Source organism: Eschrichtius robustus, chromosome 7 (assembly GCF_028021215.1).
Source record: "Eschrichtius robustus isolate mEscRob2 chromosome 7, mEscRob2.pri, whole genome shotgun sequence".
Lineage (NCBI taxonomy): Eukaryota > Metazoa > Chordata > Mammalia > Artiodactyla > Eschrichtiidae > Eschrichtius > Eschrichtius robustus.
The window spans coordinates 127,131,658-127,275,836 of record NC_090830.1 but is presented as its reverse complement, the minus strand read 5'-3'; the positions used below and the strand labels follow the sequence as shown (position 1 = coordinate 127,275,836).

The 144,179-nt window shown below is 42.7% G+C and overlaps 1 protein-coding gene and 1 pseudogene across 1 annotated transcript; one reads left to right on the top strand and one right to left on the bottom strand.

Moving 5' to 3' along the window:
- Positions 1 to 62,973: 62,973 nt before the first annotated feature.
- On the bottom strand, positions 62,974 to 63,480 carry LOC137767810 (N-alpha-acetyltransferase 50 pseudogene; annotated as a pseudogene).
- An 8,750-nt stretch (positions 63,481 to 72,230) lies between these two features.
- CACUL1 (CDK2 associated cullin domain 1) lies at positions 72,231 to 135,627 on the top strand. Its single transcript, XM_068548634.1, has 9 exons — positions 72,231 to 72,850; positions 93,380 to 93,506; positions 94,392 to 94,494; positions 114,984 to 115,079; positions 117,452 to 117,554; positions 119,446 to 119,535; positions 123,170 to 123,308; positions 130,684 to 130,727; positions 131,140 to 135,627. The coding sequence occupies exons 1-9, from the start codon at positions 72,484 to 72,486 to the stop codon at positions 131,178 to 131,180; spliced, it is 1,110 nt and encodes a 369-aa protein (XP_068404735.1). The 5' UTR covers positions 72,231 to 72,483; the 3' UTR covers positions 131,181 to 135,627.
- The last annotated feature ends 8,552 nt before the right edge of the window (positions 135,628 to 144,179 follow it).

The following is a 144,179-nucleotide window of genomic DNA, read 5'->3' as shown; positions in this document are numbered from 1 at the left end:
GTTCATGTATATTGTGTAGCACGAATCAGTACTATGCCTGAATAATATTTAATTTACGGATATACCATATTTTATTTTTCCATTCATCAGTTGATGGACATTTGTGTTGTTTCTGCTTTTTGGCTATTATGAATAATGCTGCTATGAATATTTGTGTACAGTTTTTAGGTGAACACATATTTTCATTTCTCTTGTGTAGATATCTAGGAGTGGAATTGCTGAGTTATATGACACTTCTTTTTTTTTTTTATAAATATAATTACCATTTTTAAAAAATATTTTTATTTATTTTATTTATTATTTTTTGGCTGTGTTGTGTCTTCGTTTCTGTGCTAGGGCTTTCTCTAGTTGCGGCGAGTGGAGGCCACTCTTCATTGCGGTGCGCAGGCCTCTCACTGTCGTGGCTTCTCTCGTTGCGGAGCACAGGCTCCAGATGCGCAGGCTCAGTAGTTGTGGCTCACGGGCCCAGTTGCTCCGCGGCATGTGGGATCTTCCCAGACCAGGGCTCGAACCCATGTACCCTGCATTGGCAGGCAGATTCCCAACCACTGCACCACCAGGGAAGCCCTGACACTTCTATATTTATCTTTTTTTTTTTTTGCCACACCACTTCCTAACCACTGGACCACCAGGGAATTCCCTATATTTATCTTTCTGAGGAACTGCCAGACTGTTTGCCAAAGTGTCTGCACCATTTTACATTCCCACCAAGAGCGTACGAGAGCTCCAACTTTTCCATATCCTCGCCAACACTAATTATCTGTCTTTCTGAGTATAGCCGTCCTGTGGGTGTGAAGTGGTATTTCACTGTGGTTTTGATTTGCATTTCCCCAGTGGCTAATGATTTGAGTATCTTTTCATGTACTTATTGGCCACTTGATACTTTCTTCGGAGAAATGTCTATCCAAATCTTTGCTCATTAAAAATTTTGACTTATCTTTCATTAATTGACTAGCTGTTTGACATTGGGCTCATTGCTCAGTCTCTCTGGGACTAAATTTTCTCACCTTAACAGTGGGGGTACCTACCTCTCAAGGTCGTTGGGGGCATTACATGAAGTCACGCATGTCAGTGCCTTCCTTACACAGTGCCTGATCGATGGAAAAAACTCAACTTATTATTAGTGCGCCACTGTGAAGACTAACTTAATTTCTCAATAGCATAATCTCTCCTCCACAAAGGAAACTGTTTTGCGGGGAGGGAGAAGGGACTTACGGAGAACAATCTGATCAGCAGCCGAGAAGCTGTGTCTGGATGGAGAGCAAGGATTCTCATCTCCACCAAGGGACAAGCGTCAGTTACAATAGATGCTTAATGCCTTTTTTGCTCAGTAGGGTTTCAGGCCAGGGCTGAGGACAATAGAAGAATTTGGGAAGTGACAAAAGGAGATAAGCTGGGGGGAACATATGCAGAGAACAGAGAATTTTTAAAGGTGGTTTTTATAGAGCTTCACCTTGTGATGTATAATATGTCTTCCTTGTCTTCCCACCAAAGTGTTAGTAAAATCTACATCTCACTAAGAATTGTAGAGTTGGATCTTTTTGAGAGAATGCTGTGAAATGCTTCTGGTTGGAGGGGGTGGGGAATGAATGGGGTCAGCCACACCTGGAGTTGCACTGTGATTAGTGGAAGATGTGAATCCAGGAAGTGCAGGGGGTCAGGTCCCTTTCCTACCTGCTCGCTGCAGCTGTGTGATGTGGGGCAGGCTGGCCCCCGTCAGCCTCCATGGTTCAGGGTGGGTATATTCAGGGCAGAGATCTCCTAGCCCTATTGGGTGTGGTGCTTCGGAGGCTGGCCCCCAACCGACTGAATGAGCATGGGGGTTTTACTTCTGCTGTGCTGGTGTCACTTCCTCTTGGCTGGTGCATAAACCCACTCCAGGCTGGGTCTGCAGCTGGTGCAGTTCCTCTGACAGTGGCTGTCCCCCGGGGCCACAGAAGGGGATTCTCAGCCTTTCCGATTTCAGTAGGGAGAACTTGTTTTGGCTGGGCACTGTCTGCAAGATTCCTGTGGGCTACAACAACTGTCTCCCATCAACGGATGCTGAAGTTAAAACTATCCCCATATCAAGAAAGTACTGCCTTGCTGGGGCATGGGCATTTCATGCCCTCAACATGGGATTCCATGTCAACGCTAGGATCATCCCTCTGGGCCTGCATGATGGCTGGCATGTGTGCAAGTGCCACCTGAAGAACTATTAGAGAACAAGCTCTCTTATAAAAACACCCAAGAGGACAATTTATTTGTCAGTCAACAAACACAGATTAAATAGCACCTGCTGTGTAATGTGCACTGAACCAGGCATTGTGGAAAAGACAGAGGTGAATGAATGAGATCTGCCATTCCATCTAGTGGGAGGGATAGAGTTAGACCAAGAGGGAAACAACATGCAGAGTTCATGATAGGATGAAATAAACGTCATTGTACAGTTCAAAGTAACCTGCTGTGGGTGGAGAGGGCACTTCACTGAACTGGAGCACGAGGGAAAATGTGGTAAAGGGTGATGGGGCCTTGGAAGGGGAGGATGCTTCCGGCTGAGGGACTGCCGGTAGCAAAGTGCCGTGGGTAGGTGGTGTGGGGTGTGAGCAGAGAAGGGTGTTTAAGTTCTTGTGGCTGGAGCACAGGAGGTGTGGACAGCTGACCGGGAGAGGAGGCTGAAGAGGTGAGCTGGGGTCAGGTGGTGGGAATCTTTGGTGTCAGGCCAAGAGGTTTAGACTTTATTCTGGAGGCAAAAAGGAGACCAAAGAGGACTTCAAACAGGGGCTGTAGCATGGTCCTGCCTCTTTTTAGGAAGAAAGTGAGACAGAAGGAAGACAGCTAGGAAAGGTGAGAGGCTCAGAAGATTAGTAAGATGAATCAATCATTGTTAATTATATTTAGGAGTGAGAATTCCATTATAGATTTTTTTTAAACAAATAAGAGTCCTCATCAGATGCATCCTTATCTCAGACCCATATTGAAATATTTACAACGACTCTGTAATTGAACCCTGAATAATGCTGGCCACTGGAAGATCTCAGGGGCTGGGCTTTAGTGGGGTGATGGTGGAGTAGGGATTATTGGGATGGTCCAAGGGAGATGGGAAGCCCTGGTCCAGGATAGGGCCAGGTGAGGATGGAGGGGAGGGTGGATGAAGGAGAGGATGTGAAGTAAAGCTGATTAGACTCTGAGTCCCTTTGGGGCAGGGGCCAGGTCTTCTGTTTCCTGCGCAAGGTCTGGGGCATAAAGAAGGGGCCTGCTCCATCCTCAGAGGTCAACCATCCCCATCCCCAAGTCATCATTCTACCAGGTGGTCCCTCCCTCTTCTTGGATCCACGGGAAGATAGAGCAGCTGGGCAGTTTGGAAATTCTGTAATCAGCTGGTCAGGACAGCGGGGAAACGTCATGACCGTCAGCTGGCCTTGGTCATGGGCCTGTAATCTGGGCCCACTCTTGAGGCTTCAGCACCTTCGAGACACAGAGCGAGCACCTGCCTTACAGGACAGAGGCACAGGGGCTTTGAATGTCCCGAGTTTGAAGAAATGGGAAGGGGAGAGGGAGGTCTGCTTTTCCTTCTTCTTCTTCTTTTGAGCCTTTCCTGGAGGTCTATGAGTTTGTTAAGGGCCCTGGTTCTCCTAGACCCACCCATAAAGGTCTGGGGTGGTGGATGACCCAGAACCTGTATTTTTAACAAGTGAGTCCGATGCCTTCCAAAGTTTGAGCACTACTGATATGGGAAAAATTTTCTAAGGAAAAGGAAGGGTCTGTGTATTTAAACCCAAATATACTAGGGTTTAAATGACCTTGAATAGAAGAAGCCATTGGATTCTCTTTTCTTGTGGGAAACTGTCAAGAAATTTGAGTATTTAGAAAAAGTCCTTCCAGGTTTGTACAAGAAACTGTCACCTTTTTGTGAATAATAAGCTGCCTGACTTTCTGTGGACCTTACCAGCCTGTGCATATGGAAGAGCCGTGTTACAAGTAATAATCCCAACAAACCTGATTCTACCCCAGCTGTACCGCACAGCGTCTCTAGCGTTTCCCATGAGGTAACTTAAACATGCTAAGGATCAAGTTCTCATCCGCCAGGTGGCGCCATGGGCTTCCCAAGGTTCCGCTAGGCATTGGCCATCTTCCACCAGGCGCCATCTCTTGGATACCCCAGAACTGGCACCATCACCCCCACTGAAGCCTAGGCTCTGAGGTTTTCCAGTAGCCAACACTATTCAGAGTTCAACTGCAGAGTCACGTAAATATTTCAGTATGTGTCTGAGATAAGGATGCATTGGCTATTTCTAAAAAGACATACCCAAATAGAATTACCACCCCTAAAAGAAATTTGTAATGATTTCTTAATATCATCCAATACCAAGTCAGTGTTCAAATTTCCAGTTGTCTCATAGATGTCAAATTTTTTAAACAGTTTGCTTATTTGAATCAGGATCCGCAAAATTTCGTACATCGTGACTGGTTCATTTGTTTCTAAATTTGTCGTTCTTTTATTCTACAGTCTCCCCCTCCATCTGTTTTTTTCCTTCTTGCAATTTAATCATACAAGAAACCAGGCTGTTTGTGGGGCTTCCCCAGTCTGGGTTTTGCTGATTGCGGCCCCTTGGTGTCCTTTAACATGCTCTTCTGCTGTATTTCCTATAAATTGGTAGTTGAATCCAGAAGCTTGATCAGATTCAAGTTCGTTTTTTTTCAGTCATTACTACTTCATAGGTGGTGCTGTGTTCTTCTATCAGAAGGCAGTTAATGTCTGATTCTCTCTCTCTGTCTCTATCTCTATCTCTGTAGCTATCTCTATCTCTCTGTGATATTAGCAGCCATTGAGGAGCAATGCTTAGGTCCATTAGTTTATTAGGGACTGCAAAATGGGACATTCTAATTCTATCATTGTTCTTTATTTATTAGCTCAGTTACTTCTATAATGAGAAATGTCCCTCTATCAACTCGCGGCTTCCTCAGTGGCACAGTCCTTTCTGGAAAGATAGGTTAAATGCTTGATTGCTTTAATTTTATCAGTTTTCAAAATAAGGAATGGGTTCTCTAGCATCCTCTAATGGTAACCAGTTAGGTTTAGCGCCATTAATGATCTCATAGATTTAAGTATGTTTGGTGTGTTTCGATCCACGGCAGTTATTACCCTTAGGGATGCTCAGATTTTCTCAACTTGAGCCAGTGGCCCTTGAGTCCTTTGTCATGACCCTTTGATGGCTTAGTCTCATCTTGTATATTTCCTGAGCCAGTCCTGGAACCAATCATTTCTCCAAGTAACCCTGGTTCCTTCCAGTAGGAAATGGTATTTTAAAAGTGCTATCTGGGTGTGAGGGATGCTTATTTCTCTTGGGTTGGTGATTGTTTCTAGGCCTTTTCAGTGAGTAAATCTCAGAACTAGTTCTTTTCTTTTGTTAAAGTTAAAATGCATCATGAATACTTACTGATACTTCCTATTCAAATTCGACTACAGGATTTTTACCCGATTTCTTCTATCTTACACATGTGTCTCCTTTCTTCCATGCCAAGGATACAAGAATGATAGAATTAGAAAATCACAAAATCACTCATTTTCTTCATCCCACATACACACAGGGAAGTCAAGTGACTTACACAGGTCACGTGGGTATTAGGAGGGGGCAGCAGGCATAGGTTCAGTCTGCCTGGCCTCAGAACCTGAGTCTTAATGAGCACACAGTAAGCTCCCTTTCTCTTACCAACTCTGCTCTGTGTAAAGTTCCGTCATGGATCCATGGGGCCGGCTGAGGGACCAACCAGTGCAAACAACAAATCCCTCACCGAAATCAGTCTCCCCTCCAACGAATCTGTTGACTGGGCCAAGAGCTTCCCCCTAGGCTCCCTTTCCCATGGAATGGGTTCTCTCAGGATGCAGCTTGACCTTGATGCCAGTAAAGCTCTCATGAACACCATGCGGGTTTCCCAGACATGGCCACGCAGTCTCTTCTCACTCAGATGAGAGTGGGTCTCCACTTGCTTTTATATGGCCCCCTCCCACTTCTTTTCCCCGTTCAAGGCCAGGTCCACTTCCCCATCCTCAGTGAGTCTCGGGCTGAGAGGTTGCTTGGGTTTGATGTGAGGGCTGAGGCATGGTGTATTGCAGGATACTGAGGGTCCTGTCTCCGTGGCATAATGAAAAGAGCTCAGGATTCAGTTTGCTGACTTGATTTCCAGCCCTCGCTCTGCCTTGATAACCTCCCTGAGCCTCAGTTTTCTCCACTGTAAGATGGGATTGTCACACGTGCAAGGTGGAGTGATGATGAAGGGTGACTGTGAGGATTAAATGGGGGCATGTGTAGGGATAGGGCCGTGACATGAATCTGTTGACTAACTGTTTTCCTAAAGGGCCTCTGTACCCTGGGGTAGAGAAGGGGTGGCTGGGGAAGGGTTTGGGTCCCAAACATCATTTGTTGCTGGTGGCAGATCAGGACCAGAGCATCTGCTGGCCGAGCTGAGAGGGAATTTATTTTGGCTCTAGCTACCTGGGCAGCCCAGCCGCCTGTGTGGTCCCCGTGCGCAGTGGGTATGCTGAGATAATAGCTCAAGTACTTTGTTAAAAGAGAAAAGCTCTCCACGTTTCCATTAACTGCCCACGTGGGGCAGTTTCAGCTCACTGCTCCAGGTTCCATTTACAGTCGAATTTCTCAGTTGTGATGGACGGAAATACCTGACTTGCTTCTGCTTCTCTCCACGAACCACACGCATCCACAAACAGCAGAGATTCATCAGCTCACTCCTCACCCGTCCTTTCTTGTTCAAGTCATTGCCTCCTCCTCATCTTTCTTCCCCTTGTCCTCTTCAAATGATAGAGCCATGAATGCATTTCACTTTGAATTTCAAATGTCCCATGAAGTGCTTTCATCCACATTGGGGACTGATGAGTTAATTTCTTAGCAAATAAGCTGAGCACCCAGGAGCTGTTATAATTCCCTACCCCCAATGCCAACATCACAAAGAATAGCACAGCAGCACATAAATCTATTACTTGCATATGTTTACTTAATCACATTGGAATTCTCTTTGAACTTGACCCCAGGGGAGAGAGATCCCAGAACTGGCTGGTAGCTAAAATAATCCACTGAAAAAAAAGTTCAGTGTCACACTAGAACTGCAGGGGCTGTTTGTGAAAAGCATGGAACCAGTGTGACTTCTGCACTGTTTGATTCTGACAACAGGCTTACCCAGGGCTGGGTATGCCTCCCCACCATAGGCTGTGGGTTGCAAACTGACTGGGAGGATATGATTTTCTTTTAAAATAAATAGGTGCCTTTACCTTGAATTTCCAAATGGTAGGCAATTAATGTGTCTGATCTCTGGAAAGCACAACGGGCAGTGGGGCCCTGGGCTAGACTTGTTAAGGCAAGATGGCAGAGTGGTTAGTACTGACTATGCTTGGGGATCCAAGGGGTGCGTGCAAATCTGGGAATCAAAGAGGTCAGGCTGGGCAGGCCCAAGGACAAGCAAAGAGGAGCACGGGGCAGGGCAAGGGGTGGGGGAGTGAAGTGATGGGTCTGAGACCAAAACTGCACACAGGGCCCAGATACCCCAGCTCATTGCTACGGAGGGTTGCTTGCCTATATGTGGATGGATTAGTGCAGGCAAAACTGCGGCCAGTGCCGAATCTGACCTGATGCCTGTTTTTGTATGGCCTGTGAGCTAAGAATGGTTTTTATGTTTTTAAATGGTTGGTATCAATGAAAAAATTAATCAGTAGTCAATCTAAGAAAGAAATGGAAAATTTTATTCAAGCCAACCTGAAGATTATAACCCGGGAGACAGCCTCTCAGAAAGCCCTGAGGACGGCTCTGCCCGGGGGAGAGGTCAAAGCACAGTTATATAATTTTTGAGACAAATGACGTATTGACAGTTTACGCAACCCAGATCCGGAGGTACAAGAAGTAGCGGGTCATTGTGACCCCTTACAAGATTAAGAAGGAGTGTTATCTCCTAAGGAGGTCTGGATAATGCAGGTGCACAGTATACACTAAAGGGCAGGGAGGAGGCCCAAATGGGCAGAGAAAAATTTTATGAGTTTTTTTTGTCTTTCCATAAAATATGAATTTTATTTCATCATTGGAAAAAAATCAAAAGGAGAAAAGTATTTTGTGATGTAAAATGTATGAAATTCAAATTTCAGTGTCTAGCAATAAAGTTTTATTAGAACACAGCTGCACTTGCTCATTTACATAATGTCTAAGGCTGCTTTTGTGCTGCTGTGGCAGGGTCAAGCTGCTGCATCAGAGGCTGTGTGGACCACAGAGCCTGAGATGTACTGTCTTGCCCTTTGCAGGAAAAGTTTGCCCACCTGTGGATTAGTTTAAGATGCACAGATGTGAAGCACAGGTTTGAGACAACTTGGGTTCTGGGTGGAATTAAGACCAAGTGAAATGAGCCATGAACTAGCTGGCCTTAGTGTGGGCCAGTTTCCTAATCTGTGAAATGGGTGTATTAACATTACCGGTCTCATAAGGTAGCTGCCCACTGAGAACCTGCTGACGGACTCCTCATGTGTATTTCAAGATATTTGCGTGGCTGGGAGGGGCCACAGAAATTGGCTGGAGATAATTTGCAGACCTGGGTCATCATCTGAACCGCTTGCTGAGCTCTAAAAACAGGGAGCCCTGGGCCACCATTCCTTGGAGAGACTGATGCAGTAGGTCTGGGGTGGGACTGAGAGGCCGTGATGTCACCAAGCTGCCCCGGGTTGGGGAAGCGATGATCTGGCTATGCACCTCGAGCCACAGGTGAAGACACAGGGGTTTGATCAATCCTTCCAGGTCCATCTTCAGTGACTCCTCTGCCTGCACCCTTTCTTCCTGAGATCTCATGGCCCCATGTTCTTCTTTTGTCCCCACACTGAGCTCAGGCTGTCCTGTGGCATCACAGTTTGTAGACGCCATTCCCTGCCCCTTTAGGCTGAGAGCTTGCTAAGGCCAGGCTCGGGGGAACACTTTTGTCTCCCCACTAAAGCCCTAGGCCAAGGCCACTCCTGGTTCCACACCCAGGGAGGAGTGGGCAGCTGTGCCACAGGTGGGAGGTGTGGCTTTGACTTCTACTTGGCTCTTCCCTAGCTGGGGGCACTCGGGCCAACCATTTAACAGTGCCTCCCTTTCCCCCCATCCAAGGCCTCAATTTCCTCATCTATGATATGTGGCTGGTCCTTCTCATGGACTGTTGTAGGGCCCAGAGAGACAATAGTCATAAGAGCACTCAGTAAAAGGAGAATACTGTGCAGGTGGAGATGCGGCTCTTAGATGCTCAGTAATTGTGTTCCCGTTTGCCCAGAACCAGGGGGATGTGCATTCAGCCCATTCTCTGGACATTGTGTCTTACACTTTCCAAACTACCTCCCAAGGCTGTTGACTTCCCCTGCCAACATGGATGTTGGGCGTAGGGTGACCAGCACTGAAAGTCCTTTGTCCGGGGAAACCCCTCAATCCTAGGCAAACTGGACGCTTGGTCACTCCGGTTGGGCCTGACCTGGGAACTGAGCTTTTACTCACTGGCACAAGGTGATCAGCTGAGTGCGAGGGAAGGTCCTGGAAGGATGGTAAATTAGGGGGTGTGGGCTTTTGGCATCCTGCCAAGGCCCCTTTCCTCCTGGCCAGGACCTCCAACCCTGCTCCTTGGACCCCTCTCCTTCTGGCCTCTGCTGAGTTGACATGGAGCCCAATCTAAGCCCATATTTAGAACTTGTCCACTTTTCTCCATCTCCAGCTCCTTCCCAAGTCTGAGCCGCCATCATTTCTCACCTGGAGGCAGCTTCTGAACTTGTCCACCTGTTTCCACTCTGACCCTCATCAAACGTACCCTCCACAGTCTACACGACCAATACACTGATTGCCTTAAAATGCCAGTATAATCATGTAGTCTATGCCTACGTTTTTTTCTTTTTTAAATTAATTAATTTATTTATTTATTTTATTTTTGGCTGTGTTGGGTCTTCGTTTCTGTGTGAGGGCTTTCTCTAGTTGCAGCAAGTGGAGTCCACTCTTCATCGCAGCGCACGGGTCTCTCACTATCGCGGCCTCTCTTGTTGCGGAGCACAGGCTCCAGACGCGCAGGCTCAGTAGTTGTGGCTCACGGGCCTAGTTGTTCCGTGGCATGTGGGATCTTCCCAGACCAGGGCTCGAACCCGTGTCCCCTGCATTGGCAGGCAGATTCTCAACCACTGCACCACCAGGGAAGCCCCTATGCCTACGTTTTTTAATCACCCTCAGTCCTCTTAGGATACAGACCGAACTCCTTACCTGACCTGCAGGGCTGGCCCCTGGTCCCTCCTCCTCTCCAGTCTTAGCTCTTGCCCCTTCCCACTGCTCACCTCCTTCCTGCTTTGGGGTCCGATTCTTGGAATGCTCTTTCTCCTGCTTAGCCTGGCCAACTCCACTCCTTTTCAGGCCCCAGCTCCAACATCATTTCCTCACGGAAACTTTCCTTAGCCTCCCTGGTTTTACCTGAACTTCTTCATAGCAGTTAACACAAATGTAATTCTGATTTGTGTGTGTGTGTGTAATTACTTGTTGTCTGTCTCCCCACAAGGCTGTAAACTTCATGAGAGTAGAAACCACATTTTCCTTGTTCCCAGCTGCATTCCCAGCAGCTGGCACAGTGCCCAGGATATAATAGCTGCTCAATAAATATTCTTGAACAAATAAATGAATGAAGGGTTGAATGGATTATCAGATGGATAGATGGATGAAGGTTGCAGGGGGTGGATGGTGGATAGATTATGATTGGATGGTGGATGGAAAGATAAGTGGAATGAATGGGTAACTGGAAGAATAAGTGGTTAGACAGTGGATGGGTGAGATGGATGGTTGGATGGATATACAGTGGACAGGGGCCCCTGAGACCCCTGTCCTTGGGTGGCTCTCTGTCTCAGCCTCATTCCATCTGTGCTCTTGTTTTGTTCTCATCAACAATAATAGCTACCAGCATTCCTGGCAAAGGGGACTTAACTTTCCCCATCTCTTTGGGAAGATGTTTGCCTTCAAGGAGGCAGCAGAGTGGTTGGCAGGCCCCAGTGAAAATGAGGTCCAATGCTGTGACATCACTTTCACCAAATCCTACTATCTGTTAGGATCACTTGGATGTCATCTGGGAATATGACCCTCAGTAGCTGCTGAGGTCCTAGGCGCTCCTCCCTGGGGATGGGCCCTCTTTGGTCAGATTCTGCAGTTGTGAGTGGCAGAAGCCAGCTGATGGTGCTGGTGCTTTGGCTCCAAACACCCTGAACCCTACTTATTCCCTAAAACACAGGTCAGCAAACCTTTTCTGTACAGGACCAAATAGTAAATATTTAGGCCTTATAGACCATACGATCTTTGTTGCAACTATTCAACTCTGCTTTGGGAGCATGAAAGTAGGCATAGAGAATATGTAAATAAATAAGCATGGCTGCATTCCAATAAAACTTTACAAAAGCAGGTAGGTTTGGCCCAGAGGATATAGTTTGCTGACTTCTGCCTTAGAGCAGTAGGTCTTAAAGTGTAGTCTTTGGCCCAAAAGCATTAGCATTACCTGGGAACGTGTTAGCAATGCAAGTTCTTGGGCCCTATTCTAGACCTACTGAATCAGAATAAATATTTTCTGTTTGCATCCCCACTTCCTTCTGGGACTCCAATTACATGTATGTTAGGTTGCTGGAAGTTGTTCCAGAGCTCACTGATACTCCTTTAATTTTTTTTAAGATCTTTTTTCTCCTCTCTGTTTCATTTTAGATAAGTTCTATTACTGTCTTCAAGTTCACTAATCTTTTCTTTCGTAATGTCTAATCTTCCACTAATCCCATCCAATATTGCTTTTTATCTGAGACACTGTAGTATTGAGATGAAGTTTGATTTTGGTCTTTTAAAAATATTCTCCATGGTTAGGGACTTCCGTGGTGGTCCAGTGGTAAAGAATCCGCCTTACAATGCAGGGGATGTGGGTTTGATCCCTGGTCAGGGAACTAAGATCCCACATGCCGCGGGGCAACTAAGCCCGCATGCCACAACTACTGAGCTTGTGAGCCTCAACTAGAGCCCGGGTGCCGCAAACTACAGAGCCCATGTGCCCTGGAGACTGCGTGCCACAGCTAGAGAAGAGAAAACCCACATGCCACAACTAGAGAGAAGCCCGCGCACAGCAAAGAAAGATCCCACATGCCTCAGCGAAGATCCTGTGTGCTGCAAATAAGACCCTACGCAGCCAAATATAAATAAAATAAATAAATAATAAATCTTAAAAAAAATAAAACTATTCTCCATGGTTTTATGTAGCTTTTCAACATATGGAATACAATTATAATAATTGTTTTCATGTCTTTGTGTGCTAACTCTGACATCTGTGTCAATTCTGGGTTGATTTCAGTTGATTGCTTTTTGTTCCTCACTATAGTCATGTTTTTCTGCTTCATTGCATGTCTAGTAATCTTTGACTGGATGTCAGATATTGTGATTTTACCTTGTTGGGTGCTGGATATTTTTAAATTCTTGAGCTTTTTTCTGGGATGCAGTTAAATCATCTTTTGACTCTCTTGAGTGTTGCTTTAAGATTGGGTAGGCAGGACCAGAGCAGTGCTGTCTGGGGTTAATTATTCTCCACTACTGAGGCAAGACCTTTCTGAATACTCAATGTCCATGTTTTCCAGTCTGGCTGGCGGGAATAGGCACTGTTCCTGGCCCTCCCTTGGGAAGGTTCTTTCCATGACAGTGGGTAGTTTCCTCACATGCATGAGCTGATCAGTCTCGGCAAATACTCAAAGGCAATCCTTTGCAGGTCTCTGGAGATCTCTCTGTACAGCTCTCTTCTCTCCAGGACTCTGTCCTTCGACCTCTAGCTGCATGGGTCTCCCCCAACTCTCAGCTCCATCTCTTCAACTCAGAGAGTCCACTGGGCTCCTCCTGGGTTTCCCTTTTCTGCACCGCCCCGGGAAAATTTCTGAAGGCAGCAAGCTGGGCGATCATAGGTCTTATCTTGTTTATTTCCTGAGTCTCAGGGTCACTGTCCCTCATTACCTGATGCCCAGTGGTATTACAAATCCTTACTCCATCTTGGTTAAATGCACTTCTGTAAGCAGATGTATTGATCTCTGATATTCTGATGGCTCAAAAACAGCAATTCAGACTTTATAAATGTCAGGACATTTGATTCCTCAGAAACTCCAGTGAAGTACTGTAGTTATTTTCATTTCGTAGCTGAGGAAACCGAGGCTCAGACAGGTGAAGTGACCATTTGCCTGACCCCCAAGCTCTCATATTTTCATTGCTTGATGTTGCTCCCCTTCCGCATCTGCCAGCCCCTGCTGGGTTATCTTCTCTTTGAACCAAAGCACACCCTGGGAGCGCGGTAGGCGGGGAGCGCGGTAGACGGGGAGCGCGGTAGACGGGGTTGTGCAGTAGACGGGGAGCGCAGTAGACGGGGTTGTGCAGTAGACGGGGAGTGCAGTAGTCGGGGTTGTGCAGTAGACGGGGAGTGCAGTAGACGGGGTGTGCAGTAGACGGGGAGTGCAGTAGACGGGGAGTGCAGTAGACGGGGTTGTGCAGTAGACGGGGTTGTGCAGTAGACGGGGTTGTGCAGTAGACGGGGTTGGATCCTCCCAATACTCAAAGTGTGGGCTGGCAGCCAGCATCATCTGCATCCCCAGGAACTTGTTAGAGAGCAGAGGCTTGGCTCCTCCCAGGCCTGCTGAATGAGAACCTGCACGTTAGCAAGATCTTAGGTGACTTTTTGCAGGCGTTACAGTTTGAGACACATTCAGTCAGAAACTATTTCCTGTTCCTTATCTCCTGAGCCCAGTGCTGGCTCCCTGGGAGCAGAGAACTGAGCTGAACTGGGAGGAGGCACAGCCAGAAGCTGGGTCTCACACCCAGGGTGAGCCTGTAGGTCCCCACCTCTCTTCCAATGGCAGTTTGTGTGCCTGGCCCAGCACATACTGGACAAGGCTGCCGGAGAAGCTGGTTGGACATGGCCTCTGCCCTCTGGGAGTTTGTCTAGAACACAGTTTTCCAGGAAGTTGTGACTCACCTGCCTTCATCCACCTGCCAGGTGCTAGCCTGGCTGGAGGCCAGTGGGCCGAGCTCTGGGAGAAGCGGCCAGGAAGGCCTCCAGGGGAGGGGAGTGGAGAGAAAGTGGATGGTGGTGGGGAGCAGCTTCTGGCTGTGGTGCCTTCCCTGCAGGCCTGGCCCGGGCTGCCTGGGGGCCACTGCGGCGTTGCCTGCCCCACTCCCTTGCCCCCCGCCTCGCCACAGCCAGAGGCGGGTCATAAAACAGCTGGACAGGTCCCTCTGCACTTACCTTCTGAGGCTTTGTCTCTGCATTTTGAGAATCTTTATGAAAATGCCTCTGGATTCCTTCTCAGGACAGGACAGAACTGATGGTTCTACTGGACCAAAACCGCCAGGGAGGAGAAGGCAGGGCTGTTAAAGGACTGTTTATTTCTTGTTTATTTCCTCTGAGACCCTTACCCCTTACCTTGCAATTCACATAAGCTGCCTCCAGGAGGAGGGTGGTACCCGAAGGTCCAAAAAGCTGGGAGAGACTTAACAGAGTTCTAGATCAGCCTACTCTTCCCAGGTAAGCATGCTTGTTCTCTAAAGAGGGGGTTCCAGGCACTGGTAGAATTTTTCTCCTAACCAGATACCCTGCAACCCCTCTCTAGGCCCCTCTTTTCTCCTAACCAGATACCCTGCAACCCCTCTCTAGGGGTTCCCAGACTTCTCTAACCAGTACCCACACCTGCACAGTATTTACGAACCATACTGCAGCCAGGTGCCAGGGAAAAATGAACCAGCACAGCTGTGAAGTCAGAGAGCCCTGGCTTTGGATCTGGCACACACTGTGACAAGCTGTGTGGCTTTTGGCAAGCTTAGAAGCTTTGAGCCTCAAATTCTTCATCTAGACCATGGAGTGACAATCAGAGCCACCTGAAAGAGTTTCAGTAAAGTGAGTTAATGTATGGACCGGGCGTGATGGTTCATTTTAGGTGTCAACTTGACTGGGTCATAGGGTGCCCAGATTGTTTGGCTAAACATTTCTGGGTGTGTCTGTGAGGGTGTTTCCAGATGAGATTAGCATTTGAATTGGTAGACTCAAATAGCTAAATAATCCAGGCTATAATAGCACCTGATTGAACTGTGAATTTATGCCTCATTTCTCTGGGGTTTTGCTCCAAATCCCTGCTTTTGTTATCCAAATGCACCTCACTGTTAAGACAGCTCTGCATCTTATGACACTAACTGAAGCCACTTAGAAATAACTCCACTGTGATACTCAGCAAATTATTTTTTATCTGATGGGTAAACTCACCTTAGTGCAGCTTTCATGTCAAAGAGAAGGGAACAGAGTGAGGGGTGTTCAGGGCGCCTGCTGGGCTCGCTTCATAAAAGGTGCCTTGTTATTTTGCATTCTGTCTCCAGTCGTGCTATTTCTGCTGGGCTAAGCTGTCACTGACGTGTCGCTGGTGGCAATAATAAAACTTGAGGAATGGGGGGAATATCCTAATTCAGCTAGAAGGCCCGGACTGAACAAGTGAGGCAGTTTTCCAGATGAAGGAAGATCCTGGCCCCAGCCTCGTTTTCCCAAGCCTCATGCTAGGCAGGCTTCCTGCCCACCCACCTCTGCATCATGTTTTCTTTTCCTTCTGCACAGCCCACTCCCAAGCAGAGAGCACCAGCTGCCTCCTTTTCTGGCCAGTTGGGTTTGCCTGCCGCTGGGGCTGAGATCTCCCAGCCGAGGTCCTGGAATCATAGCCTTCATAATTGCTGTTCCTTCAGCTGCAGACAGGCTTCCCCTGGGTATCTGCATGGCTGTCTCCTCACCATTCAGGCCTCAGCTAAAATGTCACCTCCTCAGGGAAGCCCTCCCTGACCACCTCTATAAAGCAACCCCCACTCCCACCAGCAGTCTCATCCACTGTCAGCCCTGTGAGTGAGCTGTCTTGGACACCCAGCTCAGCCAAGCTTCAGGTGGCCGCAGCTAGCCGATATCTGACTATAAGGACATGAAACACCAAGTGAGACCCGCCCAGCTGAGCCTTGTCAACTCACTGAACCGTGAGAAATGCTGTCCCCTGTTGAAAGACACTGAGTGTTAGCTAACTTCATCCTCACCACAACCCTGTGAGGAGGGACATTCTTATTCCCTTTATTTTATTTTTTTAATATCTTTATTGGAGTATAATTGCTGTACAATGTTGTGTCAGTTTCTGCTGTACAAGAAAGTGAATCAGCTATACATATACATATATCCCCATATCTCCTCCCTCTTGCGTCTCCCTCCCACCCTCCTTATCCCACCCCTCTAGGTGGTTGCAAAGCACCGAGCTGATCTCCCCGTGCGATGCAGCTGCTTCCCACTAGCTATCTGTTTTACATTTGGTAGTGTATATATGTCAGTGCTACTCTCTCACTTCGTCCCAGCTTACCCTTCCCCCTCCCCGTGTCCTCAAGTCCATTCTCTACGTCTGCATCTTTATTCCCGCCCTGCCACTAGGTTCATCAGTACCGCTTTTTTAGATTCCATACATATGCGTTAGCATACGGTATTTGTTCTTCTCTTTCTGACTTACTTCATTCTGTCTTATTCCCTTTAGAAAGAAGGAAAGGGAGCCACAGAGAGGCAGTTGAATCCCCACAACTGTGCTACGAGGCACGAAGATCCTCATTTTATAGAGGGGAACTGAGGTTCTGCAGAGTTAGGAAGTCTGCCCGGGGATCCCCACTGGGGACTGTGGGGTGGGTGAGAGGTCTGAGGGGCTCAAGGCCTGAGCCTCCACCCCCCCACCCGCTGCGGCTCTGCCCTACCTGTCCCTCAAGTGCGGCTCTTTTCCAGCCCTGCTTCTGCATTTCTCACTCAACAGGCCCTTGCCAGGGAGCTCCTCCCTCCCCAAACAAGCACCAGGGGCTGACATTTTGTAAGCTGTGCTCGGAACAGTTCTGGGTGAAAATAAATTCCATATGCAGCAATGAGCTAAACAAACAAAAAACCAGCATAGAATATTTGCAGAAAATATAGGAGAATATTTTTGTCACCCTGGGGAGTGTGAGCCGTCCTCACCGATTCACAAAACCCAGATGCTACCAAGGGAAAGACTGACATACTTGACTACAGAAAACCAAAAAGTGTTCAGATTGACGAAGGCACGATAGAGTGAAGTGCAGACCAGAGAAAACGTTTTCTTCATATCTGACAAAGAATTAATATTCAAAATATACCATGAGAAAAAGTCAAAGTGCCCAACTTAAAAAATGGGCAAAGGGGACCTCCCTGGCGGTCCAGTGGTTAGGACTCTGCTATTTCACTGCCGAGGGCCTGGGTTCCATCCCTGGTCGGGGAACTAAGATCCCACAGGCTGCACGGTGCGGCCAAAAAACAAACAAAAAAACCCAAAATGGGCAAAGGATCTGGCTAAGACAATTCACAGAAGACAACTGTGATTAGCAGTCAACCTATAAAAATGGACTTGGCCACTTCCCTCATGGTCAGGGAAGGGCAAACTAAAACAAAGACACTTCATTAAAAACAGATGGACAGAGAGAGGATTAACCAAGATGGCGGAGTAGAAGGACGTGCTCTCACTCCCTCTTGTGAGAGCACCAGAATCACAACTGGCTGCTGGACAATCATTGACAGGAAGACCCTGGACTTCACCAAGGAGGATACCCCACGTCCAAGGACAGAGGAGAAGCCACAGTGAGACGGTAGGAGGGGCGCAATCAGAGTAAAATCAAATCCCATAACTGCTGGGTGGGTGGCTCACAGACTGGCGAACACTTATACCACAGAAGTCCACCCACTGGAGTGAAGCTTCTGAGCCCCACGTCAGGCTTCCCAACCTGGGGGTCTGGCTACGGGAGGAGGAATTCCTAGAGAATCAGACTTTGAAGCCTAGTGGGAATTGATTGCAGGACTTAGACAGGACTGGGGGAAACAGAGACCCCACTCTTGGGGGGCACACACAAAGTAAAGTGTGCATCGGGACCCAGGGGAAGGAGCAGTGACCCTGGGGGAGACTGAACCAGACCTACCTGCTGGTGTTGGGGGGTCTCCTGCAGAGGCGAGTGGTGGCTCTGTTTCACCGTGGGGATAAGGACACTGGCAGCAGAGGTTCTGGGAACTTCTCCTTGGCGTGAGCCCTCCCAGAGTCTGCCATTAACCCCACCAAAGAGCACGGGTAGGATCCAGTGTTGGGTTGCCTCAGGCAAAACAACCAACAGGGAGGGAACCCAGCCCCACCCATCAACAGTCAAGTGGATTAAGGTTTTACTGAGCTCTGACCGCCACAGCAACAGTCAGCTCTACCCACCACCAGAGCCTCCCATCAAGCCTCTTAGATAGCCTCAACCACCAGAGGGCAGACAACAGAAGCAAGAAAAACTACAATCCTGCAGCCTGTGGACCAAAAACCACAGTTACAGAAAGATAGAGAAGATGAAAAGGCAGAGGGCTATGTACCAGATGAAGGAACAAGAAAAAACCCCAGAAAAACAACTAAATGAAGTGGAGATAGGCAACCTTCCAGAAAAAGAATTCAGAATAATGATAGTGAAGATGATCCAGGACCTTGGAATAAGAATGGAGGCAAAGATTGAGAAGATGCAAGAAATGATTAACAAAGGCCTAGAAGAATTAAAGAACAAACAAACAGAGATGACCAATACAATAACTGAAATGAAAACTACACTAGAAGGAATCAATAGCAGAATAACTGAGGCAGAAGAACGGATAAGTGACCTGGAAGACAGAATGGTGGAATTCACTGCTGCAGAACAGACTAAAGAAAAAAGAATGAAAAGAAATGAAGACAGCCTAAGAGACCTCTGGGACAACATTAAACGCAACAACATTCGCATTATAGGGGTCCCAGAAGGAGAAGAGAGAGAGAAAGGACCAGAGAAAATATTTGAAGAGATTATAGTCAAAAACTTCCCTAACATGGGAAAGGAAATAGCCACCCAAGTCCAGGAAGCGCAGAGAGTCCCATACAGAATAAACCCAAGGAGAAACACGCCGAGACACATAGTAATCAAAGTGGCAAAAATTAAAGACAAAGAAAAATTATTGAAAGCAGCGAGGGAAAAACGACAAATAACATACAAGGGAACTCCCATAAGGTTAACAGCTGATTTCTCAGCAGAAACTACAAGCCAGAAGGGAGTGGCATGATATACTTAAAGTGATGAAAGGGAAGAACCTACAACCAAGATTACTCTACCCGGCAAGGATCTCGTTTAGATTTGATGGAGAAATCAAAAGCTTTACAGACAAGCATAAGCTAAGAGAATTCAGCACCACCAAACCAGCTCTACAACAAATGCTAAAGGGACTTCTCTAAGTGGGAAACACAAGAGAAGAAAAGGACCTACAAAAACAAACCCAAAACAATTAAGAAAATGGTCATAGGAACATACATATCGATAATTACCTTAAACGTGAATGGATTAAATGCCCCAACCAAAAGACATAGACTGGCTGAATGGATACAAAAACAAGACCCATATATATGCTGCCTACAAGAGACCCACTTTAGACCTAGGGACACATACAGACTGAAAGTGAGGGGATGGAAAAAGATACTCCATGCAAATGGAAATCAAAAGAAAGCTGGAGTAGCTATACTCATATCAGATAAAATAGACTTTAAAATAAAGAATGTTACAAGAGACAAGGAAGGACACTACATAATGATCCAGGGATCAATCCAAGAAGAAGATATAACAATTATAAATATATATGCACCCAACATAGGAGCACCTCAATACATAAGGCAACTGCTAACAGCTATAAAAGAGGAAATCGACAGTAACACAATAATAGTGGGGGACTTTAACACTTCACTTACACCAATGGACAGATCATCCAAAATGAAAATAAATAAGGAAACAGAAGCTTCAAATGACACAATAGACCAGATAGATTTAATTGATATATATAGGACATTCCATCCAAAAACAGCAGATTACACGTTCTTCTCAAGTGCGCACGGAACATTCTCCAGGATAGATCACATCTTGGGTCACAAATCAAGCCTCAGTAAATTTAAGAAAATTGAAATCATATCAAGCATCTTTTCTGACCACAACGCTATGAGATTAGAAATGAATTACTGGGAAGAAAACGTAAAAAAGACAAACACATGGAGGCTAAACAATACGTTACTAAATAACCAAGAGATCGCTGAAGAAATCAAAGAGGAAATAAAAAAATACCTAGAGACAAATGACAATGAAAACACGACGACCCAAAACCTATGGGATGCAGCAAAAGCGGTTCTAAGAGGGAAGTTTATAGGTATACAAGCCTACCTAAAGAAACAAGAAAAATCTCAAGTAAACAATCTAACCTTACACCTAAAGAAACTAGAGAAAGAAGAACAAACAAAACCCAAAGTTAGCAGAAGGAAAGAAATCATAAAGATCAGAGCAGAAATAAATGAAATAGAAACAAAGAAAACAATAGCAAAGATCAATAAAACTAAAACTTGGTTCTTTGAGAAGATAAACAAAATTGATAAGCCATTAGCCAGACTCATCAAGAAAAAGAGGGAGAGGACTCAAATCAATAAAATCAGAAATGAAAAAGAAGTTACAACAGACACCGCAGAAATACAAAGCATCCTAAGAGAATACTACAAGCAACTTTATGCCAATAAAATGGACAACCTGGAAGAAATGGACAAATTCTTAGAAAGGTATAACCTTCCAAGACTGAATCAGGAAGAAATAGAAAATATGAACAGACCAATCACAAGTAATGAAATTGAAACTGTGATTAAAAATCTTCCAACAAACAAAAGTCCAGGACCAGATGGCTTCACAGGTGAATTCTATCAAACATTTAGAGAAGAGCTAACACCCATCCTTCTCAAACTCTTCCAAAAAATTGCAGAGGAAGGAACACTCCCAAACTCATTCTATGAGGCCACCATCACCCTGATACCAAAACCAGACAAAGACACTACAAAAAAAGAAAATTACAGACCAATATCACTGATGAATATAGATGCAAAAATCCTCAACAAAATACTAGCAAACAGAATCCAACAACACATGAAAAGGATCATACACCACGATCAAGTGGGATTTATCCCAGGGATGCAAGGATTCTTCAATATACGCAAATCAATCAATGTGATACACCATATTAACAAATTGAAGAATAAAAACCATATGATCATCTCAATAGATGCAGAAAAAGCTTTTGACAAAATTCAACACCCATTTCTGATAAAAACTCTCCAGAAAGTGGGCGTAGAGGGAACCTACCTCAACATAATAAAGGCCATATATGACAAACCCACAGCAAACATCATTCTCAATGGTGAAAACCTGAAAGCATTTCCTCTAAGATCAGGAACGAGACAAGGATGTCCACTCTCACCACTATTATTCAACATAGTTCTGGAAGTCCTAGCCACGGCAATCAGAGAAGCAAAAGAAATAAAAGGAATACAAATTGGAAAAGAAGAAGTAAAACTGTCACTGTTTGCGGATGACATGATACTATACATAGAGAATCCTAAAACTGCCACCAGAAAACTGCTAGAGCTAATTAATGAATATGGTAAAGTTGCAGGATACAAAATTAATGCACAGAAATCTCTTGCATTCCTATACACTAATGATGAAAAATCTGAAAGAGAAATTATGGAAACACTCCCATTTACCATTGCAACAAAAAGAATAAAATACTTAGGAATAAACCTACCTAGGGAGACAAAATACCTGTATGCAGAAAACTATAAGACACTGATGAAAGAAATTAAAGATGATACCAACAGATGGAGAGATATACCATGTTCTTGGATTGGAAGAATCAACATTGTGAGAATGAGTATACTACCCAAAGCAATCTACAGATTCAATGCAATCCCTATCAAATTACCAATGGCATTTTTTACGGAGCTAGAACAAATCATCTTAAAATTTGTACGGAGACACAAAAGACCCCGAATAGCCAAAGCAGTCTTGAGGCAAAAAAATGGAGCTGGAGGAATCAGACTCCCTGACTTCAGACTCTACTACAAAGCTACAGTAATCAAGACAATATGGTACTGGCACAAAAACAGAAACATAGATCAATGGAACAAGATAGAAAGCCCAGAGATTAACCCACGCACCTATGGTCAACTAATCTATGACAAAGGAGGCAAAGATATACAATGGAGAAAAGACAGTCTCTTCAATAAGTGGTGCTGGGAAAACTGGACAGCTACATGTAAAAGAATGAAATTAGAATACTCCCTAACACCATACACAAAAATAAACTCAAAATGGATTAGAGACCTAAATGTAAGACTGGACACTATAAAACTCTTAGAGGAAAACATAGGAAGAACACTCTTTGACATAAATCACAGCAAGATCTTTTTTGATCCACCTCCTAGAGTAATGGAAATAAAAACAAAAATAAACAAGTGGGACCTAATGGAACTTCAAAGCTTTTGCACAGCAAAGGAAACCATAAACAAGACGAAAAGACAACCCTCAGAATGGGAGAAAATATTTGCAAATGAATCAACGGACAAAGGATTAATCTCCAAAATATATAAACAGCTCATTCAGCTCAATATCAAAGAAACAAACACCCCAATCCAAAAATGGGCAGAAGACCTAAATAGACATTTCTCCAAAGAAGACATACAGACGGCCACGAAGCACATGAAAAGATGCTCAACATCACTAATTATTAGAGAAATGCAAATCAAAACTACAATGAGGTATCACCTCACTCCTGTTAGAATGGGCATCATCAGAAAATCTACAAACAACAAATGCTGGAGAGGGTGTGGAGAAAAGGGAACCCTCTTGCACTGTTGGTGGGAATGTAAATTGATACAGCCACTATGGAGAACAATATGGAGGTTCCTTAAAAAACTAAAAATAGAATTACCATATGACCCAGCAATCCCACTACTGGGCATATACCCAGAGAAAACCGTAATTCAAAAAGACACATGCGCCCGAATGTTCATTGCAGCACTATTTACAATAGCCAGGTCATGGAAGCAACCTAAATGCCCATCAGCAGACGAATGGATAAAGAAGTTGTGGTACATATATACAATGGAATATTACTCAGCCATAAAAAGGAACGAAATTGAGTCATTTGTTGAGACGTGGATGGATCTAGAGACTGTCATACAGAGTGAAGTAAGTCAGAAAGAGAAAAACAAATATCGTATATTAATGCATGTATGTGGAACCTAGAAAAATGGTACAGATGAGCCGGTTTGCAGGGCAGAAGTTGAGACACAGATGTAGAGAATGGACATGTGGACACCAAGGGGGGAAAACTGCGGTGAGGTGGGGATGGTGGTGTGCTGAATTGGGCGATTGGGATTGACATGTATACACTGATGTGTATAAAATTGATGCCTAATAAGAACCTGCAGTATAAAAAAACAAACAAAACAACTAATACTAAACTTTCATTGGGTTATTTGTATGGAAATATGTTAATATAAATGTTTCAGACATTACATGAAATTTCTAAAAGTCTTATATTTGTATTTGTATGGAAATATGTATGGAAATATGTTAATATAAATGTTTTAGACATTACATGAAATTTCTAAAAATCTTATATTTGTATTTGTATGGAAATATGTTAATATAAATGTTTCAGACATTACATGAAATTTCTAAAAAAAAAAAACAAAAAAAAACAGATGGACAATTTTTTTTAAATTGCTGCTATCAAGTGGTGTTGAGGATTAGGAGAAAAGGCATTTTCAGCCCAGGCTGGTCTTCGTCATTGCATGTGTGTATTCACAAAGCGCTTTGTATTTTTGAGGACTTGAAGCTTTCCCACCAACCGTCAGGCAGGACCCCTGCTGTTCCATACGGGAGCCACTCACCACCTGTGGCTATTGAGCCCTTGAAGTGTGGCTAGTCTCAACCGAAGCGTGCTGTAAGCGCAAAACACATACCGATATTAACGCCCTAGTACGAAAAAGATAATGTAAAACAGCTCATTAGACATAGGGCGCTCCTGACAGCAGCCCTCCTGGCCTGACTCGACGAGTCAGATGGACAGACTTCTGGGACTTGGAAGGAGGCCACCTCACTGGTCAGCGGCCTCAGAGGGAGGGCTGCCAAGCAGAGCTGGATGAGGGTGAGGTCCAGGAAGCGAGGGCCCTGGCAGCCCAACTCCCACCCAAACCCCAAGGCCATGTGGGTCCCATTTACCTGAGCACATAGGGACAATGGGGCTTGAACCTCAGGAGAGCTAGAATGTTCTGAGCCAGTGAGAGGAGGGAGAGCAGGGCCAGTGGGCCTAGAACGTGTTGTGGTGCGGAGTCACCATGGCCAGATTCCTGCTCCCCCCTTTCACGTGGCTGCCCCCTCATAAATAGGTGCTTCTCCTTCCAGCCTGACAAACTTTGAGTGAATCAAACCTTTGGGGCTACCCACTGCCAGTGCTGAGATGGCCATATTCCTCATTTCATGACTTAGAAATAGTACTCAACTCTGAGCAGAGACAAGCCTCCCCACACCCCACCCCTCCCGCCCTGCAATAAAAACCGCAGCTCAGAAACATCACCTCAGGTGTTTTGTTTTCCTTCTCACATACAAGTCCAGAGGATGGTGTTTCAGGGCTGACGCGGGTCTCCACAGTGATCAGAGACCGGGGCTTCTTCTGTCTTTCTGCTCCACCCTTGTTAGGAGCAGGGATGAAAGCCTTGTTTGGCTTTCATCCTCAAGTTTGCTTCTGCTCCAAAATGATTGTTGGAGCACCAGCCATCATGTCTATATTCCAGGCAGGGAGAAGAAGGAGAGGGAAGAGCAAAAATGTGCATCCCAGCCTTCTGTTCTCCTCAGCTGTCATACCCAGTAATCTCTGCTTATATTTTGTTGACCAGAATTTAGTCACTCAGGTGCAGGTGAGGCTGGGAAATGTAGTTTTCTAGCTGGACACATTGCCACTTTGAATTAAACAAGAGTTCTGTTTCTAAGGAAGAATAGGAGAATGAATACTGGTAGACAACTAGAAATTTCTGCCTCACTTAGCATGGCAGTCAAGGCCTTGAATGAACTTTCAGAACCAGTGAGCTCATTCTGTTTTTCTCCTGCACTGCAGGCCTGGCTCACGGTTGGGAGGACACGGAAAGTCGGTCATTCAGTTCTGTTAGGCTCGTCCGCCTGACTTGGATAATCAACACTTGACGAAGACCGAACATTCTGCCTTCCCGCTCAGCTTTTCTGCCGCTTCCAAGGTAGCATCTGGAACCCCACGTGAAGGGCAGAGCTGCTAAGGGCTCCTATCCTGTTCCCCAGCGAGTAGGGCAGTTTCCGTTCAGCTAGCCTGGAGTCGCCCGCTGAGAAGACACTGCTGCTGTAGGGCCATGGGCTGGAGCCTACTGCGTGTTTGCACGCGTGCACACCCCACGCACACATTCCCCCAACTCTCTGTCTTCACAATCACTTACATTTCTCCTAGCTTTCTCTCTCTTGCTTCTACACGTACACCCCAAGGAAAGAAACCTCTTCTAGTGTTAGTATCTTTCCACCTGGAGCAGGTTACAGGGCTCCCACATGTGAGCAGATCTTTGAAAGACTTGAGTGCAGTGGAGGGGTGATGGTGACGGCAGCCTGTGGTCCAGAGTCCCTCAGGTCCCCCGTGGCAGGCTGCGGGTGCCTTTGTGATTCATCCTTTCAGCTGGGCAACCTCACAAATCAAATATCGGGTCTAATTGTTAAAGCTGTTTTCATGACAGTGGTTTTCCATTCAATCCCCCAGAGCTAACAATATGTAATCAGTTTTCCTTAACAAATGACCTCCTTTAACTTCATTAGTTCATAATTAATTTGCTAGCATGTAGCAAGATAATTAACACTCCTGATTAGAGACAGGCAAAAGAAGGAACCTCTTTTTTTCATGGCCAAGGCAAATATTGATTAAAATCCGAGCTGTTTTCTAATTTTCCTTCCAATTTAATTCATTGAAGGTGGTGGTTGGTGATTCGTGGGTTTTGTTTAAAAAAGTAAAATGGAGGTGAGATGAATGAGTCTTGCTACAGAGCACTTTATTACCAACTCATGTTTTGGATACTTTTGCTGTCTTTCCCTCGGATATAAAGACGTGAAACCAGAGAATCAAGGGGCAATTGAATGTGTTTAATAGAGGCTTTAAATAACTGGAGAGACTTTCAGCTCATTAGGAGGGGAACTGAGGGGTGGGCTGGGGTGAGGAGAATGGAGAAATCCTCCCAGAACGTAATACTAACCATCCTGACGGTGAGCATCGTCTTTTGAGTGGTCTGGTCCATCTAGTTTACAAAGCCCTTTCACTCCCTTATCTCACTTGGTCCCCACACAGTTCTGAGTTGGGGATGGTGGGGAGGGACCCACCGTGGGAGCCTAAGCGTCTCTGATGTGTAAACAGGCCCAGAGACGTGAGGAGAGTAGAGGAAGCGGAGCCAAACTAGGAACTGCGCCCTCTGCAGGCTGGACCCTGCGTCTTCCTACCCTTGGTGAAGACAGATGCAAATGGCTGATTCCGGCTTTTTGCGTCTCTCAGCTTCACCTGTGCATTATCAGTGAGGTAAGCCAGGTGCCAGGCCACGAGATTTAAGGTGCCCTCACTCTCGGGCCCCTGCACTCTGTGCCCTCGCTATCTCGCTTGTTCCACTCCAGCCCGGGCCCTGCATCCAGGCCCTGTGCTACTTCTTCATGTTTCATGCACTATTTAATCCTCACGACCTGGTGAAATGGGTGTTTTGGGTATCTCCATTTTTACTGACGAGGATAATGGGGCTTAGAGAGGGAGTAACTTGTCCAAAGTCACGAGGCTGGAAAGGCGGAACTTGTTTGGAGTCCTGGCTGGCTGGCTCCAGGGCCTTTGCTCTTGAGGCAGAATCCCAGATTTCCCAGGAGGAGAAATGCTTGGACCTGGGCATCATCTACCCACAGGCTGCTTGCTTGGCCTGCCCTGGCTGGGGGTTCCTCGGAGAGGGGCTGGGAAAGGGAGAGAAAGCCCAGTGCAGGTGGGTCTTGGGAACGTGGCTGGGATGTGTGTGTGTGGAGTGGGGAAGGCGAGTGGCCACAGGCAGGAAGTGAGGAATCTTGCTCAGTCCCCTCAGGTGGGCAGACCCTGCTGATGAAAACAGGGCTACTCTCACTTGGGCCTCTTGCAGCCTCCCAATCTTAAACACAAAATTCCCTCAGGGTATTGGGCTCCTCTTCCAGGTCTCTGGAGATGGAGCTTTTCCTGGGGGATGGAGGATGGAGTGGGCATGCTCACAGGGGATGGGGTTTGGGGCTCAGGCTGTGGCCCTCCAATGGGTGGGCAGCTTTCTGGGAGTCCTTCCAGGGCATCCCCTCACCCCCAGCCCAAGGAGCATAGCAAATGCTTGTGGGAAGGAAAGCTAGGGGCAGGAGGTAGGCAGTGCAGGGGTAACAAGACCCCCCCCCCCAGGGCCATGAACAGCACTCTGAGGGGACCCCCCCCAGACCTCTGTCCACAAGGGGGTGAGAACCAGAACAGTGGCTGATCCAAAAGACTGTGATCTATAATTTATCCCCAACTCCTTCCAGAAAAGACTGGCGGCTGCCTGCCAGGGGATTTGTAACGGAGGATTTTGCTTTGATGAAGCTAAGGGGATTTCAGGTGGTCCCTCGGGTTAGGTGCTACTGAATTAAGACCATCTGTGAAGCGGATTCCTATGTATTGACTTCTCTGTGCTCACGGCACTGCTCCAGTCAGGATGATTATCTCTGTGTGACAGATGGGGAAACTGAGGCTCAGGGGGTGAAGTAACTTGCCCAAGGGAATCCTACCTAGGGAAGGCAGGATTACAATTCAGGTCCATTTAACTTGGGCAGCATCGAGGACTCTTCCCTGGAAGCAGATGGTGATACCATTTAAAATCTGACTGAAATCTCTTTGGTGCCTACAGCCATTTGAGGCACGACCCAGGTTACCCAGATGGTTCTAGCCACCCACTGAGCACTGGCTTGTATTTACCTGGGACCATTTCCACCCAAAACATGGGTGTTGGCTAGTCCTGAATGGACTGTCTTTTGTTATGCAGAATAGGAGGGAAGGGGGTGAGATTTGGCAATCTGTATACTTTGTACACACAGGCCCAGTCATAAGGAGATCCACTACCCACCTCTCCAATCAGAGTCAACTTGTAGATGGCGAGGTTCTTATGGACATGGCCCTGAAGTCAGATTGACTGGCTCCAGTGATGGCTCTGCCATCGGGAGATGTGTCAGCTTGGGCTGCCATTACAAAATACCACAGTCTCAGTGGCTTAAACAACAGAAATTTATTCTCTCATGATTCTGGAGGCTGGATGTCCAAGATCAAGCGTTAGCAGGATTGGTTTCTTCTGAGGCCCCTCTACCTGGCTTGCAGATGGCCGCCTTCTCCGTGTCCTCACGTGGTCTTTTCTGTGTGTGAATCCCTCCTGTCCCTTCCTCTTCTTATAAGGAAACCTATCCTATTGGATTAGGGCTCCACCCATATGACCTCATGTAACCTTGTTTACTCCTATAAAGGTCCTATCTCCAAATACAGTCACATTGGGGGTAGGGCTTCAACATATGAATTTTGGAGGGATACAATTCCGTCCGTAATAGGTGAACATAGGCGTGTGCCTCCCTAAGCCTCAGTTTCCTCGTCTGTTACATGAGGTTAATAAAAGTAACTATTCCATAGAGTTTTTGAGGGAATTCAATGAGGTACTACATGAGGACAGTGATGGCATGCGACAAGTGCTCAGTGTGCTAGGTACCATCACCATCACTTTTATCATCCCCATCACCACTGCATCATCTCCATCAGTCTAGAGATCTGCTGGTTTCAGACCTCTGGGTCCTGCTTGTCATTTGTGGTTCAAGGTTGCAGTTAGTGAGGATCAGAGCTGCAAGGATCTGGACCTTTAACACCAAAGGCTGATTTTACAAATGAGGAAACTGAGGCCGAGCTAGTGGTCATCTGGAATCAGAATGCTGGTAACCTGTCCCCTGGCCTGGTGATCTTGAACCATTTCAGTGTCTAGGAGGGGCCAGGAGAAGGCTCCTTTCCCTGTTGGGACCACCCATGGAGTATTTGGACAATTCAATTAGTTTTATCCCCTTAGTATTTTATGGACTGTTTCCCTCATGTCTTAATAGAGTGCCTGTCACATAGTGAATGAATAAAAGCCATTCATTACCAAATCCCTACACATGGGTCCTCAGCCCAGCCCCTCTCCATAAACCCAGAGTCCCAGCTCCTGGTGTGATGACATCAAACCCTTCCAAGGGCAGCCTAACATTTCCTTGCTTCATCCCATCCAGACATATGTGTCTCCCTGGGAATTTGGATGGCAGTATTAATAAGCCATCAGGCTTCAGTCAGAAGGGCATGGTGACTCACTTGTTTTGACAGTATAATATCTCTAGTTAAAAATAACGCAGAAGCTGAAAAACAAAAATCCCAACAAGCCCTGGCAGTTCGGTTGGTTTCCAACCGAATGTCCACTCCCACCATCTTCCTTCCAACAGAATCCCAGCTGTGCTCAGGATGGGGTGCAGTGTACTCAATGGGGGTCAGCCTGGAGCCCGGCTCGCGCCTGTTCGCCAGCGATTGCTTTGGGACTGGACATGTGACCCAGTTCTGGCCAATGGGACTTAAGGGAAATCTCCTGAGGACTTGATTTGGTTGAGAAGCCCCTGCCCCCCAACTTCGGGTCTTGGGACGCAGTTGTTTGGGGAAGTGACGCCTGCAGCAGCTGCCTTGCAACCAGGCAGGCGAGGCCGACAACACGGACTCTCAGAGGATGTGACCTGGAGCCCAGACCTTATAGAGCTGTGAACCTACCCTGGAACCTCCCACACCTCCAGGTTTCTCATTACATACTGTTTAGGCCTGGCTCACTCAGGTGCTACTTGCAGCCAAAGCCAGGCCAGCTGAAGCTGGGCTGGTGGTGACGCCCTTGGCCAGGCGCAGGTGAGGGAAAGCGTGTGTTCCCACTCAGGGATGGAGGTGGCTGTGAGGACACTGGATGCAGCTCTCAGTCTTGATACCTTACCTGGTGACTGTGGTCAGGTGATCCTCCCACTTCCTGCCTCCCCGCCCCCCTCCCCCACCTTTGTGCGCTGCACCACCAGGCACCGCCCTGAGGAATGAAGTGGGGTCGTTCTGAGCTCAGCCTTGCTTGTGCTCCCTCCTCATCGGCCTCAGGTCCGCTGCACTCTGCCTTCCCACGGTTGTTTCTGCACCAGCATCTCCATAGCTCATCCTATTTCTGGACCTCAATTTTATATGCAGATCCAATAAGCAGCTGCTGAAGACTACACATGTTCCAGGTCATAGATGCCTTATGCTGGGCCCCTCCTCCTCCAGTGAGTGTCTGATTTATGGGCACCTGAGCTGGGCACGGCGATCACTGCATTTCACAGATGGGGAGCTGTGGCTGAGCGGCTGGCTCCCAGGTCCTGCGGCCAGGGCTCTGACCCAGGCTGTCCGGTGCCACCCCCAGGCCTCCTTCTGCTAGTTTTTCCCTGTAAGATGGGGTGGAGTGGGCAATATAATCTAGGAGGCCAGGGTCCCAGCATGAGGCTAAGTAGATTCAGATGCAGCTGGGGCTTGGGCACTGGAGCTACCAGAAGTGTGTTTGTCTGATGGACTAAGGAGTTTGCTGGGAGAGAAGTCACCTAAGGGAGAGGGAATCAGGAAGACAGTCTTAGCCTGGCACCGAACGTGGCACAGGGGAGGCGGGGCATCGCGACCACAGCAGCCTGGCCACAGCTGGGGGCCTCGGCAGTCCCTGAGGTAGGGCAGCGTCGCCAGTAAGGACCGGGAGGTGTCGGGATGGTCACGTTGCAGCTCGGGGGCCCTGTGGGACTAAGTGGGGCCCTGGGTGGGGAGAGAGGCCACAGCATGGCACAGGTGGCAGGCCAGGGTTGGCGAGGGAAGAGACCGACACACACACAGTCTGTCCCCAGCTAAGGTAGCCATGCACGGGGGCTGTGGAGCTTGGCTAGCCCCAGACCTTCATGGCTCTGCCTTGAAGGAAAGCTGTAGGTGGCCTCTCGTGCTGGATCCCTTGCCCAGGATCCCTCGTCCAGAGGTTGGCAAGTCTGGCCCACGGCCTGGTTTTGTATGGCTTGTGAACTAAGAATCTTTTTTATATTTTTAAGTGGTTACATTTTAAATATTTATGCAAGTACCTACACAGTATACTCAAATTTTGCCTCTTGGGTCGTAAAGCCTGAACTATTTACTACCTAGGCCTTTACAAAGTCTGTTGGCCCCTGGGGTGGTCGGTTTTTAGAGTCCAACCTTGGGGGCCACAGGTTGCTGGTGGAGACACCTGGCCTTGCCTGCGTCTTGGCCCTGGGGGTGCGGGATGCCGGACCTCCTTGGCCTCAGGCCCAGTGTACGCACATGCCCTCCACGTTTTCTTAAGCCCCCCCCACCAAGCACAGAGGGGTAGGTCTGGGAGAGGGTACCAAGCCCCAAGAGCAAGCCCATGGCTCCAGCCTTCCCACCAAAGTCTTCCCAGAGCCATCCGTGCTTCTGGAGGCTGCCCTTGCTGGGGGCAGGTGTGTTCCCGCCAACGGAGAAGCATCTTGCTGATAAAACCTGATGAGCTGCAGTTAACAACACGGCCCTGCCGTGTGGCTTCCTCCCAGGGCTGCCCATCTGTTGGCCCTGGGGGACCACTCTCGGTGTAGCTGAATCCCACCCCACCCCACCCCACCCCGCATCACCATCGAATCAGGAGAGAGCCCAGGTCCCCGGGGCCAGGCCCAGCACACAGGCCAGCAAATCTCTGTGCTTAGCCTGTGCCAGCTCCTGGCCACCCTCCAGGCTCTCAGTGACACCTCCAGATGGTGGCTAACGGAGGGTGAAAAGCTCCTGGGAAGGTCTGGGCACGGACCAGTAGAGGGAGGCCAGCCAAAGGCACCCTGACCATGGCCGTGGGGAGGGCTCCAGGTGTGGCCTGCCTTTGCTCGGGCCAACCTGCTTTTATTCCTGACCCTTGCCAGCTGTCCTTCTTCTCCTCTCCTTGTCACTAAACCCAGGGACCTGCCAGCTGGGCACTTATCCCCTGCAAAGGACAAGCAAAGGCAAGGTGTGGGTAGATGTGTGCAGTCCCCAGGCCCGGGCCAGGGTATTCCGGGAGGGAACTGCTCAGTGGCCTCGTACCTGCAGGTGTCCTAGCAGCCCAGCCTTCCTTTTTTCCAGGAGTGAAGGAGTGGGGCCGTCACACATCCGGGAACTCTGCAGCTCATCCTGAGCCACAGACTGGGCTGTTCAGGTGAAATGGTTTGACCTAACCCGTCAGGGCTGTGATTGACGTTCTCTTCATCCTCTGATGGCGTCAAGCATCGTGCTAGACAGGCCAGTTCACAAACACATCCAGTGCCCCCTGGGCCAGGGTCTTCTTCCTCCAGACCCACCCCCAGTCCCTTTGGGCTGGAGGACCAGATAGGTCAGGCCAGATGAGAGAACAGGGCTGGATGAGGGCAGATCCAGCTCCACAGGATGGAAAAAATATCATCATAAAAAAAATCCAAGCCAACGCTAGGATGCCTGTCTTCCTAGGGGGAGCGAGGGGCATCCTTCCCAGTTGCTTGAGGAAGCGGATGTGCATCTGTGTCACGTGGGACGGGAGAAAGGCAGAGGCCGCCTGGACGGTGTACTGTTCCGAGGACATGCTGTGGTGGACACACAAAGGGTTTCTGGGGCTGTTTGGAGCTGGAGAAAGCTGGGCTCCTCTGCACTATAAAGTGGGGGGGGGGGGTGGGTTTGCAGTTGCAGGGGAGCCAGCCATGAGAGGAGCCTGAGCAGCCTGGAAGGTGCTGGCACCCAGGCTGGTGAAATTGCTAGGGTCTATTTGAGAGCAAGCACATCCAAGATTTAATTTTAAACCTGTTTTGTGGATCCATCTGCCTTTCATGTTTCCAAATCACCAGTGTGGACTGCTGCCCTCTCACGGCCTGGTGGGTCTGGGCCCTGTGGCTGGGGGGCCACACGGGCACAGAAACCTGTAGGAGGATGGGGGCGGGGGGCAGGAAGCAGGATGGGCCAAGCAGTGATGCGGGCTCACGAGAAACCTCAGCTGATCTGCGGGGAGTTCTGAGTTGGGATGAGGCTTGAGAGCTGTTCCAGTCTGAGGCCAGAGGGCCAGGCCTTTGTGCCCCACGCCCATCGGTCACTGGGCGTGAACTGTGTGGGGCAGGAGGTGTCACCTTGGCTGAGGCGCTTGCTTCGGCTGAACATCCTGGAGGGCGCTGCCAGCTGAGGGCTGTCCTTTGTTCTGACTGCGTTTTTTAATTCTCAAGACGAGCATCAAAACCTCTCCCACTGGGGGTTGGGGACGTTCTCTGGGAGAAGGTGCTTTTTGAGGACAGATGACAAGAAGGGCAGCAGGACTGGAGCGGTGTGGAGGAGGGGCCGGTGGTGGCAGAGGTTTAAGTGGTAGCAGTGAGCAGATCACACAGAGCCTTGAATCCATGGATGTGGCTTTTTCCCCCAAGTGAGAGGGGAAGCCCTTGGTGAGTTTTGAGCAGAGGAGGGCACAATTTGACTTCAGATCAAGGGCTGGCCCTCACTGCCTCGTGGAGAACAGGCAGTGAGTGAGGGGCAAACAGGGAGACCGGCCAAGAGGCTACGGTTGCAATAGGGAGGGTAGGATGGGTTGGGCTGAGGTGTGAGAGAGAGAGAGAGAGGTCTGGAACCAAGATTTGGCCTGACTCACTGGAAGAATGGACTTGGCCATTATGAGATGGGGGGAACCATAGAGAAGGGATCCTGGGGTGGGGGCCCCTTACCTTCTCAGGACTCCATCCCTCCCTGTGGGCACTCTTTGGGGCCGTACTCAGCTGAACTCCCACCGCTGAGGCTCTGGAAGCCTCCCTGGAGCTCTGCAAGCTCCTGGAAGGTAGGGCTGTGTCTATGTTTATCTTTGGAGTAACTGCTCGTGGAATGGATGCACGGATGAAGGGATTCAGGAAAGTCCCATCATTCAGGTAGAAGTGATGCTTGGCTCAGCTAAGGATGAGGTGATAGCATTTTCTGGGCTTCCTGACTTCTGCTGGTGGGAGTGGGATGTGGAAAGTGAATTCTCAGAGGGGCTGGTCTGACCAGATTCTATGCTGCCTTTTCTTTTCTCTTCACTCTATCATCACTTGATCCAAATCTCCTGGAGAAAGAAAACAGGGAGATATGGGCTGCCACTGCTAAGGGGAAAGGGGGAGCTCTGGGCTTCTCCCCAGCCCCTGGGTTCACTCTGTGAGCAGCCTGCCCCACACAATGAGGAGAAAGAGGTCTGAGTCATCCCTGGAGAGCAGATTCCCATCTGATCAGGCTCAGAGTCTCCACGGTGCCCGTTGCCATGGCAAACAGCCATTTACTGAGAGTCAAGCAGATCATTCCAGAACCCGTGCCCCACTGGTTACCCTGTGACCGAGCACAGTGAATAGGCTACGCTTTGAAGATGCCAAGTCCCTAACCCGCCTCTGAGCTCAGTGTGCGACCTCCCCTTTGATAGGCACTGCTCACGCTTCTGCTTTGTACCTGGAAAAAGCTTTCTCTTCACCTGCTGTTCTGGGGGAAGGAGGTGTGATGTTCAGATGCTCACAGCCCCTCGGCCTTAGAAAAGAGCATTACTCTCTGTGCTGATAAGGCTGTATCCCCGGATCTGAGCTGTCACTGAAGGCCAATCCTGAGCTAGTTTTCCTTCTGGGCCTTGCATGTCCCCACATCAAACACTCAAAGGCAACTCACTGGTCCATGACTAAAGTTGGATTATTGTTTTGTTGGGTCAACCAGAATGTCTCCCTTTTTTGGGCTCCTTGGTGGATAGAATGGGGTATATTATACCAAGGGTTCAGCACAGGGCCCCGCCCCAGGGAGGGGCAAAATGCATGCTTGTCCCTGTTTATTATCCTTATTCCCTTCCTCGCCTCCCCCTCCATCCCCTGCACTCTCGTCTGCACTTTCTTTCCCCCCAAAGTACTCCAGAAACTTGAAAGAGAGCCTAGAGGGTTTCCTGGAGGTGGTGTTCCTATAACCAAAGCTGGTTGTATGTATTTTCCAATAAAATAATGGCCCCTATTTCTAGAGTGTCTACTGTACGCCATGCATGGGCTATATGCTTCTCACTGGATTCTGTTTTTTTGTTGTTTTTTTTTTTTTAATTTATTTTTGGCTGTGTTGGGTCTTCGTTTCTGTGCGAGGGCTTTCTCCAGTTGCGGCAAGCAGGGGCCACTCTTCATCGCGGTGCGCGGGCCTCTCACTATCGCAGTCTCTCTTGTTGCGGAGCCCAGGCTCCAGACGCGCAGGCTCAGTAGTTGTGGCTCACGGGCTTAGTTGCTCCGCGGCATGTGGGATCTTCCCAGACCAGGGCTCGAACCTGTGTCCCCTGCATTGGCAGCCGGATTCTTAACCACTGCGCCACCAGGGAAGCCCTCACTGGATTCTTATTGCAACCCTTTAAGGTTTTATTATCCTTATTTTTCAGATGAGGAAATTCAGATGAGACTCAGAGAAATTAAGTAACTTACCCAAGATCACGTAGGTTATTTGGACCTGGGAAGTCTTATTCCAGAGCTTGGGCATTTACCCCACATGCAGTCCTTTTTTGTTGTCATATTTGTGCTGGTATTTGCTTTGGGCCTCTTCCCAGCTCCCCTTCACACCCCTCTTCCTGGTTCCCCTGAGTAGCAATGCCTGCCTTCCTCAGGGACTCGGGGCACTTCACGCCTCTGCTCCCTTTTGGCTCCTCTCTGCCCTCAGTAAGGCAGTGGCCACTTGACCAGACACTGGACCACACCTTACAGTCAACTGAATGAATATGGAAAGAGAAGGGAAAGAAAGGAAACAAGCCCAAGTGTGAGACCGACTGGGGCCACAGCCATGTGGTCGACAGGCTCACGAGAAGGGAGAAGGCCCCAGGAGCAAGGGGAATGGGGCAGGTGTGGTCCTGGCAAGGCCAGCTGTCTGGGGTCCAATGGCAAGCCCTGGGCAGTCTGGGAAGCAAGCTCCAGCCTCTAGGGAAGGGCTGGAAAAACTCAAGCAGAGTGTTAGGTCCCCACCTCAGCAGACGAAGGGGAATTCGAGCTGGGCTTGAGGTCTGTAGGGCAATAGAGTGCTGGGTAGGGAAATTGAGTTAGGAATCTTGTCCTCCATGCTGGGTCAACTCATGGGTCCCCATGCAGGCTTCTGACTCCCAGGATGACCTGGCTATACAAGCCTTAGGCCCATGGGCAATAGAATTTTACCCCAGCCCCAGGGGCTGGCATTACTCAGGCTGCCAAGACACTTGCTGCCCGTCAGAATGGTCTCAGACCTGGGTAGTGCTGAGTCTGCATGGGCATTTCAGCTTGGGGAGCAGGGAGGAAAAATTGGGTGAGAAGAGATGAAGATGGCACCTCTCAGCACCCTATCTCTCCCACCACAGGATCCTGGCTACACAGAGCTCCCCCTCCCCAACATATTATCCAGAGCTCCCAGGCCCCCAAAACCTACTATTTAAGAACACGTAGGGATGGTGTCACCTAGGGCTTTGGAAGGAAGAACCTGATAACTTGATTGTGGGACTTCATACTAAAGTGTCAAGGACTACTTGTTTTTTTAAAAAAGGGTCTAAGAACCTCAAAGAAGCCCCTCCTTGCTGTGATGTGGGGCTGGGGGTGTTGATGAAGCTGGGGGATGCTATACACACCCTGATCACTTCATGGGCGCTTGTCCCGTAGTTCTGGCCTATTATGAATTCACACGTTGTGACGTGGCTCTCCCAGACTGAGAGGCCGGCTACAGAAAAAGCCGCAGGGAGAGACGAGGGAGGCCACGCCTCAGGGGCTTTTTGCTGTCTGGCTCCCGTGGGTGATGTTCATTATCCCTAAACCCACAGCGCTGGAAGTCAGCCACGCCGGCCTCTGCCTGCAGCCGTGGACGCCTGTCTCTGCTCCACCAGCTTCCTTCCACCTGATGACCGCTGCCACCCGCACAGGAAGATGGATGGCTGCTGCAATCCAGGCAGGTGTGTGATGCAGAGGCACAGACCGGGGGTGACAAGGGGCAAAGGTGGCCAATGCAGACAGGCTGGAGCTGGTATGGGGCTCTTGGGAGGACGGATGCCCCAGCCCAGCCCAGCCCTCTCCTGGAATGCAGTTGCCACTCTGACCTCCTTGCCTTTTCCTCTTCACCTCGTTTCTGGAAGCCTCTCCCCTTGGGACCAGCAGGCTGGTGGTACATGGGCACCATGGGCTGTCCTGCAGCTCCCCTGCTCCCCCACTCCCTGCCCCCCGTGGGTGGCTCCACTGTCTCTGGTGACCCGTGTGCTGGCTCTGCCTGCTGTCTTTAGCCTGATGCTATCATTATGATTTCCACCCTCGTTGTTTCTGGGGAGAAAGAGGAGGAGAAGGAAGTGCAGGACGAGCAGAAGGGGGGCGGGGGGGAGGAGGAGAAGGAAGTGCAGGACGAGCAGAAGGGGGGCGGGGGGGAGGAGGAGAAGGAGGGGGAGGAGGAGAAGGGGGGGGGGTCATTGACTCCCAGGGGACACTCCCTCCCACTGAGCTGTGCAACTAGTGACCAACCACTTCAATTTGCCTGGGACCAAGGAGGTTCCCAGGAAGTGGGGCTTTGAGTTTTAAAACTGAGAAAGTCCCTGGCAAGCTGGGACGAGTTGGTCACCCTGTGTGGAAAGCCGGGGTTGGGTGGGGCTGGAAGCAGCGCCTTGCTGCTCTGGAAGAACACAGCCTGTCTCTCCTGCTCCCCTGCGCCTCTCCAGGAATGCAGCTTTGTGGTCACCTGGCCGTGTGAATCTGGCTGTGGCTCCTGGGGGATGAAGTCTTCATTTGCCTCTGCACTCAGAGTCCCTCTGGTGAAGGTCCCAAGAACTGGTGTGCTTGGAACCTTGGCAATGCCCTGAGAACGAGATGGCCCCATGTCACCGGCACCATCCCATCCCCTGGATGGGGGACCGGAGCCTGTCCCTGAGAGCTTAAGGTCCAAACCAGAGAAGCAGAGGCATTGTCAAGTCCAAGGGTGGGGTAGGAAGTGAAGAGGTCAAGGGCTTCTAAGAGCCTGAGACAAAGCCAGGTCAGGAGTTGAGAAGATCCAGAGGAAGACTGCTGAGTTGACCATGTGGACCATGAGAGAGAGGGTGGGCTTTGTTATGAGACAAGAATGGCCAGGCAGACAGCCCTGACCAGTCATCACAAGTCACCCCTTCACCTGGTGGGACTTACGGAAGGCACACAGTCTAACAGACAATGGAGAATGTCAACTATTTGCCAGCCCTGTGCTTGACAATGCGTGGCATGCAGAAGTGAATTTCACAAATGCAAGCTTCATGAAGCAGAGACTCTGCTCATCTTTTACGTTCCTAACTTTCCGAGCACCAAATAATATTAGCTAACACTTATTTAGTACTTAATATGTGTTAGGCATTGTTCTAAGACATTTTAAAAACAGCTTTAGTGAGATATAATTCACCAATTTAAAGTAAACAATTCAGTGGCTTTTAGTATAGTCACAGAGTTGTGCAACCATTACCACAATCAGTTTTAGAACATTTTCATCACCCCAAAAGGAAACCCTGCACCCACGAGCAGTCACTCCTCATTCTCCCCTCCCCCTGCCCAGGCAACTACTAATCTACTTTCTGTCTCTCTAGATTTCCCTGTTCTGGACCTTTCATACAAATGGAATCATATAATACATGATCCTTCGTGACTGGCTTCTTTCACTTAGCATAATGTTCTCAAGGCTTATCCTTATTGTATTTGTCTGTACTTCATTCCTTTTTATTTCAGGATAATCTTCTATTGTATAGATGTACCACATTTTATTTACCCATTCTTCAGACGGACATTTGGGTTGTTTCTACTTTTTGGCTGTTACGAACATCTGTGTACGAGTTTTGTGTGGATATATGTTCTCATTCCTTGTTCTCAGAAACTTATATATATACCATATGATCCTTAAAACCCTATGAGGTAGGTAATATTACTATCCCTAAGGCTCAGAGAAGTTAATTAACTTGCCCAAGGTCACGCAGCTTGTAGGTGATGGAGCTGAGACAGGAATCAGGCAGTCTGGCCCCAGAGTCTGTGCCCAGAACCACTCTGCTCTATTACCTGGAAGAATGCCTGGCACATCCAATAAGTATTTATGGAACGAGTGGCTGAATTAGACAGGGGCCCTGCTCTCCAGAGACTCATAATGTAGTTGCCTTCTTGCAGACAGCTTCTCTCTAATTAATCTCTGCAATACTCTCGGGGTTAGAAACAGGAAGAGGAGGTGGTTGGCTGGAATCAGCTGTTAAAAAGCTGAATGTAGTTGACGCCGATTGCATAAAGGGACCCTTTCAGCCGCGCTGAGGCTGCAGGTTCCTAAGGGAGAGAAGAGCCGGCATAAGGGCTGAAATTTTTGAGAAGTTACAGAAGACTTCTGCTTCAGAGTGGCAAACAGGAAATGTGCTTTTTTGGTTGTTTTTTCAAGTGAGTGATGTTGAAGTTCATTTGTGTGCCTGGTAACATCTCTGCCTGAGGTCCTGGACTGCCTGTTCCATGTTACCTGTCACCGGATGACCAGGAGAGCTGATTCTGGGGTGGGCGGCTGAGCCGAATATTCTAGAGAAGCAACTGGTAGGGAAGTGCAGAGGTTCAAAGCCAGAGAGGCGGAAATCCTCATCCCAGCTCCAGGTGAGCAGGGAGACAAAGACCCCAGCAGAGCATGTTCCCCAGAGCCCAGTCCTGCTGCCCTGCTGCGTCCTCCGCAAAGCCAGCGCTCCCTCTGTACCAGCACCCACTCCACAGCCACTCCGATGTTTCTGGGAGGTGACATGACTTTTACGAATCAGGCAGTCATCAACATGAATCTTAAAAAAATTTTTTCGCTCATTGAAGTACAGTTGATTTACAATGTTGTGTTAGTTTCAGGGGTACAGCAAAGTGACTGAGTTTTATATATATATATATATACACACACATACATATATATATATAAAATATTTATTCTCTTTCAGATTATTTTCCATTACAGTTTATTACAAGGCATTGAATATAGTTTCCTGTGCTATACAGTAGGTCCTTGTTGGTTATCTATTTTATATAGAGTAGTGTGTATCTGTTAATCCCAAACTCCTGATTTATCCTCCACCCCCCCCCCCACCCACCTGCCACTTTCCCCTTTGGTAACCATAAGTTTGTTTTCTATGACTGTGAGTCTATTTCTGTTTCGTAAATAAGTTCATTTATCAACGTGAGTCTTAAACACAGCTCTGACCCTTTTACCCTGGACTCAAAAACCTTCACTGTCCAGAGGATTAAGTACAAATCTCTACGCCTCACCCTCAGCACTCTCAGGGCCAGCCCCCGTCTCCACTGTCAGCTCTGACCTCTTGGCTCTCCTGCCCACCTCTCCCTCCACCCACCCCCTCCACCGTAGCATTCTGGGTCCCAGCCTCTCCTCTCTCCCTGCACAAGCCCACTTTTCTTTTGCTTCCCAATCTTTGCTCAAGTTGTTTGTCTTGTCTGGAATGGCCCCTCTGGACTGTTCAATTCCCCAGATCAATTCCCACCTCCTCCAGGAAGCGTTCCCAGTCCCTCTGGCCATAGAGAATCTCTCCCTTCCTCGGGGACCATGTTACTCCCACCTCTTTTCTTTTAAAAAATAAATAAATTTATTTATTTATTTATTTTTGGCTGCGTTGAGTCTTCGTTGCTGCGCACAGACTTTCTCTAGTTGCAGTGAGTGGGGCTACTCTTCGTTGTGGTGCGTGGGCTTCTCATTGCGGTGGCTTCTCTTATTGCGGAGCCCGGGCTCTAGGCACGTGAGTTTCAGTAGTTGTGGCACGCAGGCTCAGTAGTTGTGGTGCACAGGCTTAGTGGCTCTGCGGCATGTGGGATCTTCCCAGACCAGGTCTCGAACCCGTGTCCCCTGTATTAGCGGTGGATTCTTAACCACTGCGCCTCTAGGGAAGCCTACTCCTACCTCTTTTAGCACTTCCCCCTGGTCTACAGTTGTGAGAATTATTTATGTTTATCTTGTTCCTGGGGAGAAGAGACAAAATTGCACGTTGTGTCTGCTCTTTCTCCAGGCCTGGCATAGTGTCAGCACACAGTAGGTGTTCAGTTTCTGGACTGAGCTGGCAGCCTCTAGTGAAGAGTTTGTCTTCATGTGGCCTGAGTCCACAGGCAACCAGGTGTCCTAATGCCCTTTGTGTCTCATTCTGGCACAAGAACATATGCCCCCATGGGGAATGTGGTTTACTATAGACTCAATGGTAAAGGAAAAGAACATCATGAATGAAAATGCTACAAATATTTGATTGGAATTTTAAAATATTTTTTAACCTCTCAGAATCAGGGCCACTTCTAGCCAACATGGTGTCTTGTGCAAATCAGAAAAAAGGACTCCTTTTTTTCCTGGATAAATACAACCCTGCACCAGGGCACATAGCTGGATTTCAGTCCTCACTTACCCCCTTGGCCAGGTGCCCTTGCACAGTGCACAACCTACCCAACCTTACAGTGCCATTTGGGATGAAACAACTACTTATAATGTGTAAGTCTTTTGCTCCACTTCTATACAGTTACTTTCATACATATTTTTATATTTATGAAAGCAGAGGACTGCCTATATACAGTATTTCCTGTTCATTTACTCTTTAAATTAGACAAGTTGTCCCATATTCAAGACATCCCTAGGAAAGTTGAGAAAGCTGGGCCATGAAACTATGAAAATTGCCTGAAGGGTGGTGGTCTACTTCTAAGACCAGAGTTCGTGTTCCCTTCCTTCAGCAATTCTCCTGCCCCTTTAGCGCAGGAGCCACCCTTCATCTTGTTTCCTAGTTATCTGTATCATTTCTTCTTCCTTCTACTAGATTGCCAACTCTCCGAAGATAAGCACCAGCAAACAGCACAGAGACCTGAGGGAGTTTGCTGGCTGTGCTTTGATAGAAAATGAGAAGAATTGATATATTTTCTTCAGGTACTTACATCTCTGGACTCTCGTAGCCTTTTGGGCATAAGCAACCCTTGGCATACCGACTTGCTTCCATTTCTTCTTCCTCCCAGCAGCTGATGGGAAAACCTTTGCTGACACCAACAGGGCTTGTGGATGATGGAAGATTGGTAACTGTCGGATCTTCCTTAGGATTGTCATGCCTTCCCAAAAGGATTCCATTCAGGGACTGGTAGATTCCAGCACTTTCTGTGAACAGGGGCTCTGTATGTTTTCTGTAGTTCGTTCCTTCCCAGTTGTGTGGAGGAGCCTGGGCTGAGCCAAAGGAGAGAAAAGTTCAGGTGTGGGAAAAAAGAAGTGGAACCCACCATGCCAGGCAGCCTTCTAGATCTCGCTGGGCTAGGAACATCCCCTCTCAGGCCTCATCTTCCTCTTCTCTGAAGCAAGCAGGAACTCAAGGTCATGTACAGCCATGCTCATCAAAGTGTGGTTCTGGGACCAGCAGCATCTGCAATGCTTGTAAGAAATGCACACAAATCTCAGGCACCGCCCCAGAACTGCTGCATCAGAGCCTGTGTTTTGACAGGATCCCCAGGTGATTCACTGGACATCAAAGGTTGAGAAGAGCTATTCTGAAGCCCCTTCTGGCTATAAAGCTTTACGATTCTGTAGGAAGGTATCCAGTAACAACAGCCAAAACATATTGAGCCTTTACTCTGTGCCAGGGCCTCTCCCATGAGCTCTGCTCATTCCCGGCACAAGCCAGAGGCAGGGGCAATCAGGATACGTATTTTACAAGGAGAGGAAGCTAAGACGTGGCTCAGAAAAGCTGGGCTCCTTGGCTGAGGTCACCTAGCTAATTGGGGGCAGAAGTGAATCCAAAATCAGCTGGGCCTGACTTCACGCCTTGTGCAGCATTGTCTCAAGGGTCCAGGCAAAGCTTCAGAGAGGAATTGATGTCTGAATTTTGCATTGCCAGATGCTGAGGAGTTTGCCAGGCAGTGAGTGGGAGAGAGGTATTCCAGGGGAGAATGGACCAGGGGAGTGGCCCCAGGGCAGGAGGAAGTATGGCAAGTCCAGAGAGTGGCCTGAAGTTTTGTTCTAATAAAATGAATGATAATTTGGCATGAGCTGGTTTCTGCTGAGCACAGCATGGGAAGAGGGGGAGATGATCAAGTTACCCAAATTATCAGCAAGTTTAAATAAAATCTAATGACATTTTAATGTGTTTTCTGAAGGTGCCGTCTACTGCAGTGAGATGTACCATACTGAGCAGATGTATCACGTGCTCGTTGTGCTAGAGAAAGAGCATGCTTGTGGATTGAATTTGCTTTTTATAATTTAGCTACCGCTACTTTAAAAGGGTCAATTTCACCCCTGGGAGTCTCTCTTTGGAAGGAGGAACCATCACCAAAGAACCTTATGCTTGTTGAAATTCTTCCTGCACTTACCTGTCAGCCCAAGCTTCTGAAGTTGTCCTCAGGGGGTCCTCACATCAGTGGGCAAAGCAGCACAGACTCATGTGGTGAGGTCAGAAGTCCTTTTATAACATACTGTAGCCATGGTGACACCCCTTAAAGTCAAATTTCGGAGGCATCTATTGGAGCAAACATTTTGTAAGCTCATCTTTAAAGATTTTGTGAGAGGCCTTGCCCCAGTGATGAATCACTTGATAAAAAGATACGAAAGAAAAGAAAATCAACACATCGCTCTCTTTAACTTGGATTTTCCTTTTCTGAGGAAGCACCTGAATAAGGAAGGTTGGAGTTGTAAGGGACAGAAACTGTAAGGAAACGAGGCGTAAATAACAAGTAGCCCAGAGTTGGGGCAGTGCCAAAGACACTATGGGATGGCTACTCAGTAACATCTGGGACACAGCCTTTTCCCAATCTGTCCTCTTCAAAATGTTGGTTTGTCCTGCTGTCAGCTCCCCTCATGGTCCCAAGATGGCGGCAGCAGTTCTAAGAGTCTAGTGGCATAAAAAAAGGAGGCATTATCTCATGAGTTCCTCATAAAGAGGAGAGAAGCCGTTTCAGAAAGCCCCTAGCAGCCTCTTCACATTTCACTGGCCATAACCGTGTTATATGCTCTCTCCTAAACCAATCGCCAGCAAACTACAATTGGCTTAGATGAATGGAGATTTGCCCCTTGAGGTTGAAGAGGATACCTTCTCTGAGCACTTGTCTGGGCTGGGCATAGGGTGAACTCCTGAAAATAAAATCAAGGCTCTACCAGTGGGAAAGAATGGCAGGGGACATGGATTTGGGTAGACAACCATTAGAATTTGCCATTAATAATCATATAGGGCTTCCCTGGTGGTGCAGTGGTTAAGAATCCGCCTGTCAATGCAGGGGACACGGGTTCGAGCCCTGGTCTGGGAAGATCCCACATGCCGCGGAGCAACTGGGCCCGTGCGCCACAACTACTGAGCCTGCGCGTCTGGAGCCTGTGCTCCGCAACAAGAGAGGCCGCGATAGTGAGAGGCTCGCGCACCGCGCTGAAGAGGGGCCCCCGCTCGCCGCAACTAGAGAAAGCCCTCGCACAGAAACGAAGACACAACACAGCCATAAATAAACAAATAAATAAATTTAAAAATAATCATATATTCATGGTAATGAAAAATATCTTGAAATTCTGAAATCAAAGGGTGGGACAGTCAACTGTTGGTACAAAAGTGCTGCATAACAAACAATCACAAAATTTCAGACGAGCTGAAAAATAATTAACTCATTGGTCTGTGGGTCAGCTGGTGGTTGTCTAATCTAGACTGTTTGGCTGGGGCGGCTCAGCTCCACCTGACTCTCATCCTCTTCCTGTGACCAGCATGTTCTTCTTATGGAGGTGGCAGAGGGGCAGGGGCCCAAGCCCCAAAGACCAAGCCTGTTTCAAACCTCTGCTTGCATGGTATCTGCTAATATCCCATTGGTCAAAGCAGGTCACATGACCAAATTCAACATCACGAGGCTCCACCCATTTAGTGGGAGGTGCTGCAGAGTCAAAGGGCTGAGGGCCTGGATGCAGGGAAGGGTGACAAATTGATGCAGTCTACCACAAGGGGAAACAAAATTTTGTCAAAAAGAAAATTAAGGGCAACTTTAATAATACTCTTGTTTTTAAACTGCACTTTAAAGATACAAAGCCTTTCTTTAGAATATAAAAGAACTTGGGGATGTTCAGGTGAATATAAACATTAAAAATATGTGTGTGTGTGTATAGGTTGCAAAGGGTCTCAAAAAGCAGATTTTTCTAGCTCTGAATAACCCACTATGTGTGGTTATATTAACACCACATATCAGGGTATCAGTTTCCGCAGAGCTAACTGTACGCATTGCCCCCTCTCCCTCTTCTACAAAGCAATACCTGTGGTCTGTACTGTGGAGATAAATGAAGACACCACTTAAATGAAAATAAACAAGCTGTTTATTTAGAGCAGAAACTCAAAGGCAAGTCGGGGAGAGGAAAGCTTTTCAAAGGCTGCAGGTTTGCCCTGATTGGAGGTTGTCCTGAGGAAGCTGGAAGCAGGTAACTAGAAATAGGGCATTTTATGTGATTGGTCCTGAATTGGAAGCAGGGACAAAAAATTGGGAAGCTGGGAGGCATTGACCGAGTCCTGACCTTTCTGGCCAGATTGCTGCAGAGGCTGTGATTTGTATTTCCCCGCAGGTTGCTGCAGAGGTTGTGGTCTGAGTTCTAGGTCACCTATGATCTGAACTTTGTCCATTCGTGTGTTCGGTCTCTCAGGACCCATCTGAGAAAGCCCCAACTCCTCAGCATGGGGTAAAGACCCCTTCACTCTCCAAACAACACTTCTGGCCCCCACTCCTGACATCAGTGGTGCCAACAATCTGCCCACCCGTTTCTCTCCCAGACACACACAGCTCCCACCTCAGCAACCCGGCCTCAGCGGGACCTCCGCTGCACGCTCCCAGAGCCTGACATGTCCTCTCAGGTCATGCCTTCCATTGCTTTACACCTGTCCATGGAGTCAGCTCAAGAGCCCCGCCCCTGTGCCTTCTCTTGAGCTTTTCTTCCACCTCAACTGGCTCTTCCCCATACAGAATTGCTGCTGCTTCTGTGTCCCCCAAATCATTTGCATAAATATTTATTAGGACAGGGATGGATCTCATTGTGCAGAAGGCACCTGTTACTGCTTGTCTCCTCCCCTAGGCTGTGAATACCTTGAAGGCAAGCATTATGCTTTATTTTTGCCTACTATAGGAGAGAAGGCTTTTTGCAAGGAAGGAAGGGAGGAAAGAAGGGAGGGAGGGAAGGGAGAGAGGGAAGGTCATAGGTAGGGTTGACAGATAAAATGCAGGATACTCAGTTGAATTTAAATTTCAGATAAACAATTTTTTAAAACATAAGTATGTTCCAAATATTGCATATTAAGTAGATTTTTAAATAAGCATGAGAAACAAGTATACTAAAAATACTAAAAAACTACTCGTTGTCTATCCAAAATACAAATTCAGCTGGGTATCTTGCATTCTTATTTGCTAAATACAGCAACCTTGATCATAGGGCAAACACCTAGTTGAACTTGAAAGCGGTTAGACTCTGAGGCCAAGACGCAATGTCCCCAGTCCACTCTTCCCTTCCCTGTTGGCCAGAGCTCTGCCCTGGGGCTGGCCAGGCTTTGTTGCTGTTATGTCCAATAAAACCCCAATGATAAAACCCCAATAGCTGTCTCCTTCCTTGGAAATCAGAAACCAGGCTGGTAGTTTCCGAGAGAATGCTTTGAAGAGTCCTAGAGGAGAAGAAATGCATGGAAATGGTAGTGGAAAGACAGGAGGAAGGAGGAAGGAGCCTTAATGGCCCTTAAAGGGCAAGAAATTGCATTTCTAAGCCTCAGGCATTTCCTTCACTTGGGAAGACATGAGTTAATTATGAACGACAACCAGGAAGGGCTTCTTTGCCAGGGGAAGCGTTCTGTAGAGAAGCACTGTGTTCAGAGAAGCTCTGCAGGTCAATGAGGGAGGGAGAGACAGAAGCTGGTCCACACTGTGTCCCGACTCCCCTTCTGGGCCCCACTGCATCCATTAAAATTGTGGGAAGGATGTGTGCATTGGGTTGAATGGTGACCCTCAAAACCTGCAAATGGGACCTTATTTGGAAATGGGGGCTTTGCAGATGTAATTAAGGGTTCTGAGATGAGGAGATCATCCTGAATTATCTGGGTAGGCCATATATCCAATGATGAATGTCCTGGTAAAGGGCACACAGAGGGGAAGACAAACACACGGGGGAAATGTCAATGTGAAGACATTGCAGGGTGATGCAAGCCAAGGAATGCTGACAACACTGGAAGCTAGAGTCTAGGAAGGATTCTCCCTGGAGCCACCAGAGGGAGCAGGGCCCTGCCCACTCCTTGGTTTCAGATCCCCAGCCTCCAGAATCGTGAGAGAATAAATTTCTGTTCTTTTAAGCCACCAAGTTTGGGCATAAGGCATCATTTTAAATCTTAGTATCGGACTTCCCTGGTGGCGCAGTGGTTAAGAATCTGCCTGCCAATGCAGGGGACACGGGTTCGAGCCCTGGTCCGGGAAGATCCCGCATGCCGCGGAGCAACTAAACCCATGCGCCTCAACTACTGACCCTATGCTCTAGAGCCCGTGCTCCGCAACAAGAGAAGCCACCGCAATGGGAAGCCCGTGCACCATAACAAAGAGTAACCGCTGCTCATCGCAATTAGAGAAAGCCCGCGCGCAGCAATGAAGACCCAATGCAGCCAAAAATAAATAAATAAATTTAAATCTTAGTATCATGTGTGAAACCTCATATTCGTCTTTACAAAACAAATCATTGGTCTCCAAGTGGGGTGATCCACACAATCGGGTTGTGGGGAAAAAGTGAAACTTTGGGGCAAAAAAAAAAAAATAACGCGATTATACTTTCCTAATCTTTTGAAGTTCAGATCAGCACTAGTAGCTTCCTTCAGTGGGAATGTCAAAGGGTCCGATGTCACCCATGGCACAGGTAGGCCTTTCAAGGGCTCCACAATGAGGGGCTGATGGAAGTAACCTCACATATGCATTACCTCCCAGGGGAATTTGAGGTATTGTGCTTGACATGTGCTTGGGTAAGTGGATTTACAAATTATGCAATCTAGCTTTAGCTAAACTAATCCCTCTAAAATGGAAAAATAGTTTTAATAGATTATTGTAGAGAGACAAGATTGAAGACAATACTAATAGTACGAGACCTGGTAAAACCCAAAAACATTAGCTGATGTGGTAATATGAACTCTGTATTAGCACATCACGAGGTAAAAATGCGATCAGACAAGAAGTCAGTCCCCTTGCCCCCCAATTCAAAATTATCAAGGTTACTTGGAAGATGGATTTACATGCAGTGTCGTTAATGATGAAACTCACCCTTAGTGTATATTGTGCCTTAGATTATTAGTAATTAATAGTATAGAGTCATCAAAATTAACACTTAAAATATTACTTTTTACCTTTAACTCATCTGCTTAGATTTTCTATTTAATAGAGTGTGTATATAGTATACATAAATATGCATATATTAGAGATGCAAAATTTTTAAAAATTAGGGACTGCTATGGACAGAATTGTCCTAATTCCCATCATGACTGGATTTGGAATTAGGGCTTTTAGAAGGTAATCAAGGTCAAATGAGGTCATGAGGATGGAGTCCTAATCTAATAGATTGGTGGCCTTATAGGAAGAGGAGGAGAGAGCTCTCTCTCTCTCCATGCACACACACACAGAGGAAAGGCCATGTGAGCTCACATCGAGCAGGTGGTCATCTGCAAGCCAGGACGAGAGATCTCAGCAGAACCCAATCGTGATGGCACCCTGATCTCAGACTTCCAGTCTCCAGAAGTGTGAGAAGAAAATTTGTCTTCTTTAACCCCTCATCCCACCCCCAAGTCTGTGGTATTCTGTCATGGCAGCTGGAGCTGACTAATACAGGGATAAGTGATCATAAGCATTTGGGGATCACTGCAGTACATAATACGTGGTTGCCATGTATTCCTTCTCTGATTCTTTATCATCAAATTCTTTTTCCTCTGGAAAGTGGAAATGGCTCAGAGTAGTTGACTGTAGCAGTGACCGCCCCCATTTGTTTGTGCTTCCCTCATTCCATGCCCTTGGGCGGTCCCCTCCCATACAGGCCCTGGCCTTGGCCTTGTGACTTGCTTTGGCCAATGGAACAATAGCTAATGTGTCACAGGCAGAGGCTGGGAAAGTGCTGGTGAGTTGGAGCTTGCCTCCTCTCTTACTGTGGGGCCTTCTGGCATCTAGTGAACGAGCCCGCCAATAGCCTCCTGGAGGCTCTGAGACCACAGGGAGAGCAGCTGCACACGTCCCAGCTGAGGCCCAGGACCTGTGCGTGGAGCCGACTTGGCCCACCCAGCTCTGGCCAGACTGGCCCAGACCAGAAGAACTGCCTAGGTATCCCACAGAGTCATGAGAAAGTAGAAACGTTTATTGCTGGAAGTCACCGAGTTTTGGAACGGTTTGTTACCCGGCGTAAGCTAAGTGATAACGAGTGGGGTAGGTAAATCATAGGGCCTTTCGCCCAGTTTAGATGCATTGCAGTCTAAAAACGGTTGGTCACCAGATGAGATGACTTTCAACAGTCCTTCCAGCTTTGCTATTTGTCTTTGCATTTCCCGAGTCTAGAACAGAGCCTCACACATACGAGATGCTCAGAAACATTTGTGGAGTGAAGAAGATGGGTCAAAGAAAACACACATTTCCTAAAAGTGAATTATTTTACTTACTCCTCCCCCCCCCCCCCCCCACCCAATTTGGGGTAGGTATTGTGATTACCATGCTCATTTTAAGATGGGGCAACCAAGGCTTAGGAAGGTTAAGTACGTTGCCCAAGACCAGGCACCTGGAAACAGCTGAGGCAGAGTCCCACAGGTCTGCTTTCATAGTACCCGCTTAGGTTCTATGCAGTCCCTCCAATTCTGGACTGCCTGTCTTTCTGTACTGCCTGAAATTCTAAGGGAGGAAAGCCAGAAAGGGAATTTTCAGAGTCCCTCTGTTGCTTCAGTTGTCCACAGCGCACACACCCAGCGCCTCCAGGCACATAGTGGTGGATGGGGTCTGATCGCTTAGCTCTGAGAACCAGGTTTCTTATGATAATGACAGCTGTGGGCCTGGTGGGTCCTTCCTGATGGAGAAGAGGTCACCAACGGAGGCTGTTAGGAGTAAACGACACACAGCCCAGGAGCTGGCGGTTCCCGATGCCACTAACCGGGAGGGGATCCCGGGTGCTGCTCCAGCTTGGGCTCAGTGAGAACTAATTGATGCCAGTTGCCGTCCCTGGGACCCAGGTGGTGCCCATTAGGCACAGGGACAAAGCCAGCTTGGTGGCGGGTCTGTGCCACGTAGGGTCTGCAGCCAATAGCTTTCCCTGCTGGCAGTCTGTGTGAGCCCTCTGCCCAGCCTCCGTCTCTCCATCCTCAGATGGACAGAAAAAGCACAGATTGGATTACCCTGGTAGGAGCTGTGCACAAGCTACATGGGGTATGGGGCTGGCCTTTGGCTTTGTTAATTCTCCCCCTGAGGGGAGCAGGTGTGGAAGATTCCAGGTAAGGGCTATAATAGTAACTAGTGCGTGTGCTCAGAGCTTTACCGGAGGTTTATCTTTTAGCCCCCAGAGGGGAGGATTTCCCAGTTCCCAGGGCTCCACACTCGGTTATTCTCCGTTATGGTAAACTGGTTACTGTGATTATTTTGTTTGCTTATTTATTTGCTTCCTTTATCATCTCTCCCTCACTGGACTTCAAGCCCCTTGTTTTTTCCTCCATGGTATCTCCAGCTTAATGTCATGCAGAAAGTGGATGTTCAATAAAAATTTGTTAGGTGAACTCTTCAAGACAGACTTTATTATTCTTATTGAATAGAACAGGGAACTAAAGTTCAGAAATGTTGGGTAACCTGCTCAAGGTTACACAGCTGGGGAAATCTTAGAAACCAAATTCTAACCTGGGTTTGGCTGACTTTGGAATCTGTGAGGTTATTCTAAAGCATGAGGCAGGTACCACCCATGGCAGGAGAGAGAACACTAAGTAGCACACAAACATGTTTAAAGAATATCAAATCATAATGCAAAAGTCATTTCCTTTGCATTTATCTTTTAATCCTGGTTATCTCAAGAAAATAATTTTTCCAATAAAGAGAGACTTCAAGCTTAGAGCCAAGACTATCTGCATGAGTTTTGGCTGTAAGAGAAAGAAAATTTGAAAAGATTGGTTGAATATAATAAGGTATATTTCTCTCTTATGTAAGTAGACCCAAATAGCCCAGGGTTGGAAAGGCAGTTCCATGATTGTCAAGAAGCCATACTCCTTCTACTCTGTAGCTCTGGCATCTTTATCATGTAGAGTCTACTTTGTAGCCCAATATAGTTGCTGTAGCTCCAGCCATCATGTCCATCAGGTCCACCTTCTAGCCATTAGGAAGTAGGGACGATCCTGCTCCTTTCTTTAAGGGTCACTTCTTAAAAGTCAGTTTATATTCCTTCAGCCCCTGGAGAAGTGAAGAAAGACAGAGGGGAGGTAGGAACCAATAACTTTATTCCTATGGCTCTGTTAGGAGCCTGGCTTTTACAAGGTTCATGAACTCATTGCACTTGGCAGGGCCTCCAAACCTGGAAGCTTTGATCAGAAGATCAAGAAGTGCTTGGTTGTTGGACAGCCTGTAAATTGGGACTTGTCCTGTGGCTCTGGGCCCAAGACTGATGAGGACACAGAGTCACCATATTGGGCTGTGTGAGGGAGGGTCACAAGGGGCAGCTTCCTTTCCTCCCCAAGGTGTGGTGGGGGGAGGGCGGTTGCTCCTTTGTGTTTCTACCCTCATTGCGCAATCAAGGGTTGCAGAAGAATCCCTTATGGGGACTGGGGGGGCCACTCCATCCCGATCAGATAGTGCTCAGTCCCTGGATGTGCCGATCTCCAGATAAGCCCCACTGAGCAGGGGAGAAGAGGGCTGGAGAGAAATGGCAGGGCTAGGGCAGGTGCCTGTCTACCCATGTGTGCCCGGAACACCCACGTGTGTGAGTTTCTCAGGCATCCAGGGGACACAGTGGGAGGTGGCTGCTTCCAGACAAAAGGACCCCAGTAGCAAGAGGCTGTGAGTATAACTGCCAGTGGGGCCAGCTTAGGTGTGGTGGAGTAGAACTGGATTGCTCACTCGGGAACATCCAGGGGAACCCATGCCTGCAGCAACCCAAGGCACTGGCATCTAGAAGCTGCTCCCAGCGAGGGTCAGCCAGACCAGCGACACCTGCTAACCCAGAGAGGACTGCAAAGCACCAGCTACACTAGGAGATGTGCCCCCCACCCCTTTCCCTTGATCGCTGACTCCCAGCCCCCAACCCCTGACAACCTGAGGGAGGGGAGGGTTATCTCCAAGTCACACCAGGCTCTCCTTCACTCTCAGGTGTCGGGGGTGGGGGGAGGAGGTGTAAAGCAGACTGCCTGTCCCCTTTCAAGTCCCCAGAGCCCCAAGTCCAATCATGATGGGGAAGGGGTGGCCTTGGAATCAGATAAGAGATTAGAGCTCTAAACCAGACTGGGCTGGGTTTTAATAAGGAAAGGGACCTGAAAGCTCTGAGATCTGCCCCACACCTTGTTAAGGGATGGGAACGGGAGATTCAATAGAGGCTGGTTCATTCTCTTCTTCACCATATGTGCTAGTCACCGCCACATGCCTCAAGGGGTCGGGGAGACAGATGATGAACAATAAACACACACTCCAGGTCGGGTAGTGAAAAGTGCTACGAAGGACAAGGAAGGGGATGGAGGGAGACAGCTACCCCTCCAAGGAAGGGATCTTGAGCAAGGGCTTGAATGAGGGAGGAGGAAGTCTTACGGCTGCAGGGGGATGACGACGTTAGGCCGAGATTGGCCTTTTCTCCCTACTTCCTCGCCAGCCCGGTGGGGTCTCCCCTAGGGTGCCGAACCTGGCTGATTATTAGAATCTTAGATTCCTAAGCCCAACCCTGGGATTCTGATCCAGGTGCATGGGGGAGAGGGCAGGAACCTTTCCCAAAGCTCCTCATCTGATTCTGCTCATCTGAAAGTCTGAGGACCAGACTGATTCAATGATCACATCTGTTACTACCCAAGCACTGCAAGGCTGAGGAGGGAGATGGAACCGTAGAAACTGAGACCTCTCACTGTGTATCAGGAACACTACTAAGCACTTTACCTGCATTACCTTTTAAAATATGTATATATATATATATATATATATATATATATATATAATATTTGCAAGAACTCTGAGGTAGGTACAATTATTCTACCCATTTCGTAGATGAAAAAATTGAGGCCCTGAAATACTATATAATTTGCCTGCGATCACAAAATAACATGTGGGGGTGCCAGGTTCTGACCCAGGCATGAAACTCTGGCACCATATTCTCCCTGCAGAGATGAGATAAACACTCACTAGAAAGGGAACCAGCCACACAAGGCGATAATTCTAGGTGACAGATGGAGTGGGCCCTGTGGCACTTAAGATTTCAGAGGCAACGAAGAAGCCAGTGAGGTCTGGATATTCAGGAATTAGTTAAGATAATGCCAGCTGCTGGGACAGGTAAACCTAGAAACCTTAGTGGTTTAACACAATAGATGTTTATTTCTTGTTTACACCATGGTGTGTGGGTGTTCCTGGTCAGGCAGCCTTCATCGAGGGACCCAGATTCCTCCATCTTATGGTTCCTCCCTCCTGTACAACTTTGGAGTCCACTGAGTAGGCTGAGACTGGGGGGAAGTACTCCTGCCCAGATGTGACGAAGATCCTTCCGCCCACTTGCCATTGTAGAGACTAAGTTGTCAGTCACACAATCCCACCAAAATGCAAGAGGGCTGACGCTGTGGAAAACAATATGGGGGTTCCTCAAAAAGTAACAGAGTTACCACCTGACCCAGCAATTTCACTCCAAGGTGTATACCCAAAAGAATTGACAGTAGATGTTCAAACAAATTCTTGTACACAAATGTTCATTGCAGCATTATTCACAATAGCCAAAAGGTGGAAACAGCCCAAATGCCCATCAGCCGATGAATGGATAAACAACTTGTGGTAGAAATAGTCACAGATGTAGAAAGCAAACTTATGGTTACCAGGGGATAAGTTGGGGAGGGATAAATTGGGAGACTGGGACTGACATATACACACTACTATATGTAAAATAGATAACTAATAAGAACCTGCTGTATAGCACAGGGAACTCTACTCAATATTCTGTAATGGCCTATATGTGAAAAGAATCTAAAAAAAAAAAAAGAGTGGATATATGTACATATGTAACTGATTCACTTTGATGTACACCTGAAACTAACACAACACTGTTAAATCAACTACACTTCAATAAAAATTAAAAACAGAACAAAAACAACAACAACAACAAAAAGCAACTTGTGGTAAATCCATACAATAGAATACTATTCAGTCATAAAAAGGAATGAAGTACTGACAGCCTACAACACAGATGAACACGGAAAACATTATGCAAAGTGAAAGAAGCCAAACACAAAAGGCCACATATTGAATGATTCCTCTTATAAGAAATATCCAGAATAGGTAAATCCACAGAGACAGAAAGCAGATTGGTGGTTGCCAGGAGCTGGAAAGACGAAGGAATGGGGTGTAATTGTTTAATAGGTACAGAGTTTTCTTTGGGGATGATGAAAATATTTTGGAACTTGATATAGAGCGTGGCTGCACAACATTGTGAATGGACTAAATGCCATTGAATGGTACATTTTAAAACAGTTAATTGTATGTTATGTGAATTTCGTGTCAATTAAACAAAAAGTGCAAGGGGCTGGGAAACGTCATCAGGGCAGCTGCTGCTCCCCAGTGACAACTCCACAGTCCGGGGGGGGGTCACGTGTCACTGGTGACCAGCTAACATCTGTGCGCACTTTTCTTCCTCCTTCCCCCAGAGCACACTCGTCTCCTCCCCAAAGGAGATAATCCAAAGACCTCTCAGGTCACTGCACCCAGCTCAGAGCTGAGGATGTGCGGTCCTCCCTTGAGTTTGGATGTGGCTTCTCTTGCTTTAGTGACATATAAACTAAAAGGGCAAGTTATCTGAATCCCCCCACCTCCATACCCAATACACAGAGGTAGAGCAGAAACAGCATGACTGCAGTACCAACTTGTATTCAGAAAGGGGAAGGCTGGCTTACGGAGCAGCTCCTGGCCCCTGGCAATTATGAGCTCCTGCCGGGCAGGCACTGAGAAGGTGGGCCCATGGGTGGAGAAGTTCCTTCGTTACGCCCTATTCTGATTTCTGGGAGGAGCTCCCTGGTCCATTGTTCTTTATGGCTGACTCCACCCTCTGGGAGATTTCTCCTTGATTATTATCTCCTGGGCCACATCTAAAGTGAATGTTGGGCCTCCCTGGTGGCGCAGTGGTTAAGAATCTGCCTGCCAATGCAGGGGGCACGGGTTCGAGCCCTGGTCCAGGAAGATCCCACATGCCGCGGAGCAACTAAGCCCATGCGCCACAACTACTGAGCCTGCGCTCTAGAGCCCGCGAGCCACAAGCCCACGCGCCACAACTACTGAAGCCCACACGCCTAGAGCCCGTGCTCCACAACAAGAGAAGCCACCGCAATGAGCAGCCTGCACATCGCAACGAAGAGTAGCCCCTACTCGCCGCAACCAGAGAAAGCCTGCGGGCAGCAACAAAGACCCAATGCAGCCAAAAATAAATAAATTAAATAAATAAATTTTAAAAAAAAATAAAGTGAATGTTGGGGGAGTTTGCCCTACTTAGAGGCTGTACAGCTTGCACAAGCCAACTTCCTGTCTGTGCAATCTCGGGGGCCTGAGGGTGGTTTAATGCTTGAACAGTCAAAATCTTTGCTAGTTTGGGCTCGTCATTTCTTCGGCAATAAAATACCCTAAAAAATTGTAGTAGGTTTCAAACTAGACACACAAAAAAGTGCATCGCCTCTGATCTCAGTTACATGATGCTCAAGAACAGGTAAAATGAATCACTGACGACCCTTTGTGTTTGATTGGAATCCTACAAACAAGAAGACGCAGAGGGGCTAAGGGGCTCACCTAAAGTCACACAGCCAGTTGGAGCAGAGGCAGGATTAGAACCCAGGTTTCCAAATTTACAGCTCAGGGAGCTTCCTTTCACACTTGGTCCTCATAGGGAATGAAGAGACACAGCAGTTTCCAAACGGAGCTTTTTCTTTTGGTGCTTTTAATCAGCAAATATGAAATACACTGCCAATCTAATTTAATTATAATTAGTTAACCAGAAGGCTGATTATGTTGTAAATTTAGATTAAAGAGCTGCTGTTTTCAATTAGATTTGATTGTAAAGTGCTTTGACACTTTTCCCGGCCTCAAGGAAAGTTCATTATATAATTTCCCACTTGTTCACTTGCATTTTACCCACAGGTCTAGGGTGGTGGTAATGGGACTAAATTCCCAGGGCACCCCCAGCCTGGTGCAGATTTGGACGTGGTACCCCATCGATGACAAGGGCCACCAGATGTTACTGAGCTGTTGTAGCAGGGTGATTTCAGCTGCATGTAATAGAGGATCCAACCAAAAAAGGCTCAAACCTCAAGGGGACTTAAAGTCTCACGTGATAAGAAGTATGGAGGTAAGGCAGTTCCAGGGTTAGTTAATTTACTTTCGAAACACCCAGGCTCATTCCATCTTCCTGCTCTGCTAACTTCAGCATGTTGGCTTCTAACCTCAAGTTTGTGGTTGTGTGACCGTTGCTGCATCTCCAAGCTTTCCCATGTCCCTAGAAGAGGACATGCCTTCCTTACATCCCTTGAGTCTCCAGTAGATTAATCATGACTCCTTGGCAGGACTGCCACCCAGGCCCATTCCTAAGTTAACCACTGTTCCTAAGGAATCACCATGATTGGCTTGGGCAAGTCAAGACCCATTTTGTAGAGCCCATGGTTGCCTGATACCTGCCAGCCACTTAGTAGACCTGTGGGGAGAGGGAGTAGCTGTCGGTTAGGCTACCAACTGTCCTTGCCTGGAGCCAGTGTGCCCACGGAAGATCTGGCTGGACCCAGCCTGGGTCTGCAATATTGTGATCAAGGGAATCCAGCTGCAAATCATTGCTTCTTGACTTTCCATCCATTGTCTGCTATCTCTCTATTCCTCAGGGCTAAGCTTTAGTTTTGCTTGTAGGTGGTGTTGGCAATATAAGGCACAGCAAGGCAGGGAAAAAGGATGGAAAAGAGCGGTTAAAGAGGGACTTCCCTGGTGGCACAGTGGTTAAGAATCTGCCTGCCAATGCAGGGGACATGGGTTCGAGCCCTGGTCTGGGAAGATCCCACATGCCGCGGAGCAACTAAGCCCGTGCGCCACAACTACTGAGCCTGCGCTCTAGAACCCTCGGGCCGCAACTACTGAGCCCACGTGCTGCAACTACTGAAGCCCATGCGCCTAGAGCCCGTGCTCCGCAACAAGAGAAGCCACTGCAGTGAGAAGCCCGCACACAGGGACAAAGAGCAGCCCCCGCTTGATGCAACTAGAGAAAGCCCGCGTGTACCAACGAAGACCCAACGCAGCCAAAAATAAACTTTAAAAAAAAGAGTGGTTAAAGAGAGGACTGTTTAGAAGATGACGGAGGAGGCAAGCTGACTGGAGGATGAGAGACGTGTGTATGGCTCTGAGGGTGGCCAAGCTGACCCCGTTGCCTCTGGGGAATATCGAGAGCTCTGCCTTGGGAAGAGGGTATCAGAGAGAATGGGACTGGCCCTCAGCACCTCAGGAAATGCTCCCTCTAAGGTGGTATTATCTTTCTGACCCAAACTCTGCTGTTCTGCCATACCAGGCTGCCTGTCTCTCCTGTCAAGCCTCCAGAATGATGCTTAAGCGATCACCTTGGAGACACTGGGCTCCAGGAGAGAGGTTTCCATTTTGAATCTCTGCTGACAGCCCAGGCAGCCTCCGCTTCCCTACAAAACATGTTCTTCAAGATGCTGGGACAACTGTATGCATGAAGTTGAACATTGGACCCACAAAGTTATAAAAGGCTGTTCCATTCTCAGAAAGCTAAAAATACCATAAAATCCTCAATCACGATTGTCCTTTTTAACACTCCTTGATGATATTCTGTTGCCTTTTGAATTTCATTTTGTTCTTTTATCTTGCAATTAAACACGTGAGTAACTGGCTGAAGTCCAGTGACTGACCAGTAGAGATTAGACTTCCTGCGGCACTCCTAATCGTTTCCATCTGTGTCTAAACGGGATTAACTTTACAGCTTTCTAAAAATCACTAGTATCTGTTCATCCAGTTTTCCATTTTCCACTCATTTTTACAGAACAATACGGCAAAAACATGCAATTCTCATAAACATATACTGTTGACCAGATAATGAAAGGGAGCTGCCCAAACTGACCAGTTGGCTGACAGGAGGCACAACTGTGCCAAACCTGGAAATGTTTGGGTTTAGAATATGAAAGGCAATTTGGGGTATAATGTATGAAAGTGCCAATTGTGTGCAAAACAGATGGAGTTGAGGCCCATTTATGTCTGTCCCTTCTTAAACATGACAAGATGGATGTCAGCTGCTACCAGATGATGAGTGTGGCCTATAAAAGGCTCTGGACCCTGCCCAGGGCTGATCCATTGAGTATTGGCCCCAAGATCATGATGCATCTTGGTCCAACCACGTGGAATGCTGATGAGAATTGCTTGGATTGATTAGCCATGAAGAACCAGGTGTCTTGTGCTCACCGCTGCCAACCATGTTTATGTCATGGCACCTGCTGGTGCTGGCTGATGGCGGAGGGCCAGTCCTGAATTTCAATCCCAGGAAGGCCCTTACTTCCAGGCCACAGCTGAACTATGTTAGGACCAGATGTTCCCTTCTCCTAAGACTCCATCGGGCTTGGATGCACTGGAACTTTCAATGCCATTTTATCACCCTAGGTGCAAGCGATAACTTTGAATAAACTTCTAATTCTCATCTCCAAACTTCTCTGTAATCTTCTCCCCCGACACAATCCTTCACCCCTTTCCTCCTTCATAATCCCTTTCACTGTGCCTTCTAGAATACTTGTTCCATGATCAGCACATTCTTTCATGTATTTTTCCTTCAAATATTCCCTCCACGTCATTGCCCTAACCCAGACTTAGCTCTCCCCTGAGCTCAGCTTCCCTGTGACCTCCCAAAGGGACACATTTCTTGTTGCCTGTGTTCCTCCGACGGGGAGGTGGCCTTGGTGTCCTCCTTGTTCCATTCCATTCCTTCCCGTGCCCCTCGTGAGCTCCACTGAGGCTCACACCATTGAAGTTTTCTACCCCACCTCCTCATAGTGACCACCTCCTGGTCATTAGCACTCCCATCACTTCCGTTTCCAGATTCCCGTTATCTCCACGTCAGCCCCTGCCGTCATTCCCATGAGGGAAACACCAGCTTCTGTGCAAACGGCCCTTCCAGCCCTCTAGCTTTGTATGTCGCTGGCCTCCTCACCAGGCCCATTTCTAATATTCGCTGCAAGAGTACAGATGAAGACTCATCTCTGTGTCCAAATATTGACATGTTCTCCATCCAGCTAACAGAATATTAAATAACACATATACTATCCCCTTTTCTTGACAAATATACCTTTATATGATGACAAGATTAAAAAATGTATAAAGTGATGGTAAAATTTCAAAGATGACCGAATTTAACTATTTTTTGTGTATGGCTGGGTGTTCTTTCCATGAGCCTATTATTATTTGGATAAGTAATAAAATGAACTCATACAAAATTCATAAATTATATTTACTCCATGAAAGTTAATCTTCTTCCCTTCATTTAAGTAACTTATTAATAATGCTGTTATGATCAAGACTTTCACATAATTTGTGTTCTATTGACAGTAATGATGACTTAGACAAACTTCTGGGGACGTTGTGGTTCTTAGGGTGTTTTTCATTAATTTCAAAATGAAGAAACTATGTTTGGCTGAGGTTGGAACAACTGGAATTGTCAATTAAATTCTTAAAGCAATACTTAGATTGGAAATGAACTGTGAGTCTAACATATGTTCATATGATCATGATTTATCATGAGTTTAATACATCATGTTTAATATATAACATTTTGATGGGGTTAGGTTGTATATGATTAATTATTGTTACAGAAAATAGCACAAAATATTTTAATTTCATTATGAAAGTTTCTTTCACCAATATCATGAGTTTCACTCTCTCTTAAAAGCAAGATCGAGATTCATACATTATCTTTTTTTTTTTTTACCAGAACATCATGTAAGTTTATTTCAGATATAACAGCCATGTTAAAATCAACAAGTTTAAATCTTAACTGCACCAAGTAAACTCAGCTATTTAAGTATTTTTAAAGTTATTCCCTCCAAAAAACTGAGGGAGCTTTTCTTTTCCACCCCATATGTCATGGTTTCCCAATAGTTCTTTTTTTGGAGGACTTTCAGTTGATGAGTAAACTACTTTGGGGATATTTCAGAATTCTTTCTGCAAATGAAAACTAACCTGGACAAATTATATATTGCATAGATTTCTCTGCAGATTCTTTTCTTTAGAACCTAAATGCAATTACCATACAATATCATTTTTACCTATTTGCCCCACAGAAAAAACTATCTGCCCTGAAAAATATGGTGGATATATCCTGTGATCTTCCAGTTAATAGAATTGTTTTACCTCAATGATAATTTTTATCATATTTCAAAATAACCGACTCAACATGGGACATTATTTCAATCTTTACTGACTCACAGGCACATGAACTAGCGCCCAGCTTGTACGTCTTCTATATCCTCCTCCTCCGTAAGTGGATGGAATTATTTCATGTAAGTTTGATATAGGACAATTCACCCTTTACAAACACTTACACGTTAGGTTAAAGTCAGTGACTAATGTGGAAAAAGAAACACTAAAATGACAGGGAGCCTACACACTCAATTCAAAATTTGATATTTTTTCCTCCATAAATAATATGTACTTAATTGTCTTGAGGCAGCTATTCGGTTTTCATTAACCACATTTAGGGATATATTCATAGGACTGATTAGATAGTCCAGGTGAAATGGTTATAGAAATAGAGGCAATGTCATCTCACAAAAGTCATTTATATATCAAAATCTATTTTGATATGTGAAGTTTACAAAAAGGCTGAATTTTCAAACTAATTTTGCCTTCTGTAACTCAAGCACTCTTCTCTTGGCAAAAGCAAGCTGAAGCTTATGCATGAAGGTAAAGGTGCTTAATGCTAACCTTTTCTTCTAAGCTTAGATTTGGACTGCTTAAGAAACTGATACCCAAGAAACCAGCATGGTCTTTCTACATTTTTACTATTTTAAGATTATAACCCTATAAACTCATTTATCAGCTATCTTCCTTTTCTATATTATTCTTGGCACTCAACTAAGACTGTTGAAGTCTATTGTACCTTGTATTTTTACATTCTCAAATAAGAACTTAAGATTATAAAATGTGCATAAACATTGTGTAAAATAATTTTGCCATTCCACATATTTGAAGAGATGAAACTTTTATGCCAGAATTTACATAAGAGGATAAATATTATGAAGCAACCTTCCTTTTAAAGTCAAATGACAGAAAATTCAAGCCCTGTGCATTGTTTTAAAGTCTAATGAAAACATTTCTTGGTCCACCAGTGTTGGCAACGTAGAAAAGTTTAAATATTGGAGATGGGATTATGGAGGAAAATATGAAAATTTCAGATGTCTTACAAAAAGATATTGACCCATCAAAGCCACTCCCTACGTGCCAGAAAACAATCTGGCATAAACCAGTCCTGTCACTAGAGGAGGTCACAGTGACATTTGTGTTATTAACACTTCTAGACTTCTACTTTTCCCAAGAATAGAAGAAATATGTTTAATAATTCCCCCACCCCCAAATCCTTAAACTCAATATCACAAGCACAGAGTGTAACCAAATCTAGGATGTTCTTCAACAGATAAGCAATAGCACAGCTATGTTATTCTCAAAAATACTGTCTAGATATTCTTTCCTCTAAAATCAAATGCTCAGTGGCCACACTTCTAACAGTCTGCATTAGCTGACATTAAATGCATTTGTTGTGCCACAAGTCCATCTAAGCTTCCTTTTAGGTATTTTTTAATATGTCCAAGAGACAGCACCTGCTTCAGGTTTATTTAGGGGCATTGACCTATAAGGACATCATCTCCATTTTTAAGGTTTGACTAACTATTGTGGGTTTACTGAAGAAAAAGAACAGGAGAGAAAATAGCAAATCACAGCAAACCTCTTTAGGTCAGTTAAAGGCCATATCTCTAGCTAGGATATTAAAAAAAATTAATCTCACCAGCCCACACTCTAAAAGTTAATGCCACTTCTAACAATCAACAGCAGGAAAAATAAACCTGCTAACAACTAGACCACTCATTAGCAAAAAGCAGGTCAACTCAAATGCTGAGACCAAAGTATAATACTACCTACTCAGACTGTCCCACCTACCCTCAGCCACCAGCGAGGAAGGAAGAAATAACTGCTTAACAGAACAAAATAAGCTTAGGATTTCTTACAAGGATAACAATGGTCCAACTCCTGAGCCAATAACTCAGAAGGACAAAAGGTGGAGTGAAGGCAATGTATAGGGATTAGTATCCCACAAAATCTTGAAAAACCCAAAGTACCACAAACACACTAAACTTGTCTATGAGTTAGAGAACAGGATATTGCTGCTGCTGCTTCTTGGCCTTTGAAATATACAATATTTTGTAGGCTCTGCCCTTCAATGTGAAAGCAGGACATTAAAAAAAAAAATTGAAATTGACGCTCAAGTTTTGGGGACCATATATCTTAACTGTGAAACTAAACAGATCTATACCTTCTCCTTCCTACAATCAAACCACCTCAAAAAATAAGAAAACTAAAACAATCCAAACACGATTAATAAGTCCTTAAAAGTTTAAAACTTTTAGAGGAAAGGGAAGGAAGTTTTGAAAGGAAGAAACACAAGAACAAGGAAGAGGGAAAGCTTTAAAAGAAAAAAAGGGAGGGGAGGGGGAATCAGTGGGCCTCTCTTTTATTTGGTGACCAGCAAGTGCAAGAAAGTTCATCTGTAATTTGTTCAGTTGTCTGTCTTTTGCACATCTGCATTCTGGCCAGAAGGGACTTGGAGGTTTTTCTGCAGCACATGAGCTTCAGCGGGCTCTATCCTCTTATAGTAGTTCTTCTTTGTCTCAATAATCTCCAAGCCAAGCTTTCTGTAGAAGTCAACTGCAGACTCACTGCTGATCTGGACATGCAGATAGTTGTTGTCAAAAGTGCCATCTTTTTCACAGATGTTTAAGACATGATTTAACATTTTAGTTCCTACTCCTAGCCTTCCGTATGGTGCCAGACATCCTAGTGTCATGATGTAAAGTCTCTTCTGATTCTGTGAATGATCCACCCTACAGCATACTGCACCTACTGCAACATCATTGAAATAGGCAAGTTTTGCTAGCTCGCCAACCTCCAGCGCATCCTTATAGAACTTGTCATTGTAGCTGACTGGAAAGATGACCTGGTTTAATCTCTTCAGCCGATTAATATGGTGTGGTGTCACATCTCCCAGCTCGATCCGGCCTTTCATCTTCCCCGCCTGCTGAGGACGTTGTTACCTCCGATATCAACGCCCGTTGTCGTCGCCGCCCTGAGCTCTCCGCGCCCTCAGCTCGGGCCACTCAACCCGGCAAGCCGGCCTCCTCGCCTAGGGCAGGGAGGGAGCTGAGCCGGGTGACCGAGGCCGCGAGAGTGGAGCGCGGCCCTGCGTCTCCGGAGGGGGCGGGGGTACCTCCCGCCGCCGCGCTGGTGCAGCCTCTTCTCCACAAGTGCGCACGGGACACTCGCCTCCCGCCGGCCACGCCGCCGCGCTGTCCATACATTATCTTAAAGTATCTTCCTTTCGAATTCCCCAGTGCTGAGATAGAATAAGAAAATTGACGATGGCAGCGTGTTATTCAATTTGTTAAAATCTTTCTTCAGATTGCATTTTGATCTATAATAGCCAAAAATAGTCTCCAAAAAACTAGTTTGGGGAAATTTCATCCAAGGCTTTCTGCAGTCGTGCAAACATTTCTGTTTCCCTTAAATTCTTCTTTAAAAATAAAAATATTAATGCTTTAAAAAGTGAAATACGCAAACAACTGTGTATGGTTTTCTTTCGTAAGCAGCAGTTCACACCAAACACCTGCAGACGGTGCAAATACAAATACACAAAAAAGTAATTTTATTTTCCACTAAAAACTACAGTTCACTCATACTTGAGGATCTTCTATTGTTTCACTTAACTTTTCAAGTGTATCTCATCTATCTTGTCTCAACTAAATCAAATGGCTTTAACATAGGGAGTAGCTCCAAGACTATGAATTAGAACACGAAAATGGACACTTGTCACAACTGGGAGATGATACTTTGTTATGCAAGAATCCATCACGTTAATGCCAAGCGGAAAGGATTTCAGGAGTTATAACTTGTCTTCTCTTTCAGTTAAGCACTTCTGTTGCTCAGATCCTCCTTGCACTCTAATATGTCACTGTCTTGTGTGTAGGTGGTAGACCCCACCCAGAAACCTTCATGGCATCCGGAAGCTGTTGCTTGTTGTTTTGAGGATGTGGGGTGGGGAGAAGCAATACTGACTTGCTAATTCAAACATTCTACCCTTCGGTTATCATCTATCCTGCTGGTTTCTTAAGGACAGACATCCTTGCAGTAGCTCTTCAACATCATGGAGACCTCTCATCATAAACAACTCTCCCTCCTCTCTAGCCATCTGCCCCATCTGTCTTTATTTTCTTATCCAGCTTGAAGTCCATGGCTGATTCATCTTTTTCATAATTAATCCAACTCCCCTTCCATTGCACGCCTCTGACAAAACCCCAGCTTTAGAGAAACATGATCATCTATATCAGAGCAGCTGCGTCATCCTTGAAACCTTTCTTTCCCTCACCTTCAAACTTTAACCCATCAAGTCCTGTCCATTCAAATGCCAAAAGAGGGACTTCCCTGGTGGTCCAGTGGTTAAGAATCTGCCTTCCAATGCAGGGGACATGGGTTTGATCCCTTATTGGGGAACTAAGAGCCCACATCCCACATGCCACGGGGCAGGTAAGCCCGCTCACCACAGCAAAAGAGAAGCCTGCGCGCCGCAACGAAAGGTCCCGCCGCAACGAAAGGTCCCACATGCCTCAACTAAGACCCGACGCAGCCAAAAACAAATAAATAAATATTTTTTTAAAATGCCCAAAGAAACCTGCAGTCTACCACATCTTTCTATGACCATTACCGTCCCCATAGTCCAAGCCACCATCATCTCTTTCCTGAAGTATTGCTTTAACCCCCTAATTGGTCTCTCTTTCCACTCTTTCCTTCCCTATAGGCCACTCCCCTCAGGGCAGTGAGATGCTCCTATAAAATGTAAGTTACATCTTACAGCACTTCCTTACCTCTTTTCCATTCAAACAGAAACACAGAATCCTCAACAGGACTTACAAGAGTACCCATAACGTGGCTATTTCCTACCTTTCCTCCATATGCCAGATCCCCTTCTCTCTCCTTCACGCCACTAGAGTCTCATTACCTTTCTTTCAGTTCCTAGATGATGTCAAACGCTTTCTGCCTGGAAAGTTCTCTCCCTAACTTGTTGACTAACTTCTACCCATCCTTTTATCTTGGCAGAAATACACTTTTTTCAGGACGATTCTCCTTGATCACCCAAAGTAAAATAACTTTCTCTGTTATGCCCTCTCATAGCACCTGGTATCAATATTTTACTTTACTGTGCTTGTCAGGCTTTGGTTCCTGTGGTTAATTGTTAAATCTGGACACTTCAAAGGACTGGAAACTCCATGAGGGGCAGAAACCCTTTTTGTCTGTTTACTCTTGTAGCCCCAGCACAGTGCCTGAACACAGAAATATTTGTGAATGACTGAATGAAAGGAATAGGCCAGCAACAGGGTGCTGGTACGGAAAGCTTTTATCCTACAGCCTCCTTCAGCCTGACATCCTTTCCTTCAGCTCCTAGATTCATCAGGTTTACAGAAAGAATCTGCATCATTATCTTTGTTCCCCTGCTAGGATGGAATTTGGATTCAGATGCTAAGATATAAAAGGAAGGAACAAAATCCAACATGGAAAGAAATATCGAATAGAGAATACTCCCCCGAGTGGCTACACATCCTCACTGTAAGCAGTAATCTCAGTGTGCAGCTACTGAGGCTTCCTTGAGTTATTTACGTATCTCTAATCCTCTTACCTTCTAACTGAGATCATTCCAATAGCTTTGCCTTTAGGCTTCCAATTGCCTTATGCATTCACAAGTCATTTCTTTGTCAAATGCTGTATTGTAATCTCCTAGGGAGATTATAAAAAAAGTATTCATTCTTCTTTATCCTAATATAGTTTATCTATCTCCATCGAAGTTGTGTTTTAAATTTTTCTGTGCTAATGCCTTCATGAAATTAATAGTAAATTTAAAATGAAATAGAAATTAAAATAATTAAAATTAAAACATCATCTATAGGTATGTTGTCTACCACAGCTTGTCTGATTCAATGAGTTCAGACTTGACTACTTAGAAGAAGCATGTATGGTCTGTGGATTTTTTCATATAATTTTTCATCTCTTCTTTCCTCTTCCTGCTCACCTCTGAGCAATTTCATTTCTTTCTAACAATGCAAGAATTAGGATGAAAAGATGTAAAAATGGCAATAATAGGTTTGCTTTCTCTTAGGAAAAATGTATCTCTCATCATACAGATGATGTTTTAAGAGTTGACTAAAGAAAAAAGGACTATTGATATAAAATAAGATTTCAAGTAGATTTAAGGTTGTCATGCATTTATTCATTCAAAAATGTTGAACAACTGTAATGACATATTCTGTGGGAAAGGCGACATAAAGGTATTTAAAGCCATAATAAACAAAGACTAATTCTTAGTGACAAAATCTCTGTGCCACGACCTCCACCCCCATTTTAACTATTTTAGATAATTAGCTACATATTTATTTTGTAATTGTCTTTCTTGATTCTAATCAGAACATACACAATTTTGCATACATATATTTATTAGGGAGATATTTGTGAGGGGGAGGGAGTCGAGTGGTTGGGATGAGGTAATGTAATGGATAGGCTTTGGGGCTTAGGTACTTGGGCCTATAATGGGCATTGCACCCATTTCAACCTCCCTACTTGACCCCAGATTTTATTCTTGCGTCCCACTCTGAGTACCAGGAGTGGGCCTCATTTTCCAGGAATAAATCCATACCCTTTCCAGTAAATGGCTTTGGAATTCAGGCGTAAATGCCATGTAGATTGGTTCAGGAGTGAGTCAATGAGACATTGGAAAAGAAGTATGCTGAGGACTTCTGTGAAAGAACTTGCTTGCTCACAATAGATGTCTACCAGAAGTCACGGGTCCTCTTCTTCTGGACATTGTTGTCCAAATATATGAGGTCTGGGGCTGTGGCAGCCATTTTGTTGGCAGCCTAAGGATGAAGCTTGCAAAAGAGGAGATCAGGTCAAATAACAAGGCAGAGAACAGAGCTGGAGACCTGACTGAACCACGCCTCACCTTTGCCCTTCCTAGACCCTGTCAGTATGTTAGCCAATGAATAGCCTTGACTTTTAAGCAATATTTTAGTTGAGATTTCTGTTTCTGGAAGCCAAAATAAATATTTTAATGTACAGAAACCCAATTTATAAATTCTTTTTATTTATTTATTTATTTATTTATGGCTGTGTTGTGTCTTCGTTTCTGTGCGAGGGCTTTCTCTAGTTGTGGCAAGCGGGGACCACTGTTCATCGCGGTGCGCTGGCCTCTCACTATCGCGGCCTCTCTTGTTGCGGAGCACAGGCTCCAGACGCGCAAGCTCAGTAATTGTGGCTCACGGGCCCAGCTGCTCCGCGGGATGTGGGATCTTCCCAGACCAGGGCTCGAACCCGTGTCCCCTGCATTGGCAGGCAGATTCTCAACCACTGCGCCACCAGGGAAGCCCAATTTATACATTCTTAATATTGTTTTTATTTTTTAAACTTTAAGGTTAAGAATGTTTTTCTGATTATAAAAATAATATGTGCTCACTGTAGAGAATATAGAAAAGATCGAAAGATACGAAGAGGATACAAACCATCTATAAGCCTATTAGCCCTAGATAATTGCTATTGATGCTTTGAATTAGTCTTCTCTTTACATAAACAAACTTACATATATATGTATTCTGCTAAATATAGATTTTTTTATAATGGTGTGTTTAACCAATTACAGTTTAAATAAATGTCTTATATAGATTATTTTGGCAGTATACATGTAAAGGGTTCAGTGTTCACCAGTATGCTGGGTAAAACCCCCTGGAGTAGGGCCTTACTAGATGGAAGTTATATTGCTGTGATAGTACCAATCCCTTCAGTTCTAAATGTCTTCTAGTTTCCATCATGATTTTCTGACCCAGATGTTGACTGGACGACTAGAAATACTAGCTGTCTGTTGGTTATTGATTTCTAACTTAACTACACAGTGGGCAGAGAATGTGGTTGCTATGATACCAGTCCTTAGACATGTTGAGAAACTTGCTTTATGACCCAGTATGTTCAATTTTTGTAATGTTTCACATATTCTTGAAAGGAAAGTATATTTTGCAGTTGTTGAGTACTCATTAAATCAAGCTTGGTAATTGTGTTGTTCAAATCCTCTAGTCCCGTAAAGATTTTCTGGTCCCTTTGATCTGTGTGTTAGTTTCCTGTGGCTGCTGTTAACAAATTAGCACAAATGGGTGGGTTTAAACAACAGAAAGGTATTCTCTCCCAGTTCCAGAAGCTAGAAGTCTGAAATCAAGGCCCTGGCAGGGCTGCCTTCCCTCTGAAGGCTCTAGGGGAGAATTCATTCTTTGCCTCCTCTGGCTTTGGGTGGCTGTAGGCATGTGGTGTGAGTGTAGCTGCATCACTCCAACCTCTGCCTCTGTGGTCACACTGCCTTCTTCTCTTCTGTTTCTGTCTCAGATCTCCTCCTCCTTTCTCTAAAGAGGACACTTGTCATTGGTTTTATGTTCCGCCTGGATAATCCAGGAAGCTATCCTCATCGCAAGATCTTTAATTACATCTACAAAGACCTTATTTTCAAATAAAGTAACACATAGGTTCCAGGGATTAAGACACTGGAGATATCTTTTTTGGGAGCTACTATTCAACCCACTGCAATCTGATACAGAGATATGTAAAAATCACCTACTCTGATGATAGATTTCTCTTTCTTCTTCTACTTCCGTCAACTTTTGCTTCATATATTTTGTGACCATATTATTAGAGACACATTTATGACTCTCATATCTTGTGTATTGAGTTATCTAGTCACACCCACCCACCCACCTCAGAAGTCTATTGATGACAAACTGTCAGCAGTTGTTTGTCTGAAAAAGACTATAATTTGTCTTTCCTCTTACATTCTTTACTTGCAGGGCATAGACTTCTAAGGTTACCTTTTTTTCCTCCTCAGCATTTCAGTCAGGTGTCTTTTACTTGAAAAAAATTTATTTACGTATTCCTAAAATGTCCCAGGGCCAGAAAATTAGTACGGTTCCAGGCCCAGAGAATCAAAACCGTGTGCTGATTCAAAAAATATATGCCATTAATTAATATGAGGGAGCGTTGTCTGAAATTAAATCATTCTAAGTGATTCGTCAAAACATTTCATTTAGTGCAGAATATATTGGGAAAAAATGTGTAGAGAAGATGAAACAAATGTGGACACTGAAGTATATCAGAGACAATTTCTCAGTGACTGAAGTGATTCTTCACTTCACACTAATTGCATATCTGTGGAAATAAAGATTCATTATTCTCATATAATATACGGCTATTGCAGAGGAATCAAATAAATTATAATAGAGTTACATAATCTTTCTTCCTTGCCCCTCAAGACTCTCATACATAATCTCAAATTTGTAGTTAGATTTGTGAAACAGCATACGGAGACAGGCATTTTTTTTTTTTTTAAACATCTTTATCGGAGTATAGTTGCTTTACAATGGTGTGTTAGTTTCTGCTTTATAACAAAGTGAATCAGTTATACATATACATATGTTCCCATATCTCTTCCCTCTTGCATCTCCCTCCCTCCCACCCTCCCTATCCCACCCCTCTAGGTGGTCACAAAGCACCGAGCTGATCTCCCCGTGCTATGCGGCTGCTTCCCACTAGCTATCTATTTTACATTTGGTAGTGTATATATGTCCATAACACTCTCTCACCCTGTCACATCTCACCCCTCCCCCTCCCCATATCCTCAAGTCCATTCTCAAGTAGGTCTGTGTCTTTGTTCCCATCTTGCCACTAGGTTCTTCATGACCTTTTTTTTTTTCCCTTAGATTCCATATATATGTTAGCATACTGTATTTGTTTTTCTCTTTCTGACTTACTTCACTCTGTATGACAGACTCTAACTCCATCCACCTCATTACAAATACCTCCATTTCATTTCTTTTTATGGCTGAGTAATATTCCATTGTATATATGTGCCACATCTTCTTTATCCATTCATCCGATGATGGACACTTAGGTTGCTTCCATGTCCTGGCTATTGTAAATAGAGCTGCAATGAACATTTTGGTACACGACTCTTTTTGAATTATGGTTTTCTCAGGGTATATGCCCAGTAGTGGGATTGCTGGGTCATATGGTAGTTCTATTTTTAGTTTTTTAAGGAACCTCCATACTGTTCTCCATAGTGGCTGTATCAATTTACGTTTCCACCAACAGTGCAAGAGTGTTCCCTTTTCTCCACACCCTCTCCAGCATTTATTGTTTCTAGATTTTTTGATGATGGCCATTCTGACCGGTGTGAGATGATACCTCAATGTAGTTTTTTTTTTTGTTTTTTTTTTTTATTTTTGGCTGTGTTGGGTCTTCGTTTCTGTGCGAGGGCTTTCTCCAGTTGCGGCAAGCGGGGGCCACTCTTCATCACGGTGCGCGGGCCTCTCACTATCGCGGCCTCTCTTGTTGCAGAGCACATGCTCCAGACGCGCAGGCTCAGTAGTTGTGGCTCATGGGCCTAGTTGCTCCGCGGCATGTGGGATCTTCCCAGACCAGGGCTCAAACCCGTGTCCCCTGCATTGGCAGGCAGATTCTTAACCACTGCACCACCAGGGAAGCCCCTCAATGTAGTTTTGATTTGCATTTCTCTAATGATTAATGATGTTGAGCATTCTTTCATGTGTCTGTTGGCCATCTGTGTATCTTCTTTGGAGAAATGTCTATTTAGGTCTTCTGCCCATTTTTGGATTGGGTTGTTCGTTTTTTTGTTATTGAGCTGCATGAGCTGCTTGTAAATCTTGGAGATTAATCCTTTGTCAGTTGCTTCATTTGCAAATATTTTCTCCCATTCTGAGGATTGTCTTTTGGTCTTGTTTATGGTTTCCTTTGCTGTGCAAAAGCTTTTAAGTTTCATTAGGTCCCATTTGTTTGTGTTTTTATTTCCATTTATCTAGGGGCTGGGTCAAAAAGGATCTTGCTGTGATTTATGTCATAGACTGTTCTGCCTATGTTTTCCTCTAAGAGTTTGATAGTGTCTGGCCTTACACTTAGGTCTTTAATCCATTTTGAGTTTATTTTTGTGTATGGTGTCAGGGAGTGTTCTAATTTCATACTTTTACATGTAGCAGACAGGCATTTTTAAGTTTAAAATTTCTGGCCTCAGTGTACGGAGGAGTTAAGGAACTTTTAAAAAGTTCTTGAATAGCTCAAACACATTTATTTTTTAAGCCACTCTGCTGTCTCGGTTGTTTTCCTCGATTTTGAGGGTTTGGGTCGTGTGGGCTGAAGCTCAAGAGCAATCCTGCCAAGGGCCGCCCTGGGCAGTCCCACCCGTTTATAATGTGCGACGCGGAGCTTCTACTGGCCCCCTAGCTCCGTGGTCAAGCAAAAGCTGGGGCTGCAAGGCCCTCTGCAGTGCGAAACCCTGTAAATCGGGCGAGCGGAAGAAAAACACCGCCGAGACGGGGAGCCTGGAGCACACCGACCGAGGGCCAGGCTTTGAGCGCATCTTCATTCCCCGGCTCATCTCCCCGTAGTCCTGGTAACCAAACTCTGAATGCGCGTGCGCAGCCAAACTCCCTTATCACGTGAGGCCGGGCCGGGGGCGGGGCCGACGAATGCTCCTCAGGACTAGTTGCCCAGTTCCTCTCTGCATGGGACCAGCCGAGGCGGGGCGAACCTCCACTGTACTGCGTTGGGATGGCTCACAGCTCCCGCCCCTTTTCGCTTAGCTTTCTCGCGGCTGGTTCCTCGCACCACGTGCCCTCCTGGCCGCTCCCCCAGCTGCCCTTTCCAACTGCCTGTTGGAAGCTGCTGTAAAATGTCGTGAGGGGCGCTGCTGCTTTACGGCTGCCTCTCCCAGACTGGAGCCCGGGAGCGCCCACCGCCGTCAGCCCTGTCTCTACAAGTCGGCCCGGCGGAGACTGAGAGACCGGGCGCGCCGCTGCCCTCTCCGCCGCGCCTGTTCCGGCCCTCGGCGATGTGAGCACGAGGAGGCTGCGGTGCCCCCCGGCCCGGGGTTGAGACGGGCGGCAGGTGTCTGTGAGGCGGGCGGGTGCTGGGGGCCTGCAGGATGGAGGAAAGCATGGAAGAGGAGGAGGGGAGCAGCTACGAGGCGATGATGGACGACCAGAACCACAACAACTGGGAGGCCGCCGTGGACGGCTTCCGGCAGCCACCCCCACCCCCTCCGCCCCCCTCTTCGATCCCAGCCCCTGCCCGAGAGCCTCCGGGGGGTCAGCTGCTGTCGATGCCTGCGGTCTCCGTGGACAGGAAAGGCCCCAAGGAGGGGCTCCCGATGGGGCCGCCGCCACCGCCGGAGCCGAATGGGGTGATCATGATGTTGAAGAGCTGCGACGCGGCTGCCGCCGTGGCCAAGGCGGCTCCCGCCGCCACCCCCACCTCCAGCATCAACATCAACACCTCCACCTCCAAGTTCTGTGAGTGCAGCCTTTCGTCAGAAGCCTTGGCTTTTCTCCTCCCCACCCGGACGCCGAATCCTTCCCTCTCGGCCATCCCGCTTCCTTTGTTTCACCCTGGGTCTCTCCTCCCCTCCCCGCCTCCCTCCCCCCCGCGTTCGGTGTCCGCGGCTGGCGCCGGAGCGGCCCTGGCTTCTTGTATTACCTGGCCTGAAAGAGCAGCCTGGTTACGCACACAGCCCCAAGTTCTCCTACAAACGCGATTCGTATCACGACTGGCTATCTCTCAGCATCAGGAAGCTCTTTTCTTCTCTGTTCCCCCTTACGTTTCACCCTCAAACGTGAAGGGAAAGGCTGTCCGAGTTTCGTTAGGGAGAGGCCTTCAGTGTTTTTTTTTTGCAACCAGGGGAAAAAGAAATCTGGCCACTTGTGTTTCTGTGCTTTTAGCCAGTCTGCGTTAAACAAGTCAGGAATTAGAAAGTTGACCTATATCTACACTTCGTTCTTTCCCTTCTCCAGTGCACGCCTTCTGCATCCCGATAGGGAAATGTATGAGTTGCTTCTTGAGTAACAGCAGCGCAGTGGGAGCTGCGACATCCGTTTTGAAGCTAATAATGTATAAAATTACTTTTTCAAAGCCTACACTCATAAGAATAAGCCATTCGGTATGTGTCCAATTCTAAGCTTCTGTTCAATGTTGAACTTTTATGTTAGTGATCTGCCTTAACGCTCAACTGCAGGCAGAAAGATTTAAGGCCAAAATCTGTTTTGTAACCGAAACTATATCCAACCAAGGATGTATGCTTCCACAGCTAGGAAGAAAAGTGCGTTTGCTTTAAGTGGTGTTTTTGGGGGCTGGTGATGGTGGAAATTGACCGTCACAGCCAGAGTTTTCTCTCCTATTAATAACTGCAAGTTTTGAATGGCATCTGGTAAAGCAACTGGAGATTTCATTTCTAGTTGCTAATTTTATCAAGCTGTACCAGTAATTGTGCAATTAGCTGTGCAGAGAAAATATCTGCCTTGGTTCAGATTTATAGTCATAGCTTTACACTTTTTTTTTTTTTTGGAACAAGCACATATTTGCCTTCAAGATACTGCTTTAGTCAGAGACGTTCATATGTAGGTATGGTTGGTAAGATTTGTCTCCGATTTTTTCCGTATTATGTGTGAAAATAATGTTTATATTGTATAGTTTGTGTGTTGAAGTCTATGTAGTGAAACCAGACCTGGGACACAGTGGCAGGGTGACTTATCTAAATGCTGAAGGAAGCTTGCTTTAGTGTTTCAACCAAGTTCATTTTAAGAGTTCAAAAAACAGCATACAGCTAAGAGCAAAAATTAGTGAAATTAGGAACAAAAGAAAGATTTGCCAAACCAAAAGATTGTTTTTTGAAATTAATAAGCTAAACGGACCTCCGATTTTTTAAATGCAAATACAATAAGTGATAAATGGGAAAAAGGTACAAACATGAGGTGTTTAAAAGAAGAGTTTTATGAATTGCTATGGGTTTATAAATTTGAAAGCCTAGAGGAAATGTGTAAATTCTTAGAAAACTACAAACTATGAAAGTTGGTAACAGAAGAAGTAGATAGCTTGAGCTGACTAATAAATATTTTTTTAATTTATTTTTATTTTTGGCTGCGTTGGGTCTTTGTTGCTGCGTGTGGGCTTTTCTCTATTTGCGGCGAGCGGGGGCTACTCTTCGATGCGGTGCGTGGGCTTCTCATTGCGGTGGATTCTCTTGTTGCGGAGCTCAGGCTCTAGGCGTGCGGGCTTCAGTACTTGTGGCACACGGGCTCAGTAGTTGTGCCTCGCGGGCTCTAGAGCTCAGGCTCAGTTGTTGTGGCGCATGGGCTTAGTTGCTCCACGGCATGTGGGATCTTCCCGGACAAGGGTTCGAACCTGTGTCCCCTGCATTGGCAGGCGGATTCTTAGCCAATGCCACCACCAGGGAAGCCCAAGCTGACTAATAAATATTTAAAAACTGAAATAGTAAAACGTCCCCTTTCAAAAACTCTGGATGAAGATAATCTTATAATTGAGGTGCAGTGAGCTTTTAAATAACAATTCCTTTTTGAAAGTTGTTCTGGGAAATAGGAAAAAGAGAGAGAGAGAGATGCCAAGCTCATTTTATGAAGTTAGTGAAATCTTGATTCCAAAACTAGGTAAAGTTAATATGAGAAAGTTATACATCTGTTTTCAGTTATTAGCATAAATGTAAAAATCCTACACAAAATACTAGCTCTTCAAACCCAACAATGTGTTAAAAGAATCTTGATCCGTAGAGTTTGTTTTAGGAATATAAGTGTGGTTCAACATTTATTTATCTGTTAATGTAATTTATCTTATTAATAGACTAAAGGAGAGTATGTGGGTTCATCATTCTCTCTACTTTTGTATATGTACTTGAAAATTCCCATATTAAAAAGTAGACTTAAGGAGAGAAGTCATCATTATTTCGATACCATAAAATTATTTGATAAGATCCCGCACCCATATATGATAAAAACTCTTGGCAAGCTTGGAGCGCAGGATAACTAAATGATGGTCATTACCAAAAACCTACAGCAAATAATAATACCTAACAGAGAAATTTTAGATACATTTACTTTAAGATCAGTAACAAGGGACTTCCCTGGTGGTCCAGTGGTTAAGACTCAGCGCTTCCACTGCAGTGGGCACGGGTTCAAACCCTGGTTGGGGAACTAATCCTGCATGTGGCACAGCCAAAAAAAAAAGTAAAAAGATCAGTAACAAGATAAGGATGCCCTCTGTCATTGTTACTGTTTAACATGGTAAGAAAGGTCCTGACGAACACTACAGGGGGAAAAATTAAAAGGATAAGGATAAGAAGGGAAGCAATAAAACTCATTATTTGCAGATAATATCACTTATCTAGAAGAACCATTAGATCAAGAGAAGCTATTAGAACTAGTAAGAGTTTAGCAGGGTTACTGGACTTAAGATCACCCTACAAAAGTTAGCAGCATTTACTACACTAGCAATAACCAATTAGTAAAGGTAATCAAAAGTAAATATTGTAGGGCTTCCCTGGTGGCACAGTGGTTAAGAATCTGCCTGCCAATGCAGGGGACACGGGTTCGAGCCCTGGTCTGGGGAGATCCCACATGCTGTGGAGCAACTAAGCCCATGCACCACAACTACTGAGCCTGCGCTCTAGAGCCCGTGAGCCACAACTACTGAGCCCACGCGCTGCAACTACTGAAGCCTGCACGCCTAGAGCCTGTGCTCCACAACAAGAGAAGCCACCGCAATGAGAAGCCCACGCACCGCAAGGAAGAGTAGCCCCCGCTCGTTGCAACTAGAGAAAGCCTGCGCGCTGCAACAAAGACCCAACACAACCAAAAATAAATAAATAAAATAAATAAATTTTTTTTTAAAAAGTAAATATTGTATACAATAATAGCAAGAAAACTATAGTCTCTAGGAATTACCCTAAGTACATAAGATCTTTAAGGAGAGAACTTTAATAAGGAGCTAGAAGAGGACCTAAATAAATGGGAAAACTTTCCATGCTCTTGGGATTAGATTACTTATTGTTGTAAGGAAGTCAGTTTTCTCCATTTTAATCTATAAATTTGATTAAACTGCCATCAAAATTCCAGTTGGTTTGTCTGACAAACTCAATAACCTGATCTAAAATTTATATGGCAGGTGGGATAAAGTCTGTGAATAGCTAAATCAGTCTTAAAGATTTGCTTTCGTGGGGGCTTGCCTTACCAGAGGTTAAGATACTGTTTCAAAACTATAGTAATAAAAACTAGTATAAGTGCAAGAACATAAAAAATACACTGGGGGAACAAATTGGAGAGCAGAGACTTACCTATATGTTCAGGAACTTAAGATAAAGGTAGTATCATAAATCATCAGAGAAAGGAGTCATGTTGCTAGAAGAGTGGCTCACTTTATGGAGAAAAACCTAACACCACAGATGGGATGAACTATGGATAATTAAAGATCTAAATGTGAAAGGAAAAGTTATAAAATTAATAGAAGACAATGTTGAAGAAGCTCTTTCCCTAGGGAAAGCTTTATCTCCTAAAACTTATAAAGGTGAAAAAGTAATGACTTTGATTATATAAAAATTAAAGGTTTTCATTCAGTGACAGACAGATGATAGAATTAGGGAAGATATTTGCAGTGCCCACAATTGCCAAGGGATTTAGCCTTGAATTTATTCAGCTTTTGTTTGTCCCCAAAAGCATTTTACCTTCATTTTCTAAGGATATTTTTGCTGGATATAGAATTCTAGATTGATAATCTTGTTTTGTTTTTGTTTTTCCTTTCAATACTTTAAAGATGTCTTTCCGTTGTCTTCTGGCCTGCATTATTTCTTTTAATAAATGTCTGAATATTCTTATCTTTGTTCCTCTCTAGTAATGTGTCCTTTTTTTCTGGCTGCTTTTAAGATTTTCACTTTATCTTTCACTAAATCAAATTTAATTTGATTGTGATATTCCTTGTGGTAGAGTTTTCTTTAGGTTTATTCTTGTTAGTGTTCTTTGAGCTTCTTGGATTTGTGGGGTTCTAGAATTTGTCAAATCTGGAACATTATCATTCATTTTTTATTTTTTCAGAATTACTGCCCCATGCCCCTCAGTTGCATATATGTTATGCCATTTGTTATTGTACACTAAATCACTGAGGCTCTGTTCATTATCTTTTTCAGCTTTTTCACCCCCCTCTGCTTCAGTTCAGATAGTTTCTATTGCTGTGTTGTCTCTGGTGTCTAATCTGTTGTTAATTCACTCTTAATCAGCAAGAGTTCCAACTGTTTTTAACATAGACTGTCATTGAGTCCGGGTTTCAGTCAGTTAACTGAGCAAATTGTTATAACCATATCTAGTTTCTTGAGATACTGCAGTGAATAAAGAATCTTCAGTAAGTGTATTCCTTTTGATAACTTAAGTCTTACCTAAAGTTATGTTTCAGTCTTTAGAATTCTTAAAGTCTTCCGAAAGTCCACAGTGGTGTACCTCAGAGATATTATGGGTTCTGTTCTAGACCACCACAGTAGAGTGAATATCACAATGAAGTGAATCACACAAATTTTTTCATTTCCCAGTGCGTATAAAAGTTATGTTTACAGTATAGTGTAGTCTGTTAAGTGTGCAATAGCATTATGCCTAAAAAAAAAATTGAACATATCTTAATTGAAAAATACTTTATTGCTAAAAAATGCTAAATATCATCTGAGCCTTTAGCAAATCATTATCTTTTCGCTGGTAGAGGGTTTGAAATATTGCAAGAATTACCAAAATGTGACAGAGATGCAAAGTGAGCAAATGCTGTTGGAAAAATGGCACCGATAGACTTGCTAGACTCAGAGTTGCCACAAAACTTCAATTTGTAAAAAGCGCAGTATCTGCAAAGTACAATAAAACGAGGTATGCCTGTAGTTCTTTTGGAATGAAGGCTGGCTCCTGTTTGTTTAGATTTGGTGCTTCTTCTCCTGGGAAATTTGATTTATAATAGTTGGAGGTTTAGAGGCGGTGAGAGCTGCTTGGAGGTAAGGCATGAGGAGAATCTGCATTCCCTTGCAAGGCTGCAGGTAATATTACAGCAGGGGAGCAGGGGCTTCAGTCAAGGAAAGATTAGCCTCATTTTGGGTGGGAGGGGTGCTTCTCAGGTAGGGAAGGCTCAGTGAGTTTTGTGAGGTCAGGGCTCTCAGATTGATCAAACTCCACCAAACTGACCCCATTTCAGGCCTCAGGGTCTTATTTCACAATCAGTGCCCTAACTTTTACTTAAGAGATCTGTCTAGGCTTTGAATTACTTTTATATGGTAATTCTGTAACTTGCAGAATCACTCTGTTTGATTTTTGGCTATATCAACCCTGTGCCTGTAAGAATTAAGAGGTTCTTTTATGCACTCATGGATGCTCTTTGGTCCTCTGTTATTGAGTTAATCATTTTCTTAAAGCTTTCACCTGTCCTCAGAATCAGCCCACTCCACAGTCCTTGTCTTTCTTGTTTCCATCATAATGCACTTAGCAGTCTGCCATGCTGTTTTCTTCGAGAAGAACTTTATTCCAGGTATCTACAGGTGATAAGTAATTCTTTGCTGCTACACGCCATGTACTATTAGTATTATGTTATCTAATGGTGGCCATGTCATCATTGCCTTTAAAATCCAACTAGATTGGAAAACCAAAGCCAGGTTCCTAGCTTTCAAGAGTCTGTGTCCTGTAACTACTCTGGTACCAAATACTTTATCAGTCACAGTTCAGCGCAAGAAAACACTCTAGGTATCTAAAGCAACAGGAGATTTAATAGCAGAAATTGGGTCCATTGTAAATTGTTGTAAAGGTCAGAGGTATGAAGTCAGTGAGGCTGCTCGACTAAAGCTGCATTCCAGAGGGCAGGCTGCTGCTGCCACTACCGCCGTTCTTACATCGTCACACTTGCCTCCCTCATCCTTGAAGTTGGTGACCAGACACTGGAACTTGGAGTTCGGCTGCCACGAATTCTGACGTCTCTAACCTTACTTGCCAGAACCACCAGCATGAAGAATCTGTCCTTTGCCTCCCTTTGGCCTTCCAAATCTCAGTCAAATGTATCTCATTGATGGAATGTAATTTGGGAAGTGTAATTATTTAGTTTAGTTTTTCATTGCACATTAGTCAGCTTGATAATTACCCCCAAATTTCAGGAGCTTATGGACCAACAAAGGCTTATTTCTTGCTCATGTTATGTTAGTGGCTGACAGTTGGTTGTGGCTTTTCACATGTCATCTCATTCTGAAGCGCAGCTCTTTTCTGGGTCCTGTCACTCTTGGCAGAGACAAAGAGAAGAGAGTGGACAGCAACATACAATGGCTTTTAAAGCCTCTGCTCAGATGTAGCATATGTCACATCTGTTTACATTCCAGATATATTAAACAAGCTAGAATGGTTCCCTGTCTGAATGTGTTGGGGCAGGTGGGACTGGAGCGTGAGGATAAAAGGCACTGAATGGCTGGATGGAAGGAGGGAGGGGGGTGGGTGGGATGTTGCCTTGACTGATGGTACTGTGCCATGATCTCAGGATAATTATGAATCCAGTGCACCAAAAGCTTCTCCAGATGAATAAAAGCTTCACAGTATTTTTTAATTGAACTCAATGAAATTATTCTTTTTTTTAAATTAATGACTCAGAAGTATGTTAAAATTGACTTTTGAATTTAGTGAAAGTGTTAACTGATTTTAGTAAATCCTAAATAAAGTTGCTCTACTTGACCAGGTCCTATCTGCCAGTTTCCAGATTGGTTGATTCTTTTACAAGTGGATCAGTTAATGTATTCAGGCCTTAAAATATGCACTGTTCACAGCATCCGCGGTGGTTATTTGGTATCTTGCCTTCCAGCTTAGTGGGGTTGTGCTGCAGCAAGCATCACTATGGTATCGATCGATTGTCCAAATTTCAGGATCTCATTGGGGATCTTGTCTTGCTGTTTTTTGACAGGAATTGCACAAAGTGACGGTGATGAAACTGTAAGAGAAAGCCATTGTAATGTTTATGTAAGGCCCAGTCCCAAATCCCTAAAGAAAATGAATGCTGTTTACTTTCTCTTTAAACTGTAACTCTGTAAGCCGCAGACCATATATAATCACGTTGTGAACTGTTAAATGCTATATAAAAAATGATTGTGGATATTCTTTTATAATATGCCTTGGCAGAGCAAACTGGCCTTCCATTTTTCTTCCTACTTTTGTAGTTGTTTGGCTATTAACCTCTGTAGTTAAGAGTATAGATAAGTAATTTGTAGTTGCAGGTGTGCTGACTAGAATGGCATTTTATCCAAACAGATACTTATGTATCGTCTTCTGTATGCCGAGGTAATATTTTAGCCTCTGGTGATGAATGAGACAGAGTTTAGTGTGGTGGTTGATGGACAGATGATTGTGATACATTATAATTAAATGCTGTGGTAAAGTTATGTATGTACATGGTAGCATAGAGGGAAAAAGAATCTTTGAAAATGAATAAAAGTTTGTTAGGAGGACTGAGGTGGCAGGGTTGGACTTGAAGAGACTTCCTTTGCAGAGGGAGAAGCCTGTGTGGAAGACCCAGAGTTGAAATTATTGTAGGAACATAGGGTGTGAGGAGGGAGTGGCACAAATTAAACCTAGATCGATAGAAAGGTCTAGATGCGAGGGGCATGCCAGGTTAGAGGTGGGATTTTCTTCTGCAGGAATAGGGGCCACTGAAGTAAATTAAGGGAGTCAACTTGGTAAAATTTGTCTTAGCATGTTAATATAGATTAGAAAGGAGAGAGAATGGAGGCATAGAGACTGGTTAGGGGGTTTAATTATTGTAGTCTAGGCAGGAGATGACAGCCTGAACAAATAAAGCATTGGAAGAGAGGTGGTTTCCGACTTTGGAAACATTTGGGGACTACAGTCTGTAAAATTTGGGTGGGAAGAAGGGAGGATGAGGATTTGGTAGGCGTATAGGTAGGGGTGTGTGTGTGTCTTTTTAAAGTTATCTGTGGAACATTTGGGTGGAGAGGTCCAGTAGGCAGTGGGTAAACTGGGCTTTCTCATTTCATGTGCCTTAGAATATTGGAAGTACTGAAACAAAAATCTAGTTTCACCAGATTTGTTTTTCCTTTTCTGAGGATTTGAGTTTCACCAAACTCTTTGGCCTTAGAACAAAACAACACAGAACTTTGCTTTTATATAGGCTTATACTTTAAAAACTTAAACTGTATGAAAAGATATATAATGAAAATCAGTGATTCCTTCCCTTGTTCCTTCCCATTCCTGGACCTGTGAGCCAGAGTCAATTATTTTTAATTCATTTAGTTGTCTCTTCTGGTATTTATCCACACATATCAATGTGTTAATGTTGTTATTGATTAATTAGTTAGTTTTATATTACCTGTTGACCTGTTATTTCCACGACGTTTTAGTTCTCTTACACCTCTACACACCTTACCTCATTAATTCTTTAAATACCACAATTTTTGGTTCAAAATAAACCATATTTACATTACAACTAAATAGTCGCTGAAGGGCCAGGAGTGTACTCAGATTACATTTTCTTTCACATAGAACTCTGCTATTAAGTTGCCTTGTTTATACTTGCATAGTTTTTGAAAAACTGATTCTTAAAGTTTTTCAGCAGCTTTATCACATCCACCATATACCTGTCACTTTGAAATGCTCAGTTAATCAGTATTTTCTTTTTGTCTGCTTGTGGGAGCTGTTAATCTTCTTGTTCCTGTTTATTTCTTAGGGCCCACAGTTGCCACTCATGGACTCCCCAACAGGTGGAATGATTGTTACTTGATGCCTTCCTTTTTATTTATTTATTTATTAAAAGTTTTTTTAAAAGTTGAAATATAGTTGATGTACAATATTATGTTAGCTTCAGGTGTACTGCATAGTGATTTGACGTTTGCATACATCATGAAATGTTCACCACAATAAATCTAGTAACCGTCTCTCCCCATACAAAGTTATTACAATATTATTGACCACGTATCTTAAGCTGTATATATGGTACAACATATATACATATGTGATTGTTTTCAGTTGATGATCTCTTAAGTTTGAATGCCTTCTAACAACGATACATTTTTATTCCCCCCATCATGTTGAATGTTTTTGATGTATTTTCCATCTTTTTGTTTTGTATATCCCTGAACTATTTATTGTGGTTTTAGATGATTTTACTACTTTTGTCTTTTAACCTTCCTACTAACTTTATAAGTGGCTGATCTACTACCTTTACTATATGTTCGTCTTTACTAGTGAAATTTTTCCTTTCACAGTTTTCATATTTTGAGTTGTGGCCTTTTCTGCTTAGAGAAGCCCTTTATCATTTCTTGTAAAGCTGGTTTAGTGGCGCTGAACTCTTAGCTTTTGCTTGTCTGTAAAACTCTTTATCTCGCCTTCAAATCTGAATGATACCCTTGTCAGGTAGAGTATTTTTGGTTGTAAGTTTTTTCTTTCATCACTTTGCAAATATCATGCCATTCGCTTCTGGCCTGCAAAGTTTCTGCTGAGAAGTCAGCTGTGAGTCTTTATGGGAGTTCCCTTGTATGTAACTAGTTGCTTTTCTCTTCTGCTTTTAAGATTCTCTCTTTATCTTTAATTTTGCATTTTTAATTATTATGTGTCTTAACGTGGACTTCTTTGAGTTCAACTTGTTTGGGAGTCTCTGTGCTTCTTGGAATTGGATGTCTGTTTCCTTCCCCAGGATAGGGAAGTTTTTAGCTATTATTTCTTCAAATAAGTTCTTTTCCCCTTTCTGCTCCTTCTGAGACCCCTTTAAAGTTAATATGCTTGATGTTGTACCAGAGGTCTCTTAAATTATCCGCATTTTTAAAAATTATTTTTTCTCTTTTTCTGTTCAACTTGGGTGATTTCTACTACTGTCTTCCAGATCACAGTCTGTTACTCTGTGTCATCTAATCTACTGTTGATTCCTTCTAGTGTAATTTTAATTTTAGTTAATTGCATTCTTCAGCTCTGTTTGGTTCTCAGTATTTTCCAACTATTTGTTGAAATTCTCACCATGTTCATCCATTCTTCTGAGCTAGGGAGCATCTTTATGATCATTACCTTGAACTCTTTGTTGAGTAGATTGCCTGTCTCCACTTGATTTAGTTCTTTTTCTGAGGTGTTGTCTTGTTTCTTTGTTTGGGGCATGTTCCTCTGTCTGCTCATTTTGCCCAGTTTTCTGTGTTAGGTTGGTTACATTTCCCAGTTTTAGAGAAGTGGCCTCATGTAGGAGACATCCAGTGGGTCCCAGTAGCACACTCCCTTCTGGTCACCAGAGCTATATGCTCAAGGGGTGCCCCCTTAGGGCTGCCTGTGCCCTTCTTTTGTGGCAGGGCTGCTATGGTGGGTGTGCTGGTAGGCGGGGCTGGCCCCCAGCCTGGCTATGAGGCCCTGCCTCATGCAGTGGCTGCAGGGCTGCTGGAGGGCGGGGTAGGCTTCCCAGCTGTCTGCCTGGCCCTGGGGCTGGGGCTGGCCTGCTGGTGGGCGGGTAAGCCCCCAGTGCTAATAATCTAGGGGGAGGATTCCAAAATGTCACTTGCCAGTGCTGTGTTATCTTGGTAGAAGGAGCTCCCCAAAATGGCTACTGCCAGGATCTCCATCCCCAGGGGGAGTTCCAGTTGCCTCCTGCCTCCCCAGGAGGCTATCCAAGATCAGCAAATGGGTCTCACCCAGGCTCCTTTCAATTTACTGCCTCTGTGCTGAGATTTGAAGTGTGTGAGATTTAATGTATGCCCTTTAAGAGCAGAGTCTGTTTCCTACAGCTCTCTGGCTCTCCTGGACATAAGCCCTGCTGGTTTTCAAAGTCAGATGTTCTGGGGGCTCATCTTTCTGATGCAGGAACCCTGGGCAGGGGAGCCTGATGTGGGGCTCAGAAAGAATCCTCACTCCTTGGGGAGAACCTCTTTGATTGTGATATTCCTCCCATTTGTGGATCACTGACCTGGAGTTGTGAGTCCTGACAATACCGTGTCTCAACCCCTCTTACTCAGCTCGTTGTGGTTCCTTGTTTAGGTATGCAGTTGTGGAATATCTTTTCTGCTAGTTTTTAGGCCGTTGTCGTAGATAGTTGCTCTGTAAGTAGCTGTAATTTTGGTGTATCCATGGGAGGAGGAGTGAGTTCAGGGTTTTCCTACTCTGCCATCTTGGCCACTTCACTTCATGTCTTTCTTTTTACTGGTGTGTTCCCATGTATGTGTGTGTATGTACAGAACATATCTGCTGGCAGTCTGTTGGGAAAATGTGTATGGATATCAGGTCTTGACTATATAAAAATGCTCACTTGATTGTTTGGGTATAGAATTCTTACCTAAGTAAATTTTTTTTAAATTTTATTTATTTTTGGCTGCGTTGGGTCTTCGTTGCTGCGCGTTGCAGCGAGTGGGGACCACTCTTCACTGCGGTGCGCGGGCCTCTCACTGCGTTGGCTTCTCTTGTTGTGGAGCACTGGCTCTAGGCACGCAGGCTTCAGTAGTTGTGGGACATGGACTCAGTAGTTGTGGCTCGCGGGCTCCAGAGCGCAGGCTCACTAGTTGCAGTGCATGGGCTTAGTTGCTCTGCAGCATGTGGAATCCTCCTGGACCAGGGCTTGAACCCGTGTCCCCTGTATTGGCAGGAGGATTCTCAATTGCTGCGCCACCAGGGAAGCCCCCTAAATAATTTTCAAAGTGTTGCTTCATTGACTTTAAGCTTGCAGTGTTACAGTGGAGAATTCAGGTGCCATTTTTATTCTTGTTATTTTGCATGTGATCTTTTTTTCCCTTTGGAAAATTATTGGGATGTTTTCTTAGGTTAATGAGTCAGTGTTTTTCTCCCTTTACATTTTCTCTCTTCTCCCTTTTCTCTGGAATTATTGGTAGTCAAATGTTGAATTTCCTGTTTTGATCTTCTAAGTCTGTTAACTATTTTTTAGTATATTCTATTTCTCTTAATGTTCTGGGAGAGTTTCTAGATGTTTACTTTTTTCTTTTGCATTTTTTTTTATGATAAAGACATTTATGATGAGATACATGCTTTTATTTATTTATTCATTCATTTATTTATTTATTTATGGCTGTGTTGGGTCTTCGTCGCTGCATGCGGGCTTTCTCTAGTTGCAGCAAGCAGGGGCTACTCTTCGTTATGGTGCGCAGGCTTCTCATTGCGCTGGCTTCTCCCGCTTCAGAGCACGGGCTCTAGGATGCGCGGACTTCAGTAGTTGTAGCGCATGGGTTTAGCTGCTCTGTGGCATGTGGGATCTTCCTGGACCAGGGCTCGAACCCGTGTCTCCTGCATTGGCAGGCAGATTCCCGACCACTGCGCCACCAGGGAAGCCCTTCTTTTGGATTTTTAACAATGGCCATATTTTTAATTTGAAGAGCATTTGGAATTCTCCTTTTTCATTACTGTTACTAAGTTTTATCTTCTCAGCATAGTAATTATTGGGGTTTTTTTAAAGTTTTCTTTTGTTCTTTTAGTTATCTTTGCTTTTATCTTTGCAATTTTTGTTTGTTTTGATCTCTGATGTCTGAGACTTTGCAAATTTTGGTGATCCTTAGCTGTCTATTTGTATTTAAAAGTGAAAAAGGCTAATTGGTAGTTCTGTGTTTACAAGGGACCTTGCCAAGTTTAAGTGTTGGGTTTCATTTGGGGTTAATTGGATGCAAAGCTTCTATTTCTTGGGGAACTGCCAAATAGTATGTGAATGTCTTTTCTTTGGGACTGTTCTGTTTCTCTAGGGAAGGATCTTCTTCCTTTCTGGGAGAATGGTAGGGTTGGGTAGGTGGGGCAGGAAGTAAAGACACTTCTCCTGGCCGATGGCATTCTAGAATTAAAGAAAAGGAGCAGGGTTAGATGTTTGAACGTTTCTTATTTTGACTTTTGACTTTACTTCAATCTGCCAGCCCTGTGCTTTCCACACACCCACCCACCCACCCACCATGTATCTGTCCTGGAGTCCCAAGCTTTTACCTTTCAGTTTCTGTGCAGAATAACTCTTTTCTTTTTTACTGTTTAGTCTACAGACTTGCAACCAATCTTCACCCTTCCCACTCCAGCCACCAACTCTCTGCCTCTAAACCTCGCTCATTGTATGCTGTCCTTAGGTCCTGAACTTCTCAGGGTCCTGCAGGGCAAGATTAGCTCACCTATTGGTGTTTCCACCTCGGCACACACTGCCTTATGCTACTACTTCAGTTACTTTCCTGGTCTTAATGCCATGGAGAGTTTGACTTGTTTAAATCTTGCAGGAAAAACAGAATTTTAAAACTATGGCAGATGTGCAGTTAGCATGGTTTGCACATATGTAATCACAATTGAGCAGATACTTTCTATTTGAATATTACGAGATTTTGGATTAGTTGGAGTTGGAGCCATAATGGATGTTTTGATAGCACTTGACCTTTTCATATATGTACTTTCATAACATGTTCATAGTGAGAACTGTGTCACGGGCTCAAGTGTGATTTGTAATTGTAGAATAATGTTGTGCAGTAACTATTCTAAAGTAATGTATTGATTTCAATCTTGCTGGTAGGCCACTGCAGCTACTTTCTGTTTTTAAGATAGTAGTGATGAAGGAAGTTTCTGCTGTTCTGTTTTTTCCTCAATTTGAGAAATATGTCTATTTCTAAGCAGTAAAACAACAATGGAGTGTGTTTTCTATACAAGTTTTTCAGTGTTTGGGGGAAAGAAACATGTCATTTGAAACAAGGCAAAGCAGGATATATGGTTTCATATAGTTAGTATGTTATAAGCCTTATCTGGACCAAAATGTTATCTAGTTATTTGTTTATATAAATGTAACCCTAAACCCCAAACCCTATAACTTAGAAACTTCCCAAACACATGCAATTTAGAGCTTAAAACTTAGAAACTCCCCATAGAGCATATAACTTTTAAAAGTTTTTAGCTTACTTCAGAAACAATTGCTTCATTAGGACTTAACATTAGCTATCATCTTTTACTGGCGAATCAAAATATACCCGAGTAGCTGGCACAGCTTTTGTTTTTTTCCTCCTGATATGGAAAAGGATCTTTAAAGGATTTGGTCACTTCTGTTACTTTTTTTTTTCCCAACTTGGCAGTTCTCTTAGGAGCAGCTAAGTATTACTCTTTCCTTTGCCAGGATCAAATTATTTTCCTTTTGAGAGAAATAAGTAACTGGGGTTTTGTTTTTTTTTAATAAAGAGTAAAACTCCATTTATTAGACTACACAGCCTTGTTCTGATTCTGATTCTCTTCCACTCTGACTGATCTTTTTCTTTATTCCCAAAGGCTTCTCCCCATTCTGCAGGCTTTGTTCTTGGCCTTCAGCTTCTCTCTGTCCATTACTTGAAAGATTTCAGACATCCCCTTGTGCTGGAGGGAGAATAATATTCTACCAGGTGGTAATGTTTTGGACCACACAGATTTACCAGATTGTTATTGATAGATGGGCTTGCTGTGACAACAAGAAGTTGTAATTTTTTTCTTAGATCACATACCCTAGCCAGAGTTAAAAGGAAAGCCCAGAGCTTTTTTCTCTTAGTCCATTTGTCAGATTATCTAATTGTAATTAGTTACAATTAATCTAAGAGGTCACTATGTTTGAGACACAATTTAGCCTGTTTAATTTGGCTTAATCATTTATTCATAATTGCCAACACTGTATTCTTCTTAAGGAGCCAATTCTTAATGAAAGTGGCCTTTTTGGTGGGGAGAAGGGACATGGAAGAGTAGAACTTTAATGCTTTTTTGACATAAAACAGTTCCTAGCTGCCCTTTAAATTTTTTTCTGTGCTACATTTACACCTTTATTTGACTCTCCAGTTCGAGTTGTTCGGAACCAACAACCACGTGCTAGCAGTTGAGAACAGAGGAGCACTGTGACCCTTGGCTGTCCTGAGCTTGAATAGGAGCATTAAGCAGTGGTTCTCAAAGTAGCAGGCATAAGAGTCACCTGGAGGGCTCAAATGGATTTCTGTATCATGTGTTACACGCTCCCCACTTTTCTGACTCCGTGAGTCTGGGTTGGGGCCTGGCAGGTTGCATTTACATTGTTAACAAGTTTCCAGGTGACGCTGTTGCTGCTCTGGGATCAGATTTTGAGAGCCACCGATAGAAGGTAGTGGCCAGTCTTCGCAGTAGACCAAGGATGAATTAACAATACCTGCTGTAGTTGCTGAGTATATCCTCCCCTTACAAACAAGTAACAAGAAAGAAACTCAAAAGGAATATCTGGTAGGGCTTACCTGGTTTGCTTTAGCCCGTGTGAAACCAAATGCACTTCAATTTTTAATTCCAGAGCTACTAATAAGTAGTATGCCTTGGACTGTTCTTATATTAAACATTTATTTTGACTTCCATTAAATTAATTTACTTCACATACATTATTGAATACCTAATCATATGATAGTTTGGAGTTGGGGCTCTAGCACTGAATTCCTTCTCCAAGGGGCTTATGTCTAGTTTGAGGAGGATTGATAATAAACACATAATATGTCAAGTGTTGATAAGTTACTTGGATAACAAAGTATGAGAGTTGAACATATTTATTCCTGCCTGGTATGAATTACATATCCCTAATAGTTTCTCATTTATTAGCAACCTGATAGTATTTCCTGAACCTTAGATTCCAGCTATTCCTTGTGTTTTAGATTTTATTTCACTTTATTTTAGTAAAGGTCAGTTGTAGTACTTTCTCAATAGAGCTGAGGCTATGTGAGCTTGTTATTTTATGAGTTTCAAGGTTTAAGCCTTGTGGCGTGATGTTTTGAGGGCAACCTGAGGGTTTTTACATTTTGTGAACTTGAATGTCTCTAGAGGGCATATGCATTCTCCAGCTCATTGAAATGTTCACTGCTCTTTTTTATTCTTATACCAGGCCTGTTTTACTCATTTATGTTAATGGCCTGGGCCTTGTAGGCATTTGAGTTTAGAATACCTTCTTTAAACAGTTTAAAAAATAGTGCATTTTTTTCAAGCTGGAAAATCTAACCTAGATAAAATTTAGTTATTTAATGGTAATTTCATTTTTGTTTAGGTTCCATGTTTCATATTTTTTTTGGTTAGTCTGAACGTTTTTGTGGGCAAAGTTGAAAGCGCTTGATTACATTTCTCTAGCTAGAGGATCTAGTTTTAGAATTCAGGACTGCACGCACGCACGCACACACACATACACACACACTTTGAGGCTGTGCGTGTCAAATGTTAGATAAACCAAACAGCTAATATATTTTGTTTGTTTTAAGTCAGAGATTGGGTTGAGATTAGCAAGGAATTCAATATCTTAAAATTTTCTGGATTGTCATTTTAAGTGTTGACCACAGATTGGTATGAAAAACCTTCCTAATCTTTGGCTAAGTGTATGAATACCAACTAGTGCTCATTCTTCAAACTCCCTGTAGCTCTGCAGATGCTTCTCTGTATTCTGCTTTCCTTTGCTACTATGGTGAAGATTGGGTGGCTCCTGAGAAGAAAGTCATGTTAGCCAGTGTCTTAGTCTGTTCATGCTGCTGTACCAGACTGTCATAGACTGGGTGGCTTATTTATCTCTCACACTTTTGGAGGATGAGAAGTCTAAGATCAAGACGCTGGCAGATTCAGAGTCTGGTGAGAGAGCCTGCTTCCTGGTTCATAGAAGGCCATCTTCTCACTGGGTCCTCACATGGCAGAAGGGTGAGGGAGTTCTCTAGAGACTCTAAATCCATTTATGTGAGGGCTCCACCCCCATGACCTAAACACCTCCCAAAGGCTCCACCTCCTAATGCCATCACATTGGGGGTTAGGATTTCAACACAGGAGTCTTGGGGGGACACAAACATTCACTCCGTAATAGCATGTAAGCAAATTGGTTTTCTGTTGTTTTTCAAGCAAAATATATGTGGAAATAGATATAGCTTCTTTTTAGATGTGGAAATAGGATTTAAGATTTTCTACTGTGACTTGTGCCTTTTTCGTTTTGGTTTGAAAGTCTGTTTTCAAAGATATTTAAAACCAGAGTAGTTTTTGGGTTTTTTTTGTTTTTTTTAATGCCACATGAAAGACACCTGAGAGGCATCAGAAATCATTGCTTCTGTGGAACTTCATTCTGTCCTTACAACTGCGGGACTTCACACCTTAGGTTCTTTTTCCTCTGTCATATCTTTGACTTGGAGATTTGCCGAAGTGTGAAACGTGTGCTTGGAAAGGTGTCTCCCCACCTTCAGCGCAGGGTGGAGTTAATTGAACCGAACGGTCCAGGAACCCATGGGGTTGGTGTGTTCATTCTTGGCTTTCAGTACTTGAAGTTTTCTTTCTGAGCTTGTCACTTACATTCCTTAATTCCCAGCGTTTGGTGTAGAGCAGGTGTATGATGTGGTTTAGGTGATAAACACTTGATAGGAGGTTCAATAACCTAGAATCACATAGTGAGAAAGTTCTTTGTTTTTCAGTTATTTTAAAAAAAATTTTATTTTTTTTTTAAATCCTTCTGAAAGCAGAAAGGTGGTATTTTGGAGCTAGTGTGTAACACTTCTCAGCATCTGCCGATCTCCTTTATTCACAGGGAAAGCAAGCTTCACTCAGAACCTTTAAAGGCAGTAGGACCTAGCTAGAATTTAATAACACTGTGTTTATTTCTGTATTGCAAATGACACTACTTTTCTGTTTTTGATCAATTCTTATTTTAAGTGCGAGTAGTTTTTATGCACAAGGGGGTGATTCTAGGAAGCACCTGCAGGAGTGTGGAGACAGAGACAGGGATGGTAAGGACGCCGTAAAGAAGGTAGCACTGCGGCGACTGGAGTGGAATCCCAGTGGGGACTTGGGAGTCAGTGCATACTCACCCAGAGTAAAGGGAGATGCTGGGTATTTACACTGAGTTCTCATTAGTCATTACTTGATGGTGGCTCCTGGGGGTGTTAATTCTCTAGAACTTCCAACCTACCTCTCCTTCAGGCAGAGCAACCCCAGCAGCCAGAGAGAACACTGGCAAATAATGGTAGGTGTTGACAGTGGCCTTTGTGGATCACTGTAAATGGGTGGGGTACCAACAGTTTCAGCTTCACTCCCAGACGTGCTAAGCTTCTCCTACATCCTCCTCATCTTAGTCAACGGCAACCCCATCCTTCGGTGCTGAAGGCTAAAAACTTCAGAGTCATCCTTGACCCTTCTCTCACATCTCACATCCAAACCATCAGCAAATCTTGTTGGCTCTACCTTAAAATATATTCAAAATCTGACCTCTCCTCTTGCCCTCACTGCTACCACCTGCTCCAATCCCCCATCATCTCACAGCCTTCTAACTTAGTTTATTGCTAGTACAGAAGCTGGAATGATCCATAGAAAATCAAAGTCAGATTACATCACTGTCTGCTCAAAACCTTCCACATGTCCTCATCTTAGAGTGAAAGGCGAAGTCTTTGCATTGCCCATAAGGCCCTCCAGCATCTGGCCTCCTTCTACCTTTTGTGTATGTGCCTGTGTGTGCACATGCATGTACAGTTCTTTTTGTTTTTAGCCTTATATGTAGTCAGAACATTCCTTTCTTCTCCATTTTCTTCCCTACTTTTTTTTTTTTTTTTTTTTAGTGTGGGTTATGTGATTCATTTGTAAATTAGATTCATTTGCCACAGTTTGCCATTCCATCTTTACCACTACATCCTGGGTGAAAAAAAATTTTTTTTTTCATACAGTGAATGTACTTTTTATAGTGTATAGTTCTGTTGGTTTTGACAAATGCATGGAGTGGTGTATCCGCTACCGCGGTTCCATACAAAAGAGTCCATTGTCTTAAAAATTCCTTCCTGCTTCGCCTTTGCAGACAGTCCTTCTTTCCACCTTCCAGTCCCTGGCAACCACTGATGTGTTTTCCTCCCTATAGTTATGCCTTTATAAATAAGTGAGAGTCTTACCATATGTAGCCTTTTTTGGTCTGATTCTTTGATTTAGCAGAATACATTTAAGATTATTCTGTGTTGTGTAAATCAATAGTTCACTCCTCAAGTGTCCTTTAAGTATATTTAAGCAAAAAAAAAAAAAAACAAGTGAACTGATTTAAAGAAAATATTGAACAAACATGATATAGGTGGCACATAGATATGAGAAACGTCTTGAACCTGAATGACTAAAATTTGGAAATGAGTAATGTGATAGAAAGATGTGAGGTCAAGGCTCTGCTTTGCCTGGTGCCTCTGCCAGTGATTAGCTGTGTGCTCTCGGGGAAGCCAACCTTCTGCTCTTGAGTTTCTGATAAAAATAAACAGTAAAATGGCTGATCTAGTAGTTGTTAGCTCCTACCATGGTTCATAAGACACAGGGTATCTTAGGTGCTTTGGGTAGCTCTTCTTAACATTAGCATTTCATTGTTGTGAAGCACCCATCACCCCTGGATTTCACAGTTGTTAGGACAACCTGTTACAAATGCTTTATTAAACCTATCATGGAGGAATAAGAGCCAGCCATTAGGAATGAGGTACGCTTTTCAATGTAAGGCTCCAGTTCATCCACGTTTTTTTTCTGTTGGGCTTATCTAAAGGGTAGGCTAGGGAGAGCCTGAGTCAAGAGCTGTAGTCATGTCCAGGAGGTACTGGTGGTGCCATAAAATCTCTGTGAGTTTTTAGCACCGTAGCATTTGGAATTTAATTTCCATAGTCCTTTCCCTAGGTTGATTCCCCAGAGCTGTCTGTAAAGATTGATTGGAGGTCATAGTTTCCCAGCACTTTATCGTGGTTCATGAGTAGGCCGTCTTGTCACATCATTGGCAATGTGTATTTGAGGGTCAGTGTGTGTTAAGAACTCTCCACTGATAATGGAAACCGGGAAAGGGAACCAGAGATAATTGCTTGTTTTGTTTTTATTTTTAAAGATGAACAGATTCATAATAATTCTTTTTTAAATCATAATTAATGGCTGCTTAAAATCCCTTGCCAGGTTGGGTTTTTTGAAATTGGAAATGGGATAATAATTGAGTTGTATTTAGGTGACAGAGTGTCAATGTAAAATCAGAGAGTAAGTGAGAGGAATTTGAGAATGCAAAATTGATTTGTGTTTATTTTACATGTGGCACATAGTAATATTAATTTTACTTTTTACTTTTAGTAATGAATGTTATAACTATTGAAGATTATAAGAGCACATACTGGCCAAAATTGGATGGTGCCATAGATCAGCTTTTAACTCAGAGTCCTGGTGACTATATCCCCATATCCTATGAACAGATATACAGGTAAGTCAAGATTTAATTTGCTTGGGTTTTAGAGGGTATATTGAAGTTCACGGCAACTTGAATTATGACAGTATGTATGCATATAATATATGATACCTACATTAAGGCTCTGTAAATTATTTATATGTTCCATACTTGTGGATTGGGGGTTTGATTTATACTTTTTGCTTCAGAATTGGTTTTCAAATGAAGATAGTGTTAATCCTACCTCAGCCTGCCACACCTGCCATACCTAATGCAGAAATTATAGAGGTCAGTGAAAAAGGCAAAAAATATGTAGTTTTAGTATCACAGGGAGATGTTAGCTTAATCTGCTGATGTTTGTGGCACACAAGTTTAACTATCTTTGGTTATTTTGTTTCCCAGCTCCTGGTAAATGGAAGTAGCAAATTAGTGAGGACTGGGGTGGGTTGTGAGATCAGCCCAGTCACACGAGGAGGAAGTGACAACTGTGCTGTTCTACACAAGTGATGCACAAAGAGGTTACACGGCAAACGTTTTTGTTAGAAACCTTCTGCTGATTGTCACTCTCTCTTCCTTATTTTGACATTCATTAAAACGAGAGAGAAACTGGCTTATAAGTAGTTATCATAGTCAGACTCTCAGATTATCACCCAATATTAGATTATCTAATACTGATAAAAAATTTAATAGAATACTCAAAAAGATTATTTGTAGCTGGTGATAATGTCTCTGCCATATGAACACTGATTGGGGCAGGATAAATTTTTGTTTTAAGAGTTGCAGTTGGTCACTTTTTGAGGCCTGAATTAATTGTTTGACCAGTGGTTACATTTTGAGGGTATGCCTTAACCTTAGGTTGAATTAAGTGCTTCAACCTTAAAATCATTAACTTGGTTTTTCTGTCTCCCCTCCTCCCCACAGTTGTGTGTATAAATGTGTATGCCAGCAGCACTCGGAACAGATGTATAGTGATCTGATTAAAAAGATAACTAATCACTTAGAAAGAGTCTCAAAGGAGCTGCAGGTAAAGAACTTATGGTATTGATTTTAGCTTCTTTGGGATTTTCTGACTGGTTAGAATTAGCTTGTATAGTATACCTTTGGAGGCTTGTTCATTTGATTATGATATAAATTTATAAATATTTTATAGATAAATGTTGATCAAATTGTCTTATCTTTGGAATAGATTAATTTGAAAATTTGACATAAACTGTGGACATTTTTGGATTAAATGTATTTCCGATTTTAATTCTGTTTATTACCATGCAATATTTCTTTTATGTAAAACCTTATTTGTTCTGTTAACTTCAGTATTTGGTGACTTTTATATTATAAACATGTATATTTTAATTTTTTTCTGGAACTTTTTAAAAAATTATTATCTTTAAAGTGTTATTTGCCTACCAGTTTCTAATATTTGCTAATATAAACAACTGAAGTCAGCATTTTGTTGATAAACCCTCTACAGATGAACATCATCCCAGCTGTAAAATCTGGGGCAAGTTGCAGGAAATATTTTATTTAAGGAAGCACTTGGCTTCTTGATCCTACTCTGCCCCTCCCTGCCTCAGTAAAGTTTCCAGTGCTTGAAGGTCAGGTACTATCTTTATTCCAGGACCAGATCACATTTTAGTTGTGGTGTAGAAGTTACAAGATGTGCAGAAAAGTCACTCAGCAGTAGATCACCAGGGTCCACACCACAGTTAGGAAGTGCTCCAGCAATTCTAAAATATCCAGTTTCTAGCAAGTGTTGGGTTGCTATTTTGGAGAATATTTGGATATTCTCCTCACTTACCTTGTGTTGTTTTTTTTTTTTTTTTTAAGTATAGCCAGAGCTGTGTTTATCATAGCCAAATATATCTTTTTCCTGTTGTTAGTGTAAATTGTTTTCTTCATCTTTTTGCCATTAAATACAAAATCTTTATTCATTTAACAAATATATTTAGTGCTAGGCATTGTATGTAAACCATAGATGAAACCTAAGATCTGTGCATTGTAGCTTTGAATGATTTGCTTACTAATTCTTGACTCTGCCCTCTCTCTGAATCCCCACGTTTGATTTACTGCTGAATCCTATTTATGTTCTGTTTCTCTCTTGGCTCCTGTCCACTTGGCCACCACCCAGCCCAGGCCACATCATCTCAAGTGTTTTACTAAAATGCTCATCTTAGTTGGTGCTCTGCCTCTAGTCTTAACACGTCTAACTAGAATCTTGCGTTTCAGTCAGGGTGACTGTTTCTAAAGTACAGCTCTGATTATCATATTCCTATTAGAATAAAGTCTAAATTTCTTAATATGATTTAGGAAGCCTTTCACTTTCTGACTCCTGCTTATTTCTGCGCCTGATGTCTTACCTTTCTGCTCCTGCATACTGAACTTATCTCAGTTCCTTGAACATTTTAGGTACTATCTCACATCTTGGCTTTTGCCATGTTAACTTTACTGCCTGAAACATTCTTCCTTTTCCTCTGCCCTCTTATTTTTTCAGTCAGTGTGAACTTACCATTTAGGCTGCCGCTTAGACATCATTTGTTTTGGGAAACATTCTCTGATACCTTGTTCCCCAAGTCAGGTTTGGGAGCCCCTCATCTGTGCTTCTGTAACCCCCAGTACATCATGGTAGTTCATTGTGTAATTTCTGGTTTAGCTGTTCCCCTTCCCCACATTCCCCACCCCAGTATTGTGTCCTGAGAGGGCAGAGGAGCATGTCTGTTTTCATTATTGTGCTGTTAGTACCTTGCCCAGTATCTCATACATACTAAGCATCACTTGCTGAATGAAATGTATAGCAAATGAATGTTTATAAATATTTACTCTCTGTTGGATAGTGAAAGCTTTTCTAGTAGAAATCCGAGCTTGATCTCGTTTTTTAACCTGAAGTCTAGGTGGTCTTTGGGGTGCAGAGTGTACCAGAGATTTCATTAGATCAACAAAGAACTCATCTCAAAAAGGATTGTTTTATGAATACTGTTTTGCTATTATTGAAATAATATTAAATATTCTAAAACAGAAAGGGAACTATTTCAATTCAAATTATAAGGATAAAATAATTACCTGTCCTGCTTATAAAAGTTATCTATGAAATGTGAATTGGAAATTTTATAATATGTTTTACACGTATGCTTTGCCATCACACATGAGTCATTAATTTGACTGATAGAATTGTGATTTGCTAGTTATTTGTCATATTGCAGTTTCTGCTTGAGTAGAATTTTTTCTTGTACTTAATTTTGTAAGCACTATACGACTATATTTCATTCTTACAATTAGAATATTACATTACTGTAAGATATTTTTTAAAGTTAGAGGGCACTATAGTACTGTGTTATGAAGCTCAATCTAATTGACAGTTTTGGAAGGCCACTTGGCTACATTCTCTGGCATAAATTTGCTTGATCAATTGTCAGTAATACAAAGGTAACCTGTTACTTGCCCAGGATGGGCTGCATAGGGTACTAATACTTGAGAGTCACTGAGGTTCAGAGAGTAAGTTTCTGAGGTTTTGGAGAGTGATCCCTGTCAGCGTGTGCAGAGCTCCTTTATTCTTTATCAGGAATGCATAATAGTTCATTGTACCTTGCTTTATTGATGTACCTCAATTTATTTAACCACTTTTTTTTTTTTTAATTTATTTTTATTTATTTATTTATTTATTTATGGCTGTGTTGGGTCTTCGTTTCTGTGCGAGGGCTTTCTCTAACTGCGGCAAGCGGGGGCCACTCTTCATCGCGGTGCGCGGGCCTCTCACTATCGCGGCCTCTCTTGTTGCGGAGCACAGGCTCCAGACGCGCAGGCTCAGTAGTTGTGGCTCACAGGTCTAGTTGCTCCGCGGCATGTGGGATCTTCCCAGACCAGGGCTCGAACCCGTGTTCCCTGCATTAGCAGGCAGATTCTCAACCACTGCACCACCAGGGAAGCCCTAACCACTTTTTAATCAATGAATATTTAGGTTGCTTCCAGTCTTTTGCTGTTACTAACAGTGCTACAGTGAATAATCAATCTTGTAACTTTTACTGTGCTTCGCTTTATTGTACTTCACAGATATTGCATTTTTTACAAATTGAAGGTTTGAGGCAACCATGTGCTGAGCAAGTCTTTCGGCATCATTTTTCCAATGGCATTTGCTTGCTTCTTGTCTCTGTGTCACACTTTGGTAATACTCGCAATATTTCAAATTTTTTCATTATTTCTGTATTTGTTATTGTGATTTGTGATCAGTGATCTTTGATATTACTGCTGTGACTTGCTGAAGGTTCAGATGACGGTTAGCATTTTTTAGCAATAAAGTATTTTAAAATTAAGGTATGTACATTGTTTTTTTTAGACATAATGCTATTGCACACTTAATAGACTATAGTATAGTGTAAATATAACGTCTGTATGCACTGGGAAACAAAAAATTCATGTGACTCGATTTATTGATACTTGCTTTATTGCAGTGGTCTGCAGTTGAACCTGCAGTATCTCCGAGGTCTGCCTGTTATGTCATTTACTATGTCCATATTTTGTGGTTCACAAAAGTTGTACCAAGTTATATGCTCCCACTGGTTCTGTATGTTTCAGAGTGCCTGTTTTCTCTACCATTACTAATACAGCATATTAGGTAACCAAAGAATTTTTGCTTTATACTAATAAAAGGAATAATTTTTATAAAAATAACATAGACAAGGGTGATAGCTCTTTTGATGCTAGTATTTAAAAAACCATATTGATAAATGTGAAGGTAATATACGATGTAAAACCAGGGAATTTAGCTTGTTTTTAGACTCAATAGATGTCCTACTTTGAGTTCAGCAATATGGGACTATAAAAAAATCTTACTTTGAAATGATCTTTTTTGTGAAAGAGTGTAAACTCGAACCATTATTAAATAGCAGGGTAAAGTGGATAAAAACATGGGGACCTGGGCTCTGGTCTCAACTCTGCCACTCAGCAACTGTGTGCCTCTTGATTAAACATGCTAATATCATCTTGTGAATTTTCTCAACGTTGAAGTGAAGTGGCTTTACTGAAACATCTGGTTGCTTTAAGCTCAGTTCTAAGATATTTTTTCTTTGCTTCCTGCTTGGCAAATGCTTCTTCATTCTTTTCTCAGGCTTAAACTCATTTGTGTCCACCTGTGTAAAATCTTCCTAGAACCCTCGCACTCCCCTCAAACAAACAAACAAAAAGGCCATTGGAACTTCTTGTGTGCGTTCGTAGCGTCTTGGCAGTAACAACGCTGTATTGTTTTTGCGTCCACGTGTGGCCACCTCACAGCCCTGTCCTCCTTTGAGGGCTTGTTTGTGTTTTTATCCTTAGTGCCTGGCACAGTTACAGCTCAGCAGAAGTTGAGTGAATGCTCAGCATCAAATTTGACCAGTGGGCAGAGTAGCATAATTAGCCTCGTATGACCACTAATCTTTGTGTCTCTAGATGCTTAGGCAATGAATTTATTCATTGTTCAGTTAATCCAGTACATTAATTTATTCAGTGTTGAAAGTATGTGGCATAATCTTGGTGTAATCTCTACCTTACAGAGACCTTAAGGGCAGTTTTCACTGGGGACAGAACAAGAGTGTATGCCAGGCCCCATGAGCCAGAAAAGTTTTATTTGGGTGGAGTGTTTTGTTTGCAGTTGCAGCTCTGATTTTAGTAATGAAATATTGTTATTATGAGCTAAAACAGGAGTGTGGGATGAGTTGAATTTGGCAGATAATCAGAAATTTAGTGTTGAGGTTGATAAAATCAATGAGCTGAACCTTTAGGGCATCAGCCTCTTATCTCTCAAGGGCATCTTAAAATAGCTACTGCTGTGTGTATAGTATAGTTTACATGGCCCAGAGTGACTTACTTATCTCTATCAAAAGCCATATCAGTGTTGGAGGGACTGAAGAGTGTATGAAATAATGTTTCCTATTCCCCAGTTATTGATTTAAAAGCTAGAGAATACTGGTTTTTAGAGATTGTAAAAGATTATTTTAATTTGTTGAACCTAAATGCTTTAATATAACAACATAATCTAACTTGCTTCCTGTTTTAAAAAAAATAAATATTGTTTTCATTTTGGAAACAATGACTTTTCGACCACTTCGGTAACTTAAAAAATTTTTTTGTTAAACTACTTATATAGCTAAACCTACTTAGTATTCTGCTTACTCTTGTATTTTATTACGTGTATATCTATACTTTTTACTTACTAACTAGATTGTTTGAACTGTGACATATGTTTTGCCTTAGTTTTTTTTTTAAACCGTTCTCTCCGCTTGTGCTTCACTCCTCTGTTCTTTAAATGTGGTAATGAACATCTCTATTTTATTTTCCTTTTTCCATGTCTCCAAAGCCTCAAAATGTGAATTTCCAGTTCTGATTTTTTGATATACCAAAATTGGTTTATTAGTTCAGTGAACAATATGCTGGTTAGTTTTGGCAAATTCTGTTGAAACTTTTAGCAATCACTATACTTTTGGTGAGGGCTCAAACCAGCTTTTCCAAATGCCTATTGGACATTTCAACTTGGATTTCTTCTTACAGATACTTCATATTCATGTCTGAATCTAAATTCCTCTTCTCTCAAATCAGTTTTACTCTCAGACTTGAGATTTTATATTCACCTTTGACTCCTTTTTTCTCCCTTACCTGTTATTTCCAGGTGATAGTCAAGGTTGATAGAATACGGTAACTTCATTTGCTTCTGTCCCCTTTCATTCCCATTGCTGTCACCTTTTTCCTTATTATTGGCTCATGCCTGCACTTACTTAGAGCAGTACTCTCCTTACTGGTCTGCCTTTCTGCAGTCTGTTCTTTTGACTGACTAATCCTCTAAAAATGCTAATTTTTGATGGGCATACTTTCTTGCTCCAAAACCTTAAAGACTCCCTGTTGCTTTTCTCAATCACATTTGATTTCTTGGACAGTATAAAAACAACTGAGCTGGTTGATTGTTTACAGGGCTTCCTAGGGGGGAACCTAATATAGCTAGCTCTTTCCTATATAACTATGCAAGGTACTCTGTTAGGTACAGCCGTAGACATATGATTGATAAAGCTAGATAATTTTAGACCAACCCTCCTGCTGAGAACAATTTTTTAAATGGTCCAGGGAGCTAATAAAAAAATGAAGAATTGTAGGACCAAGACCTGGGAAAAGGAGGAAATCCAGAGACGGGAGACTAGCACTTGACCCATTTCTCTACTAGAGGCACCTATTTATTCTGGAAGAAGAGGCTAATAGGCTGAGAAATTTAATAGAGCTTTGATGGGTTTATGGGGATAGGGTAATAAAAATTGGAGTTCGGGTCCCACCAAACCTAAAGGATCACATCCCAGGTGTAGTAAGAATAATAAGTTACAGACTAGCTTGTTGTAGCTGGCACTTGATTCCTGATTGGATTAAGATGGTCTGGATTTGCTAGCTCCTCTAGTTGCTTGCCAGAAGCGAAAGTAAATTCTTCCTGGAGAAAGAACATTATCCTAGACATCAAATTGTTTCCATAATTTTTCATAAACCGTGTCTGACGTTCAGTCAGAAATATGTAGTTATATTAGGAGGTGAGGTGATCATAAAACCAAGAGAAATGGAGAAATACATTTTTTAGACAAGAATTGGGAGAATTCATCACCAGTAGTCTCTAACTTTAAAGAAATACTGGAATGTTCTTCAGATAGAAAGAATATGTCCCTAGATGAAAATTTGGAGAATCAGTAGGAATGAAGGAAAACAAAGATAAATATGCAAGTGTAGAATAATAATAGTGATAATGTCTTTTAGGGTATAATATAAATAACCCAAACACATGACAGTTGCATGGAAGATGGAAGAAGGTAAAAGGATTTAAAATGTTCTAAGGCCCTTGCATTGTTGAGGAAGAGGTAAAAGTACTCATTTATTTCAGACTATGGTAAGACAAGGATGCAGTCTATAACCTTAGGGTAATCACTAAAAAAAAATAGTAAAATGTGTAATTAACAAGATAATAGAGAAAATGGAATAATTTGAAAATAAAGGAGTCAAGAAAGGATAGAGAAAGGTACAGAGAACAGATGGGACAAATAGAAAAATAGTAAGATAATAAACTGACACATGATTTATAATAAACACATTATTTTATTTTATTATTTTATTTTATTATTTTATTTTATTATTTTATTTATTTTATTATTTTATTATAAACTGACACATTATTTATAATAAACTGACACTAATTATTTATTATAAACTGACACAAATAACACATTATTTATTTTTGGCTGCGTTGGGTCTTTGTTGCTGTGCACGGGCTTTCTCTAGTTGCGGTGAGCGGGGGCTACTCATCGTTGCGGTGCGCGGGTCTCACTGCAGTGGCTTCTCTTGCTGCGGAGCAGGGGCTCTAGGCACGCGGGCTTCAGTAATTGTAGCACACAGGCTCGGTAGTTGTGGCTCACGGGCTCTAGAGCGCAGGCTCAGTAGTTGTGGCGCACGGGCTTAGTTGCTCTGCGGCATGTGAGATCTTCCCGGACCAGGGCTCGAACCCGTGTCCCCTGCATTGGCAGGCAGATTCTTAACCACTGCCCCACCAGGGAAGCCCATGGGAGCTTCTTAAGGGCATGAATCCTGACTTACTTGTTTCTCTTGGCCTGTGTGGTATTGAACTAAGTGCTCGTTAGGTAAATATGCTGGTCTTAATGCTATTAACCAAATGTTTCCAGTCAGGAGTGTACTTCTCTATCCCATTGAAGTTAGACTTGGTCAAGTGCTTTGGCCTGTGAATTTTAAGAGAAAGTGAAGTGTGTTTGGTGAGGTATATACCCAAAGATCTGAAGCCTTTAAGATCGGCAGTGCAATTTTCCATGTTTCCCTTTCTCTGCCAAGTGTTCTAGGTGGTAGAGGCTCCCTTAACCTGCGTCCCTGAGTGCTTATAACATGAAGCAGACCCTCAAGATGGGCATGTAACATGGGAGAAAGAAAACTTTGCTATATTTTTTTTTCTTTTTAAACACATTAAAAAATTTTGTTATTTTTTTATTGCGATACAATTCACATACCCTAACATTCACCTTTTTAAAGTGTACAACTCAGTGGTTTTTAGTATAGTCATGAAGTTGTGCAGCCATCATCACTAATTTCAGAACATTTCAGTCACCCCAGAAAGAAGCCAGCGCTTATTAGCAGCCACTCACTAATCTCCCCTCCTCTCAGCCACTGGCAGTAACGAATCTACTTTGTGGATTTGCCTATTCTGGACACTTCATAGAAATGGAATTAGTCAATATATGACCTTTTGTATCTGGCTTAATTAACTTATTAGCATGTTTTCAAGGTTCATTCATGTTTATAGTATGATACTTTATTCTTCTTTTTGGCTGAAAAACATTCCATTGTTTGGTTATACCACATTTTGTTTATCTAAGCTCTGTTTTGTTAAGTCACTGAGATTTTGGGGGGACGTTGACTGTTAAAATCAGTATTTGAATTGATAATACTTAGAAGATTCTGTTTTATCCCACTACCATTTGGATAATTGAACTTCATGGATATAACATCCTTTACTGTTAAAACTGTTTTAAATGACACTTAGACAATTTGGTTATTTTTGTGTACATCTGAATCTGGAATCCACTAGAGCAGTTGGGAGGCATTTTCTCCCCACGTAATGTTGATACATTTATTGTATATGTTAATATACTTTATTAAATTGAGAGTATATTTTCACTTTGGCCAAATAAAAATATTCTGATATTTTGATCTAGTAGCTTTATAGTCGGGAACCCACTAGCAAGTGTGTTTCTTCCAACAGTTTCTTTGTCAGTGGTTTGGAACTTACACTGTACATTACCACCAAGAAACAGTGTTTAAACAGAGATTTTGGCTCCCAGGCCAGGACAATAACATTGAAATGTTATTCGGAACAGCACTGATAATACTAACCTGAGTGCAGGGTCCTAAGGAGGAGAGACCACAAAGACAGAAGCAGAAAAGGAAAAGGGTGCGATTTTTCTTCTCAAATAAGGCAGAATTTAGAATAGTTTAAATGAGTATTTGTCAACTATTTTAAAGGAAGTTAACTAATTGCATTTAAACCATTCATTTAAATGAATTTAGAGTAATTTTAATGTCTTTTAAGCTAACTATATCTTGGTTGAGTTAAATATAATTTGACTTTCAAACCAATTAATAATGGAAATTAATAGAAACTAAATCATAATCAGTCAACATGACTTAATTTTGATTCAGTCTTCGTAGACCCCAGATTACCTGTAAAAGCTTTATTGCCAAACTGCCAACAAATGAAACCAGGTTATCTTCGTGTTTAAAATGAGCCATGGATTGCTTTGCTATTTGTGTTTTGTCCAATGGGTGGCAGCATAATTCAACTAGTTGTATGCAGTCATTTGAAAGCTTGTATATTTTTTAAAGGCTACAATTTCTATATCTGTTGAGCTACAAAGTGTGTTTAAAAAATCTTTCATTCTCCCAAAATAATGCTGTTTACTCCGTGCTATAGTGAGGAAGATTTTTAGATAGTGAGAAGATTGTCTGTTATCCTTTTTACATAGATTTCAAGTAAGGTAAATATCATTGCCAACTGGTAACTATCTCTTCACAGAAAGTCTTTCTTTTTTTTTTTTTAATAAATTTATTTTTTTATTTACTTATTTTTGGCTGCGTTGGATCTTTGTTGCTGCGTGCGGTCTTTCTCTAGTTGCGGCGAGCAGGGGCTACTCTTTGTTGCAGTGCGTGGGCTTGTCACTGCGGTGGCTTCTCTTGTTGCGGAGCACGGGCTCTAGGTGCGCGGGCTTCAGTAGTTGTGTGTCACGCGGGCTCAGTAGTTGTGGCTCGCGGGCTCTAGAGCGCAGGCTCAGTAGTTGGGGTGCATGGGCTTAGTCGCTCCGCGGCATGTGGGATCTTCCTGGACCAGGGCTCCAACCCGTGTCCCCTGCGTTGGCAGGCGGGTTCTTAACCACTGTGCCACCAGGGGAGTCCCCAGAAAGTCCTTCTGAATAAGTTATTTGGAGATCTATTTTTAAGTCCAAACTAGAACTTAAAGTAGTTGTTATAGCAGAGTTGTTCTTAGAGAATTTGCCAGTGAGACGCCTTAACCCTCTATCAGTCTATAGGCTTCCATTCAGACCATAATTCTAATAAGTTTACTACCATCCTTTGAAGGCAGGGTCTGTGTTTTCTTTTCATGTGTCCTTATAGAACTTAACATAGTGCCAGGCCCCAAAGAGATCCAGTAAAAAGTACTTACTAGTTGACAAAAATAAAAACCATATGCTTGCCTTACAGCTGAGATTATTAGAACCATCTACTTATTCCAGTTAAAACAGCATCCTTAACTCAGGAAATGGAATTTATGATGAGCAGGAGAGTCAAATCACTCAAATAATGAATAATTATTTGCAGTTGTTTATTAATCAGAGTGTAAAGAGTACATTTAGGAGTTGTATTCTTTTTAAAATAAACTTTTTATTTTGAGACAGAGTTATGTACTTAAATTGGAAGTTTTGCTCAGTGGTAAAAGAGATGAGGCGTATAGGAAATTGAGAAGTCATCCTAGTTCATCTGACTTTGGATATTTTCTCTTATGAAGTAATCTTGAACCTTCTGTAACTGTTCTTTGTTACCTAGCTTGTCTGTTAAAAAGCTGAGATTAGAACCTAGGTTTATCTCATTGTTATGTGGATAAGCTAAAGGAATCCAGGATCACAGAGGCTTGGCTTTAATGTTTAGTGTTCAAGTCCAAATAGTATTTGGAAAAGGAGGCAAGTCTTATCTTAGAAATAAGCGTAACAGTAATGATAGTAGCAGTTAACTTTGAAAGTTAAGAGACCTAAGAGAGAAATGTCTTCTGCTGTCTTTTAGACTCACTTTGACTTTTTTATTGTTGCTTTTAATTGGAAAATCATCCTTACAACTTATATTAGGAGCATCTAATGTGTACATTATAGTTCTTAGCAGCTCCTGAGATTCATTTACCTTCTACGTAACTTACGTTTTTTGGATACTTTACTGTGGAAACAATATCTGCACAGCAGGAATGGGAATGGATAAGAATATAATGCCAGATGGATGTATTTGTCTATTTGGAAAGAAATTCCAGTTTTATGTAGCATCTCCGTCAGCCTGAGGTGTAATTAGTATTGCTTCTGGAGCCTTGATAAATCTGTCTGTTGGCAGAGTGGTATTGCTCTGGAAAGTCATGGAATAAGTTGGTTAGACTAAAAGTATATTACACGCTATTCATTTTTGCTAAAGTTAGTCATGTAGAGGCAAATTTTTTTAAAAAAGTAATTTCCAGTTCGATATAGAAAATAATATTAAGAGAGCATTCAGGTCCATTTGTATCGTATCCAAAATGCGGAAGTCATACTTGGTAATATAGGAATAAATGTTAAAATGTTAAAAGATTATGAAGGAACTATTTGAAAACTTTTAGCATTTCCGTTTGACTTTAAAAAAAACCTTTTCATTTGTCTGCTGTAATTCCCCATCTTTTTATGCATGTTGCCCACCTCTTCTACTGGGTCATAACATACATTAGTCATAGTTATTTTAAAGTCTCTGTATGATAGTTCCAGCTTGTGGGCATCTCTGTGTCTGGGCCTGTTGACTGTTTAACTCTTGACAGTGGGTGTGTTTTCTTACTTTTTGGCGTTTTTAATCGAATGCTGGACATTGTATAAAAACATCAGTAGAGACTGACGTAAATAATATTTATGCTTAGTAATGGGCCTGCCCCTCTTCTGTCGGGCTGTTGGTGTGAGGAGTTGAGTCAGTCGTATTAGCGGTTGACGTGGGTTTGCGTTTTATCGTTTCAGTAAACAGTAAGGCCTAGATTCTCTAGCAGTGGACGGTGACTGCTCTGTTCTTAGTGTGAATCAGGAGGGTTTTTTCCAGTGCTCCTGCTGTAGCCTCAGCCCTTAGCAGGCCCTCCTTTGTGGCGGGGGCCTTTCTTTGCACTATGGCCCTCTCCCAGCAGTGAGTGGATGGCCGTTGCCTGTTACTTGGTGCAGGGCTTCGGGGTGGGGAGCAGGATTTTGCGTTTGGGTTTTTTTCCCTGGTTCTCTTGCTCCTGCCTCAGTCATAGGTAGTCCCCGTGCACCTGAACCCTCGGAAGTGGGGCTTTCTCAGTGTTCTCGTCTCCCTCTTCCTCACCCCATTTGCAGATAGCCTTGTCCTTCTCAGTTCAAGGTCTGGAACTGGGGTTGGTAAACTTTTGCTGCCAAGGGCCAGGTAGTAGTTACCCTCACGGGCCTTGTGGTCTCTATTGCAGCATCTTTAACTCTGCTGTTGCAGCATGGAAGCAGCTGTGGACAATCCATACATGAATGGACATGACTGTGTTCCGGTCAGACTTTATTTATAAAAACAGGTGGTGGGCCGGATTTGGCCTGCAGGCTCTGGTTTGCTGACCCCTGGTCTAGAGCTCCGGAGGGCTTCTTGCTTTCTCCCTACCCCTGCACCTCTTGTCCCCCACACCCTGTGGCAGCCAAATTTCGCCTTGCATCCGTGGGGGGCTTTGGGAATGAGCAGGTTTCCTGCACTTCCCTCAGCAGCAGGATGCTTCTGTTTTGTAGTAGTGCAGAAACCTGGGCGTGAATGGATTTTCTGCCCCCTCCCCGGTGATTGCTGACTTTTGCCTGTGACAGGAGGGCTAGAGGATTCCCTGTCCATCCCCCCATAGTAGACAGTTTTTGCCTCAGGTAAAAGAAGGGTCACCAGGGTGCAGGTGGATCTCTTACCCCTTCCCTTCAACAAATGGCTTTTGCTTTGTAGGCGAGTAGGGTCCAGCGCACAGGCAGTTTTCATTCATGTCTTCCATTGGTAGCTAATCAGCAGCTGTTTACTCTTGACGGCCGGCAGTGTGCATGGGTTTCCTTAGGGACTCCTGCCCCACCCTCAAACCTTGACAGGCCTAGCACATCTGTGCCATAGAAGGTGGCTTTCTGATCTCTTTCACTGCCCTCAATTATTCGTCTCAAAGGCCCAGTGGAAACCCATGGAAAAGAGCTGGGGAGTAGGTGTGGACTGCCCTTGTGTCGAGGCTCCCAGGGATTCTATACTGCTAGTTCACACTGGGCCTTTAATGGTTTATTTCAGCTTCTGTTGTTCTTGTACCAGCTTTTATGGCTGCCGTCACCAGAGAGAAACAGTTTACGTGTCCTTTCTTTCCTTAGAAGAGCTTGTCACTCTTTGGAATTCAGTTCACTTGGTTGGACATGGCAGTTGTAAAATGTAGTGACCTCAGATCTCTGATGAGCTCAGAAAATTGATTATGTAGGTTAACTAGCTTTTTCATACCATCAGGGCAGGACTGATGTTCTCTGGTGGCTTTCTGCATTCTAAATGGAGTTAGAACTTCACCGTTGCACTTTAATAACTTCATAATCACTGAAGTTGATAATAATCAAGAAGCTGTTAAATTAAAAAGAACAATTCACCTATAGTCTTAACACTAATATTAAAATGTTAGTGTATCATATTTTTATTGATTTCAGTATAGTTTGCAGCTGCAGTGTCACTATTGTCATGCAATAAATGCCTTGTGTAGGGTGGGTAATTACTGCTCTGCCCTCTCTTGGATCCTCTAGACTTCCTTCCCATAGAGCACCTCTCTTTCCTTTGAAGTGGTCTAAGGTACAGGCTTCTAAATGCTTAACAGCTGCTGGGCCAGCTGTTTAAAGAATCTCCTGAAGTTCTCTTTAAAAATATACACTTCTGGAAAGTTTCTGAGTCTGGACTTTGTGGCAAAGGAATCTGCATCATTAACAAGCCCTTCAGGTGACTTGGAGAGCAGCATTCTTTGAAATTCACTGGCCTAGGCAAACGTACCATAGTTCCCGGACCTGGTCTCTCTCAAGCAACGAGTGGTGTCATTTTTTGTTTAAACATAAGATTGTATTGTTGCTGAAGACACGCAACACATTTGCATCACTGAAGTGCTAATCTGGAGTAGAAGTACCACGCAAACCTGGATAATGCAGACAGCAGAGCTTGGTTTTAAGTATCTAATGAAGAGGGACTGATGAAGTAGACAGTGGTGGGGCCCGACAGTCATTATAATCACGTTGTTGAAATACATTTGGTCTGTGAGGTGTCGATGATATATATAGCTGAGTGATAATAGCAGATTACAAAATAATTCCATATTTGTTATAAAACATACACACAAAAGAACAGAAGAAAATGTTGATGGTAGTTATCTACCATTCTTGGTAGTGGTTGTTTTCCTATAATTGCATTGTTAATTTTAAAAATTTCAGTGAACATGTATTACTTCCACAAAGATATATGTTAGTGGCCTTGTTATGTTTATTAGATCCTTCCTTCCCGTCTTTTCTTCCTCCCTATTTCATTATAACATATGAAAGTCATCTCTTTATTTAAAGACAACCACAACGTTTTTGTGAACATAAAAGCATATATTCTTAAATTTTTTTCATGTTTCATTTTGGTGGGATGGGGATAGGGCGTAGATAGAAGAGGAGGGATATAATTATGAAATTGTGGAACTTACTTGTATTTTACATCTGCCGTGTCCAGTTTGGTTACCACTAGCCACATGTGACTTTAAAATTAAAATGACATAAAAATTCACTTTCTTAGTTTATTAGATACATTTCAAGTGCTCAGTAGTCACACATGATTAGCGGCTGCCATATCGGACAGTGCAGATATAGGACATTTCCATCATCACAGGAAGTTCTGTTGGGCAGTACTGACCTAGACCATAGTATATTTGTCTGTTGGCTAGTAAAATTACTTAAACAAGTCATGCTGTTCTAAAAATTAATATATGTCTAATTAGAGTAACTGACCAAGCTTCCTTATCTAGCTTTCAAAATTAGAGATAATTAAGGAATATACTTAGTAAGCAAATATATATATATGTTTATATGTATATATATTTTTAAGGGATATTTAGCAGGTTGGTTCTATAAAACTCTTAAATACCAAAATTATTTTGTTTTTATATGATGATACATGATTATCATCTAATTCTACTTTTTTTAAACTTAATTTTTCTTTAAAATTACTCTCTACAAAATAGCATCTGTATGAAGTAATCCATTGCAACATCTTGTGGTAATAAAAGATTAGCAACAAGCTATCAAATGGGGGACTGGTTAAATAAATAGTACATTCAAACATTGTACTTAAAAGAATAGATTTCTTTAAAAAGTGGTTTGAGGACCTCTAAGGGTCCCTGAAATCTTTTCAGGGGGTCTGTAAAATCAAAACTGTTTTTCTAATACTACTAAGATCTTATTTTCCCTTTCCACTATGTGGATATTTGGTCTGATGGTGCAAAAGCAATGGTGGGTAAAACTGTTTGGTGCCTTAGCATGAATCTTCACTTCTACAAACTCAGAGCAGAAAACAAAAGCATTGCACTTAAGAATGTCCTAGATGGGGCTTCCCTGGTGGCGCAGTGGTTGAGAATCTGCCTGCCAATGCAGGGGACACGGGTTCGAGCCCTGGTTTGGGAAGATCCCACATGCCGCGGAGCAACTAGGCCCGTGAGCCACAATTACTGAGCCTGCGCGTCTGGAGCCTGTGCTCCGCAACAAGAGAGGCCGCGATAGTGAGAGGCCTGCGCGCCGCGATGAAGAGTGGCCCCCACTTGCCGCAACTAGAGAAAGCCCTCGCACAGAAATGAAGACCCAACACAGACATAAATAAATAAATAAATTAAAAAAAAAAAAAAAGAACGTCCTAGATGAAGCAGTGAAAAATATTAATTTTATTGAATTGTGACTTTGCGTATACTTAGAAAAATATTCTTTGTGAAGAAATGGGAAGCTGTATGCTAAAGTAACAATGATTGTTTTGAGAAATAGCACTTCTGTGGTTATATGAGTTTTGAGCTAAACTAGCTATTAAGCTAGTGTTTCCCCCTATAAAACACTCCTTTTATTTGAAAGAATGACTGACAAACTATGGTTATTTAGACTGGTGTTTAATAGACATTTTCTGAAAAATGAAAGAAGTGTGTCACTTCAAGGAAAACAACTGACGGTATTTGTTGCCAATGATAAAATTTGAGCTTTGAAGTGAAAATTAGAATTTTGGAAAACCTGTATCTACAACGATGATCTTGATAACATCCCAATACTTAAAAAGACTTTTCTGATGAGATGGATGGTGATAATTTTTTTTTGATGTTGTGTAGTGAAATGTGTCATCATTTAGATCTACATAACTCAGTGAGTCAGTATTTTTCAAATGACCGGTTTGTAATGCTATAACATGTATCTGTAAAAGACCCATTCAAAGTAGAAGATAGAACAATGGGTTTTAATGTAATAGAGTATCAAGAATTCATTGATAGTTTCAGATTTCATATCCCAACTAACCTTTAAGGAACTACCACTTGTCAAGTTTCAGAGAAGAATATCTACAATTATTTGAAAAGGCTATTAAAATATGCCTTCCTTTTCTGACTACATATCTGTGTGAAGGTGGATTTTCTTCATTTACTTTAACCAAAACATCACATCACAACTGATTCATTACAGAAGCAGATATTAGAATCCAGCTGTCTTCTATTAAGCCACTCTCAAGAGACTTACAAAACTGTAAAAACAATACCACTCTTCTTACTAATTTTTTGGGGGGAAAATATAGTTATTTACATATAACTTAGTTTATAATATAAAATATTTAACTGTATTTTAACATTAAAATTGTTAAAATGTGATGAGCTTATTATTGTCATTTTAGAATACATTAATACATAGTTTTAAAACCCAGTTTTAGTTTCTAATATGGTAAATATTAATAGATACAACCTACATTATAAATAAAAGCTTTTTGGAATTTCCAATTATTTTTAAGAGTATAAAGGGTTGCTGATATCAAAACGTTTGAGAAACACTAGAATAAAACAGTCTCCAAGATACATTGTTAGGAAAAGTGCAGATTAGTATGATTGTAAGTTAGCATTTGTGTGAAAAAGGATATAAATGGGATTCTTATTTTTTTGTATACATGTAAAATTCTTCTGGAAGGTTATTAAAGGAATTAAGTGTTGGTTTGTTCAGTGCGGAAGGAATGAAAGGTAAATTCTTTACTCTAAACCCTTTTGAACTAATTTGAATTTTAAACCAGATGAATGAATTACTGATTTAAAAAAGAAGAAGAAGAAGAAATTAAAACATTCCTACCAGCTATATTACAAATTTCAGGGAATCTAAGTCTGTTATGAGAAGTTGGAGCATGTTTGGAGTAATGGTTATTTTTCTGGCCAATTGCTTTTTCTTACTTTATTTGAGAAGAAAATGAAGCTTATTTTAGGGGTAAAAAATTTCATTTAATGTCCAATCCAAATACATTCATGGTGAAATTATGTAAATCAAATAGGTAGCAATTTCCCCAATGGGACCCAAAGTATACTGAACTTAAGTTTTAAGGAGGAACAATTCGATTAGTTTTTTTTACTAACAGGTATTTCTAGGTTTCTACTAACGAGAATGGATTTATTTTAGAAGACTATTATAATTTGTAGTCTGTCATTTAAGAGGTTTTGAATAAGTGCTACATGTAATGTGGAAGTAAAAAAGCTAAGTAAATGTTCTGACATTTGATTCAGTACAAAAAGTACTTTTTAATACTCATAACCTTTGCGGCTTTGGGAAGTCTTGAAAAGAATAACTAAGGAATTCAATTTTATTTATTCTGTCTGCTATTAAATGTGGCTTTTGATCAATGTTCATACTTTTAACTTTTGGATAGGTACAGTATCCTTTTATGAAAAAGGAAAATTATTTTAATGCAAAAACTCTTCAGATTTTCTTTTTTCATATCATACTTCTAAAATTTATTTCTTTGAATACTGAAATATCATTTCCAGAGTTCTTCGAAGCAGTTTAGAGAAAGATATTACATATGATTCTGTTCATTAGTTATAGTGAAAAGTTTGCCCATAATGTGGAACTATTTTCCCCAATTTTTTTAGTTAACAAAGAATGCCTTTAATAATGTTAATAGGTTTTTCTGAAGTATTAAACAAATAGGTAGTTAATTCATAAAGGAGTTTACTCTTGCTACTTGCATGTGCATGTGTAATAGTTGACATTTTTCTAAGCACACATTATTTTCTTTGATTCTCAGCACATCTTGGAAATAGCACAATTAGTGTTTTTCTTATTTTTTGTATGTATGGAAATTGAAATTCAGAGGGCTAAATGAATTGTCGTATAGCCTTGTTAAATGATCAAATAGCAATTTAGATTTAAGCAAGGCTAGATTAGATTTAGATTTAAACAAGTTTAGATTTAAGCAAGACTGTCCTAAGTGCAAAAAAAAAAAAAAAAAGCATTTATCTATACCTACTATGTTCGGGTTCTGTGGTCTGCACTAGAGATATAAAGATAAGACACAGATCTTGCCCTCTAGGGGCTGAAAGTTTAGTGACAGAGACTACCCAGTGGAGAAGTGAATAAGTGTGGTGGTGCCCTGTTGAAGGGCCATATATCTCAGTTTCGAGGAAGTGACACAGATCTTGAAGGATGAGTAGGAGAAGTTAGCCAGGGTGAGTCTGGTTGGGGGTGGTGATAAAAGGCATCAGGTAGAAGATACAGTCAAGGAGGCCTAAGCAGCACACGGACATTGTTTGGGAACTGTTAGTAGTTCCATGTGATGACTGTGCTGGGCTACATGGGAGAAGGAGCAGGATGTGAAAGCAGAGAGGTAGATAGTGGCCTAAATTGGAAGTCTGAACTTTTTTCTGAAAGTTTCAGGGTGCTAAAAATTGATTATAAATAGTTGGAAGGACTGAGTTTGAACAAGGTTAGAATCTTAATTCTTGGGCTTATTAGCTGTAGGACTGTAATCAGTTGACTAAATATTTCTGAGCCCCAGTTGCCTCAGATGTTAAATGGAAATAACATTCAATTTATTGCAGTAGGAGGACTAAGAAAAATAAATGTTAAAAAAAAAAAGCACCAAATGTGCACCAAACCTGTATGTAAGAACTCAGTAATGAAAGATGAATTAGAAGTAAGGACAGCTTGCTGCACATATCTAAGCTTCTAAGTAGAACTGAAAAAAATGAATTAAATTTTATTTTAAAATATTATTGGACTATTTGGACATTTCTAAAACAGCTTAGCTGAAATGGTTTTATAATTTCAGTGTTTAAATTTAATATTTAGGAGTCTTTCAACGTGGTGTTTCTTTGTATACTTGTTTGAAAGCTGGACTTTGTGTATATGATGTGGTTGTCAGATGAGGAGACTGTCATGCGTTAGCCCTTGTGTGGAATCAGTTTTGTTTGTGTGATGTTTTGTGCCATGCCCATTCCCCCAACTCCCTGGCCCAGGAATGAGTTCATAGCTGGAAGACCTGGATCTGTCATTCTAATTTTAGGCAAATCCTTGCCCATTTGTGTGTTTCTTCAACATTAAAATGGTACTTAATTTAGCTTTAGAGAATAAAATGTAATGGTACATGGATACGTTTTTGTAAACCACAGTGTCTTAGTCTGCTTGGGCTGCCATAACAAAATACTACAGACTGAGTGGTTTAAACAACGGAAATTTATTTCTCACCATTCTGGAGGCTGGGAAGTCCAAGATTAAGGTGCCAGCTGATTTGGTTCCTGATGAGAGCTCTCTTCCTGGCTTGTCGACAGCCATCCTCTTGCAGTGTGCTCACATGGCCTTTCCTCTGAGTGTGCTTTGGGGGAGGGGAGGGAGAGGAAGGGGAAAAGAATGAGCCCCTTGGTGTCTTTTCTCATAAGGACACTAATCCTGTAGGATAAGGGCTCTACTCCTATGACCTCATTTAGCCTTAATTACTTCCTTACTCTAAATAGAGCTGCACTGGTTAGGGTTTTAACATATGGATTTGTGTGTGGGGATACATACATTCACATTCATTCCACGATGTGCAGTTAAATTGGAAGTGTTCTCTTTTGATGGCTTTATGACATGGTATTTGGTAACAATGAGTTAAATGCCAGTCATGTATTGTATTTATTTTAACTGCTCTCCAGAGCTGCAGATGTATATGGACCATTTGAGTCCTGCCTTCTAGCCAATAGGTTTATAATTGGTTAGCTACAGGAGTGGTACAACCAAGTTAGTATCAACTTAGAATATTACTGTACCTAAGGTAATTCTAACATATCAACAGACATTCTCATAGTATATTAAGCCTATATCACTTCCTTGAATTTCCCCCCCTATTGCAAGCCCAAATATAGTTTGATTCCCATAGTAAATGTCTGTAGTTTAGTGGTGATTTAAAAAATCATATCATTTATCTTAAGTGTAAATTTACCTTTTTACTTGTTAACAGAGCAAGCCTTTTAACTGACATGGTAAGGTTACACACATTTTAAAGGCAGCTAAATCAAACCTCAGTTTTGCATAGCAGATATTGGAATAGAGCTAGAAATCTTAACTAAACTTCAGGATATAAGCCTCCTCTTTTTCTTTATTGTGAATTTCAGTGTGAACTTTGATTGAGTTCTAAGTCTGCATTTTAGATTGTGCTGGAAGATCTTCTGGTTTCCTGGAATGATCACATTTATGTTCTTTTTCACAGGCCAGCCCTCCAGATCTCTATATTGAAAGATTTAATATAGCTCTTGGACAGTATATGGGAGCATTGCAGAGCATTGTGCCTCTTTTCATATATATGGTAAGTTAGAGCTGTTTCCCCTTTCCAAATACCTCGGTTTATTGGTCTAAGTGCAGATAGATGCAGAAAGTTAAGCATATTCTATTTTTCTTTTACTATGTTTTATGTTAGAAATGGAAATTAATCTATTTCAGCAACGTTGATAGTGTTGGCATAGAAGACTTATTTAGTCTTTCACTGTTTTAAAATTTCATAAATACCATTGCTGAAACAGACAATTAGGCATTAATAATCAGCAGTCACCCAATTAACATTTATTTTGTTTCTGCCATATGGAAGGTGCTGTGCTTGGAAAATAAAGATATATCAGAAAGATTTCTTACCTTCAGAAAGTAGAGAGTTAAGACATGTATCTAAAAACATGATGTATAATAAATGCCAAGGAAGTAACTCCATAAAAAGTAGAACAGTAAAGTTTGCTTTCATTGTGATAATCTTTTTCACTTGGAGAATTATGCCATGAGTACATCTTGTAGTCTGTTGACTTTGTTGAGGTGTCCCCGCCCTGTCCCCCACCCCCGCCTTTTAAATATAGAAAGCTATAGGATCTTAATGTTAGTGTTCCTATTGAACAGAAGAGCCCTTAGAAACCATTGTCCCACTTTCTCTTTGTTGATTAGATTAGGGAATGGGTTGTTTAGGTTGATCCTACATTCTGTAGCCTAGAGATAAGCTATGTGTATAATACCAATCTTCAAAATGATTTATTCTCCATAAGATATGCTTTACTGAAAAAAACAGAACATTGGGAGGAATCTGTGTTATCAGTGGGAGACTACTATTTAAATAATTTATGGAGGATATTTACAGTAGAAAAATACACAGTTAAAAATAATGACATGTCTGTATGTTATTTTGGAGAGAATCTTTTCAACATACAATGTTAGGTGAAAAAGCAAGATGTAAAGCGGTGTGTGTTATATTTCTTCATTAGCAAGTGTTTTCTTCTTCATTTTAGAGGGAAAAAAAGCATATCCAAAAAAATGTAAGAACATTTTAGAAAGAGTATACAAAAGTTTTTGCAGTGTAGAATGGGACCTTTGGGAATGGGACAGAAAGTCTTCTGTGGGAGACTCCTTTTTATTGCATACCCTTTTGCATGGTTTTATTTTGTAATTATGTGCATGTTAGTTTTATAATTTTTTTTTTTTTTTGGCTGCATTGGGTCTTCATTGCTGCGCGTGGGCTTTCTCTAGTTGCGGCGAGAGGGGGCTACTCTTCATTGTGGTGCGCGGGCTTCTCATTGCAGTGGCTTCTCTTGTTGTGGAGCATGGGCTCTAGGCGCGCGGGCTTCAGTATTTGCAGCACGTGAGCTCAGTAGTTGTGGTTCACGGGCTTAGTTGCTCTACGGCATGTGGGATCTTCGCAGACCAGGAAATGAACCTGTGTCCCCTGCATTGGCAGGCGGATTCTTTACCACTGCACCACCAGGGAAGTCCCTTATGATTTTTTTTAGAGAGAAAAAAACATGTTAAGAATTGAGAGAATCAGTGAGCAACTTATTGACATTCATTCCTCTTTGTATTTTCCACTCCTGTACATTGAGTTAACATTTAAACATGAACAAATTCAATCTTTTTGATTTGCCAGTCATTCTAATTAGGATGCTTTTGGCTGCAAGAAACAGAAAACCTGATTCAAAGTGATTTGTAAATGAGAAAGGTATTATCTCTTGTAGTAAAACTCCAGAAATACGGCAGTTTCCGGGTTGGTTGAATCCGTGGTTCAACAATGTTACCAAAGTCTCAGGTTTTTTTTGTCTCTTTGCTTTATACATCTGTTTCATCTTGTTCTCCTCATGGTTGTGAGATGATTTTTACTCAAGCCTAGGTTTCCCTTAGTCTGATTGGGTTCCCTTGGATCACTTGTCTACCTTTGAACCAAAGACCATCCATCCCTAAGGAATGCCATAAGCTGAATGACTTAGACTAATCATTAAAGTGAAATGTAGGGGAGTCAACCAGTGCATGCCCACTGCATGCTTTCAGCCTAGATCATTGATAAATAGGGTACCTTTCACTAGTGTTTCCTGGTGTTGCCTTTAGATGATGATGTAGTCATTTAAAAGGGCATATTAAGTGCCTGTCATACAATATGGTCCATTGCATCCCTGTCTAGTTAATGTTGAGTATCTTCCCATGTTCTTTTGTATGATTTATAGCATTTTATCTTGATGTGCTTTTAACCCCATGCTAGGAAGACTATAACTAATAGTGGCAGGGCTTTTGTTTTCTGATGTTGGGATTTTATGTTTTAATTGATGCCTTTATGAATTGTTTCCTAAAATAATTTATTTTTTAGTGCTTCAGTTCATTAGACTAATCATTTCTCTCTAATTGATGCACTGAAAAATAACTTATTTTCTTTTTCAGAATAAGTTTTACATCGAAACCAAGCTTAACAGAGACTTAAAAGATGACCTTATTAAGCTGTTTACGGAACATGTTGCAGAAAAGCACATTTACAGCCTAATGCGTAAGTAATTAAACTTACAGGGATGGCATAACACTAGCAGTGTTTTGGGTTTTTTTTTTTTTGAATCAAAGAGCATTGGCATCTAAACCCCAATGTTGATGTCTTCTGAATCTTACAGCGATCATAAAGCCCAATTCTATAGAGAGAGACACTGAGGAATTGAAAATGTGACTTGAAGATCACCCAGTGAGCTGGGAGCAGCCAGGTCATTGGACAGTGCCTTCATATCTGGCATGATACTTGCTGCCTTTTTTTTTTTCTCTGACATTGGGGGAAATATTAAGAAGTTCACCCATAACTTAGTTACTGGTAATTCTAGGAGTGTAATGTTAATATCTTTGAAATGGTAGCACGGTATCCTCTCAGTTTCCTTATTTGTACTAAAAAAAGATAGATGACAATTAAGCTTGTGAGAAAGTAAATCCTAAATTAAATAAAGCATATGAGAATTAAACATATGTAAAGTACCTAGCACCTGTAGGAAAGACTTTTCCTACAACGAATTTTAAGTGGAGAGGATTTTAGTGAAATGTTATACCTTCTTAACCTTACCTTTTGTTGCTGAATGTGATTATTTTTCAGTTAATTCATCCCAAATTAATTTATATACATTTTATGTATAACTTAACCTGTGAATTTATCATTTCCTTATAGCTATCAAATTTGACATAGGTGGTTATACTTATGTAGAAGTTGTTTGCAAATGTATATATTTGACCACATAATGAATGTGTGATTGAACATCAAGAGTTGGTGGAAACAACACTTACTGAAAACCAAACGATCGGTCAAAAAGTAGGAGGAAGATGGATTAATAGAGATAGACCCTGGGTTTGGGGTACATGTTGAAATTAGAGAGAACCTTGAGTAGAAGAGCCTCTAAGAACCTAAAATTTAGAATTTCAATTTTTAAACATGACATTTAAAATTTTTCTGCAATGCCTAGCATTGCAAATGTAACTCACATTGCATGTTTGAAAGTACAGAAATCATTGTTGGCCAAGTGAGATGGTGTTTCCATTTTTAAAAAGGTGGGGATAGAAGAAAACAACTTATATAATTTTACAAACTGGCTTAGATGAAAATTATGCCAAGTTTCATGGGTATTTGGTTAGTAAATTACAGGTCTGTGAGAGATGAATTAAAAATGAGCCGTTTTGAGTCAGTAGTATCTGTCCTATTCATTAAATGATGGAGTTCGTTTGTATATGTTTTGTCTAGAGGAAGTATTTGTATCCATTTAACACATTTTAATAAGATTTTTTGTGTGACCATAGATAACCTAAAAGAAAACTGACTCTGTTGTCATGTTTAGTCAGGGTCACATGGTTAGACAGTGTGATGTCTTGCCTTTACCTTTAGTAAGGAAAAGTACCTGCAGTTGTAGCATTTGGGAAAGTGAGTTTCTGACTCTGATCTCAGTTACTAGAATTACTAATAACATGTCTTTCAGAAAAATTCCAAGAGCCTCATATATGGGTGATTTGGGGGAAAGGGAAATGATGGAGGGAGTTAGAGAATGTTTCATTCCCCAAATGTAAATCTTTTGAATCGTGAACTTAATGGGAAGTATTTATAGCTCACTCACTAAGTACCATGAATACTGTTGCTTTTAGAAAGCTTTACTTATTTTCAGAACCTCCATCAATTGAATCATTTCCGTTAGTGTTTCAACAGATACGCACATATCTACTTGTTAGATTGAGCTCTACTGCACTGGATTAAAAAAAAAAATCTTTACTGTACAAATACTTGGTTTGCCCTCTTGGGTTGTTCTTTTCTTGCCCTTGTTTACCCTTCAGTCTTTGGGAGAAATAGTGATAGAAAGTGAAACCTTGACAATCAATAAAGTGTTGTATCATTTTTATAACCCATTTTCTCTCTATTTCAGCTTTACTTTTAGAAGCCCAGTCAACACCATTTCAGGTCACACCTTCAACTATGGCAAATATTGTGAAAGGCCTGTACACTCTCAGACCAGGTAAACATTCATCATTTCTTTAGGGGTTGGACTTGTTTGTTTGTTTATGGCACTTCCAGCCCTATCTGCGAGAGGATAGTGTTTCTTTGTGTTTTCTGAGGCCTAATGGTATTTGGATTTGTTATAGCAAAAAAATTGAGTAGATACTCATCATTGTGAAATGTAAACTCAGGACCTCACTTGGAAATCTTTCTATGCTAGTGAAAACCAACTAGTTTGGGGAATACAAGAAATAGTTTGTAGGAGACACTTTAGATAAAGTAGAATCTTATGTCTGGCTTTAACCTCTTTTTTTGTTGTGAGGTTCTTCTTCACTTTTACCCCATATTGCAAATATGCACGGGCATACACATTCACAACTCCATCTTGTTAGGCCTATTATATAACTTACAAGGAATCTAGAAGTGTTGGTAAAGTTACAGTCATTTCATAATGATAGTTTGAGGAGAAAGATAGTCAGAATAGCAGAACCAAAAATCAAAGATCACTGTGTTCAAAGGCATGGTTTGTAAATTATCTTAATGTATCTGTCTTATAATAAAAACATTGTGGGACTTCCCTGGTGACGCAATGGTTGGGAATCCGCCTGCCAACGCAGGGGACACGGGTTCAAGCCCTGGTCCGGGCAGATTCCACATGCTGCAGAGCAACTGGGCCCTTGTGCCACAACTACTGAGCCTGTGTTCTAGAGCCCGCAAGCCACAACTACTGAGCCCTCATGCCACAACTACTGAAGCCCACGCGCCTAGAGCCTGTGCTCCGCAACAAGAGAGGCCACCGCAATGAGAAGCCCGCACACAGCAGTGAAGACCCAACACAACCAAAAATAAATAAATAAATAAATTTTTAAAAAACATTGTGAATTTAAAGGACTCTCAAGATGCTTTTGTATGTTTCTTTCTGTTTTTAACCCAGACCCTCAAACTTATCATACAGTTGTCTAGCCAATTAAAAAATGTCCATAGGAGAGAGATTGCAGAAGTTCAGGGTAGAAAATCGTTTTTCAATGTAGAAACTTAAGGTTTGCTTTTTTGACAGCAATTATCTTTTTATGAAATTCTTTTGTCATTTGGGGATTGAATGAAATAAAACGTGATCTAAAGAGCTTAACATAGTACCTGATAATGTAATGAGCATGCTAATATTAACTGTTGTTACTGCTATTCATTTGGGTCCAGTGGTTATTTTATTTTAATTAATTGATGTCTGGATAGTTTACTTACTTAATTTAAAAGATATATCAGAATTTAGCTTGCTAAAATGGAAACCAATTAAAAACTGATACTAGGGGTAGTCTGTGATGCCCAGAAGTACCATCTTTCTCAGGCTACTTTCAGCAGTTAGTGACTTCTAGAGGAGTCAAATGTAATGTTGCTTAAATTTGGATCAGTTCTTGCTCTATTCTTCATAATTTTTAGACAAATTATTCCTATAAAGTAATTATATAAAGTAGCAAAAATATTGCATGTGTCCAATAAACTGATATATTTCTTTTTCCAGTTTCTTAGAATTTTGAATTTCATTTTACTAAATGTGATGAAAATAGCTCATGAGTTTTTCTTTTAGTGCTGGGTTATGAATGATTTTTTTCTTTTTCTTTTGGAAGACATCCAAATACAATATGACAGATTTCTAAATTCTCCCTCCCAAGTGGGCAGCTCTGGCTTTTATCATAAGTAACAAAATTGCAGAATAAAACCAGTCACTAAGGGTAGAAAAACTTGTAGGTACTTCTTTATCTAAATGCTATTTTTATCCAGGTTTGAGCTCTTGTAATAGGTTTCATACTACTTGTGAGGAGAAATCTGTATTTGAGAACTGTCCTTTTGAAAAGGTGAATTTTATCACAGACTAACCTTTTGCTGTCCTAGCTATTTTCTGAGATACTATTAAACATATTTTGACGTTTACTTGCCTTGCCCGTACCCATTGTGTTCCTAGTTTGTTAAAGCAGATTTATTCACCTGACAGATTAAGGTTAAAATATTTTAAAAGTTGAATTTTAAATGTAAAAGTTTCTTTCATTGCAGTAGTTCTTAAGTGCTGATTTTTATATAATGAATGCATCTGAATCACCCAAAAAAGTTTGTTAAACTGTAGATTCCTGGGCCCTAATCCTTGGAGATTCTGATAACATCTCTTATTTAGATGTGTTTCTACCTAGTCTTTAGAAGCTCAGTCTAGGAATAGTTCCCATCATCCCATCCTGCATTTCTTCATTTAATACACACACTTTTCATTGTTTCTTTATCTTTATTTTAATGATTGCCTGGAGTTCCACAAAATGTCAGACTGGTTTGACTCCTTGCCAACTCTGACTGATGGGTTAGTGGTTCCCCAGGGCACTGAATTGAGACTCTTTCTAAAGCCATATTTGAACTGAGCTTGAAGGAGGGACACTATTGAGAACATTTTGACATGAGTTTGTACAGAGGGTGAGTGGATTGGCCTTGGTGGTGTTTGTGGTATTGGGGTTTTTTTTGTTTTTTTCTTTCCCCATCTTTAATTTAGCTATTCTTTTGGGCATTTTTTTTTTTTTTAACTTGCCAGTGACCCAGCATTGCATAGCATTAAATGTGTTTTTTTCAGATTTAGAATTATTTACTTAGATTACAGTTTTTAAAATGAGCATGCTGGATTACATAGAGCATTGACATTTTATGGGTTTTGAGATACACACACACACACACACACACACACACACACACGCGATGTACATAGAGCATTGACATTTTATGGGTTTTGAGACACACACACACACACACACACACACGCACGCACGCGCGCGCGCGATGTTTTCCAAAAGGGAAAACTTGAAAGGGCTCGATTAAAAGAATCCAGAGGGCATAGAGATGGGCAGTATTTATATTTAGTGTTCACTGACTAGGGCAAGAGTATCTGATCTGTTAAAACGCTTTATAATAAAGATACTAATTTATCTTTGTCATGTCTGATGCAGATATTTTCCTTAGACTTCTCTTTGTCTTTTTATTTTGATGAATGAATGTTTATTTTTCTGTAGATTATTCTGTTGATTTTTATCTTTTCCTTAATAATTTGATAACCATTTAATTCTGTTTTCTTTCACTGTTATATATGTTTAATTTGCTATAATTTAATATGAGTCAAAGTAGGTTTATATTTTAAAAGTACTTACCAGTTATCTCTCCCATCTCCCTCCGCATTTTTGTGGTACTTTTTTTATATGTCTGCTTACTACCACATGTACTATTCTATTCTTAGGCTAGTGTATTGTTTTAATTAATGCTTTATAGGGCTAAGTATTTCCACCAAATCCCTTCCCTCCAAGCCCCCTCCTGCTCAGAATTCTTTGGTTATTTCATTCATGTTTTCTTCCATATTTAGAATTTTTGATAAGGTTCCTTCAAAAATTCTCTAGGGATTTTTGTTAATGTTGTTAAATCATAAAAAATATAAAAATATCCACTTTCTGTAAATTCTATTTAGAAAGGAAACTTAACCTCTTTATCAGAAGGGGTTGCACTAGTTTTTATCCCCATTTTAAGTTTGGTTTAATACATAATCTTGTTCTTCGGGAAGAAAACTTTCCCTTTCCTATTTAATTTAATTTGTCTATACGGTCTCCTTAATGAATCTTTTCCTTCCCTCACAGAGTGGGTTCAGATGGCTCCGACTCTATTTTCTAAATTTATTCCAAACATTCTCCCTCGTGCGGTGGAGTCTGAACTTTCTGAATATGCTGCTCAAGATCAGAAACTTCAAAGAGAACTTATACAGAATGGTTTTGCAAGGCAAGTTTTCTTTTCCTTTTGTGACAAAATATGTCCATTTCCTTTGACTTGGCAGGGGAGGGATGCCAGCATTCTTAGAATGGGAGACAGCTGTGTGAGAGTCAAGGTGGTGTTGCTGGGAGAGGTGGTGAGCTCCCTTCTGTGGAAGTGCTGAAGCTGGGTTTTGACTTTATGGGAGCTGCTCTTCACTTAAGTGGAGTTTGAAGAAGGGATTTCTCATTGGGTGGGCAGTTAGGCTGGGCAGCCTCCAAAGAGCTCTTCCAACTTTGATCCGCTTATACTAGTTTTGAATATTTGGAAAAACCTTGTAGAAATTTTATGATTGGTTATGATGTACATTTATGACTAAACTAGCAAATGATTTTTGACTAAACTAACAAATGATATTGTAACTAAACTGGTAAAGAGCCTTCAGATTCTGTTTTTCATATTTCCATTTTTCCCCTAAATTCTAGCTGTTTCTTCTTAAAAAGTAGGTTATCACTTACATGTGTCCACAGAATTTGCCTCCCTTGATTTTTTTTTTTTTTTTTTTTTTCTCCTGTTCATTTTTTATTTTTGGCTGCGTTGGGTCTTCGTTGCTGCGTGCGGGCTTTCTCTAGTTTTAGCAAGCGGGGACTACTCTTTGTTGCAGAGTGCAGGCTTCTCATTGCAGTGGCTTCTCTTGTTGTGGAGCACGGGCTCTAGGCGCGCAGGCTTCAGTAGTTGCAGCACGTGCGCTCAGTAGTTGTGGCGCACGGACTTAGTTGCTCCGCGGCATGTGGGATCTTCCCGGACCAGGGATCGAACCCATGTCCCCTGCATTGGCAGGCGGATTCTTAACCACTGTGCCACCAGGGAAGCCCACCCTCCCTTGATTTTGATATAAACGCTTCGCTAATTTTTCTAAAATTTGCAATTCAGTATCATGGCTTTATCCCAGAAAATCTTTCAAAGTGCATATTTTCAACCAAAATTATGTAAAAATTTTGTGATTCCCTATGGGAAAGCACCCTGTTCTGTCACCAAATCATTAAAGGGTACAGTAGTACTTTTTTTGTTTGTTTTTGTTTTTTTGTTTTTTTAATATCTTTATTGGAATAAGTAGTACTTTATATTTTCATAATCCTGGCCCTCTACTTAGCACTTTTACTTATCTTCTCTTATTTGAATCCCTCGCATTAAAGGAAGAAAGTTGTGGAAAGGAAGACACCTGGGTTCCTCACTGAGGCATAGTTGTGACCACAAGGAGTGGGTTGGGTATTGATTCACTTATCTGGCTGGGGCAGAGGATGGACACTGTCTTTCATAGACTCTGAGGCCATGCTCAGTCTCAGAATACCAGCCTTGATCAAGATCACTGTTCTAAGTTTCTAATTTCAGCACAGGTTAGGAAAGAAAGCAGATAATTTGTTCTCTGTTGGCCCATGGATTGGCATTTATTCCCTTTTTGTCCTGGTGGCATCTTTATTCATGTGGTAGAGGGGGCACTGAGTAATCCATGGGTCATTACCCTCCTCACTGGCAGCTCACACTGGAAAGGCTCAGTCAGCCATCACAGGGAAGCTGTGTAGACAGGCCTGCCAACCGTGCCTTTCCTATGGCAAGGAAAGGCCAGTGGGAGATTCTGCATGTAAACAGCTGACTTCTCTCCCCGATGTCCGGTGGTCAGGGGTCTCCTGACATCAATTGTAGTATTTCTAACAATTATTTTCATACACCGAATGAGGCCATTTAATGTTATAGTAATTTTACTCATTCATTTTTGAAGAGCTGATATATTTATTTATAGGGTTTTTTTTAAAAAGGTATAAGAAGTACATACTGAGAAGTTTTATTCCCACCTGTCTCCTTGTCTGCTCCCAGCTTTTAGGCAACTGTTTTAATTAGTGTCTTATGATTCCCTCCAGTGCTTATTTTATATACAGATATAAGCGAACGCAGTATATATTCTTATTTTTATTCCTTTCTTACACATTCCATTGTGTAGATGTACTATAACTTATTTAACCCGTCCCCCGTAGACGGCAACCTGAATTATTTCCAGTCTTCTGCTGTTACAGAGAGCGCTGCATGCGTAACTTTGTACCTGTTGTCAGTATGTTTGGAGAGTAACTCCCTTAAGTTAGATTGCTGGGTCAAGAGTAAATGCAGCGGTAATTTTGATTAAATTGCCAAATTGCCCTCCATAGGGGATTGTGCCATTTTGCATATCCACTAGCAAAGTTTAAAAGTGCCTGTTCTTCATGGCCTTGCCTATGGAGTATGTTGTTACACTTTGAATTTTTGCCAATCTGGCAGGTGAAAAATAATTAGTCAGAGTTGGTTTCATTTGCATTTCTCTTATTATATGAGTGAGGGTGAGCATATTTTCATATGTTTGTATTTCTTTTCCTGTAAACTGTTCTGGTTTTCTCATTTTTCTATTTGATTGTTAGTCTTCTTTTCTTGGTTTCTAGGAGCTGTTTCTATAGTGAGGAGATTGATTGTTTGCCCAAGATAAGAGTTATTTTTCTCAGTTTCTTTTGACTTCACTTATGGTGGTTTTTTGTTTTATTTGAAATCATGCAGAAGTTTTTTACTTTATGTAGCTAACTTTATCAGGTTTTTTTCTGTATGGCTTATGTATTTTGAATTATAGTTAAAAGTTTTTCCTTAAATGTTTTTAAATAAATGCAGAATAGACTGAGTATACCTCTTATGTTTTTGCCTAGGCTCACCATAATTTTGAAGTCTTTTATGCTTTTTTTCATGTTTTATTTGAATGTTTGCTTTTAATTTTAGAGATGAGCTTACTGATGCCTTTAACAAATAAACAGCCTTCTGAAAACTTTTATTTCTGTGAAGCAGTGTAGGAAGATAGCTCTTGTAGATTTCTCTGAACACCTTGAATTCACCTTCCAGAAGAGTGTGTGGAACTATTTAAACATATCCAGAGATATTTTTGTAATCCTGATTTTGGAACTGGAATAAGAGAACAGGGTGCAGGACTGTTTGGTGTGTAGTTGCTTGGGATGACTGACTCCATAAATAGTCTCATTTAACATTGCCTTTGAAGGACTAGCCTAGCACTGTTCTGACAAGGCCAAGTTGGTCATATTCAGGGAAATGCCTTGGATTTTTGGTGTAAATGTGAATTTTTGTTTCTCTTAGTGGAATTCTTTCATATGAAATTTAAATGCTAGTATTCCAGAACTTGGTAAAATTAAAATGTTTTATTTTACAAACTGAATTGAACCATTTCTAGAATTAAGCTAACAAATTATTATACATTTACTGTGAGGATTAAAGGCTGCCTCATGACTTATTCTGATGGGTGCTTTGCACAGAGTAGGCCCCGCTTTACCTGACATTCTGGACTCATGCTGGACTAGCTCAGACGGGTCAGAAAGGGTGTGCCCGCACCATATACTTAGCAGCTGAAGACATTTTGCCTGTGCTTCCAGCACTTGTGTATGGACCTTCCATATTCTGCCCTGCCAGACTTGATGCTGCCTTTGATCATTATTTGGCTAGGATTGTTTTGGAAGAAATGATGTCCACTGATGCAAAAATATAGTCTAAGCTATCTAACAAAAATTCTGTTACTGGCTGTCCTGATATGAGCAGTCATTTTATGGTTTGTGTCTAGCCTATCACATGATTCCTGTTCAGCTTTGCGAACCATTTTTTTATTTAAGGCTGTGTTCCATTTATGTGATGTAGGGAGTAGGCAGCACACAGCTTTAATGTGGATGGCACAGAGAAAGTCTTTGTAATGTTTTGAAAACATATGTGAATATTGTCAAATATATCCTCTTTTGCAGTTAATGGACAGATTCTTGTTTGGGCTGGAGTTTATGTGAAACATCTTTAGGTTCATGGAAATATAGTGTGGAGTTATTTCAAAGCTAAAAGCAACATACAAGCTAAGAGCACTATTTTCTTTTTATGTGTTACCTGCATAATTGAATTGCTTATCGGGGGAAGGGCAGGTTGGTGTTTGTTGTCAGAGGTTACATTATGGAAGATGAGCTCATTTGGGAACTTCTAGCTGCAGGCCCTCAGGTGGAACATCCTCATTCAAACCAGCCTGTGGGCCTCTTCAGAGGATATGCCAAATAGCTTTGAAAGGCAAGTAAGGGCTTCCCTGGTGGCGCAGTGGTTAGGAATCTGCCTGCTAGTGCAGGGGACACGGGTTCGAGCCCTGGTCTGGGAAGATCCCACATGCCACGGAGCAACTGGGCCCGTGAGCCACAGCTACTGAGCCTGCGCGTCTGGAGCCTGTGCCCTGCAACGGGAGGGGCCGCGATAGTGAGAGGCCCGCGCACCGCGATGAAGAGCGGTCCCCGCACCGCGATGAAGAGTGGCCCCCGCTTGCCGCAACTAGAGAAAGCCCTCGCACGAACCGAAGACCCAACACAGCCAAAAATAAAAATAATAAATAAATAAATAAAGTAGCTATAAAGGCAAGTAAAATGTTCTTGCTGAGTGATTGTTGCCTGGATTTCTGGAACAAAATAGAACGTTGTTAGGAGTATTATTGGTCTTCTAGCTGAGAGGGGCACTCCAGGATTGGGGCTTTTTCATTTAGTAGCAGGGGTCTGGTTTTGAGGGCAGCTTATAGCCTTCTAGACTTGTGGCATTATTAGGTAATACCTCTGGCAGCCTCTCGCATGCATACACCACATTTACATTCTTTGTGCCTCCTGTTGTTTTCACATCTGCAGTTTTCTCCTGTTAATTTTGCATGTTCCATTTTAAAAAAATTTTGGGGGGGTGGGAATGAAGACTGTCTGTAGAAGTTGAGGTTCCAGATACAAGATCCATCCTGTATCTTCCTTTTCTGCTCAGCATTAACTTACTTGTTTCCGGATATTTGGTGAATGCTCCTGTGATGATACTAGTGTAAGACTCTCAGCGGGCTTTGGCCAGATACTGTGTTAACAATAGAGGTGTTTAAAAGCGGTATTAAGGTGGATCTGTTTAGGGCTCTTTAGGCTGTCTAAAGCTAGTTTGTGCTAAGTTTTTCTCTAAATGCTCAGCCTAGAGAAAAACCCTGCAGAGACCCTTTGGTGTGTTCTCTTCCTGCTGGTCCTTAAGGCTCCTCACCCAGCTCAGCAAGAGGTTTCTGTCCTGGTCTTGAGTGTAACCAGAGAAAGAAAGTGGGAAACTTTGGTAACTGGAGGATTACACAAAAGCATGAAATAATTACTTGGGCTGCATTTTAATCCATCTGTAGAGGCTATTTATGAATTATTTACTTATTTGTTAATTCAGCAAATATTTTGTATTTTCTACTATGTGCTAGACGCTGCTCTAGGGACTGGGTGAACAAGACAGGCAGAGTTCCTGTTTTTGTGGAGCTTATGCTCTGCTGTTGGGAGATAAGTAACAAACATGTAAACAGATTATTTCAAGTAATAATAAGTGCTAGGCAGAAAATGAAACAGAGTATGGGATAGAGAGTGAGTGACCAAGGCATGCACGAGGGGCTGTCCCAGCTAACTTGGTGATGTAATGCCCCTGAGGAGGAGAATTCCAGCTAAACGGTAAGGCGATAGCCATGTGGCTAACTCGGGGGAAGAGTGTTGCAGGCAGAGAAAGTAGTAAGTGCAGAAGTGCTAAGATGTCCAAGGGACAGAAAGAGAGCCAGACTGGTTGAAGTATAATGAACAGGGGTAGAAAATGAGCTTGGAGAGGTAGGCAGGAGCCATATGTCACAGGACTGGGAAAATGAATTTTTTATATATATATAAATTTATTTATTTTATTTATTTATTTTTGGCTGCATTGGGTCTTCGTTGCTGCGCGTGGGCTTTCTCTAGTTCCGGCGAGCGGGGGGCTACTCTTCCCTGAGGTGCGCGGGCTTCTCATTGCAGTGGCTTCTCTTGTTGCGGAGCATGGGCTCTAGGTACGCGGGCTTCAGTAGTTGTGGCTCACAAGCTCTAGAGCGCAGGCTCAGTAGTTGTGGCGCACAGGCTTAGTTGCTCTGCGGCATGTGGGATCTTCCCGGACCAGGGCTCGAACTCATGTCCCCTGCATTGGCAGGCGGATTCTTAACCACTGCGCCACCAGGGAAGCCCTGGGAAAATGAATTTGCATTGACTTTTTTTAACTATGATGGAAAGCCACTGAAGGGCTTTAATCAGAGGCATGAAATAATCTTATGTATGCTTTTACATAAGATTGCGCTGGCTCTTGTCTGGACTAATACTAAGACTCTTGCAGTGGTGTAGGGGAGAGATGATAGTGGTTTGGATTGGGATTGTAGCCGTGGGGCTGAGGAGTGGTTGGTTTTGGATTATGTGCTGGAACAGAATGCTCCAGAGTGAGGGAAAGAGAGGAATCAAGGATGAGCTAGGATTTTGGCCTGAGTAATTGGACGGGTGGTGGTGTGATTTATTGAGGAAGTCTGAGGAAGGAGTGGGGATGGAGTGCATTCTGGCCATGGTAAACTTGCAGTACATGCAAGTCATCCAAGTGACAGTGGCTGTGAGGCAGTTGGACCTACAGGTCCGAAGTGTCAGGAGGAAGTCAGAGCTGGAGATAGAAATCTGGGAGCCATTGGCATATGGATCGTTATTTCAAGTCACAGGACTGGTATGACTGCTGTCCTAGGTGAAGGAGAATTTTACATGGAGAAGAAAAAGTGGCCAAGGACAGAGTGTTGGGCAGAGCTTGGAGTGTTTCAGGAAGGAAGAGGTCAACTGTGTAAATGTTGCTAAGAGACCAGGGAAGAAAAAGCTAGTGGATTGGTTATTATTACTCATTACTTAAGCATTTTAGTCATTTGTCTGAGAACCTGGAGAGACAAAAATAGGATTTACAGACAGCATAGGACTTAATCAGACCTCTATTTTATTATCTCTAAAGTAGAACTAGAACTTCTGTGGGTGTTTAAGAAGAACTGGTTATTCTCTGTAAAGGTTCACGTTCTTCTGTCCGCAAGAGGGTATTCATGTCCATTAAGATTCTGAGATTTTTCAAAAGCTTTAAGCAGCTTTTGGTCCCGTAATACGGCTTTTAGCGGAAGATTTTGAATTTTTCTATTCCATATTTGAAATTTGCCCTGTTATATGCAGGTCACCAGGGATGTCGATAGTAGAGCCAGATGTGTCTTCAAAGATGTTTTAGTCAATCGATTTCTAGGACCCAGGGTAAACCATCTTTATAGATAGTCCTTCCTTCATTTAATAGCTTTCTATATTTAAAAGATAGCACCTTTTAGCTAAGAATAGTCATTATAAATGACTCAGCTACTGCTTAAGTTTAATGTCTGTTTTAAAATAAGTTGTTAGAATTGAAATACCTGCTCTACTTCCATTGTCAATTATGCCAATTCATTTCTCCTACTTTGTTGTGTGAAGCTGTCAGTCAGTTCTGTTGACTCCCTCTTCTTTTTTTTAATCCCCAGAGGTGACCAGTCCCGGAAGAGAGCTGGGGATGAGTTGGCTTATAGTAAGTAATGATGTTCCTTACCATCCTTGATGGTTTTGTGATGTAAGGCAGCCACTGGCTATAATGATATCCAGTGTTCTTGGTTGTGGTCTCCAAGGGCACTGTGTGCGGTCAGGGTCAGACTGTTCTGTAAGCTGTGGCAGCTCTGAAGCCCAGTTGCTGGTGGCAGTTTTCAGGCAGTTGTCAAGAGGCTGCCAGTTCTTTAGTCTCCACTAGAATGAGATAAGGGCCCAGACTCAGCTCCTGATTATTTGGTCCCCTTTCACTTCATTCAAAACCACATGGTTTTGAGGTTTTCTCTGATCTCCTTTTGGGGGATTGGGAGAGGGGTGAGAAATATATGTCAAATAAACAGATTCCTACCATTATCAAATGCTGTCTGCTGTTGATACTTTAACGATGTTTTTTTCAGACAGCTCATCAGCATGTGCAAGTTCCAGAGGGTACAGATAGTGAATGTATTGAATGTACTTTCCTTCCTGAAAAGAGGACACACTGGAGCTGCAGAGACTGTATTCAGAGCACAGCGGGGTCCTGCAGACACTCAGGAGCTCTGTCACCAAGCTGTTCTTGGAAGAGGATGTTGGAGTTCTTACTTTGGTTTGTAATTTTAAAAAACAAAAAACTAACAAACAAGAACAAAACAGTTGCTGCTAGACTTGGGGATGATTTTGAAATGGGACAATCTTCTAATGACTTTATCTACAGATTCCGTGAGGAACAAGCGTCATGAAGAGTGACCCTTGCTAAGTGAGATCCAGCAGCCAAAGTCAGCAGCTTCCTCCAAAAATATAAGAGCAGAAGAATCTTTTTTATTTTTTTTTTAAAGCACTTGTTTTGTTCATTTGCGGACTTGGCACTTTGGCATATTGGTTTCACACAGCAAGATATCTTTTGCTTTAAAATCAAGCAGATCATTACAATACAGTATTTTTCACCCCTAACCAAAACAAACCCCTTTAAAAGAGTTGGTCTTTGTTTCGCATTAGGAAGTCTTCTTACAGGAAGACGCTAACTCTGCTTCCAGTGTAACTTCTCCCCCCACCCCCACCCGCACCATCAGTTCACAATCCTTTTCTACTCTGTGCCTTGAGCTTTGTGCACTTTGCAGCTCTGTGACCATGTTGTCAAACTCACAAATGCTTCCTGAAAAAGTTGATGGTATCACAGACTAACTTGCCAAGATGTCAGGTGTGACTTCATAGCAGGATGCTCAATAAGTGGGAAAATAGAAACATGTTGCACGTTGGTCAGATTTCCTCCTGCCTCACCGTGGCTTGTTCATGTTAATGTTGGGGACCAACTCTCGTAGACCATTTCCATTCCCTCCGTCACTTAACACGCTCTCAGCGGCTGCTGGAGTGTTGGCATTACGCTAGTTTAGGGCTGGCCGGTACTTTAGCACTAACGCTCCCTTTTTAATATTGTTGAGAATTACCCAGTGGTAAAAGCTGATTCCTGTGATGCTCTAGGAAGCAGATATGGTAATTAAATTCAAACATAGTCAATGGTGTGGGATTCCTGATTGATTTCATTTTTAATGGGTGAGATAAGTACTTAAAAAAAGTTTGCAGTCTGCATCTTTTAAAACATCATATTCGAGTATAATAGAGAAAAAGTAGCACTGCTGTTTTAAGGCCCCCTTCCCCTGTGGCCAAGCTATATTTTCTGTTTCCATACACCCACAGTGCTACTTAGTTCCTTGTAAAAGACTCTGAAGCTTATTCTAAGTTGTTTTTGAAAGGCAGAGTAAAATAGAAAGATGTGGCAAGGGAAAAACATTTTTCTTCTCAGTTTTGCGTAAATCTAAATTGAGCATGTGCTTGACCCTCTTTGGCTGTGTCAGCTATGTTAGACTAATATTTACCTCTTCAGAGGACTAGGGGCAAAAAAAGAAGACACATCAGGGGTGCCGACCATCACGCTTCTGATCTGCAGGTTGTTCATAGAGTTGTCTCTGCCAGTTCACTTGGTCCTTTTTTGGGGGAGCAGGCTGGGGGGCGAGTTTGAAGTGTTAGGAGCAAGTCAGTCATATTATAGAAGAAGTCCTTTGTAACATGAGTGTTCAGAGAAGTAAAAGTAAGGTCATCAGATTTATTTTTTTAAGTACTTATCAACCAGGGTTGGTGGATTTTGAGGAGGACTTTGAATTGGGCTCATTTCACTCTGTGAGCATCTTGGGTTAATATTGAGAAACACTGAATTACTGTAAGAATAAATACAGGCTCTCGCTGTGCCCTGTACAGTTTGACTTGCTACACCAGTAACATTCTGATATCAAGGAAGAATTCAATTTTATCAAGAAGTTCAATTTTACTTAATGGAATGCTTGCTGCAGGCTTATAAATAACACCTGCAACTGAACTCTTGAGCAGTTTTAATAATGTTTCTGAAAGGAATGAAATTGGAATGTTTCTTTAAATGTGGGTGAATTCTTCAGTATCCTAGTAATATACCCAAATGCTTTTTCTGGGAAGGGAGTATTCTTTGGCCAACAACGGAACTTTCCCTCTAAAAGCATTGTATTAGGATGTGGATAGGCATTAAAATCTTTGGATGCTTTTTGCATTATTAAGTTAATGGAGAGATATTTTATATTGTCTTCTTTTTATTATTACGTATGTGTTAACAAAGTGGGCAGAGTAAAGTTTGCAGAAGTTAGTTTCTCTGTACCTTTTTGCACAGTGGCTGCAGCTTGCTGTGGGTGAGGGCTTGGTGGCACAAAGCTGTGATTGGAAGGCACTGTAGAAAGAATATACACATCCTCCCAGTGCATTCGACCTGCTTCTTACTCATTTTGGCCCCTTGAGGTACATTGCAGTATGAAGAAACTATTCCTTTAAGTCATTGTTGACCTTGCTTATTAAATTGGGATTCTTAACAAAATTCTTAGTTTGCAACATGAGGGGAATAAGATTTGCCTCCATTTTGTATTGACTAAGCACTGTTTGCCTAAAAGTATTTTCTTCTCGTGTTTACTTGTATTCTTCCTGCCAGTACAGTATATAGTTTCTGCACTCCAGTTAAACACTGGCTCTTTGTGGGGTCCAAATCATCGAAGGCAGAACATTGTAAAGCAGATTGATTGTCTCATGAGTCAACACATGCAGTTGGTTTGGCCATACTGACTGGTGTGTGTGTGCAGCCTGAAACCAGACCCTCCAAAGAAGGCCAGTTCACTCACCTTGGAATGATGACACGTAACGTCAGTAGATGATTGTCGTTTTGAGAGACGGTGCTTATTTTCAAGGTTGGCCTTAAGCTTCAGTAACAGTGTCATCTCATATCCTCTGTTGTCACAGCTGCACCCTAACCCGACTGCTTTGTTTTCTGTGGGGCAGAGAGCAAAACTTGGTGTTGTGATTCTTAATCTGCTAGTTCTTAGGTAGAGTTAGTGAGAAGAAACAAAAACCTGGGTGCATGAGTTGTGCATTATTAAATTTTGTGGAAAAGTTACTTTTTTTTCCTGTCCCTTTTGCAAGTTTGAGGAGGTTCCCCTCCCTTTCTTTGGGGGCATGGGATGAAAGGCAATTTGTGAGTAAGTGAGATTGCGGAAGACTGGATGCCCAGTGGTTGTGAACACCGCACGTGCATCTCCAGCACTACAGCCCCGTAAAGCTGTCACTCCCTGTGCTACATGCCATGCTTTCTGTCAGGTTGCAAATTTGCACACATAAAGAATTCCTCAGGAAGAGTTTGCACATGCATCACCTCGCAATATTCTGTACTGACCGAACAAGGGATTTGAAAGTTTTTCAGCACAAAAGGAGAACTTCAGAGTGGTGGTCTGTGCCCATGTACTAGCAAAGGTAACGGTGATCTGACAAACACGATTGGTTTCTGGAGTTAAAAAGTGAACAGGAGCACTTGTATCATAGTATTTAAATAAGCCTGTTTAATCTCCCAGGGTAACCCTTCCAGATTTTGTCATCTTCTCATTGAGACTAGCTCTATTTTCTTCTATGTTTCTTCTGTTTTATTGCAGTTTATTATTTCCATGATTATTATGCAAGAGGCATTGCCCTTGAGCTAAAATTCAACTGTCTAATAAAGCAGCTATTATTAGATAACATTGTTTTATGAATATACACTAATCTGAGATATTAAAAAAACTTTACAATTAAAAAGCAAAACAGAACGCCTACATGAGCTATCCAGTCATTGTTTCGATGTTTTGGGTTTCTTTTTCTTTTTCTTTTTTTTTTTTTTTTTTTTTTTATGGTGTCTCTTTGAGCTTCAGAGTATTATGTTTACTTTAAACCAGGTTTAGGCCTCTTAAGGGGACTTGAAAATTTAAGATCGGAGTATGAATCCCTTGACTGACACCTAGAAGAGGTTTATAAGGACCTTTTTGGTTATGATTACTGTTTTCAATAAGATTGCATAAGTTGAAGTTCATGTTTATCAGAAGTTAAAATAGAGGTCATAGGAGTTTGTGGAGAAATGGCTTTCCTATTATTTTCATTACCTTGTTGAAATTTGCCCCAGTTTCTGGCCACCAAGATATATGAAAGGACCCTTGTTCTTTCCAAAGGAAATGATTCCTCTTCTGTCCCCACTGTTTATTAACTAAGTCATTGACACTTTGCCACCTCCACTGGCCAAGACCCTATTTTGAACCTCTTTCCAGAGCCAAGTGGCACAAGTACATATGCTGTTTCTACTTATGTTGGTGGAGTGGTTGTGGGAGAATTAAAGAAAATGCTAATCAGAGGTACATTCTTCTAGGACCCTAGTATATATTGTACCCCTGCTGATTGGAAGTTATCTTCATTTCTGGTTGGATTGCATTGTTTAGAAATGCAATGTTAATGGCTTACAATTCTGGGAAATTTATGGTGTGGCTCTGGGGTGAATTCTGTGGTTTGAAAAATAAATAAATATTTTGTATTGATTCTCACATGTCATTTCAACGTTGTGACTATGTACTAAATGCAGTAAGACTGGATATTCTCTTAGAAGGGTATGTTTTGTTAAACAGATGGCAATTGAATTGCTCTCATTAGTCCTGTTTGTCAGTATCACAGCCATGCAATTCAGACGTGATGTTGTGGGGAGCTGTGGCTGGAGACAGGAATGCTTAAGAATAAACGGGAGGCCAAATGCAGACAAGAGGCTTTTGCCACCCACCAGTGTAGCCAGAGCAAGGATGAAGCAATGAAGTCTAGTCCCTGGTGGTCCTTGTTCGTTGGAAAGCATAGTGGAGCTTAGAACAGGGTGTTCTGTACATCAACTGTTTTATTAATCCAAGAAAAACAAAATGGTGGATGAAACTCTTATTGACCGGGGATTCAAAGCCACTGACTTTGGCTCTGACCTTTAACTCTTGATGGATTTTGAATCACTCCTTCTGTATTAGGGTGCATACCATCACTCTCAAACATTGTGGTTAATGAAATAAATCTTGTACAGATGTCCTTGGCCTTGTTATGTTGATACCTGGTTTATTAGAACTTTGTTTTAATATAGAATATATGGTTTTGCTTACAGTACATTCATGATGCCTCATAAATGATAACGACACTCAGTATTCTACCACGGTCAGTTAGCCCTCAGGATGAGTGTCCATCTTCACCTCTGTACCAGGGTTTAAAAAAAACTCTGTGTGTGTGTGTGTGTGTGTGTGTGTGTGTGTGTGTGTGTGATGATGATGATGATGATGATCAATGATGACCAAATTGGATTTATCTCAGGAATGCAGATTTGTTAATGTTAGGAAATCAATTAATGTGACTCATCTACTAACAGATTGATGTTGTATGATCAGATTATCTGTGAAAATCCAAAATATCTACAAGGCAAATTAGAAGACTTATGAGTTTATCAAGGTTGCTGGAACAAAATCAATATCCAAATGTTAATTACATTTTCATGCAGCAGCCACAAGCAGTAATGGCTTTAAGTTTTTTTAATGTTATTAAATAGAATTTACAGTAGGAATGAAAAAGTCATAAAAGTACCTAAAAATCTTAATAAAATGTATATAAGCCTTTTAATGAGAAAATGATAATTTTAAAAAAGCACCTTTGTTGACCTAAATAAATGGAGAGATGGGTAAGAAGATCATCTAGGTCTCAACTCTTTCTCCAAATTTGTTAATAGATTAAAGGAATTCCAGCAAAAAATCCCAATGGTACTTGACAAGCTGATCCTAACATATAAATGGAAGAGCAAAGGACCAAGGATATCCAAGATATTCCTAAAAAAGGTGAAGCGTGAGGGGAGCTAGCACTACCAGAGTATAAAACTTACTGTAAAATACTGTGAGTGATTAAAACACTGTGCAGTTGGCACAGAGGTTATAAGTAGATGAATGGACAGGAATAAAGAGCTCGGAAACTGACGTACTCACGTGCAAGAACCTAATTTTTTTAAAGGTAGTCATTGCAGAGCAGTGGGGAGGAGGATGGATTATTTAATAAATGGGGCTTCAGTAATTCTTCACAAAGGAAAGAAATGAATTGGACTTCAGCCTTGCACCAGGTACAGAAGTCAGTCCCAAGTGGATTAAAGATTTACTGGATTAAAGTTAAAACTATAAAAACTTAGAAGATGATACAGAAGAATATTTTTATGACTTTGGGGAAGGGAGGATAGAAAGTGCAAACCATGAGTTAAAAGATAAATAATTTAGCTGCATTGATAGTAAGTACTTTTGTTTACCAAACATGCCACAGAGTGAAAAAATAAGCCCAAACTGGAATAAGATACAGATAATCACGATGTATACATAACTGTTAAAAAGCACCAGAATGCAAATCAGTAACAAAGCAAGAACTCAGGAGAGAAATAGGCAAAAAAAAAAAAAACAAGTAGGCATATCACAGAAGAAAAAAACAGAAATGGCCCATAAACATGAAAAGATGTCCAGCCTTATTAGTGAACAGGAAACGCACATTGAAACCATAAATATAATACCATTTCCTAGTCACCAAATTGGCAACAGTTAAAAAGTCAGAAAAGTAGGGAGGGATAAACTAGGAGTTTGGGATTAGCAGATACAAACTACTATATATAAAATAGATAAACAACAAGGTCCTGCTGTGTAGCACAGGGAACTATATTCATTATCCTATAATAAACCATAATGGAAAAGAACATGAACAAGTATATATATATATATATATATATATATATACATACACATATATATATATATTATATATATATTATATATATATTATATATATATTATATATATATATATATCTGAATCACTTTGCTGTACATCAGAAGTAATGCAGCATTGAAAATTAACTACAATAAAAAAATAAATGGGGGGAAAAAGTCAGAAAATACCAAAAATTGGAGAGATGATGACAACAGGAGCTTTCATCTGCTACTCTTGGTGTCAGTCAGTACTACCACTTTGGAAAACAGCATTATCTAATGAAGTTGAACAGGTGTATCTTATAGCCCAGGATTTCTGCTTTTAGAGAAACTCATGTCAGGTGTATATACCCAGGAAACATGCCCAGGAATGGTCACAACAGCATTATTTGCAATAACCAAAAAGGAGGGAAAGAGAGAGCCAGCTGTCCATCTACAGTAAAATGAATAGATGAAGTATATGTGTGCAGTGGGATTCTGTGGAACCCTAAGTGCAGCGTAGAGCTTTGTGCATCAGCGTGGGTGAGTCTCAGAAATCATGTTGAGTTAAAAAGAAGCAAGTCGGAAGAGTCCAGTCAGCCTATATTGTTTAGGGATTCATAAGTAGTAAAACTGTAGAGAAAAGAAAGAACTATTAACATTCAAGATCATGGTTTGCTTGGGGGTGGGGTAGAGGGGAATGAGAATGGAGAGGAACATGGGCTTACAAACATTTGAGAATAGGAGCATTTTGACCATTGTAAACATGTCAGTTCTTGAGTTAATATCTAAATTCAGCACAAAGCCAATCCAAATGCCAAAAGTATTTTACATATAAATTTAAAATTCATATGGAAGTATAAGCTGATGAGAAAATAAAGTCTTCATCGAAAGGGGGTGGGGAAGAAGAGGAACTTGCTGTACCAAGAAAACATTTTTTTAATTACAATTTAATTTTTACACTGGTATAAAAATAGACAAATTAACAGAAGATCGTTTAAAATAGAAAGACTCAAATGCTTTTAAGAATTTTTAGTACATTAAAGGTGGCTTTTTGAAATGATTCTGATCATGATGGATTATTCAGTAAAAGGTGCTGATATAACTGGAGAAAATTCAGTCACACCATTTGCCAAAAAGAAATTCCGGATGGACTAAAAATGGAAAAATAAGTTATAAAAACTAGAAGATGATGCAGTTTATATTTTCTTGAGGTGGGAGAAGTTTGTTCTAAGAATGTAAGCAACGGTCTGAAAACAGAACCCTGTGTAAACCAGTCACCTGACTGCACTAGGTAGAGCACCACCCCCAGTATTTGTATATACATATATATTTTTAAATTAATGTCTGTGCACTATACTAATACATGTAAGAAAAAAAATAGAAAAGAAAAAAGATGAGGTGAAAATGTTTTAAAATATTTTTTGTGTGTATTGTGGTAAAAAAACAACCTTTTACTTTTTTTGAAAAGTTTAGTGAGAGCCATATGATTAAAAATGCTTCATTATTTTTGAAACTCCTAGTTTTAACCCTTAATGATAAAAACAACTTAATGTCTGATTCTAAGGTAAGTTTATTTTAATGCTGGTTTTTAATGGCTATTGTAGCTGAAAAAGCCACTTCATTAAGATCTGTGGATCCAGATGACTCTGCTTTCTGAAAAGCAGTACTCAGTTTTCAGTTCCATCTACTAGTCTTAAAAAAAGTGTTTGTTGAAATCTTTATAATAAATTTCCATCTTTCTCACTGTCACTAACTTGTTCTGGCTCAATAATTGCGTGTGTGGTATTTTTATTGTTAACAAATGGGTTCAAAACCTACTGAAACATCACTTTTGAATTTTAGTTCCCAAGTTCATGTGTGCACTTACGAGAGTTTTTATAGGTGACAGTTTTTGGCAACACATTTTCATAAAGCTGGAAACATGTCTAGCCATTTTCAAGATGCTCTTAACATGAATATCTTTAGGAAAAATAGCTGCTTTCTTACTCATAGTATATCATCTTTACCTTGAAGGGTCGGATAAAGTCTTTTTTTGTTTGTTTTTTAAAGTCTGGGTTTTTTTTTTCATAAATTTATTTTATTTATTTATTTTTGGCCGTGTTGGGTCTTCGTTGTTGTGCACAGGCTTTCTCTAGTTGCAGAGCGGTGGCTTCTCTTGTTGCAGAGCACGGGCTCTAGGCACGCGGGCTTAGTAGTTGTGGCTCGCGGGCTCTAGAGCGCAGGCTCAGTAGTTGTGGCACACAGGCTTAGTTGCTCCGCGGCATGTGGGATCTTCCCAGACCAGGGATGGAACCCGTGTCCCCTGCGTTGGCAGGCGGATTCTTAACCACTGCGCCACCAGGGAAGCCCTTTTGTTTGTTTTTTAAATACCTTCTTGTTTGCATATTACTGACAGGGACTTGTCACCGCAAGAAAGGTTGGCAAATTGCAGACGTTTGTGTTTTTATCAATAAAAAAATATAACATTTAATATTGACAATACTTTTTAAAATGTTGCTATAACCAACAAACCTCTTTTGGGATTTAAATTTCTCCATCTCATAAAATGTTGTAAAGACACTCTTAACGTGAGATAATAAAATCTAAGTCCGGTTGCCTTGTGGGAGCACACAGACTACAATTTTCTGGAAGAGAATGACGTCATTGTCAGTCCTCCGCATTGTGGAGTCCCACTGCTCCTTTCAGGATACCTTGCTTTTTTTTTTTTTTTTTTTTTTTAAACCAACCATGGGGAAATGGGGAAATAGAATAGAATGGGGGAAATAGAAAATCCTTTAGAGAACTGCAGTAATAACTGCTATAGATAAGATCTGCTGATGGATGCTAAATTAGTGGACGGATGTTGTTTAAGGAGAAATAGGATAGTTGCATAAGTTCAAAGTTATCCCACCCCCCAAATATTTATTAGTTACATTTTAACACATGTATACAAATTCTTTGATATTCCTGCCTTCAGGAGATGGAGCTTAATTACCCTTCCCCTGGGTGTGGGCTGGACTCAGTGACTGGCTTCTGAGTATGGAAAAGAGAAAATACTAACATCATCACAGAGGCACCTGGGGGCAGCCCCTTAACCAAGTGGTCATGGTTCACATCCCGGCAATGAGTCATGTTGGTATCCTACCCCCTGATATGATGCCCTGAGAAGGACACTTCACCTCTGTGGTATTTTCTCCCAAATCCATAACCTCAGTCTACACATGAGAAAAGTCAGACAAATCCAAATGGGGGACTTTCTCCAGGACACCTGACTGCTCCTCTTCAAAGGTGTCAAGGTCATGAAAAACCAGGGAAGACCAAAAAGCTGTCACAGGTGAAGGTAACTACAGAGTCATAGTGACTAAACACCATGTGGAATCCTGGGGTCAAAGAAGGATGTGAGTGGAGAAACTGGAGAAATTCAGATAAAATCTGTGGCTTGGTTAATGGCGTTGCACCGATGATGATTTCTCAGTTTTGATAAGTGTACCTTGGTTATGTGAGGTTTTAACCCTAGGGGAAGCTGGGGGAAGGATTTATAGAAACGCTGTACTGTCTTTGCAACTCTTGCATATGTAAATCTAAAGCTGTTTCCCCAGGAGAGTTGTTGTTTTTGGTTTTTTTTTTTTTAATCCCATGGGTTTCTCAGAATTATAAGGGGGCATGAAATAATAGTTCTTGCAGGATCTGAGCTTCTAATTCCTCTTTCAGAAGCTGTACAGGGAGCCACAGTAATTTCAATGGGCACGTGGCTACTGGGGCTGGTGGCTCATTTCTAAGCTCTGTCATCAAAAGTCTGTTCTGAGATGAGTTAAAGTGTTCATCTTCAAATTGAAAGGTCTGAGCTTCACAAGCTGTCGTGTGAATCACTTGTGTTTTGTTCATAGCATCCTCTTGCTGTCGTTGATGGTAAATGTTGGCTTCCAATCAGGGTTAGAGAATTGGATTGACATTGGTATCACTGGCTCGACTTTGGAGAAAATGTCATTGCAACCCATCAGAGGAAGTTTTGATGGAGGGGCAGTTGGCATCCTGGGCGCCCGGTCTCCGAGCTGGAGGTCGTCCCCGGACACTAAAGGGGCCCCCTCTCTTCTGGGTTCCTCACACTCTCCGCTCTCAGGCTTTCCAAGGATATCCTGGTTAGAGTCAGACCCTCCCAAGTTCCCACAGACCTGGAGTTCTCGAGTCTACCGAAAATCGTGCTAAATCAAGTGTGAAGTGGGGAATTGCTTCAGAACTACAAGTACAGCAAGAAGGTTAAAGGCACCAGACCCATCTGCTAATATAGGAAAGGAGATCAAAGAGAAGAAAGCAGGCGTTGAAAGGGCTTTCCACTATGGGGTGCCATCTTATCGGGGGTACGCGGGGGCCTTGGAAAGAGAAATGGGAAAATTCAGGTGCAAGGCAGGTGCTCTGGGGAGGGTTGATGTAAAAGCATTTTTAGGGCCCAAGACTGCCAGTCGCATTAGGCCATCTCGGGCCCGGGCCCGGGCCCAGGGTGAGCTCTCGTGGGCAAGAGACATGGGGGACCTGGAGACACAGACTGGCTACAGGGCAAGTGCAGACATGGACCAGGACTTCTGAGAGGCTGTGTGGTGCAGTAGAGATGACATAAGCTCTGGACTCAGATGCGTTTGGGGTCAGTAGCTCCCCGTCCTTCGTGTTGTGTGTCCGCATGCAGGTCACTTCAGCTCTCTGAGCCTCAGTTTCCTCTACTGTAAAACCAAAGTGCTCTCACCTTCACTTTTTCCATGGCTTCGATGTTTCTCATCCTCAGGTCTCAGAATAACAACTTCCACTACTGTTACACTGCTTCCACTGTTACACTGACCCAGTCATCACTACATGCCTGGCACTGTGGGAAGCACTCTATTCCTCTGTCTCAATTGACACCTGTGACAGCTCCATTTTCCAGTGAGAAAGCTGGACCTCACAAGGCGTGAAGTGACCTGTCCAAGGCCAGCCAGCTGTCACAAAGCAGCTGGTCCTTAATGATCACACACCGGCAGGAGTTGATGTAAGGGCTTCAAGACGGAACCCTAACACAGGGCCTGGTACAGAGTGGGCGCCCGGCAGGCGCTCCTCTCCTCCTGTGGGAGCTGCCTAGATGGCAGGGGTGTCCAAGGGGTGTGAACTCAGCCACCTCGAGACCGGACAGCATCGTCGTCATGGGTGCTGAGCCCTCAGCCTGCAGGCCGTCTCCGTGTCAGCAGCATTCTCTGCCCCTAAGCTCCGAGTGGCCTCTGGGCCTGCAGACAGAGCCCCGGCCTAGTGCCCCAGCATTTGGGAAGGGGGGACATTTGGGGCACATGGAGTGAAAGATGCCCGACAGGTGTGTCAAGAGTGGGCGCTCTCAGCAGGGCCAGAGACACTCCCCTAGCTAAAACGACTGTCCTGCCAGCACAACCAGAAAACACGATTGAGTGGCTAATCATTGCTGTTTGGAGGGAGAGAGATGTAGGCCAAGGTCAAAGGTACTCAGGGAGGCTGAACCCTGGTGTAGGGAAACCTCTTCCCAGAATCTGGATCCAGCTGGGAATTTTGGCTCCACCATTCATTCACCAGGCAAGTCACTGAACCACTCTGACCTCCAGGCTCATCTGTAAAACAAAGAAATTGGCTCACGGTGGGCCACCGTTGTTTGGGTTTGCTCGGCCTCCATTCCCCTTCTGCTGTAATTTACTTCAGAGAATTGCTCCTCCCCATTCAGCACAGTGTTTGGACAGGGCACGGGAAGGTGTCCCGCCTTCCTCGGCCTTTGGATGGGCATGTTGCCTGAGCCAATCAGCTTTCTCCCCTGAAGATGGAATTGTGAATAGAGCCATTTGAAGCCTGAAGGGGCAGGAGCTGGCCCTTCCCAAGGGTGGAGACCCCAGGGACCAGGCTGGCGAGTTCCTGGAGCTGCTGGGCTCTTGTCCTCCCGAAGGCTGGCCCTGCCTTCCACTGGGTGACCACCCTTCCTTCACCGTAAGGGGTGAAGGTCAGTGTTTGCTGCTTGCAGCCCAAGTGCCCTAAGGCCTCCAGAAGATCTCTCGGGCGCTCTTGCTTCTGTGTGATCACTTCCCTGTAAATGGGGTCTTTGTTACCCACTTTGGAGCTTTTCTGAAACAAAGTGGCGAACAAATAAATTAATACATTTAAAAGATGGAGATGATTTCTTCCTCCTCTGCATTTCCTCTCTGGAGGGAAATGGGAGATGTCTCAGTTGATCCCAAATCCAAGGTTCCCGGGGTGGAGTAACCAGGCACACAGTCCCTAAGAGGCCCCATCCTTTGTCACCCACCCGCAGAGAAACCCCGGTGTAGGCTCACCCAGACACTCACTGCGTGTCTCATAGCCCTGGTCAGCACTGTTTAATAAACTGCAAAACACTTCCAGCCC

Bases quoted from the DNA above. Each gene is read 5' to 3' on its own strand.
- CACUL1 (XM_068548634.1), top strand. From the start codon at position 72,484: ATGGAGGAAAGCATGGAAGAGGAGGAGGGGAGCAGCTACGAGGCGATG. The intron at 94,495-114,983 runs GTAAAGAACTTA...TCTTTTTCACAG, and splicing joins GAGTCTCAAAGGAGCTGCAG to GCCAGCCCTCCAGATCTCTA. The intron at 119,536-123,169 runs GTAAACATTCAT...CTTCCCTCACAG, and splicing joins CCTGTACACTCTCAGACCAG to AGTGGGTTCAGATGGCTCCG.